Raw genomic sequence first — 135577 nt, 5'->3', positions numbered from 1 at the left:
CATATTTAAAAGAAAATTAAATCTTGTTATGTTGATTATTAAGCATCAAAACTAAATAAATTATTTATTATTTATTATGTATTATTTATTATTACATTTAAACACTGATTTATTATGCATATTTAAAAGAAAAAATCTTATTAAATTAAAATTTATTATGTTGATTATTAAGCATCAAAACTAGATAAATTATTTATTATTTATTATTTATATTTATTTATTATAACATTTAAACACTGATTTATTCTGCATATTTAAAAGAAAAATCTTATTGAATTAAATCTTGTTATGTTGATTATTAAGCATCAAAACTAAATCAATTATTTATTATTTATTATAACATTTAAACACTGATTTATTGTTGCATATTTTTTAAAAAATCTTATTGAATTAAATTGTATTATGTTGATTATTAAGCATTACAACTAGATAAATAATTTATTATTTATTATTTATTATAACATTTAAACACTGATTTATTGTGCATATTTAAAAGAAATAATCTTATTGAATTAAATCTTTGTTATGTTGATTATTGAGCATTAAAACTAAATAAATTATTTATTATTTATTATTACATTTAAACACTGATTTATTTTGCATATTTAAAAGAAAAGATCTTATTGAATTAAATTGTATTATGTTGATTATTGAGCATCAAAACTAAATAAATAATTTATTATTTATTATTTATTATTACATTTAAACACTGATTTATTGTGCATATTTAAAAGAAAATTAAATCTTGTTATGTTGATTATTAAGCATCAAAACTAAATAAATAATTTATTATTTATTATTTATTATTACATTTAAACACTGATTTATTCTGCATATTTAAAACTAAAAAATAATCTTATTTAATTAAATTTATTATGTTGATTATTAATCTTATTGCATCAAAACTAAATAAATAATTTGTTATTTATTATTTATTATAACATTTAAACACTGATTTATTATGCATATTTAAAAAAAAAATCTTGTTAAATTACATTTTATTATGTTGATTATTAAGCATCAAAACAAAATAAATAATTTATTATTTATTATTACATTTAAACACTGATTTATTATGCATATTTAAAAGAAATAATCTTATTGAATTAAATTGTATTATGTTGATTATTGAGCATCAAAACTAAATAAAGCATATTAAAACTAAATAAATTCATTATTATTTATTATTTATTATAACATTTAAACACTGATTTATTGTGCATATTTAAAAAAAAATCTTATTAAATTAAATCTTGTTATGTTAATTATTAAGCATCAAAACTAAATAAATTATTTATTATTTATTATTACATTTAAACACTGATTTATTCTGCATATTTAAAAGAAATAATCTTATTAAATTAAATCGTATTATGTTGATTATTAAGCATCAAAACTAAATAAATAATTTGTTATTTATTATCTATTATAACATTTAAACACTGATTTATTATGCATATTTAAAAGAAAAAATCTTGTTAAATTACATTTGTTATGTTGATTATTAAGCATCAAAACAAAATAAATAATTTATTATTTATTATTACATTTAAACACTGATTTATCATGCATATTTAAAAGAAATAATCTTATTGAATTAAATTGTATTATGTTGATTATTGAGCATCAAAACTAAATAAAGCATATTAAAACTAAATAAATACATTATTTATTATTTATTATTTATTATTACATTTAAACACTGATTTATTATGCATATTTAAAAAGAAAATCTTATTAAATTAAATGTTATTATGTTAATTATTAAGCATCAAAACTAAATGAAGAAAGAAATAAAGAAATTATTTATTATTTATTATTTATTATTTATTATTTATTATTTATTATTTATTATATTCATTTTTAAACCTGATTTGCATTCTAATGAAATTGATTAAAGGGACAAATTAATTGAATTAAAACTTTTCTCTTATATTGGAACTTTAACAGATATTGTGAATTATTTATCAATAAAGTTTTTACACCTATTTTTTTTTAATTGAATTAAACAATTAATTTATAAACAATATAAATTATTTATTATTTATTATTTATTATTATAGGTTTTTATAAGGCATTCATTTTTAAACCTGATTTGCATTCTAATGAAATTGATTAAAGAGACAAATTATTTGAATGAAGCTTTTCTATTATATTGAAACTAACATCATATTGTGAAGCACTTTACAAACAAATACAGAGAAAGTTTAAAATGATTTCATATATAATAATTAATTTAAACAAAATGAAGTGAAACTATCCTTTTCATTATTATTATTATTATTATTATTGTTGTTGTTATTATTATTGTTATTATAATAATTAATTATTATTGTTATTATTGTTATCATTATTGTTTTTGCGTCATTTATTTATAATGTTTTACTCCATAAGCTCATAAAATGTGTAATAATAATTGCTTTAGTTTCAAGGTATATTCAAAATCCTAGAATAACATTTAGCTTTTTTCTACTCAATACAATTGTTAATTAATATTAGTGCACATGTTGTCATCATCATTTTAATGTGTTTTCTTGTTTCTTTTTTTTTATTTAACTTTTCTCTTACATTGGAACCACCAGATATTGTGAAGCATTTTACAGACAATACAAATAGTTTATTTTATTTATAATTAATGTATGAAAAATATCAACTATTATTATTGTATTATTATACAGAAAGGGAAGAAAATATGTAATTATATCTGCAAAAATAAGACATATAATTACATTACATTACATACAGTCATTTAGCAGACGCTTTTATCCAAAGCGACTTACAGTCAGTAGTATATTACATATCATTCACCCATTCACACACTGATGACAGGCTACCATCAAGGTGCCACCATCAGACTCTAACTAACATTCATGCAACATCCAGTCCACACCGATGGCAAGCCTTCAGGAGCAACTTGGGGTTAAGTGTCTTGCCCAAGGACACATCGACTGCCCGAAGCCGATTGGAGAACTACCTTTCTCCACTACACCACAGCCGCCAAAAAATATAGCAGAGGATGGTTTCGATCCATCGACCTCTGGGTTATGGGCCCAGCACGCTTCCGCTGCGCCACTCTGCTCCGATGATTACCTTTTCCACTGGTCTTTCTTTGCATTAATTTGCTAATTTTTTATATATAAAACCAAGGGTTGCTAAAAAAATATTCGTATCATTGTTTCTTCTTCCTGAAAACTGTGCAGTTAGCAGAGGATATTGTAAAGAAAGTGTGGAAAAAAATATGAAAATAGATAAAAAGTCAAAGAGAGCAAAAAAACAGCCCAATAACTTTCACGATAAATATATATCTCATCTAATATACAGTAACACAAGGACATTTATCATTTCAATTTAAGTTAAAAGTTAGATGCCCTGAACACCTGTTGGTTTGCTCAGCTTTGAAACACACAAATAATATATTCAATCATCATTCTTAAGTCTTGAAACTCCCTGAACTTTCTTGTCATGTGTGTGTTGCTTATACTCAACATTTGAACGAACTTCAACTTAAATTAATAAATATAAAAACAGTCAAATTTTTGCATTGTTTTTGCACTGATGGGGGCCAAAGTTGTCCCAAGCATTTATATTACATATTGTAGTTTAAATGAATAAAATATTACATCAGCAACTAGTATATATTGTAAGGAACTCATCTCACATGCAATTTGAAAAACACCTTTCTCCTCATTTTGTTTGGTTTATTTTCACTATGTTGGATAGTCCATATTAAATGTATTCTAGTGGGAAACCTTTAACATATTTTGTACGATGTAATTTCGATTCAGTAATTTTTCTTCCTGCAAAATCCATTCCAAGGAGGCACCAAGGTTCACTTCCTGAGGTCACCTCCTAAAGACTAATTTGACTCCATAACATTGTAATATCCAGACTGAGAAACTAGGTGGCAGCAGTTCTCATCTGACGCATGAAAACACACATTCAATCAAAGCCGCTGTGTGTGGGCGGTTTTGGTTTCCTGTGAAACCACAAACCACAGATACCTCAGCCAGCGAAAGTGATTCTCTCATGTCATTACCTGAGTGGTTTTATGTTCATCTGTCTTCAAAAGAAAACACTTTCTAGGTATCTCATGACTGATTCTTTGCCTTTAAATGATTTAATGAAGCGAGACATTCTGGTTATATTTTTCCCACCCGTCCCAGTGGAAATAATGACTCTTGTCAGTTGGAGTTTTTGTAAGCTCTTGTTTATGAAGCCTATAATCCAATCCCTGAATCTATTGTGTTGTTTTTAAGGTTTGGACCTGGAAATGTTCCATATTCACTCAATAATAATTTAAATGATGTCAGTGCCTGATAGACCTGAAAGTCTGCCTGATGTTGGCGGTTGGGGATGGATTGCATCTTTTGTTGCTGGGTCCAAGTTTCTCCCCCGGATGGAAAGAAATTAAATCTGTGTTAAGTTTCGATTCCTCGCTTCCTGTGCATGAAGAAGATTATATGAGAATATTATAGGGTCAGGACGGGGCATATTTATAGCAATAAATAGACAAAAATCGAATAAAGAAGGCGACAAAACCCACAAAGTAACCTCTTCTGTCAAAGCGCCACAGTGGCTACAAAATATTAATATTTTAACCGTATTTCATTATTAACACATCCCAGCTTACACAGTTTTAATTAGTTGCAGGTCAAAAGACATCAACATGTAAAACTGGGCTACATTTGATTAAAAAGTGTGTGTTATTTTAGGTGACTTATACATTGCTACAGTAGAATTTCTTATGCATCACATTGAAATCTAGATATTTAAAGCCCATCGTGAGTACTTTTAAAAATGTCTGCTTATGGTGGTCGTATCAGAATTGCATGGGACGCAGAATGCACACATTTCCACCATGATTCCATCACTCTCTGCAGATCAAAAGCCAAATTGATGCTTAGTGGCATTGTTCATTTAGAACAGGGCCTTCCAAAGTTGCTGATATAGAATATCTCACCACTCATCTCTGTCTAGAATAACCCCCCTTTTCTCTTCAGAAGTAAGAGCTGCAGGTCTAAATATTTAAATTCTTTGAGTGCTGAGAAGGAGAATAAGCCCAAAAGTTGATAAAAGTTAGATAAAAAACATGCAGTACTTTTGAAAATGTGTTTTTTTTTACCGAGACCGAGGCAAGTTTATGCACCAACAAGACCAAGACACCACAGGGGGAAAAAAAGGAAACTCAAGGACTGATTGTGCTGCAACACCGCCAGCTATATCTAACCGATTATTTATCTGGTGGCTGGTGGAAAATTTCCCAACGGGGAGACAATTGAGTAAACACAAAGTAAAGGAACAACAAAGCTCCGTAAGCATCACCAGGAAGGACTGGCCTCACTTCAAACCCTCCGAAAACAAGCTCGAACACGAAGCTTACTGTTAGTGAGACACATTGATAGACGATGAGAGAAAATGAAACTTAAGGCGTCTATGGAGATGCTTCCACTGATATGTGCGAATTCCCCCAAATAAAAAACAATTTGTCATGATTATCTTTAATTGCAAAGTTGTTGTATTCAGTGGATTTGTCATCAGCAGCCAACAATGGTGTTGGTTAACCGCTATGGTTTAGTTCCTCTTGTGACTCAGAGTATGAACAAATCACATCAGAGAAGGTCCATTGAGATTCCAACGAAGAAGAGAGTAGGAGATAAAGAGTTTCATTTCAACATTCATCATTAACCAGGAGAGAACAATGACATAGTCATCTGGAGACATGCACACAAGTTTTACTAAAAAGGCCCTAAAGTTATGGAAATATTTCCTTTTTGAGAGTAAAACATAATTGTCTTCAAGTGGAGATTTGTATCGTTGCCTGCTTGGTGTTGGACGATTGTCCATCACAGCTTGAATTCTTGTACGTCCTCTTATCAACGCGCCAGAAATAGTGTGAGAGCTTCAAAGATGTGTAACAAAACATAGATGTTATCTACTTTCAGTCTGAGTTTGCCCGTATCGGGTCAGAAGGATCTCTGCACGCTTTAAATTTTTCATGTAAACATAACTTGGTGTCTGTGTCTTCCATTGTCCTTGAAGAATTCTCCCACAGGCTACCTAGACCATTCTGGTTTCCATTTAAGCATGAAACTTTAAATGAGCTGCTAACTGATAATAAAGGAAGCTCTCTTGCTGATAAGTTAGATGCTAAGATTGAAGCAGCTCTCATTTTTGCATGTTTGAATATATGCTGGAGCCAGGAGACTGTTAGCTTAGCTTAGCATAAAGACTGGAAACAATGGGAAACAGCTAGCATGGTTCTGTCCAAAAATAACAAAATGTAGCTCCCAGCACGTCTAAAACCAGTGTTGGGGAGAAGTGAACTACATGTAGGCCTTAACAAAAATAGTAGTATAACTATATTTTGCAGTAGCTTGCTGGTAGTTCAACTATATCATATTTGAATGGTGATTCAAGTAGTTCATTACATTTTTTTGCTTTTTTTTTGTCTTGATAATTTATGAAACTACAAACTATTTTATGGCATAAAAGGAAATTAATTATAAAAAAATAAGATAGATAAAAAAATATATATTTTACCATCGCTTCTCCAGTGTAACTGAACGCCCTTTGACCAGCCCCCAACCAATTTTTCTTTTGTACTGACCGCTATGATTGCCCGCATTCGTCAGACAACCACCACCACACACACACTTGTAGACAAAACCAAACATTCCATGCTCTCTCCCATGAGTAGTGGAGTACTTTATGGTTTTATGTGTGACCTGTGAAGAAGGGGTCACTTTTTGCAAGAAACTAAATTGAGTGCCATTTTTTGCTTGCATGTGCCTTTTATGTTATAATTTCATCAATTTGATCATTTTTTATAAAGCTTTAGTTAACCGAACTTCTTCCAGTATGCAGAGATTGGTAGCTTGCAAAGCTTTCAAAGCAGCTTCCCCAACACTGTTAATAAGTATGTTAAATCTGCACACAAAACCAGGGTAAAAAGGACACGTTGATGATTTACCAGGGGTAAGTCACTGCTCTTTGCCAAGACGTTGTACACATGACCTGCCAGATAAACGTTGTTATACTTGATGTGATGCACACATAACGAGATATAATATGCTAATTTTCAAGCTTTGGGTGTGCTGGTAGGCAGCTTGTTTTGTAAACTTTTGGAGAGAACTAGTCGAGCTGTTTTCTGCTGCTGTGAGTCTTTATGCTAAGCTAACCGTCTCCCATTTCAAACTTTGTATTTTACCGACAGATATGGTGTCAATCTTCCCATCTAATGCTCTGCAAGAAAGCAAATAAGCATATTTACCAAATAGTGAAACCATTCCTTTGAAACTTCCCTTACGGAAGTTCCCTCGAGCAATGCTGATTGTTCATGTGTTCATACCAGGAGTACGTCTAACCTCTGACCTTGCAGCACTGTCATCCAAAGTAAATATCAGCGGTCGCCAGATCAATAACAGGAAAAATATATTTCTGCTATGTATATAATTCAGTTTATTGCAACCTCTGACAAGGGGACATGCCAAAAATGTTAGGAACCACTGTGCAAGAACATCAGGACAGGTAACAGGACAGGTGTGCAGTGTATTTATTGCTCAAGACACATTCAGCTCTGCAGGAATGTTCGACTGCTGGCTCTGCAGCTGTTAGACAACATTAAAACACATAAAACATTTCTCTGCACACACATCTGTGTCACTCTGCCAGCCTGCAACTGGATCGTTGGAAATCCTCCGAGATAAATTATGATTTCTTGTTAAATGGTCGGGTTGGTATTTACGAGAGCCCCAGGGTTTTTGCTCCCTCGTTGACACAGCAATAATTTATTCTCGCCGGCTTCCCTTTTTTCTTTTCTTTTTTTCTTCCAGACCTATTTGCACTTTGTTCACTTGATATGAAGTCTGTGCCTGCGTTTCCTGAAAATCACGTGGTTCCCCAGACTTGTTTACACTCCCATTGAGGCCCTTTTCCCCCAGTGTGAGAGCTGTATTCATGGGCGGCTCGACTGTGCCAGTTGAGGAGGTGGTTGTCCTCGGGGTGTGTGAGCAGTACATTTCATCCATGGATCAGGCCAACAAAGACGGGCATTGTGAATAAATTTTTTTGTATTGAGAAATGGAGGAAACTTTTCTTTGTTGAATACAAAAAGCTCCACTTATTTTCAATTTCTCAAAGCAAAAGAAATGACTATAGCTGTAGTGAATGGTTTGTGGTGAATTCACACAGGAACATCAGTCAACAGTGAAGCTTTTATGCAGCTTTTTATCCTCTTTCGACTTATCGTTTTGGTTTTATTTCATTTACTATGTGGTTCAGCATTTATCAACCCTGTTTACAGCAGCAGCAGAACCTGTTTTCAGCAAAAAAGCTCTGATAAAAAACACTGTACGCTCCATGCGCGGCCCCAAACAGACAACAATAGTGTTTAGCGTCTAGCAGCTAAAGCACATATCTTTTTCAGGAGTTTATGGAACTAAATATCCTAAAATGTTGGACCTACATTTATCAGGTAAACAGAGATAAATGAAAGCCGGCGTTGCTTCGCTGCAGTGTTGTCACTAAAATGTTAGAAGTAACAACTTTATGTTAAGGACGTGTGTTTGTCTGCTCTTTTTACGGGAGATCATTGCAGCTTTAAAGTAATAAAGCACGTTATTTTTATAAATAAATTAAAAAAAAATCCATTAACTTTCATGCATTGGTATCATAAAGTAGTAATTAAACAACGCTAACGGTCTACAGCCATGCTAGGAGCCCTGTGAGGCTGTACGACAGCATGCTAACGTTCTCAAAATGACAATGCTAACGTGCTAATGTTGACCTCGTGTAGCGTTAACCATGTGTTAGCTATGCTATGTAAGTTTGCTAACATTTGGTACTTGCACTTTGCACAAAGCACAGGTGACGGTGATAAGTTTTGCAGGTGTTTTGACGTAATATTTGAATTCTGACCTGGTGATGGCAAAAATCAGGGGATTCCAATGTGTTTGCCAAACGTCATAACAAATCAACCTAATGGTGGTGCTAAAGGAAAACTGAGGATCACCTTTGTCAGCAGAATTCATCCTCTGGGGATCACGAATGACTTAAAAAGCCTGGTTATAAGGCCCACAAATGAGAGTTTTATACATTAGCTGTCCGGTGTTGGCTTTCTTGGAAGGAATGCTTCGATGACATGAAATACTTGGCAGCAGCAACAGCATTGGATGAAAATGATTAGAACAAAAAAAACTACCATGAAACCACAGTGGTTGGACAGACAAACAGCATCACCTCCAAGAAGTGAAACTTTATCGATGTTGTTATGCTGTTAACAGTTTGATTGATGAGTGATCTCTGAATGGAACTTAGAAAGTGGAAATGAAATGGTGGTTTATGCAGGTATTTGTCATTCAATCTTATCTTTCATTTCCCCCACTGATCTGATCTCGGGTTCAATATCTCAGTTTACAAGTCTGTGGTTCACTCATTTTTCCACAGAGTGCTAGTGTGTCAGGAAAAGTAAGATGATATTGAAATATGATGTACAAACGGAGAGGTGTTGGAGTAAAAACAAGGGAAATTCTGACCTGAATTAATTTGAGATTTTGGTGCAGTTTGGCTGTCTGTGCATGCACATTCTGTGGAAACGCAACAAATCCACTTTTCCCCGAGGATTTCTGTGGGAATGAGGATAAATGGCAATTTTAGTCATTCCATAATCCAACGAAAGTGAACAAAGCTGTCTTCTTGGAACTCAACACTGTGGCTCTCAGCCAGCCATCTGCCAGAATCTACTGTGAAACTTACTGTAACAGGAGCACAACCTGCTTTCCCCCCAAACGAACAGAGCCAAAACAGGCGAAGAGTAAAAAAAGACGATTGTTGCACACTGAATTAAAACGACAGCGCTTCCGTCAGTTTCGGTCTGAAACATGCTGATTCACATCGTTACCCTCCATCTACAGTAAATCCACAATCACTCCGCCTCATGTTGTGTGATGAGATAACTGACTGTTCAGGTGGCATCTAGCTGCTGGATGCACGAGAGGCCTGGAGCCCTGCAGGTATGACTAGATCAAAGTTTACTACAGTTAAGGATGACAGACATTTCAGTGGGGCAATGAGAGAAGGATGGTTTAATAGGCACTTTGTGTTGATGGTAAATGTAGTGAATTGAAGCATTAAATAAACTCAATGCTACATTGACTAAGAAAGCTGAGTTCTCCTTCTTGTGCAGCCTCTGACACGTGGAGGAGAACTCAGCTTTCTGAACCTCTTGAACAGTTTTTACAGAAGCAGCCTCGGCTTCTCTCTGCTGCATATCTTTAGCTTTGTACTCTGGCTCAAATAAATACAACATGAATCAGGGGCCTAAATATATAGAAAATGCAAATACATTCATATTAATAACTTGGTGGAATTTTTGGAGAGAGGGAAAAGGTCTTTCATTTTCATGTTGAATTAGCAGCATCCCTAAGAAGTGGATGAATACATCTATATTAAATACATTCTTTCTCTGTGCGAAAGTGGTTTTCGCTATTAAACCCTCAAAAAGAAAATCTCCATTATTGAGTTCATTTTTGGGAGCAAAATAGTCAGAAGAAATCTATAACAAAAAACAGTTATGCTTATTCTAAATAAACTATAAAAAAAAACCCAACTTAAATCAGCTATAGATGAATCAATTCAATGGACAATTTCTTATTTTTTGCACTGATGAATCCTGCGTTATATGTAATAATTAAGCCTTTATTAGTCCCACAATGGGGAAATTATTTCTCTGCATTTAACCCATCCCAGAGGAGCACCTCGGCATGTTGCCAGTAGAGGGGTTTGAACCACCGACCTTGTGGTTACGGGACAAGCCCTCTACCTCATGTGCCACAGCCGCCCCGTATGCATCTTGTATTGCGTTATTTGATCATGTGACAAGACTTTATTAGTACGATATTCGTTAGCTAGTTAATGCGCTAAATCTGTGTTTGTGCTTCGTAACTATTAGCTTGCCTGCTCTTGGATCTGTCATGATAGCACACACTTGGGCCTGTTGTAACTACCTTACGCAATTTGGCTTGCAGTCATATTTTGGGGTGAAGACAAAGAGGAAGTTATTTTCTCTGTCCCCCCCCCCCGGCTATCCAGAGGAATCCAATCTGAAACAGCAGCCTGTTGTTGTTTCACGCCTCAAAATACGTCAGTGTGACTGTCAAAGATTTTGCAGCTGAAGCTGGATTGAGGAATTTGTAGTTTATTATTTCTAAATATCTTTGTCCTGATTTTACAACATGTTTGTATTTAGTTTCAGTTTGGTTTATTATTTCTAAATATCTTTGTCCTGATTTTACAACATGTTTGTTGTTGTTGGTCACGACATTTCATGCGAAGGGCTTCTGCAATTCAGAGCATTTTTTTGAGTTATTGCTCAGAATGTTTCCAGATAAATTACTATGATAATAAACAACTATTGTTCTTAGAGTCATTTGTCTGTAATTTCATTTCTCCTTTTCTTTGAACTGCAGCTTCACCCCTGAACATAATAAAAACACTGACCACTACCAGTAACCCTTACTGGTATGTAACTGGAGAAGAGAACATATCACACACAGCACGTGTGGAAGTGCACCGGAGAGGCTCTTTAGCTTAATGGTAAAGTAACAATAATGTCAGGAAGTAAAGAGACTTGTTTTATCAGAATTACAAAAAGGCACATTATTAGTGGTAAAAATAATCTCTGCCGTCAATATCGTCTTTGACATAACGCCAATACTGTAAGCTCTTTACATTCTATTGAAATTATTCATTTTCAATGTTTTAGACTGGTCACTAATCAATTTAAAATAGTGATTAGAGCTGATGCAACTTACAGACATGAGACTGATATTGATCTTCTCATGTCACTCTCTGAAAGAAAATATTTTATGAAATGATAAATTCATCCCGGACCTTGTCTGAGGACAGCGTGTCCTCATACAACGGTTTTAATGATATCTTACAATAAATTACTCGTTGTTTTCCGTGTGTTTTTCTGCAAAAGTCCAGTAGCACGTGTCTATTTCCACATAAATAGTGTATTTTCAAAAACTTCCGTCGTCACAATAAAGAACTTACTTTTAGGAAACGAAACTACTTAGTTTGGTTTAGAAAAGGATCATGGTTTGGGATAAAATATCTACGGTAGTGGTGTAACTTAAGTACGGAAGCTACGTCACAATATGGCCTCCTGGAGGAAACACCGGTGTTTGTTTGACCCATCCGCTTCTCCTCCCACCAGTCCTGTGTGTGTTTTTGCTATCTTTAAACTTCCTGGTTAATGATTTCATACTATTTTGCAGGTAAATATACGAATTACACTGCATGCATTTTTATTGTAGGGCTTATCTACAAACGCTGTATGAGAACAGCCTGGTGTAAAGACAGTGGAAACAGACCATAACTGTCAGACTGAGGAAAATGAGTACACCAAGCTTCCTGTGAAGTATCCCCAAAGGCCCCATCCCTCACGGCGTTATTGACGGTTGCATCACTCTTGGCACAACTCTCTCCTCCGGCGGGAAAAGTTTTTCTCCTCTTGCACAACGACTCCCACACACACAGATCGTAATCCTGTACTTACATGCATGCTTACACACGCATAAACACTCACACAGACAATAACCCCCTTGAGATAAACAGAAGTGGTGCAGCCTGTATACATTCCATGAAAAATCCCCCAAATGACACTGTAACCGCGGCGAGACCAAATGTGGGATTGTTACCAAAAAGACAAGATTGAGACAAATGAAGATAAAGATCAGATATATCTTGGTTCAGAGCACAACCTGTCACTTCCTTTAAATTCAGATTTATATCTCACTCTAGATGGGCCTAAAGTCCTCAAAGTCCAAAACCAAACACTTCAATTATCTTCAGGGCTACCACTTCAACTTCCAGCGCTTTCTCATTAGTACTAGTACTTACATCTTAGTGTTCAACTGAGACTTCATTTGATTTCACTTTGACTGACACTTCAGTTCCTTTCAACGCTGACACTGAAACAAACACTTCAGCTCATCAAGCGCTTCAACTTCAAATGAAACTCTCGTGCAGGATGTCTCAGGTCAAGTTTCAGATAACAAAGGAAAGAGCTTTATTTATCCTGAAAGCAAATTCTTGTGCCGGAGACTGATAAAAGATAACAACAGAAGAATAAGATTAAGAAGTAAAACTGAAACCAGTGCAAAATAGAATAGCATAAGATAAATATAGGAAAAATTATACTAAAAAAGAAAAAGTAAATACCAACAACATGAGATTATAAAAAGTGTGAAGTGCATAAGAAGTAATACTAACACAAGAGCCTAATAGAAAATAAAACACTTTTGAGGCATCACAGTACCAGTCAAAAGTTTGGACACACCTTCTCATTCAACTGCTTTGAAGAATGTAAAATATAAAACATATTCTGGTTTGTTGAGCATTTGTTTGTTTACCACATAATTCCATATGTGTTTCTTCATAATTTGGATGTCTTCAATATTAATCTACAATGTAGGAAAAAAATAAAATAAAGAAAAATCATTGGATGAGAAGGTGTGTCCAATCTTTTGACTGGTTCTGTATAGAGTCACGTTATTGTCAACCATCAAGTGCCGTGTTTCGATTCCATGCTGTGGAAAACACAAGAAATGTACTGGATTATGAAATAGTGAGGTGAAAAGATTTTGAACATTGGTTCAACATTTTGGGAACTGATGCACAGTTGAACCTAAATCAACAAACAGTGTTTGTTGATTTAAACTTTGTGTGAATATATCTCATTGTAATGCATGCATGGATTGTATGAAACGTTTAAAGTATTTCTCATGAAAGACGAACGTCCTGATAAAGATTCGCCTCAGGGAAGCTTCTGGAAAAGACGTGCAGGAAAAAAACAGTTGGCAAGAACCCAAAGAGAGAGGAGGAGTGAAGAGGTAAATGTTCGGGCAGGTGAGAGGAGAGTCTGTCCCGACGCCAACTTCCATCCCATTTCCAGTCAATGAACTCCCATCTCACTTTCACTTTCCCTCCACAGGCCGTATAAATACACCTGCAGCTCTCCTCCTCACAGCAGCACCTTCACCCTCCTGAAGAGAGACTCTCTGAACCTGAGCTCACAGCCACCAAAGAAACCAGAGACATGTCCTCTACCACTGCAGCTCTCCTCCTGCTGGGAGTCCTCTGTGTTAGCTTTGCATCAGGTGAGACTCATACATCTTTTGTTTTCATGGCTTTTGCATCCATCTGTCTGTTGATTTCATCCTCCAGTTTTTATACATTTGTCTGACACACACCTGCTCTCCCTGATGATGACTTTGTGTCTCTTCGTCCTCCTGCAGCTGAGATCGCGGTGGACTGCTGTCTGACGGTCACTGAGAGGCGCATGCCGCTCAACATCCTCCAGAGCTACACCCTTCAGGAAGCTGGGAAAGGATGCAAAATCAGCGCTACTGGGTAAGAAGCAACAAATATTCACAGAGTGTTATATTAAATAGGCAAAAGGAATCTTTCTTCAGATCATTTAGTAATAGTCATCAGTCTAATCTAACTCATCTGTCTCTCATCTGCTTCCACAGATTCATCACAAAGGTTGGAAAGACTCTGTGCGTCTCCCACCCTAACGACAAACAATGGGTGAAGGTCTACATCAAACATCTGGATGAGAACAGACCAAGACCTCAATAAATCAGGTAAATATCAATAAACACTAAATGGTTTCATGCACCTTTTTTTTTCTTTTCTTCATTCATCATCATTCTAATAAAGAGTTTCACTTTAAATGCTTCAACTTTTTGCTGATTGCTGCACTTCCTGTCTGCAGGTGTAGAGAGCAGAGGACTCTGGGAAAAGATGGCTGAAGATCAAGAAGAACCGACTCCAGACTGAGAGAGAGAGAGAGACGTTCAGGATGAAAGGATGAACCCTGATGTTCTGTAGAAGATCAAATCAGTTTGAGAAGATCTTATTTATGATGATTTATGGTTTTGAGCCGTCATGCCGGTGAAATGTACAGTTCTGTGTGTGCTTCCTCTCATTTGTGGAGACTGTTGTGTTAAACTCAATCCTCTTTTTGTTTTATCTCTGTTAGTGAAATAGAAATATAGAGATGTGCCTTGACTTGCCATGAACTAACGTTGACACTTTTGTTTTAATCATAAGACTGTGAAGTGTTTGAGGAAACTTTACAACCAATGATGTTTGAGAAGCTGTGTTTATGTTTTATGATGTAATATTTCAGTGAGTTTGCTGTTTTAGTGACAACTTGTACAAAATGTTGAGATGATGTGTGTTAAAACTCATGTTAAGAGATATTCTAAAATAAAGTTTTATATTATTTTTTAACTTCTAGTTGCCGTCTTTCATTCAAACTGAAACACATCTGCATCCTCTGCAGAGTTTCTCTAACAAATATGAAAAGATAAACACATTAATAATTCTAAATAAACCATATTTGAAATAGATGCATGCACTTTTTCAGCAGCACTTTGTTGTTAGTGCTCTTAGTAGTAATGTAGGAAATATTTATACAGTTATGAACATTAAATCTTCTTCACATTGTGGTGATTAATGTAACAGCAGGCTGACAGGATCAGTCCAGTGATTCATGAATGAACATAGGCTCACTGGCAGGTCCAGAGAGGCCGACAGCTAAAGGCCTATGAGTGTATTTATACTTCATTTTGTTGTCTCAGTAAAATAATAAAGTTTAATCTAATCTAAAACCAAAAACTGAGCATGAGCATATCAGCAGAGTAACAGTTAATATTTTCAGAAAACAGAAATGATGCTCTGCCTCAGACGCTCCTTTCAAACCTGCAACTGACATTTTAACAGCTTTCAGTAATCATTCATCTTTTCAATAATCCAAAGTCAATAGAAAAATACCTTTTGCTTTATGTTGAGGGAACCAGTGAGATGATAACTTCCTGGTTGCTCTACAAAAATAAATCATCCTGCAACACTTTATCACTTCCTACATTTCTACACACTGGCCCTTAAACATTTCAGACATAATATAGTCACATTGTTATTAACTATTAAGAGTTGTTTCTCAATTCCATACTGTGAACTAAATGTGAACCATAGATTTTATACTTGTCCCAACAACTGTTCAGCTCATTTTCACTGGCAAGACTACAATTTCTAAGGAAAGCGCGAATTCATTGGATTGTCAAATAGTGAGGAGTAAAGAATGTTGACACCAAATATTAGGAACTGATGCACAGTTGAACATAAATGAACAAGCAGTATTTGTTGATTTAAACTTTGTGTGAATATATCTCATTGTAATGCATGCATGGATTGTATGAAGCGTTTAAGGTATTTCTCATGAAAGACGAACGTCCTGATAAAGATTCACCTCAGGGAAGCTTCTGGAAAAGACATGCAGGAAAAACAAACAAAGTATTATTGCGCATGCTATATTCTAAGTAATATTGCACAATGTTGGAAAAGTGATACCGCACAAGACATACAGGTTATTGTGTCTGATGTCTCAGTTTGCAGAAGACAGACGAGTCACACTTTTGCACTTCTGGTTCTCTCGTCTTAAGGTCAATGGGTTTTTTGAAAGTGTTATAGGGTATGATGTCTGAAATAAGGTCTGTGATTAACAAAAGCTTATGAAGTTTTGTTCTACACTATAAAATATGCCAGTAAATACCCCTTTTTTGTATATTTCGAAGCTTTTACGTGTCTTAAAAAAGGAGTTTACTAACAAAGGGCTGAATGAGACGTTTGCTCCTACAGCCTTGTTTTGTGAACTCGCGCTCATGTGACCGTGGTGTACGCCATTTATGGCTTAATTATTTTACTGCTGCCAATTGCATTGCATCCATGCTTCCAAAATCATGATAGTGGTGTTAATTTGTGAAGAACAAACATGTAAGTATCATAAACTTGTGTTCGCCACGGAGCTTATCATCTGCAATAATCCAAAATACGATAGAGGAATACCATTAGCCTTTTGTTGAGGGAACCAGTGAGATGATAACTTCCTGGTTTGTCTACAAAAATATGTCATCCTGCAACACTTTTGAGGCATCACAGTAGCAGTCAAAAGTTTGGACACACCTTCTCATTCAACTGCTTTGAAGAATGTAAAATATAAAACATATTCTGGTTTGTTGAGCATTTGTTTGTTTACCACATAATTCCATATGTGTTCCTTCATAGTTTGGATGTCTTCAATATTAATCTACAATGCAGAAAAAAAATAAAATAAAGAAAAATCATTGGATGAGAAGGTGTGTCCAATCTTTTGACTGGTTCTGTATGTAGTCACGTTATTGTCAACCATCAAGTGCCGTGTTTCGATTCCATGCTGTGGAAAACACAGAATCCAAGAAATGTACTGGATTATGAAATAGTGAGGTGAAAAGATTTTGAACATTGGTACAACATTTTGGGAACTGATGCACAGTTGAACCTAAATAAACAAACAGTATTTGTTTATTTATACTTTGTGTGAATATATCTCATTGTAATGCATGCATGGATTGTATGAAGCGTTTAAAGTATTTCTCATGAAAGATGAACGATAAAGATTCGCCTCAGGGAAGCTTCTGGAAAAGACATGCAGGAAAAAAACCGTTGGCAAGAACCCAAAGAGAGAGGAGGAGTGAAGAGGTAAATGTTCGGGCAGGTGAGAGGAGAGTCTGTCCCGACGCCAACTTTCATCCCATTTCCAGTCAATGAACTCCCATCTCACTTTCACTTTCCCTCCACAGGCCGTATAAATACACCTGCAGCTCTCCTCCTCACAGCAGCACCTTCACCCTCCTGAAGAGAGACTCTCTGAACCTGAGCTCACAGCCACCAAAGAAACCAGAGACATGTCCTCTACCACTGCAGCTCTCCTCCTGCTGGGAGTCCTCTGTGTTAGCTTTGCATCAGGTGAGACTCATACATCTTTTGTTTTCATGGCTTTTGCATCCATCTGTCTGTTGATTTCATCCTCCAGTTTTTATACATTTGTCTGACACACACCTGCTCTCCCTGATGATGACTTTGTGTCTCTTGGTCCTCCTGCAGCTGAGATCGCGGTGGACTGCTGTCTGACGGTCACTGAGAGGCGCATGCCGCTCAACATCCTCCAGAGCTACACCCTTCAGGAAGCTGGGAAAGGATGCAAAATCAGCGCTACTGGGTAAGAAGCAACAAATATTCACAGAGTGTTATATTAAATAGGCAAAAGGAATCTTTCTTCAGATCATTTAGTAATAGTCTGCAGTCTAATCTAACTCATCTGTCTCTCATCTGCTTCCACAGATTCATCACAAAGGTTGGAAAGACTCTGTGCGTCTCCCACCCTAACGACAAACAATGGGTGAAGGTCTACATCAAACATCTGGATGAGAACAGACCAAGACCTCAATAAATCAGGTAAATATCAATAAACACTAAATGGTTTCATGCACCTTTTTTTTTCTTTTCTTCATTCATCATCATTCTAATAAAGAGTTTCACTTTTAAATGCTTCAACTTTTTGCTGATTGCTGCACTTCCTGTCTGCAGGTGTAGAGAGCAGAGGACTCTGGGAAAAGATGGCTGAAGATCAAGAAGAACCGACTGCAGACTGAGAGAGAGAGAGAGACGTTCAGGATGAAAGGATGAACCCTGATGTTCTGTAGAAGATCAAATCAGTTTGAGAAGATCTTATTTATGATGATTTATGGTTTTGAGCCGTCATGCCGGTGAAATGTACAGTTCTGTGTGTGCTTCCTCTCATTTGTGGAGACTGTTGTGTTAAACTCAATCCTCTTTTTGTTTTATCTCTGTTAGTGAAATAGAAATATAGAGATGTGCCTTGACTTGCCATGAACTAACGTTGACACTTTTGTTTTAATCATAAGACTGTGAAGTGTTTGAGGAAACTTTACAACCAATGATGTTTGAGAAGCTGTGTTTATGTTTTATGATGTAATATTTCAGTGAGTTTGCTGTTTTAGTGACAACTTGTACAAAATGTTGAGATGATGTGTGTTAAAACTCATGTTAAGAGATATTCTAAAATAAAGTTTTATATTATTTTTTAACTTCTAGTTGCCGTCTTTCATTCAAACTGAAACACATCTGCATCCTCTGCAGAGTTTCTCTAACAAATATGAAAAGATAAACACATTAATAATTCTAAATAAACCATATTTGAAATAGATGCATGCACGTTTTCAGCAGCACTTTGTTGTTAGTGCTCTTAGTAGTAATGTAGGAAATATTTATACAGTTATGAACATTAAATCTTCTTCACATTGTGGTGATTAATGTAACAGCAGGCTGACAGGATCAGTCCAGTGATTTATGAATGAAAAGTATTATTGCGCATGCTATATTCTAAGTAATATTGCACAATGTTGGAAAAGTGACACCGCACAAGACATACAGGTTATTGTGTCTGATGTCTCAGTTTGCAGAAGACAGACGAGTCACACTTTTGCACTTCTGGTTCTCTCGTCTTAAGGTCAATGGGTTTTTTGAAAGTGTTATAGGGTATGATGTCTGAAATAAGGTCTGTGATTAACAAAAGCTTATGAAGTTTTGTTCTACACTATAAAATATGCCAGTAAATACCCCTTTTTTGTATATTTCGAAGCTTTACGTGTCTTAAGAAAGGAGTTTACTAACAAAGGGCTGAATGAGACGTTTGCTCCTACAGCCTTGTTTTGTGAACTCGCGCTCATGTGACCGTGGTGTACGCCATTTATGGCTTAATTATTTTACTGCTGCCAATTGCATTGCATCCATGCTTCCAAAATCATGATAGTGGTGTTAATTTGTGAAGAACAAACATGTAAGTATCATAAACTTGTGTTCGCCACGGAGCTTATCATCTGCAATAATCCAAAATACGATAGAGGAATACCATTAGCCTTTTGTTGAGGGAACCAGTGAGATGATAACTTCCTGGTTTGTCTACAAAAATATGTCATCCTGCAACACTTTTGAGGCATCACAGTAGCAGTCAAAAGTTTGGACACACCTTCTCATTCAACTGCTTTGAAGAATGTAAAATATAAAACATATTCTGGTTATTTGAGCATTTGTTTGTTTACCACATAATTCCATATGTGTTCCTTCATAGTTTGGATGTCTTCAATATTAATCTACAATGTAGAAAAAAATAAAATAAAGAAAAATCATTGGATGAGAAGGTGTGTCCAAACTTTTGACTGGTTCTGTATATAGTCACGTTATTGTCAACCATCAAGTGCCGTGTTTCGATTCCATGCTGTGGAAAACACAGAATCCAAGAAATGTACTGGATTATGAAATAGTGAGGTGAAAAGATTTTGAACATTGGTACAACATTTTGGGAACTGATGCACAGTTGAACCTAAATAAACAAACAGTGTTTGTTGATTTAAACTTTGTGTGAATATATCTCATTGTAATGCATGCATGGATTGTATGAAGCGTTTAAAGTATTTCTCATGAAAGATGAACGTCCTGATAAAGATTCGCCTCAGGGAAGCTTCTGGAAAAGACATGCAGGAAAAAAACAGTTGGCAAGAACCAAAAGAGAGAGGAGGAGTGAAGAGGTAAATGTTCGGGCAGGTGAGAGGAGAGTCTGTCCCGACGCCAACTTCCATCCCATTTCCAGTCAATGAACTCCCATCTCACTTTCACTTTCCCTCCACAGGCCGTATAAATACCGTAGTTGCCGTCTTTCATTCAAACTGAAACACATCTGCATCCTCTGCAGAGTTTCTCTAACAAATATCAAAAGATAAAACACATAAATATTTCTGAATAATCCGTATTTAAAAAAAAAAGATTCATTTACTTTTTCAGCAGCACTTTGTTGTTAGTGTTCTTATTTATAATGGTGGAAATGCTCATACAGTTATGAACATAACATCTTTATCAGGATCAGTTCAGTGCTTTATTGGTGGAAGACTTGCTGGCAGGTCCAGGTAAGTGTTAAAGATGTGATAAAGATATGATGAAGAAAGCAGCATTCTGGCAGGGAATGAATGGAACTTGTTCGGTCAATGAACTGAAAGAGGGAACAGGTGTGTAGATGTGTGAGGCATTCAGGTGATAAGGAAAAAGCAGGGAAAGTTAGACGGCACCTTGTGGATGCATGGAGAATGACAACAAAGGGAACCTGGGGAATATAGTGTCTGGAGAGGAGGGACAGAAACAAAGAGACCAAATGACTAATCTCTAAAATCACAGATGTGTGTCTCTCTCACAGACATTTTTAAACTCTTTATGAACACTTTCTGTAAATCCACGATCCAATCCCAAGTTCCCCCTGAAGCCTTTAAACACAAAACCCTCAGGGTCTTATCGAAACAGCACTTTGCTGCAACATATCATGTCACCATTGTGGGTATTTATTTCATATTTTTACTTCCTGATTTGAATGTCATCAAGGCTTGCATAAAATGAGGGTTATTTAAAAATATATATATATATCTACTCATTCTTTGTCCAAACTGCTTCAATAACAAAATGTAAATAAATATTTGATGAATAAATCAGTGAGATAAAGTCTATTGCTTTTTTCCTCTGCTTTCATTTGTTTTCTTAATGCTCCATCTTAACAACTTAATATTTTTGTGTAAATGTAATATACCAGCCTGAATTGTGGGTAATTCCCTCTGGCTAAGTCTGAAGAAATGCAGACTCACAGAAAGTGCTCATAAAGGGCCTGATAATGTCTGTGAGAGTCCTCAAACACTCACAGTCAGTGAGTCCCTGAGTGTTGGGATTGGGCCATGATGTCTGCAGACTTTGCCAGAGGGAATTACCCACAATTCATAGCGTTATGACGTTAAAAACAGGTATACTAGGGGAAGCCCAGAGGTGTGGAAAAAGGGTGAAACACATGAACCATAGAACACACCTTGTTTATCCATAGACCATTTCTTTCATTTCGTTATGAAAGATGTTTTGCAAAAATCTAGTAAATAGATTATAATGGCAATAAACTCCTGTCTCAGAGGGAAAATATCCACAATTGTGCATAACATGTTGTGATGTTGTCAAGGCCACGTGATATGTCTGTCCTGTTCGTATTTTACATATCGGGAACACTGGACCATTCTTTATAAAAAAGGAAAGTAGATAAAGCTTTCCCACAATTCCTTTCAGCAGCTGTGTTTTTCTTGAGCTCTCTCAAACCCCCTGTGATCCTTTCCATTGAGGGAATTGCCACAGCACATCAGCTGTTGACTTCTGTGAGTCGCAGGATGGCAGAAGCCACATGCAGAAAATACAGCAGGAATCTCGATTTCTTTACTTTGAAAGTTTAAATGGGCAAATATAGAATGTAAAGCTTAAAACGAATCAATTTGATCTTTTAAAGACCAGAGTAAAGCAATACATTAAGTCAATTTTCCTCACTCTCTTTAGTTAGCAGCCATATTTTGTTATTAAAGGGAAGTTTGAGGTATTTGACGTAGAGATTTAAGGAATACCGAGTTTATATTAAGGGCTGTTAATAGGCATCAACTATTTTCTCTGTCACATTGACCTTTGTTTTTGCTTTATTCACTTTTTTTATTTAGGTCAGATTTAAGGTAGCCTTTCCTGCTATATGTATTGAGCTTTGATTTATTTGTTTGTCAAACAATAATCAAATACATTTTAAACTATAAAACTACTTTCTTTGTGTGACACGATATATTAAAACAAGCCTGATTCAGGTTTAAAGACATGATTAAAGGGTTGTCTTCTTATTTCTACATATTGTGAGTGATGATTTGATATTAACTCCTGACATTTATGAGAATACGCTGTTATTGAACGATAACAGGAAGTCCTTCCAACTTCATTTGACCATTTGGCATTCTCATGAGTCTCTGGGCTCGCAGCCACAAATAGTCCTTGAGGCCAAAGAACAAGGCTCTTAATGTCCTGCGTCCTGCGGAGTTTCCCACAATAAATGCGGGATGCGTTGGGTCACCACAGACCAGCCAAAAATAAGACACAACTATTAGTAGTATTTATTTAGAACTTAATTTATCTGGAAAGATTTGCTGCAGAAGTCATTTTTAAGCAAATCACAGCAAAATGCACTGCTAAATACCAAAAGTACTCATATGATTTTTTGAGCATAATATTCTTTAATATATATTATTGGATTATTATGACGGTTCCATTGTTGCTAGGTAACATTTGAATATTGCAGCCGGATAAGGTTAATTTACTCTATATTAAAAAGACATAAAGTACAATATTTTACATTGAAATGTAGTGAAGAACAAGACATAATGTCTCATAAAGTTGAAGTGTGGAAGTACCACAAATTTGTACGGTACTTCAGTAGTTATTTACAGTAGCAGTCAAAAGTTTGGACACACCTTCTCATTCAACTACTTTGAAGAATCTAAAATATAAAACATATTCTGGTTTGTTGAGCATTTGTTTGTTTACCACATAATTCCATATGTGTTCCTTCATAGTTTGGATGTCTTCAATATTAATCTACAATGTAGAAAAAAATAAGAAAAACCACTGAATGAGAAGGTGTGTCCAAACTTTTGACTGGTACTGTATATATATATATATAGCTTTTTGTACAACATATACAAAAAGTTACTTTTAGTTGGAATCAGTGCTAAAGTTAGCAGCTGCTTGCTCGCTTTCTGAGATGACAGAAACAACCACGACAAACACGATGGATTTCCCCAAATGTTGAATGTTGTAAAGAGACAGATGTCCTTAATCCCCTACTCTACATAAACATTGCCATTTGTGGTTGCTAGAAAAAGGGCATAAATTTGTATACTATACACGGCTTCGACTACCAGAGAAGTATTTTGAAGTAACTAGCAGTGTTAATATTCAGAAGTCAAACACTGCGGTGGGGAACAAACACTCTTAGCTTTAATCCAACTAGTTGAATGTCAGGTGGGGGTTGCTTGATGTGCAAATGGGGTTGTAAAACTAAAATAGAAAGAGATTAAGACAGCTCCAATCAGCATTTATGATTATGGGTTGGTTTTATGGAGCATTTAAGCGTCTTTCAGCTTTAGAAATTGCTTGGGTTTTGCGGGGCTGCAATTTAGCTAACTTGGCTCACTCTCATCGATATTGCAACAAGAACCTGCAAAACACTAAATGGTAAAAAATACAAAGTTAACGTCTATCTTGGGAACCATTTAGCTGCTTAACAGCCACGTGGTTTTGAGACCAGACTGAAAGTAAAAGAGAGTGAATATATTGGATGGAAAAGTATGTTTTCTTTAACCATCCGCAAAGACTACACCGTCAACACAAGGCATGGAGGAGAGGACAGCAGAGGTTGTAAAAATGTGAATAGCAAAATATATAAATAGCACATGGAGCCTCCATTTTTTTGGATATATAGATTCCATTGTTTGGCAATTTTTGTTAAATAAATTCAACTTGCGTTTTTTTATTTTTTTTATGATTTATGGCATTGTAACTGTGTCATACTGCACAAAATACATTTTTTAGTTCTCTCTACTTCTAGCCATGGTTTTGCTGTTTCCATAAAGGTGCAGGTATTTTATATTGCAGTGAAAATCAATGCAAACACAGAGAAAATGTTACAGAAGCAAAAAAAACGCTTCAGGGAAGGTAAAACATGTCCTTTCCTGTCGACCCAGCATGTTGATATGTAATGACATGCTTGGTCTTCAAACACTTGACAAGGACCGACAGGTTTTCCAGGCGACACCTCAGTTCCATCATTTTTTCGTTTTCCTGTAAATGCTTTCAGCAGGGGAATTCCAAGAGAGTAAATACAGCCGACAGATAAGGCAAATATCCAGCAAGGCATTTACAAGAAAGTGAAACTCTGTCTGTAAACAATCCACTGGTACAAACAGCTTGTGTCTGAACAGTTCAGCGCCTGATGATGCAATAAGGTCAGCCAGAGAAAGTAATCTGGTGGCATACATATTTAACAAAAGGTCTCTTTAGAGACCACAGTCCTGTCAGACTGTTGCCAAGTTCTGCAAAACAGTAGGTGGGGAAGAGAAAGTTGCTCTTTACAACATGTGTTGGTGTCAGTTTCACTAGAATCTATGTTTTGCTACAGATATGTCTCAACTTTTCCATGGGATTAAACCAACAAGGAAGTACCGTCAAATTGTGTAATAATGCAAGTGTTTCTTCCTACTTTGATGCTGTGTGATTGTATTAAGAATCAAATGTGTGAAACCACAGAAGTTACAGTCAAGTTTGTTGCTAAACATTGAATTATCAAACAAAATCTGAGATCAAATTGCTGCTGTAAGCAGCACTGTTTATCATATGAGGCTAGATTTAAAGAGTCGATCCCACTGAGTTTTTCTCAAAAGAATACTTACGATAAAGGCCTGAAATATTCATAAATGCTCCCATGGGGCACATAAAATCAGATCATGGTTATCTTATCTAGTTATTTAAGGCTTGTCTACAATGAAGTATACGTTTTAGTTAAAAGTTAAAAGCCACACGCCTAGAATGATTATATTTCCATTTGGTGAATGGTCAATGTGTGTGTGTGTGTGTGTGTGTGTGTGTGTGTGTGTGTGTGTGTGTGTGTGTGTGTGTGTGTGTGTGTGTGTGTGTGTGTGTGTGTGTGTGTGTGTGTGTGTGTGTGTGTGAAGGTTAAACCACAAACTGCTTGTGTTTGTTCAGAGATTAGAAGAAGTGTGCCGGTGGCCTGACTCAATGTGTGAATAACTGTTCCTGTTACCTTGGAAGGAGGAGGTCTGAGGAGTGCTGGGAACTGAAATAAGAGCTGGTAAAATATATACAAGGGAGGGAGTTCATGATGGACTCTGAGTGTAGTGACCGAGAGGGCGAGACAAGGAGGAGGAGGAGGTGGAGGAGGAGGAGGTGGGGCAGGGGAAATTAAAAATGAAAGTGACTGGACATCACCTTCTGAGAGTATATAAGAGCAGCTAAAACCACACAAAGAGGCAGAATCCTCACCTCCTTCAACCACAGCAGGTGCCGAAAGGAAGAACAGGCTCAGCCAATCAGCCTCCAGAGAAACGAAGAGACGACCTCGCCAGCTCAGAGACCAGACATGGCATCGTGGGGTGAAGCCAAGCTCTTCTTCTGCCTCCTCTTCATCACCTGCTGCTGCACAAGTAAGTTTATTTCCAGGTTACAGTGATGCTTTTAATCTTCTGTTTATGATATGAGTCAGTGAAAAAGAGACAACAGGATGTAATTTATCAGAACTAATCCTATCTGGAACGGCTCCAAAAGGAAAATACTTCAATGTTTGCTATGTTTGAGGTTTAAATACACACATCTGTGGGTTTTCCCTTGACTTGATAATCCAGCCATCCATGTTTGGCTGTAAGGTGTCACCTCAATGTAAACAAACTCACTCTCATTTATTTCTTTAAGTTCTTCTTGTTATTCCTCAAGTTTCAAATTACAAGGTTTACAGTCTGTGCATACAATCATTTGACTTTTAATCCAGATAAGAAAAATACTCCATTAAAGACCCTTTAAGATGCTTAAAAAATAGCTGCAGTGGAACTACAAAAATGAAGAAACAGCATGACATATGAAGTAAAGTACAATGTAAAAGATATGATAGAAAGTAAATGTTAAATAACTTTTAAGTAAAGTCAAATATCTGCTTTAATACCGACATCCATGCAGCATTTGTATAACCAGAGATAAGTAAACAGAGCGAGGTTGTGTTCAGGGCGTGCTGCTGGTATTCCCCTCACCGCGGGGTTACTTCATAGTAGGTAAAAGATTAATTGCTGGAAATCCCAGTCAGGTAACAATAAAACCAGTGAGGCAACTTTCATTGTGACAAAGATGACACAGCGCCGTGTGTGCAGGAATTTGCTTGAGCAAGGCTCTTAACCTCCGATTTGTTCCATTAATTACCTCCTGCTGTGGGTTTATTTTATTTTATTGCACTTTTATCTGTTTGTTTTTTTCACTCAAGCTTTTATGATGTCAAGATTCAGGAGGCTAAAGATCATTTAAATGCTTTATTGCAGGTTGATCCAAATATTACACCAAAAACAATATCAAGAAGAAGGCACACATATGATGAATGGATGCTTCTAAATCAAGATTGATTGAGTACAACTAAACATTTTCAACGTTGCATCATGTGACCGAAAACATCCATATATTCATGAACTTAAAGGGCCATTGTGTATCGTTTCAGGGGAAAAGGGAAAAATAATATTCTAAACTATGTTTGCCACATGCACAACACTAATAAACACAAAAAGACAACAAATTAAAATAAAAATGTAGCAAAGTTCATGGGAGCGTCCGGCCTCCGTGGTCACCATTTAGCAAAAATATGGCTTAATGAAAATTAATGAATTTACTAAACTGCATTGCTGGTTTCATAAATGTCTAAACATTTTGATACTCGTTTCCTGCTATAAAAATGTGTCATTATTGTAATTGATTTTTACTGATATGGATTCAAGCTGTTGTCTGTTAAGAAGTAGACTGTTCATCTTCATAGATTCTGCAGAGGAGTGTTGCTTTATGCTAAACTGATCTTCTCTGTCTTTCAGTGACGTCAGCTGAGGTTCCCAGGGACTGCTGCTTGAGCGTCAAAAACAAAGAGGTTAAAAAAATTCTGGTTGTAGACTACAGTCGACAGATCAGCGGAGGTGGCTGCTCTATTGATGCCACAGTGTAAGTTCAGGACCCACGGTGCACAAATACACTGAAAACCTTTGCAAGTTATCGTATCTCGCTCTGACTCCAGATGATTTGATGTTCTTGCAGTTTGGTGACCCGAGGTGGAAGGAAACTCTGTGTGCCTGCTGATGAAAGCTGGATCCAGGCTGTGATGAAGCATGTGGACCACCTAAAGAAACGCTGCAAGAGTGTCCAATACAAGGTACCATGTCTCTACTACTGCAATGTTGGAAACTTGTAGGACATAATTGAAATTGAATTAAATTAAATAAAAAATACGACGCACACCTGCCAACTTTATCAACACTTCTTGAGATTAATTGGAAAAGGAGCTGAATTTGAAAAAGAAAGTAGTTTATAATCCTTAAGAGTGGTACAAAATTGCAGTAAAATCTCAGTCTGTTTCAAGCCTCATTGAGTTGAAGTGCAGTGTGTTGCAAGTCATTTAACTGTGAAACCGCATCTGCCGCAACCGGCTTTGAGTCATGAAGTTGTACAGACGCCAAGCAGACAGTATGACTTATCATCATCACTCTGGGGCAGGAGCTTCAGTTTGAAGCAGTGACGACATTATTGGCTTTCTTTTCTAAAATATTTGTGCGTCTACAGGGCCAACACTGCAAGGGAGTGATTCACGAGTAAACATTTGAGCGACCTGCGACCCCTTCAGCCAAAGAGACAACGGAGCCAGAGAGGACCACTGCCAGTCAGCGAAGAAAAAGGGGCAAATCAAATCAAATCAATAAATAAATAAATTATATTGAGTCCTATGACTACATAGAGATTAATCTATTCTACCATTATATTTTATAAAGTTATGTTTGAGTCACCATGAAAATTTGAAGGATTATTATATATTTTTTTTATCTGTTTTTCAAGGACCAAAAATGTGAAAGTTTGTAAGAGTGTGTTGCTGCTCACTAAGCTAACTGTGAACAAATTAACTACTCAGGCAGTTTGTTTGTTGTATAAATTTGTTTTGGAGGTTATTGACTTTTTTCAAAATTAAAGCCTTGTTTTTCTAAATCCTGAGCTTGTCTATCATTCTTTGTCGACGACACCATTCACTCTGTTGGGAGTAAAAATTTGTAAATTATCCATATTCTCCTTTTTGTTTCCTTTGGATCCCACCACAGCTGCAAAGCATTATGGGTTTCATTTTAAGGTTTAGTTTGTTTAGGTTTACAACGCAACCTTAACATGATGTTTATTAGCTTTTCAGTAATCTGTCATGCTGCCATGATAGAGATTTGACAACCAAGATTGGTGAACAATCTAAAATTCATTATGATTGTCTTTACTGTTATTTCTTGTTTAGAAATAATAAAGAAATGGATAATAAATATTAGCATCAGCACACACACTTCGATCCTAGCATAGGAAAGGAAATATTAACATATTTCTGTATAGTTTAAAGGTTGAATAGAGTAAGTACTGTAGATTTTGGGGATTGAATCCTGCGACATAAAAACACCTCATAAAAACACCTCAGTGTATTCAGTCGATGTCATGGTGGGGGAGTGTTAGGCAACTGGGATGAGAACCAAATGACGATGCAAATGCCAAAATGATGGTATATAGGAGCTTACATGCAGGTGCAGGTAAGCATAAAGACGGACAGGAACAGGGTAACATTCAGGTTCTGGTTGCTTGAAAGCAAAGGTTCAAAGCACATGGCAACTTTGATGAACTGGCAAAGAGTGTGTAGTTGGAAAGGGCCGGCTAAATATCTGCAGGGCTGACGAGGAAAGTGAGAACAGGTGAGCAGGTGAGAGGTCAGGTGACTGGATAGTGTTTTAGGACTGGAGGTAGAGAAGTAATTGCAGGGCAGGAGGAAGTGGCTGGATGGGAGAGTCAGAGGGCATCTGGTGGACGGGAAGATAACGTCAGTGAATTGGTTTAACACTGTAGAACTGCCCACGTCTTAAAAAACATCCCATTTCTGCACAAAAGTATCAGGGCACACCTGTTGTTGCAGCTGTTTCTTCTTGTTCTTTGTTCCAGAATTTACTTATACAACTTCATTTTGTCCAATTCTTTCCCATCAGCCCCAGCTGCACTTTGTGTTCAGTGCTACTTTGGCTCAAAGCACCGCTGTGCCTAAACAAAGCCTCACCATGGCCTTAGGCTGCAGTTATTTAGCATTTTTGCTCAAAAAATCATTATGCCTAAACAAAGACTCAAGGAATCGCTACATGGCTGTAAACTCTTGTTTGATTGGCAATGAGAATGTTAGCATGCAGACATTAGCATGAGCTCAAAGCAACACTGGGCCTAAACAAAGCCTCAAGACTCGTTGTCATGGTTTACTTTTGTTTAATTAGGGAACCCAAGGTGCATTTTGCCTCCCTGATCTAGAATCTTTGACAAACTCTCAATCTACTGAATCCAACACGTTTCCTCACATTATATGATATTGCGCATCAGAACATTTTTTGCAGTAATATTTGACTTTTGAAGTAATCAACAGCTCACTGACACTGTTTCTAACCACAATTTTTATGCATTTATTTGACTTGGCTGGATTTGCTACTTTCTGTCATGAATTAATGAATTCAGTTTGATGGCTTTGTTATTCGTCATGGCCAACTTAGTTTTCATACTTAAACTCATAGATTTTGGGCTTACTGTTATTGTTGTTGGAGACAAACAGCAGTAGGAGCTTGTGGGTAAAGCTTAGTCCTAAACCTTGGGTGAACTGGAACAAAATGATATATAACATCCATCCAGATCTATTTTCTTTGAGCTTTTATGGCTGTTGAAAGGCTGCCAAGTTGGCTTCTTTTGTGAGCTTGCACAACTCTCCTTTCAAAGTAACTTAAAACCTTTTCCAAGCTTAAGGTCGTGGGACGTTAATTGTGCATTGATGGGGATTTGTATACATAACATACAGAAAAAAGGACAACAATACATGAATGGTGAGATAGATTTCGACAAAAGCGCATTTATAGGCTGCTAAATGTACTGTAACCTTGATATTTGGAGGAGGTATCATAAGATAGGTAAAATGCCTTGCTCAAGTCAACAGTGTTTGTTAAAGGGACGAATGATATTTCAGTTGACCAGCAGGTTGACCTCCCCTGACCTCGATATTCCCACCACTTCTACAGACCTATTTATTCAGGTCATATTTAATCTGGGAAAGGAAAAAGGGCGTCACCTTTTGAACTTTTTAATCCTCCTTTACACTTCCTGGATAAATAAAGGTTAGGTTTCACATGTAAGTGGGATTGGCAGAGCGTCTACAGCGAAAGTGCCATAATTAATGTCTATCTTGTTTACTCAAATGTCGAGCGCACAAGAAGAATCCAAGAAAGTAGTCCCAGCAAGTTATTAGGACCTGTGGAATGAATAAGAATAAGATAAGATAATCCTTTATTAGTCCCACAGCGGGGAAATTTGCAGGATTTCAGCAGCAGAGAGGATAGTGCAAACAAGAGACATAAGTAAAAAACAAGTATTATAAATAAGTAAATAGGTAATAACACAGTAAAGAATAATAAATAAGTAACAAAAACTTAAAAAAATTCACAATAACTAAAATATTATATAAACTTAAAGGTGACATGGTTCATATGAATGAATGGGGGGAAATTTGGGTGGTGTAGTCTCATCATTTCCAGTGTACAGTAACTTCCCCATGTTGCAAAATCCCTCAACTTTCTTCCAGTTGTGAAAAACTGGTTTGAATGAAGCAACTCACCTTTTGGATTTTCATGGAAAGTGTCTTCGTTGTTCTGAGGAATCCAGTTTCTACTTCCCTGGGATGAATGCATGAAAGATGATGAGCCGTGACGCAAACACAAATTGGCAGAATAGTGTGTAAGACATAAGGCAGGTCTGGATGTGCGAGAGGGATTCATGGTAATATCATCAGGTAGTACGATCTCACATCCAGACACAATGCTGTATTGAATTACTCCCATTGAGCAACAAGAGCTTCAGTGAGGTCCAACACTGATGTTGGGAGATCAGGTTTTGGTTCCTAGTCAGTGTTGCACTTAATCCCTGAAGTTGTTGGATGAGGTTGAGATCCGGACTTTTTGCGCAGACCGGTCATGTTCTTCCCGTCAAACTGACAGGAAAGGGATCTACCACAAACTGTATGTGGATCAGCATAGTGTTTGTTGAAAGATTACATGCTCTGTAGTTTAGAAAGTTTAAACATTCTTACACAACCAACTGGATTATCTATAAAATATATATATATATTTTAAGATTTAATTGTTTTAGCAGTTCCTCAAAAGTTGAAAAGAGGGGAAATGGTTGGTTACCTCCAACTACAGCGGGCAAACTGCTCAACACTGGCTTTAAACTACACATATTGGTCTTTTTGTCAATGAACAGTTGATACATCAGATGAGCACTATATTCCCCAAATTGGTGTCTTCTATGTTCATTTCAGAACATTTTTTCTGCACTATATTGAACGGTAACTTTGGTATTTTTCTACCTTGACCCTATTTTCCCTGGTGTTTGTGTCTCAGTGACAAATGGGGACAACACTTTCTGAAATTGGTCCAGTATTGAGGGAGAACACTGCAAAACAGCAACCGTGAAACCAGCTACAAAGCCAAGTGAGCAGCGTTAATGTAACGTTGTGTAAATGTTCACTAAAAGTGCTGTTTTTTGCCACTGAAAGGCTCAGATTGTTATTATAAGAGTCTGACAACTTTATGGAAAGAAAAAAATAAAACCTCTTTCTTTACCTTTCACTTGGTCCCTTTAAATATCATGTTTGCAGCATTTTATGTAACCTTATGTTCCGGCTGATTGAGGCAGTATGAAGTTAACAATAAGTGAAATGTTCAAACCCCCCAAAAATGGCTAAATTTGCTTGTGGTTGAACTACAAATGTAGTCAAAACTCAGCTCTGCTTTGTATCTTTGGGAAGTTTGGAAGCATAATTATAGTTTATATTGTGTTCTATTGGTTTAAACATACAGCTCAATACATATTTTAAATAACGAACGTATAAGTAACCATGACCCGCAATGTTGAGTCAACACAATAACTTTTCAAGACACTTCTGACCTGAGTTAAGAAGTGGATACAGACTGTGAAACACTTAAAACTTTAACGACACAAATAAAGAATAAAGATAAAATACTATTTCTAACACTGTGTGTCTTCACTGTTGTAAATCTGCACAGTGCCAAAGAGACAGATTATGACAAATGAGTGAACTCTAAGCTGATGGTGCTCATCTTTTGAAGCATCAGCTCCATCTGGTGTCTAGAGCCTCCTCACCAGTAGAATTAATGAAGGTATGTAGTATGATAATATTTGAATATTAATACATGAGAGTACATGATGTTTTTGTTTAATTTTGCTATATTTCTCAACTGCAGTAACAATTCAGAAAAAAAGACTTCTGGTCGGTGAAACTGTTTAGGATTTGATAAGGAAATTATCTTCAGAGGAGAAAGTGACTAACTTTCTGTATACTAAATATTAGTTATACTTAACCCAACCCTTATGTGTGTAGGATTAAACACAAGGTAGTTTTGTGTTTCCTGTTGAACAAAGGCTGAAAGGAAACGTATCAACAACACCTTCAAACATAAACTACTTCTCTGCTTTCTTTTTTATCTTGTGTGGTTACTTGTTGTTTTATTATTTTAATGTTTTTTTTGTTCATAGTTTGTGCAGCACTTTGTAACATTGTTAAAATAAGTGCTCTAAAAATAATGTTATTCTATTATTAAATTGTCAAACTTGTGTTGCAACTGCAGGGCACGTGCACTGGTTTCATGTACATGGTGTGATGTATTTTGAGAAAGTAATAGAATAATGTAGGAGCCAATCAGAAAATCTCAATAGGAATGAAAACCCACAACTTTGACATTGTCAAGTCAACAAATGAAGAGTGGATGAGAGAAAAGAGTAAATGTGACCAATGAGTGGATTTTGTTAAGCTGGTAAAAAGTTCATAATTAGTTTTAAACCTTTTTATAGTCATTCTAGAAAATACACAGCCCTCGTTTTCTACATTTCCTACAATCATTTAACAGCCACCGTTTCATTTTTTACACATTTCACTTCAACTGCGTTAAGGACAAAAAAAAAAGACACAGGAGCCGTTTTAAGTTTGTGATCACATGAGCACTTTGTTATTTAACATCCATATTAGTTTGATAATGTCATACGTACACATCATATAGCCTTTAGACACAGAGAGAAGAGCGGCGCCAACGATGCTGAAGGTATTTACAGGCAGCAGGAGGAGGCGGAGTCAGCAGCGAGGGAGAGAGAAAGCAGATAAAAACCAATGAGAGAGAGAGAGAGAAACCACACCGCTGCTCTCTTTCTCTCTGAGGAGCATTTTAAAGCACAACAGTTCAGCAAATCAACATCTGTCTTTCCCTCTTGCCCCCCCCCCCCGAGCCTCTGTGTCTCTCTGTTTTATCATTAGGACCACGTTGTTTCCTTTATGAACCCTGAACAGGATGTCAATGAACAGCAAACTGCCTGGAGAGACCTGAACGACCACCGACTCATCACAGCCTCCATCACAGCCTCCATCACCTCGACAAACTGAAACTAAAGCTTAAACTCACTCTCTGTATTAAACATAAAAATGCGTTATTAAATCTGTATTAACATTCATACATGTAGCTCTAAAGGATTTAAATATATTTACAGTAAATTGCTGAAATGAAATGTTTATAATACATTAAAAAAAAAAAAAACTGTACAATAATGCAACAAACAGAAACTTGAAGCGGTAAAATTATATTTATGTATGGAAGTTTTTCAAAAACTACACAAGCATTCATTTATTAAATAAATGCACACTGATTTTACCATTTTATGATGTGAAGTATTTGGATTGGGCGTCTGTGTACACTCAGATATCCAGGTTTTATGCATATTGCCATCATTTTGTTTCCTCATCATTTCATTTTTGAGCCTAAGGCCTCATTTTACACCTGGGAACGACGACAGGAAGCTCGTACATACGAACGCTGAATGTGTTGGGGTTTCCCTTTAGACTATCACCTGTGAATCATCTCATGACTTTTATTTCTGTCGTCATAAATCTGGGGAAGATTTCTCATTAGACTTACTTCATATACAAAATATAATGTGTGGACAAAAATTAGTATCCAACACTACAAAAATCTCCCTTTTTTTTTTCCTAAAGCGCTTTAAGGCATAGATAAGATTATTTACTTCTCTCTAAATGCATATAACTAATTAAAAATAATAATCCCAACACATTCAAAAAGGCCTCCACACGTCTCCTCAGCTACGCTTTGCTTTCATTGGACATCCTTCCCTGTTTTGTTCTGCACTCGTCCAGTTAGATGCTTCCCTTTGCCACCTGAACGGGTCAATAAATAAATAGAACTCTCCACATGTGTTAGTCATGTTATGCATTTACAGAATGTGCCATTAGATCAGATGCACATGTACAGCTCAGACCGCAGCAAACAGGATTGTGGGTAAAAAAGAAAGATGATTTTAACTTTAAGCTACAATGAGGAACTTTCTCTTTGTGTTGATTTTGGCGCCCCCTGTGGACAAAGGTGGTAATGTTTCTTAGCACCAGAGTCCCTTTAGAAAACTTCTCATTTTACAGCACCAGGTGTCTGACGGTCTGATTTAGCTCAGTCCTGGTTCTGGATCTCCCGTTGCCTCCCTTCCCTCCAGCGGGTCCAGTAATACGGCCCGGGTCTCCAGCAGCTTGGTGTCGGTGTTGACTCCCAGAGAGGAGAAGCTCTGCTCCTGGAGGAGGAGGAGCAGGAGGAGACGCCGCTGCTCTCCGGAGCTCCGACTGCAGGTCAAAGGCTGCAGTAAAGCTGGGTCTGTCCACGGTGGACTGGTCTCTGGTGGATCTGGGTCTGTCCACGGTGGACTGGTCTCTGCTGGAGTCTGAGCTGAAGGAGTTTCTGGTGAACCTGCATGATTTCATCTGGTTTCTCCAGAATCCGACCCGGTGGCTCCGATGACGAGCTTTAAGAATAACTTTATAGAAACAGACGATCTTCTCTCTGATGGTCTGGTTTACTGATGGAGGTCTATAGAGGATCAGGATTCAACTTTGAGTGTTTCAGAACCAGTTAAAAGTTCCTCACAGTAACTTTAAGTAATGTGAGATGGATGTTGATCCATCCCTTCTGTTTTCATACAAACAGGCTTTGAAGAGCAGAGGTGAAATAAAGACAAGTAGAGGATGGAAACAGATTTAAAATTGCCATCTGAACAAACTCCTGTGTGGTTTTATCTACTCTCCCAATAATAATAATAATAATAATAATTAATACGCTGAATCTCTGCAGCTAGAGAAGACGTAGATCAATTGTTACTTTTGCTTTTACATTTGACCAAAAACAGAAAGAACTCACTGGTTTTCTAGGTGAATTTAAAAGATCAATCGGCACCAAGTTAGCAACGGGACGTGAAACAGACGGAGGCGATAACTGACCACTGTGTTGTGGCACAGCGAGGTGGAGGTATGGACAGTACAGCAAAGTGTATCATCATATGTGAAGTTTACCGCCTGCTGAGCGGCCTCCTCATCGTTGTGTCGCAGGTAGAGATGGAGGACAGCAGCAGAGAGAAGCTAGTAGCACAGTTCTGAAGAAGCGTGGAGAGTCTTTGGGTTGTTTCGTCTGGTCTTTTGGTTTTCTGGATGTATGCATGCATACTTGTCTGGTTGTACACTTTAAAGTAGATGTGTGAGTTTGTGCATGCTTCCCTTGCATGTGTCTGTACATCCTCTTCATATTTTATACAATGTTTTTTTTATTCTTTTTGTTTTCGGGAATCATCCCCAATGTGCAGTTTTCTCAAAAACAGTTGTTTGTTTCAGCGGTTTGTCTTCTTCTCCTCCCCTGGCAGCTTTTTTCTGCTTCAACACTGTCCGAGTGCGGCGGCGTCCTGGCTGTCCTCCATGCCTCTGAGGGTGACGTAGATGATGGGGACCAGGCCTCGGGTGGAGCCCAGAGAGCACAGCAGCCAGTCTGGATCGGCCCGGCTCAGGACCCGGAGGACGTCGCCTTTGTTGAAGCTCAGCTGGCCGGGCTCCGTGGCTATGTGGTGACAGAGGGCTCGCACTTCACTGAGGGACGACAGAGGACACGGAGAGAATCTGTTAGTGAGCGGACAGTCCTTATTAGTTATTATAATTAAGTCATTTTTGAAACAAGCATTCCCTTGTTGCAGCTTCTCAATCCTGAGGATTTGTGATTATAATGTGAACATCTTTGGGTTTTGGACTGTTTGTTCTCTATTCTGAAAACCAAATGATTCATCCAATAATCGAAAAAATATTCGATTTAACATCAAAAGTAAAATCAGGCAAATTTTATACTAATAAATATATTAGTATATATTTAATACTTTTCTTTTTTTTTTTTAAATACTTAAAGTCAACATTCTGACCATTCTGATCATCTATTTATTATAATTTTCCATTAAATTAGTGTCCTACACACACTTCCAAAATATAATGATTTTGATGAGTCCTGACCTTTTGATTCTTAAACATGCATATTTCTCTTAAATCAAAGTGACTCATTTTTTTAAAAAAAAAGTCACATTTGTTCTTGAAATCTCGTACAGATATACTGTACTATACCAAGTATATAACTGTATACTTTTTAGATTAGATAGAAAATATTTGATACATCCATTTTGTTGTCGTACTATATTTAGTCTTTGGACACTTGGGAATACTTTTCCAAAATAAAACGGAGTATATTCTAAACACAGTAGTCATCATGTCCCTGAAGACTAGATATAATATAATAAGAAAAACGCACTTTTAATGGTTTGACTGATTTCGTGAATTTCACTTCCACCAAAGTAAAAAAAGAAAAAGGAAAGATAGCGGTTTGTGTTTGAACGTTAAACTCTTTCAAGTCTCTTTAGGAGCTTTTTATTGACTTACAGGGGAGAGCATTATTTGGTTCTTGAAGATAAATGTAATGTATAATTCTTATAGAGCAGAGCACAATGTGTTACCATGGAGACTGTTGTCTGGCTTCAGTCTGTTGGGTTGTCGTTGGCGGAGGTGAGGTTTGGGTGTGAGTGGGCGCTGCTGGAGGCTCCGCCTTCTTCCCGCTGCCTCCTCCGATAGTCTGAGCTACGAGGTCCAGAACAGACCGGTCCAGAGAGAGCCAACCTGACGGAGGCCTGAGAGACAGAAACACAACGTGGAAGTTATTGCAACGATAGATAAACCAAGTTTGGGTAAAAAGGGATTTGTTGCCAAAAGACTCTTTTCTTTATCTTTGCTCACCGGGTCTTCTGAGCTTTTGCTTTCTGCTCAGCTGCCTCAACCCTCGAAGGAGAACCGACGCTGGATCCAAAGAGCCTGCCCCATCGCAGACCTTGTCCCTGTGAGGGGCTCTCCTCCTGGGCTGCAGCTTGAGCTCCAGTCCCTTTAACCTCCGGAGGTTTCGCCTCCCTCTCCTGGTTCAGGACCGAGTCTGGCGGGCTGCCCATCCATGACCGCCTCCCCCTGGACCCGGCTGACTCCCCGCCGGAGCTGCTGCTGCTGCTCTTCCTGCTTCTAAGCCCCTCCCCTTCTTGGCTGGACTCCGCCCCCTCCACCACTCCCTCTCTGGTGGGCGGCAGCTGTTTCTGTCGCCTCTCGGACGACTTCTTCCTTTTCTCCGTCTTGACAAACTTTGAGCCCTCTGCTGATTGGTCGATGTAGACCTGGGAGGACTGCATGAGCTGGTACCACCACCCCGCCTGTTTCTCCTGACGCTGTCGCCCCTCCTCCGCCACATCCTTCACCTTCTCCTTCCTCCCGTCCTTCTCCTGTCTGTCCTCACCGTCTCCTTGGCTCTCTTGTCCCACGCCCTTCATCCTCTGCCCGCTCATCCCCCTCTCCTTCCACTGATTGGCGAACCTGAGCTCCATGCTCTCAGTTGTCGCTCCCTCGCTCCTCAACCTCGTTTTCCCTCCCGCTCCCTCTCTCCTCGACCCGACCCCTTCCATCCTCGGCCACGTCCCCTCTCTTCTAAGCCCGGGCCTCTCTTTCCTCGCCTCCGCCCCGGAGTCTCTGACCATCTCGCCCACGGTGGTGCTCCACCCCCTCATGAGCTGGAAGGTGGAGCGAGTGGACTGGTCGACGCTCTGGCCGGCGGAGCACAGCTGCTCCTTACGGCGGAGGTGCTCCTCCCCCTTTTGGAGGAGGTGCGGTTCGAACAGCAGGTCCAGGTCGAACGGGAGGAGCGACAGCGGCTGCAGCAGGAGGAGGAGCTCCTCGAAGAGCGGCTGGCACGCCCCCTGCGCCAGGGGGAGGAAACCCCACGGGTTGTAGTGTGCTGCTATGATGTCTGAGGAAAGAGAAACAAACGGGAACGAGATTCAGAAGAAGACTTCATGCACGTATGGACATTAAATAACTAGCTAGATATCTGAAGATGGATAAATGATGCCATCTGAGTCTCACCTTCATGTGTGTAGAGGTGATTGAACCAGAACTCCAAAGATTTTAGGCTGAAATATAAGCAGAAGCAAATTGTTTTTAATCACAGCAGCATTCAGCGCTGACATGGTTTAAAATTGATCTGGTAAAATAAAGTCCTCTCAAAGCATAATAAGCTAAAATCATGACTAAATACAATATAATTCAGCCAAAGCCTGTAAGTTTCTAAGCCTACAAAGGGTAAGTGATCAAATCCTGCTATCTGTAAGAATGTGTGCATGTACTTATAAGACACATAGTGAGAGACTCACCCCAGTTTCATCTGGGGATAAAAAAAGGCGGTTACAGTATGAAACATTTACATAGCTTAACTTGAAACATCAGCAGACACTGCAGCAAAGAAAATCTGACAGTGTTACTCATAATTATTTTAAACCTGTAATAACTGAGTCCAATAGTCATTTTTCTTTTAGCTCTGTTTTTGGTCTCAACCACCAATAAATAACTGTGTCTGTCTGCTGTTTGGTGCTGAGCAGGAAGTGTACAGTGAGTCTTTACAGTTTTTTGCCTTTTGTCTGAAAACAACTGAGAGAACTATGAGAGTGAACCAAAATGAAGTTGCAGTTGAAGAGAGAAACTGAGCTGATCCTCACTTTAAAGCCACGTAAAGCTGAGATTAGCTGCATACAAATGTCACAAACGTCCTTTTCCCCCATTGTCAATTGAAAATGATTGACTAAAGCCTCTTTAAAGACCTTGACCCCCAAGAAGAGACCCATCGTTGTCAAGAATATGTTGAGAACAAAGACAGTAAAAACCAGGATAAAAAATAAATAAAAGAGACTCACTTGAGCAGTCCGAAGATGAAGGCGTTGAGTCTCATGCTGTGGCTCGTGAGCTCCGAGAACTGGCTCACCTTTGAGAACAAGCTGTGGAGAACACGAGTGGACGGACCTGAAGGAGACAGACGTAAAGAAAAACATCATCACAATGTTGAATGTTACCCACAAGCACCTTATTGTTCTGTAAACTAAATGCTGCAGACATTTCATTTAAACAATTTTTCTCCAATATGATACATCTGCCATGTTTCCTCACACTCTTCTTTAGCAAACTCTGTAAATGTTAAACAATGGTGCTAAAGTGATTATGTATAACTTACAACCAAAAAGCCAAGTTGCGGCTTATTTCTAAAGGCAGGCTGTTATGAAAAACAAGACTTGTCTACTGTGGATTTTGCAGGCCGTTATGTTATCTAAACCTGCATTATCATGAAGCCGGTACTGATATGATGATTGTTGCAGACATTTGAACTTCCCCCTCAGTGTGATGTTCTCACCCAGCTGAGTGGAGGCCTCCACCAGGCTCCAGGGCTGACAGCGCCGCTGTCCGATGATCAGGTCCAGCACGTAGGCCTTCAGGCCGTCCTGCAGCACCTCGTGCAGGGCCGGGCACAGGTACTTCAGGATGAGGTGACCCACGTTGGGACTCACCCAGCTGTTCCCCAGCTTGGCCTGGCAGCGATGCAGAGAAACATAAGTGGATAAAGGGAAATGAAAGTGAAACAAATCAGGGACTTGGGAGGTGAGATGTGGTATCAAAAGTACAGAAGGTTAAACTGCTGGTCCCTTTTTGTTTGCCAAAGCTGCTTTTGCCTTTGTAGATAGCTAAACCATTTATTTTTCTTACCTGTGGTCGAAAAACAGAAAGTAAATATATCATCTGTTTGCTCAAGTTTTCAATCAATGAATGACTGGTGTTCTGGCTGCCCTTTTGTTCTCCGGCTGATCTGCAGCCTGGTTTATTGACTGTCTTTATCAGCTCTGAGCAAGTAACACATTACGTGTTTCCTGATTTAAGCCGTCGATGAAAAGAAGAGTCTTACATTCTGAATAAAAATAAAATAATAGTCTTTTTGCCGTCTTCCTGCATGTACTCTGCCTGTGCACTCATTGCACCAGAGTCTTCTGAATGATGATTTTAGAAAACTTCATCGTAGTTGTTCCATAAACTAAAGAAAAATGGCGGTGCCATCTGAGTGTGAAACTAATGTAATTTACCGACTGACGCTCTTTTGTATTTTACTTCACTGCAAAGGTAGTAATAAGTTGTTGTGCAAAGGCTAGTACAGCTTCAAGTGAGCTTTGATCCTCTCCTTTAATCCTGAGAGGAACGTTGTATTGGTACTCATCATCAGTAGTCATCACACTGATCCACATGAACTTCTTACCTTTACGTCTGGGTCTCTACTGGTGCTGAAGTGAGCCACGATCAGATCCACTGCTGTGTTCACGGCTTTCACCAAACCTGAAAGAGTTGAAAGGAGGAAAGAATAAAGAAAGAGTTTGTTAAATATTCTTTTCGGCTACAACTAACAGTGTCTTTGCAATGAATGTCAGTCATACAAGTGTCTTCTCTTCTTTGAAAATAATCTACTGAATCCATTATTTGATTTCTCTGTTTTATCCTCCTCTGCAGGGAGATCAGAGGCTTTAAGATCCAAATTTAGAACAAATTTCTCTGCGTCCTTCTCTGACTTTGTGCTTGAAATCAGCATGAATTCATTGTTCGATTCACAGCAACCAGCTGTGCAATGATCACATCTCAGTCTGCCATCAGTCTGCTCAGAAAACAACATTTCTTTATTCATTTATGTGCAATATAAATGAATTGTTTCCACTGTGCAATAGTAACATCCATTTAATCCGATTATATCAGTTTTTTACATTTTATTACACTTGTTTTGATCTTGTTTTTATACATATTTCTCTTATTTATCCTCTCTGCTGCTGTAATCCTGCAAATTTCCCCGCTGTGGAACTAATAAAGGATTATCTTATTTTATCTTAATGAACTGGAAATCTCCATGAAAATACTGAGCAAATAGCAATTAATATAAAATCATGCTACTACACATGACACAGGAAATGTTTGTGACATTAGGGTCCTGCTCAAAAGCACTTCAGCAGCGTAGATGTTGGTCCGTTCAGAGAAGTAAACGGGATTGTCTCCCTGCTCATCACACGACCTCAAGAAGCCTCGACGGCCCTCTTCACGGTGAAGTGGTCTTTCTGCAGCGAGAGGCACTGAAGCACCTTTAAACGACTTCATTTCACTCCCTGTTCTGCCTCTCAACAACGCTGCGTGCTGTGCAGTGTCTGCAGTGTGGCATTGATCTAAAAATTCCTGGTGCAAACCAGTGTGGTATGTAGCTGTATCTGGTCTCATCTCCATGGCAACCCGAGCAGCTCCCTCCACTGAGTAAAGCTGCCTCAGAACCACGAGGTAAGATGATGTGACGAGGTTTGTTTTGTTAAATCTCTTTCTAGATTCATCTTTTTTTCCCGACTACCATAGAAGTCAGCTACCTGACGTTTAAATATCAATTATATCACATTAAAATATGTCATAAAATGTCCTGATATTGACTCTATCTACATCCATGAATGCTTCACACGTGTTTCAATATAGATGCTTGTGTTTGAATAGTGAGTAGAGTTCGGCACTGTCAAAACCATCCCGGACACGAGAACGTACTACCGCAGGAGCAAAACCTTTTTTTGAAGCAGGGACAAAGTTGGAACTACTTTTTCTCAACTAAATTTCACATAATAAAATAATTCATAAACACGCAACACACAATTCACGCCAACAAACACAGCATACTGTTGACATTTAGTCATGTGGCACTTAAACATTCAGAGACATCTCGCTGTTTCTCGCTGTCACTGTCGATGACACACACACACACACACACACACACACACACACACACACACACACACACACACAGCCTCACCTCTCTTCTGCGTCAGGTCCACAGAGATGTGGGACTGAGAGGAAGAGGAGGAGGAGGAGGACGCGTCCGGGGAGAGGCAGAACTCCTCGGGAGGCCTCTCGGTCATGGAGAAGTAGTCTGGCAGGAAGTCGCTGTAGATCTGCTGCAGCTTGGTTGATTGGCCCACTGCTGACACACACACACACACACACACACACACACACACACACACACACACACACACACACACACACACACACACACACACACACACACACACACACACACACACACACACACACACACACACACACACACACACACAGGTGATCAGACACACACATATAAACACTTACTGCCACTTTCAAAAGCACGAGAAGTTGTTAGGGATCCTTAAGAATGCATTCTTTGCACCTTGAACACCTTAAAAAAAAACTACCAAAAATACCAAATATTCAACTCTATGGTCATATCGCTGCATTCCAACAGTGTCAGTATAATCATGAGCACCGTTGAGGCGTCCCAGCGCGTGGCCGTAGGGGGCTGGAGGGAAATCGAACACGTTGCGTCTGGCGGGTCGTGGTCCCCCGCCCCTCCTGGGTTCAGGGTTACCAGAGAGGGAGCCCGACAACGAAGCAGAGTGGCCCCCAGAGGCCCTCTCCAGTCCCAGAGGGTTCCGCCGGCGGTACTCCCTCCATTTGAGAGCCTGGGGAGAGAGGTGGTGCGCTGAGGGGGAGGTGGAGTTAGGGTCGTGATCAAGCGTGGGGTCGGTGGTTAAAGGATGGATTATTGAATAAAATGGATTAAAATAAATATATATGGGAGGAGAGAGGAGGAAGAAGAAGGGATGGTGGAAAAAATGTGAAGGAGGAGATTAAAGTTCATGCATGAAGGGAGAGAAGAAAGAGAAAAGGACAACAGTAAGAATGTAAAAGAGAATAGCTTATTTTAAAAAGTACAACATGTCTTTCATTCTTATTTATTCGTCCATGTAGAAACACGTGTGCTGTTAGAGTTTACTAATCTTAGCATAGCACCTTTTATCGTAAACATGTTGGCTGATTCTTTCATCAAGAGGCCGAACTTTGCAAGAAAGAAAGTGTGAAGTACATCGAAAAAGAAGAACAAAACAGGAAAGATGGCCGCAGTCATAAAGTTGAAAGAAAAAGGCAAAAAACTCTGATGTAGAATCCAGTGGTATTCAGAAGTAATGTTCTTCATGTTTAGGTAGTTAAAGATGAAGACGCCGTTGGATGAGACTGATGAGATTCTGATGGTTTTGCATCTTTAAAGTGGCAATCTCAATGATATATATATTAAAATGAATGTCTGTTCAGTCACTATCTATTGATGGTGGTGATTCAGCCGATGGCCCACTGATGAAAGTATTGCAATATTGATATATTCATAGTATTCAAAAACGGGGTCTTTATGGTCACATTCAAGGGTAAAAAAGCTGTACCGTTGAACAGGAAAAAATGGAACGCACAAAATTCAGAAACCTCGAAGCTCATGTAATAAATTAGAAATTCTATATCAACCAGGATGGATCTGGCTGAAAACAACAAATGAATTAAGGCACTATGGGCTCTGACATTTTTTAAAAGCTTGTAATTTTGGGGGATTTCCACCCAAAATACGCCTTTTATCGGACAGACACTTTAGTGTTGTTGCTGTGATAACAAAGCAAAACTTTAGTCAAACAATAACCCTATTTGTTGTGTTTTTAATAACCTTATAATCAAGCAAGGTTACTAATATCTCGTCGTTGTTGCTGCTCGTTTATATAGAGGTTTAAGATATAGAAGATTTCAACCTTTACTTTCTTTAAAAGCATCCTGTGAATAATTATTTAAGGACACACTTTTAGAACCTACCATTATGTGTTCTGGCTCCGGGTGCTATGCTTCCCTCCAGGTGTTTTCCAGACTCCTGACAGCCCAGTGGGCTCAGCGTGTCGCTGTTGAGGGCTGGTAAACTGTGCAGAGATGCACGATGGAAACATTGTCCCTGCACCGGCGGCAGCATCGGGGGCATCGCCCCTCTCTTCACCCCCAGGGATGGAGGCGGAGTGGTCGGGGGTAACGACACCGAACCCCCTCCTTGCTTTGATGTCGGCGGGGTGTGCAGGGCGCCGAGGCCTGCTGACAGCGGGCAGGAGAGGCTGTGCTGCGGCTGAGGGCTCGGGGTGCAGGTGGAGCAGGTCCCGGAGCTGGGAGCCCCCTGGAGCCGCACCGGGGAGTAGCTCCCGAGGGGGGAGGGTCGCACCGATCCAGGCGGAGGGGCTGCTGCAGACAGAGCCCCCTGGTACCTGTGCACATGTTCAGGTGCATCTCCACCGTCCTCCCCCACCGGACCTTCAGAGCCAGGACCGGAGCGGGCCTGCATCCCAGAGACGTAGCCCGTGAGCAGGGGCAGCAGGGGCTTGGGCTGCGGGGGTTTGGAGGCGAACTGGTGTTGGAAGGTGAAGGGCTGGATGGGGAGGGTGGTGGGCCGCTGGTCCTTAGTGTAGCGGACCACCGCCGGGACGCTGTCTGAGGAGCTGGAGAGGCCACCTGGGTGAGAAGAAGAGGGATAGTAGGGATGGAGAAAGGATGGAGGAGTCACATGGAGAGAGAAGAGAGAAGAGAACTGGTTAGATTTTCTATGGTAGCATTTTAAAAAATCAGACAAAAAAACTAATAAATAAACCTTCATGAAGGTAGGATTTATTTAATGTCTGTCGTATTATAATTAATGTATTTTATGTAGATGTATCTAATAAACAGGCAGCCGAAGTAGAAGAAGATTATAAGTTATGTATTATTTCAATTCAGGCTTTAATTTAGAGCTACAACTAAAAAGCTATTTCATTTCCCATTAAGTTGCAGATCATTTTAGATTATCTGCAAATTAGAAACATTAAAAAATTTGACTTTTGATTAATATAGAACAAAAAAAGCTCCCACACACTGTCTGCTTCACTTGCATTCAGAGATATTTAGTGACATGTTTTGGTACGTAGATCTTCATCATATTACTATAAAATGACATCACTCAATATCGTCATAGTAATCACATCATGGCACCAAAGGACTATAATATAAGCGTGAAATCATATACATAACTTACTTATTATTATTTTGATTAATCAACTAATTGTTTAGTGTCAATAATGTCAGGATAATGGTGAAAAATACCCGCTTTACAATTCCCCAAAAATGCAAATTGACATGTAATTGCCTACTTCCAACAAAAAGTCCAAAACCAAAAGGTATAAACAGGTGAATTGACTATTAAACAATGAAGATCAGATGTTAGTCCGTTAAACACTGAACTGAATGAACATGGAGGTCAGAATTGAAACCAAAAATACAAAGACAAACACAGAAAAACTGCCCAGTCATGACTCACAACAGCCCTTATCAAAGACAACCATGCCTCAGTTCAACACACACTTTCACAGGCCCATGTACACACACACACACACACACACACACATTCAGAGAAACACACACACAAACACACACAAACACAAATTCATAGACTAAACCTGAAGGCCCTGCGTCAGGAGGGACACCGGCGAGGAGAAGCCCTTTTTTCCTGCACTTCTTCTCAGCCACTGAGGCAGTACGTGTGCATGTGTATGTGTGTGTGTGTGTGTGTGTGTGTGTGTGTGTGTGTGTGTGTGTGTGTGTGTGTGTGTGTGTGTGTGTGTGTGTGTGTTTTAGTGTGTGTGTGTGTGTGTTTTAGTGTATGTGTGTGTCTCAATCCAGTGCAGTGGAGGACAGACAGGAGAGAGTGCGTGACGTCAACGTTGTTGCACAAGCTGTTTTGTCGCCCTAAAGGCCGGCCCACTGGTGCCACCTGAGCCGGGTGCAGTGACGCCTCTCTGCCACAGAGGGCGACGTCGAGCTGCTGGAGGAAAGGAACATGACTGAGGAGGGAGGAGGGAGGAGGGAGGAAGGAAGGAGGAACACTCCACACCCAGCAGGCCTGAGCTCCCACTGGGGATGGAGAATAGAAACACTCTCCGTCTCTCTCACATCTGCTCCGTCATCCCCTCTAATTGCCATCTTTTCCTCCCCCACACCCTCCTCTCCTCTCTCCCTTTTCCATCTTCTTCGTCATCTTCCCTGCCTCCTCTCTCTCTCTCTCTCTCTCTCTCTGCTCAGCTCCTTGATGAATCCATTACAGAGAGCCGAGGCTTTCTTTTTTTCTCCTCTTGCAGGCCCTTCATGTTAGCATCATTAGCGATGGAGCTGCTCGCTGCGTGAAGCGACGCAGCTGAAGTCTGATGAATAATAAATGTACAGAGATGCTGCACAGCTCCTCGTTATTATCTTAAATCATCACAGTCCGTACGGAGACAACGGTAGGAACTGAAGAGGATGTTCTTCTCTTCATCATCCATATTAACAGTTTCTGCTCCAGTCAACTAAGGAGACACTATTCAGTTCACCTGAACTGGTTCACTGGTGGAAAGAGAAACATTCAGCAGCAGGAGGGAACCGTTATGCATCATGTTATACATCTTTATTCACTATATGACATTAAAGGTGACCGTGCTTTGGCTGTGGAACGACCTGCCTGATGAGAAAAGGCTCACAGATTCAGTAATGTCTTTTTAAATCACTTCATAAAACACATTTTTACAAAGTGGCTTTTATTTGGTGCCCTCTTTTTACTGCTTTATTGCTATTTTATATATAGTTTTTGTTATAATGGTATGTAATGGTTTTATTGTTTCATCTATTGTGCTGTGTTGTCAGTGTTTAAATATGACCTTCACTGTTGGGCTTCCTGTTGTTATATTGCCTTGCTTTTGCTTTTCTTTGTCTTTCAAAGCACTTGGTTAACACTGTTTTTAAAGGTGCTGTATGAATAAAATTATTATTATTGTTTAATCTAGGGAGGGAGTATGATTATTGAGGCCGCAATCAAACTACTGTAGATTCATAACTTAAAAATGACATCTTAATTGCTTAAATATCTTCAAAACATTAAATATTTTGAGGTTACTGTCATAGAATATTTAGAAAACAAACCAACATTCACAATCAAGAAGCCTGAAACATTTATCTTTGGGCACGTTTATGAAAATTGGCGTGATCTTCTCTCAATAGATTACTCGATAACTCAGCTATCATTTCAGCTCTAATGATAATAATTTGACAATATAGCTATAATGTCCTTGTATTAACTTAAATGTTAAAAACATTTCTGTTTTTGAACTAAATACTGACTTTAAAAGCCCTTTCCTACCGTTAATATTATTATTTTTAAATGAACAGTAAATAAATTATTTCTGCAGGAGTTAGAGGGTTTATTTGACATTTTTTCATAAGCAGCCTAATGATGCATAACTTCATTCCTGCATACTGACCTACATATAGTCCATACTGTATATGCCATGCTCATTAAATGCTTTTGTTACACAACTTAGAAGAGAATAAAACCAACATTCCTCAATCTACACCACTCATTCAGTGTAAATGAAGCAGGAAAGTGTTTGTTTATACCGGTGGAGGCTGTTAATGGTGACCTGAGGGCAGGATGGTTTATTTCATATGAAGCTGCATTTTAAGAGAGAAATCATAGCTAGATTGAGTTTTTTTCACTGAAATGTACTTTTCTTTAAACTTTAGCTTTGAAAATGAAAGTGTAAAACCACATATGAATGTGCTCTTTATGACTTCTGTCTGGGGTTTGTATTTGACCCTTTATTTAACCAGAAAGGTCACATTGAGATACAACATCTCGTCTGCCAGGGAGCCCTGAACACCATCATAATAATTGTATAAAAAAGTTGAATTTTCTTTCTTGAAATGATCTTTGGAGCTCCAGCTTGTATAAATGTATAAAGGGGACAGCCTGAGCTTCCTGGGACATTCCTCTCCCTGCTCTTATTCCAGAGGAATTCCAAACACTCCCTGTTTGTGTGTTTGTTTAACCAGAAGCACACGGCAGGCAGCTGAGACTGAACATCCCAGTCTCTACAGCTGAATGTGAGAGAGATTCAGCTGTCAGACAGACTGGAGGTCATCTCTCAAAGCAGAGACAAGCTGATGTTGGTGTCACTTTAAAAGACCCACAATCCAAGACTTCTATCAGGCGGCAGCTCCGGGTTTGTAAATGGAAGTCTATATGGAAGTGTCTTAAACTTGCATTCTCTCTCCTGTCCATCAGGGGGCGACTCCTCTGGTTGTATAGAAGTCTATGAGAAAATGACTCTACTTCTCTCTTGATTTATTCCCTCAGTAAACATTGTAAACATGAGTTTATGGTCTCAATCTCTAGTTTCAAGTCTTCTTCAATACAGCATGATGTTCATTTAGTAAATGATGCTCCATTTAGAGTCAAACAGACCATAAAGGGCGGGGCTATTTTGTGATTGACAGGTCGCTATCATGGCATTGTGCGAGAGTTCTCTGTGTTTTCCTCTTTGAACTCTTATCCTTTCACAGACTGTTTTCAATTCACGAAAGTTAATTGTAAGATTTTGGTTGCCTAAAAATGTCGTATTTTTAGCTCCACCCACTAGTGTCACTTCTGGTTCAAAACAAAGATGTCAATGGGTCAAATGCTTCAAAACGGCAGTCCACAAACCAATGGGTGGCGTCAACCTAATTTGAATTATTAAGCTGAAGTATTACTGCATCATATCTCAGTTAATCTAAATATAAGACGACTAAAAATGGCAACCATATTTTCAGTCTCGTCAACCAAAAGCTGTCTAGTGTTGAGTCCTGCTTTCATAAACATGATGAACACATCCGTGCTATCATATAGAATAAAATCATTTTTTTAAGAACAATTCTGCATTTAACAGAGAGAAACTCTTCCACTGTTTAATTAAATGACATGATGGAGGGTTAGAGGGCCGTCCAGACCTGATGAAGAGTGAGAGAGAGGGAGACAGAAAAACCTTGGTCGTCTAATTGAATCAGGCTTTTCAGATATATACTGTGTTAGTCACCATGACCCTGCTTTTTTGTGTGCTGTTGGTTCAATCCGACCCACGCTGCCTCTGGACCCATTCACACTCACTGTGTGTTCAGATATTCCCATGGCCTGCTGCTCTCGCCTGCACATGTTTCACGTGGTTCTACTCTAAAGAACTACAACATTCCTCCTTGGGATACATGTTCTTTATTTCCGTCTTCCTATCTTTGATACTAAATAATTTGTTTTCTTTAAGCAATGCACTGCCCAACGATCAAAAGAAGCTATGGGCAACAAAGTGACATCTTTTTCTTAATTTTTTTATCAATTTTTATCCTTATATCCTTAAATAAATGTGAGTTTCTGTTTGTGGCACAGTTCAAAGTACTTATTCTATTTATTTACTGTATATATTTATATCCTGTACCTACAGCATTTGATTTTAAGATGAACACATTCAACTACTCTGTACTTCTTCTATTGTTCTTTAAAGCTAACTTTACAGAGTACTTCTTCTATATATTCCAAACAAACAGGACAGGCAGCATTCATGAAGGGACAAAATATATAAATAAAAAATGTTTTTAGCTAATTCATCTGTATGTTATCTGTGTTTCTTGTGGTGGAAAAAAACAAGGTTAAATAGGAAATAAAATAAATAAAATACTTTTAGGAAATGGAGTTTTTGATTTATCTCCCTCTGCAGAGAGATCAGAGGATTATAATAATATCTTGCTTTGTTATGACAGACTGCTGTTTCTGCTGCCACTTACTGACTCCTCTGCATATTTCAAAAGGTGTTAACAGCAATGAATTACTTCCTCACATACAAAACAATGACAGCTGCTACTGGTGACCATGCTGCAATTAAAGACCAAGACACACCAAAATAACATCAAAGAATTGGAGTGGACAAATCAGAACTCACCGCAAAGACTACAGCTAACGGCCGACCAGAACTATAGTTCTGCGCCGAGTGAGAGGAAATAACACTCCTGTAGTCTGTATCTGTATCCGTCATTTAAAAAAAGGGTAAAGCAGAAGACCTGGGACTGCGGATATACAAGCTGTTGTTATGATACTAATTTGAAACAAAGCAGTGTTCGGCGACCATTTTTACAGAACTATCGCTCACCGATTAGCTAATCTTAGGCCATGTCATTGTGGAAATATTTGTGTGTTGGATGGATATAATGAGATGGAGATGACTTAAGTCTTTTACTTCCTTTACTAACTTTCTTTTCTTTCTCTTCCCAGTCAAATCAGCCAATCAGAGGACGATTCAACATGCTGAATCGTCTCAAAAGAAACCAACAAGGGCAGTCCAGTGCAAACAATGCGGGACACACCACAAACAATCCAGGCTCACAGACGCTCATTCCCACTGATTCCTCACTTTGGGAAACAATAAAATGATAGTTGGATGCTTGTGGATGCTTGTCATGCAGAATTGTTTTTTTTTAACCCAAGGTCAATGAGGTCAATCATGAAAGTCAAAGCCCCGAAGCAACGTCAGCATTAAAGAAGCTTCTGTAACTTTCTCCAACCGTCCTTTGTCTTCTGGGACGAGTGAGGCCTACAGGCTCAGACACACACACACACACACACACACACACACACACACACACACACACACACACACACACACACACACACACACACACACACACACACACACACACACACACACACACACAGGGGGGGTTTCTCTGCACCTTTATCTCCTCTCTCTCACCTGATTGTTATTCAGAGCACGTTTGTCCCACCTCAACCCTTCGGCCTTGCTAAAGCTGAGGATACACACTCTGCTGCACGTCTATACATGCTGGCACAAGGGGATTTTTCTCTCACACAAAGAAAGTCTTAAGACGCAGCATCAAACAAAACCATAAGCACTTCATACAACCACAGATACACTTTACCGAATATCATAAAAGTAAACAAACACTCCAACAAAAATGTTTCCTGTGGAAGTGTTCGTGTACGTCAGAATGATGCGATACTTTAATTCAACATACTGTTTTTTTGTGCAGTATTCTGATCTGCTGCATGTTTAAAGTAAGTCTATGCCGTATGTTAGAATTACAATGTCAGCTTTAGTTGACCTTTAAAAACATTTTGATATATTAAGTCTATTTTAAATAATAATATGAATGTTAATATGAAAAGTGTCGTTTGTAGTGACCAACCAAGAGCCAATCATCATCATTCAACTCTGTCTATTAGCTCCTTGTTCTGTATTGACGGGCAGCAGCTAAAGAGACACATATTTTCCTCCTCCAGGAGATGGTGGAGACCAAACCAGAGCAAAAAAGAAGAGTTAATATATGACTTAATGGTCATGTTTCTGCTGCATGGAACGCCTTAGACAACTGTCTAAAGCTTTATTTATCAATGTGCACTGTCCCTGTTCAATAAACAAATGAATAAATGAATCTAGTGAGGGGTGACGTACCTTCAGCCTTGGCCCGGCTCTCCCTCGCCCCCTCCAGGTGTCGCTCAGCGCTGCCTTGGCTGTAACACCTGGTAAAGGGAACAGGTGATAGGCTCTGACAGTCGCCCTCCGAACGCTGCTCCAGGATCGGAGAGAAATCCGCAGAGGAGTGGGAGTGGGCGGAGTAAGTGGAGGAGAAAGGGTCTGCGGCCGCCTTCATGGACGGCGAACCCCCCGAGCCTCCGTTTCTGCGCTTGCTTCTCGCGATCTCCGCGAAGGAGGTGACTCTGGGAGGCGGGGGCGGGGTCAGGGCGGCGCCCTCGCTGAGCCGGACGGGGCAGCTCAACATGCGCTCCAGAGAGCCGAGGCGAGGCGACGGACACTCGTCCAGGTTTCGGTCGTAGCTGCGAGAGCGAGGGCGGCTGCCCGAGGAGGCTCCGATCAGAGCACGGCTCACCATGGGAGGGGAGACGTTGACGTACACCTGGCCTTCGATCACCGCGTCGGCTCCAACGGCCGCCTGATGATTCTTCTTCTCCTCCTCCTCCTCCTCTTCATCGTCCTCATCAGGACCACCATCATCATCATCTCGCTGAATGAGCAGGAATAAGGAGAGAAAGACAACAGTCAGATTTTCACCAATAGCTGCTCAGATTAAACAGATTAGCATACATGGTTTAGAGGTCAGGTTACTCAGGACTGTCCGATAATTGGCTTGTTGCTATCTTCTGCCTGATCGGTACTGCAAATGTGCAAACTAGTACTTCAAACTCTTGTGTACCCCATTTTTTCCCCCTGATAATGCTTCATTTTGAACAACAATTCTGTGTTGAAATCTGCAGGAGAGCTAGTTACGTTAGCCAGCGCAGTCCTGTTGGATAAACAAAGTAGCTAACAGCTGACGTTAACAGAGGTTGCATCGAGTTAAATGTTGATGCGTTCAAGCTTTATTTAGTCAAGATTTGTATTGGCCGAAGGTAAATTTTAACATATTGTAAAGTGTTCAAATCTTGATAAATGTCGTTTTTGGCGAGAGACAAAGGAAATAGGACTAAGAAATTATGACCTGCTAAATGTTTTTGTTTGTTTTTAAAAACACGGTATCAGAATCGGTACTCAAGCATCGACTGTTACGCAAGCTCAGGTATCGGAATCTGGAAGGAAAGAGTGGTTTCTGAACATCTGTAACTTTGCGCTGTGTTGGTTATTGGTCGTCGGAGTCGAACAACAGTAGCCATGTAATGTAATGTAATGTAGCCAGCTGCTGATTCGTAGAAGAAGCCACTGGCTTGGCATGACGTAAGAGGACACATGTCGTTTGTTTGCAAAAATAAAAGTTACGGAAATATATTTTGTATGGGAGTATTACACTCGGACAAAGATCAGCGACCAAAATAAAAAAACACATTTGGATGATTTGATTTATGCTTATTTAAAGATAGTGTAATGGAAAGCTGAATTACTTTAAAACTGTTCAGTTATGTTTTTTTTATAATGAAGATTCTTTGTTTTACTGGCACAAAAGTGGGAATAAATACAAAAAACTAATAAGCAAATACAACAAAAAAACATTGGCATCAGCCAAATTGTTATTTGAATTTATTGCATGTTGTCCCCTGTCTATCCCCATTTCCTGTCTATTATCTGTCTATCCAATAAAAGGTAAAAAGAGCCCTCCCAAAAACTAAAAAAAGTCCTGAACAGCCCTCCAGCTGCATTTGCTTTGACACAGTGCTTCTGTTACTGACTGGCATTAATAACCTTCAGCTGTACATATCTATAATAATCCTCAGACATGGTATCAGATAACCCCAGACAGTGGCTGGGATCTAAACGAGCCAGACTAATACCAGTGTCATGACTATTTAAAGATAAGGGTCATTATCACAAGGTTTTTGGGGGGTTTACACACATGGTTGACACACTAGTAAGTGGCTTTGAATACAAATGTCAGCTAAATAAATGTAGTGTATTTTATTCCATAACATTTAGTGTATATTTATCCCACATGCTGTTTTGGCATTATGTTTTCCTTGTTGAGTCTGATGCAGTTTGACCAAAACACTTTTATCTCTGCTTGCTATTTTGATTTCTTCCCTTTTCCTTGTCTTACCTACTCAGACTGTATTCGGTTTAACTTAACAAAGTACTTTAACTTGTTGGTGTAGATGAACTAAATGTACTGCCTTGACACCATTAATTATGCATACCGCCCGCGGCAAGCTGTGTGTTTGAAGATACAAAAGAACTGGAGGAAAAATCCAATAATGAGAGGAAATGTTTGGATTATGCAATGAGCTCGATTTAAAAAGAATCAGTGATCTTCAGATGAATTTACCTGAAAAGCTGCATTTAATAAGCAAATCTGATTATTTCCAAAGACTTTTATGCTCCATGTTTCTACAAGTTAACCGGCACTATTTTACACACAGAATAATTGCAACAAAAAAAGCACAAAGCGTCACCTCAGTGAGTCTGTGATCATTAACATTAACATAAGCAGACTGACAGCCAGCGAGCCCACACTAAAGAGGAGGCTCAGTAACACCAACAAACAACAGATAACACTTTAAGACCTAAATGCTTTATCACTACTACTATTTTAACAGGTCACTAATCCAACAATATGGAAACGGATAATGCAAGGCTGTGCAGCTAGGAGTGTCCGATAATACAACATTTTTGTACGTCATGATGATATGAAAAGATCATGTTAATATTTTACTTATTTCCAAGCAGATCATTAAAGTCTTGTAAAAAAAAGTGTGATTATTTTGTTGAGATCAAAGGTGAGTACTTTTGAGTAATCTTGCAAAATTATGACAATGACCTGAAATTTGGTGGTGATACCAAAGCGGCACTTTTTAAATAAATTTCTCCCAAAAACTATTTATATTTAAGAAAAAAAAGCTATATTGCTAAACAAGAAAGATGCAGACAATAGACATGTTTTAAAGGCGACCCTTTGTCAGAGCTTATGCACTACGTTTGGGTATCTGGAGTGCATAACGACCCACAAATTGTGAAATAAGATGACCCAGTCAGTTCTTTTTTAGCTGCTGAAAACATGTGATTCAACAAGCCAATTTAGATTTAGCTCAACTTACTATGTCACATGCAGTGTCATTAGAATACAAAAACCCCATCAGAGTATCTCCACCCACGGCTTAAGAACTACCTTTGTTAAGGTGCTCCATATTTTTCTTGCAAGCCAATCAGAGCAGACTTGTTTTTTTTGTGGAAAAGGGTCTTAAAGAGACAGGCGCTAAACCGAAGTGGTTGAATACAGATGTATTCAGACTGTATGAGCAAAATAATATGTTTTTTAAAGCAGGTAAACATGTTTCTAGTAGAAACCCAAAACACAAGTATGAACCTTTAAATGAGCATGATATGTCCCCTTTAATTCAAACAGAAATATCTGATACCTCATCACCTGGCATGTCTAGCTTGTGTCTTTTTAATATGTACGGTAAATTAAATCAGTCTGGACCTAAGTGGGGTACATATAGTATAAGCTATTTTGTGAACATCCCACTGTGTAACCCATTAACGTCCTGTTGGATTGATGATAAATTGTTTAAACTAGTGATGCAGGATTCTCCACTCACCCTAGATGACTCTCCACCTTCGTCCTCTTCTTCCAAACCCTCCTCTTCGGCCCTCTGCCTGAACAGGAAGTACTCGTTGGGCTGGGTCGGGGTGGGGCTGCCCTTGCTGTGCTCGTCGGAGCAGCTGTTGACCGAGGAGCCCACGGGGCTCGGGGACGACTGGGACGACAGGTCGCAGGTGACCAGCTTGTAGTAGTTCTGGGTGGCGACGACCAGGCGGGCTTCACTCTGCAGACAGGAAACAAGGTCTCCGGACGACCCGGAGTGCGGAGGGTGGTACGAGTTGCAGTTGGCGTCGAGGTCAAGAGCCCCCTGGTGCTCCACGGCGCAGGAGCAGTTGGAGGAGGTGGACAGGAGCGGCTCACGCATGAGAGGGAATGCGCCGGCGAGGCAGGAGGTTTGTTGCTGTGATAGCGGGGGTTCGGTTGGGGAGGTGTGAAGGTCCAGATAGAAAGCCCCTCCTGTGGAGTCTCGCTTGTTCGCCAGTGGATCAGAAACAGACGAGGTGCGGGAGTGGTCAGTGGAGCTGTTGAGGTTGGTGCGCCCGGAGGCCGGCGGCTTCTCCGGGATACTGTTGTTCATCTTGTTGTAAATGGCGCTGAAGTTGACCAGCACGCCGTCCGAGCTGTTGCAAGAGGAGTCGCTGCCGTAGCCCTGCTGGCACTCCGAGAAGGGCTCCGAGAAGGCCTCGGGGAAGTGCTGGGGGTAGTTCTGGGAGAGCGTGCAGCAGGAGCAGTTCTGCGTGCAGGAGCTGGAGGAGCTCCGGCCGCACCTCATGGGGTGATCCTCGTCTTCTCCGTCCTCATCGGCCCAGTCCTGCTCCCCACAGTCCATGGACATGTTGGAGCCGCTGCTGCCGAGGCGCAGCTGGCCGTCCAGTCCCAGGATTTCAAGGTCCTCCAGGTGGGCGGAGAGGTCGGAGGCCACCGCCCTGAGGGACTCCCGACGGCTTCCGCCCATCGACTTGTGCAAAATGAAGGGCTCCGAGGCAAAGCCCAGGTCGTGCAAGTGGAAAGGAGCCATCCCGTCGTCTAGGGCGGAGTTGGTGTCACTGTGGAGGTGAAAAGAGGAGTCTTCAAGGTAACCACTGAGGTTGTCTCCATCCTCCTCCTCCTCTTCTTCTTCTTCATCCTCGTCCTCCGTATTCAGCAGGAACGGATTGTGGCGCAACGGATTCCTGCTCCTCGGTTTGGCTCGGGGCGACGTGTGAACCGCGATCAGCTGGTCCTCCGAATTGCTCGAGGTGAACGACGAGTCGTCGCTCGCCGTGCTGCCTCCCCTCCCGCCGACCTTCCTCTCCCTCCCGCCGTTGTTGGAGGCCCAGGAGCCGCTGGAGGTGTGGATGAGGCTGCTGTAGAGCAGAGCCTCTCTCTGGAGGACTTCTCTCTCGGGGAGGGACGTGGTGCGGCTCAGGCCCAGGTTCTCCGGCGGGATGAACGGGTTGCCCCTCTTCAGCGAGGCTCCGCAGCCACCTTTCCGCCCGCCGGACACCTGGCAGTGCACCAGGGGGATGTGATGCACGATCAGGGTCTCGCCTGACAGCTTAGGAGGGCTGTCCATGATCCAGTACGAAGAAAGCTTGAGACTGGAGCAGAGGGAGGCCCTGTGTGGGTGAAGGGGGACGCTGTGGAGTTGTGGTTTACTTGGAGATGAGTTCACTCCCTGTGTGCCGGGCCCAGCTCTGCACGGCTGCCAGGGATTTGGAAACAGAGGTCCAGGAAGTCAACACCGTGGTCAGAGTGGTACATCTGGAAAATACGGAGGGACAGGAAACGGAAAGATGTTATAAGCAAATACAGGAACCAAAGGCTCGAGGCCACACGGTCGTGAATCATGTAGAGAGAGTCCAGGAAATAGAGCATTCAATGAGACAACATTAGCTCATTAACTCAGGCATGAGATTCATTTATTGTGCATCAAATATTTAACTCAAGTTCACCAAAATAAGCTTCTTATGTAAAATAGCTACAGTAACAGTACAGAACTACATCCTTCTAGTCTCATCTGTGCAGTGAGCAGGGTGAGTCATCCACACACAAACACACACACACACACACACACACACACACACACACACACACACACACACACACACACACACACACACACACACACACACACACACACACACACACACACACACAAACACACCGAGCAGCTGACTCTTAAACAGGGCTATGATCTCATCCCCATTCGCATATTACACCCTATATGACACACACACACAGATTCAGACACACGGGGAACAGTAACTGTTTCCCTCACCGTCATCCGTCACGCCTAAATGAAAATTGGAATAAAACAAACCCTACAATTCACATCTTTTTTCCTTTAATTATTGGTTTATTTCTTAAAATCTTGCTACACTTTTAGCACCCTGTGATTTTAATTTATGCCCACTTCATAATACTATACACTGGCTGCTGATGCATCGAGCCTGTCAGATTTGAATCACAAGGCAACAACGTCTAAATACGGATGAACCTTAATACTGCAAAGTTAGTGTTGTGGTTCTAGATGTCACTAGAGGAAATAGGTGCAGTACCTTGCAGCCAATAAATAGCTTCTATCTCATGTCGCTGGTATCATTTAATACTTATTTAATACGTATTTTGGAGGGATTTCCAATCACTTTCATCAATTCTTGAGTGGTTAAAATGGGTACAACTAATAAGACATAAGTGAGCATACCAATTGTACCATCATATACTTCCATCATCACATTTTAAGTCGTTAAACATTTTCACAGTTTATTTCAATTGTATTATTTATTCTTATTTCTGTTTTAAGACCAGAACAACTTGAGGAACACTGCAGCGCTGTATCTCAAAATATCCGTTCAGCAGATGAACACCACCATTATGTGTCATCTTCATTCTCCAAGATGCTCTCTGCATTGCTGCAGGATGTCATTTCTTCTGTCAACAGTTTTTCTTATTTGGCTAGCTGAAGGAGATAAGCATGTTGACATTCATTTTTTTCCCCCCATCAGCCTTTCTCTCTAGCTCCCTTATCTAAAATTACATGGAACTCTTAAAGCTTTGTTTTGCACAGTAGACAATGTGGAATGTCACACAATGTTACATGCACCATTAAATGAACAGTTCAACAGCTGGGGGAAGCTGACAAATTATCAGTGCAACTGTCTTTAGATGGATGGATATTTCTGCAGCGCCTCAGCGTCTATTGGCCACTCTGTCAGGCCCTGGTTTATCAAAATCAGCTTGTGTAAATCAATTCATTCTTTGTCACACATTTCATTTTCTCCAGTAAAGTATTACATGGTAGACAATGAGCTGTATTAGGGATGAAGTTCTGCACACCGGATCATGACCTGGACTAGACTAACTAAGATTTAGAGTAATCCCTCTAATATACCTGCTTAGTAAAGCTTAATCCCAGATACAGTAGGTTAATTGAAAGCAAAATTGAAATTTTTTGATTCTTAAATCTTTTGGCAAGTGTTCTTGGGACCAGGGAGTAAAAAAAATGTCATAGAAGAGGGGTTACAAATTAAAGAGAGAAAGAAAAATCAATTCGTAACCAAATAGTGACATAACAGTGCGTAAGAGGTGCAGATACAGATTCACATGGATAACACCAATATGCAAATGCTAATAAAACCTTTACGAGCACAATTACAAGCAGGTGCGTATTGAGCACTGCTTCATCATTTTTATTGTTAAATGAGAAGAAAAGAAAAGGCCAGCTGAGGCTGCAGACTGCAGGTCTAAATGTTAGCCGGTGGGTCTAGTTTTCTAGAGTAATAATTGAGATGCCACTTTTGACAAATGACCTTTTTAAACGGAGGGGTGGAATGGTATTTGCTGTCAGAGAGGCTTCAGCTTCACCTACACAGGAGGGGAGCTCAACCTTTTCATCTCACAGCTCTGGACAATGACCTCCTGCCGAGCGTAAAAATGGATAAACCTTTTTTTTGTTTTTTTTAATCTTTAGCCTGATAAAATATTGAGGCAAGGCGACCATTATTAGTAACAACGTAACATAACATAACATCTTAATAAAATGTTTATTTCATGCTTGACTGGTTAGAGGCATTTCATCATAGCGGTTGAGGCCTAACTTCAAAATCTTAATGCAGAGTTTTCTAAAAGGGTCTAGCTGCAGAGCAGGAAGTAACATCTGATATTGTTTACGCAAGAGACATCATCAGGAAATGTTAGTCAGTGGGGTTATTTGCTGCTTAGCGTTACATTACCTTACTTTATAAGTTACAGTTAAATGAATGTATTGTTTACCTTGGTAAGCTGTAATTATAATGACCTAAAAGCACTTATTTTAAAAGTGTACAAAAAAAAACACTTTTTAATGTATCTGAAGTCTGATGGTTCCTGCCAGTGGAAAGTGACATTGATAAGATTACGTTAGTGGTTCAGGTCAAGAGTGCAGTGAATCCCAGACAGGGGCGACTGGAACTGGTTTAAGAGCTTAGCTCAGGCGGGCTCGGTTGTGTAATGTGAGTTCAGACCGGACATTAAACATTTGCTGCTGGCAAAACTGTCTGAGGTTTATTTTTTTGCACTGTGGATATCCTTGTAGAGAATGTAATGTCAGTAAATTATTCATATAACATGGTACAGCCGATACGCTGTGTGTTTTCCACCGAGTATCAAACAGTTTTCTCTTTTATTTTCGCCTTTGTAAGCAAGACACACTAAATCAGACCACATGAGTGAACACACACACACACACACACACACACACACACACACACACACACACACACACACACACACACACACACACACACGTATGAAAAGATGCTGCTTCCATTCTGACTCAGTTCAAAGCAACCGTCCCATCTAATCTCTCATGGTTTTCTGAAGAGGCAGCTCAGAAGATTCTGGTCAGCAGCATGAGCTACCAAGTACAACCATGAGGAGTTTTCACTTCGAACACAATACTGTATAACATGACATCCATAATTTTAGGCCTGGCAACTTAATTATACAGTCTGTTGTTGTCTGAGGTCCTGGTGTGGTAGCAGAGATTATAATGGTGTTTATGCATCTCTTTTCCACCCTTAAGAGTATTTATATGTTTTAATGAATGTTACTGGGAAGACAAAATGATCAGTGCAATAATTACATTCACTGTTTTTACTGAAGGTGGAAAACTTGATACTAAACAATTCCTTTTGGTAATGAAGGTGAGTTCTTTAAGTGCCAAGTGGGACATAGTCTTTCCTCAAAGTATTATCATAAGACATCAATTATGTTTTTAAAGATTTGGATTTGGTACCAAGAGTCTAGAGATGCAACTAACAATTTATCGTCTATTAATCTGTAGATTTTTTCAGAATTTTGGGTTGGTTTAGTCATTAAAACGTCAGACAAATGTCAATCAGTGTTTCCACAACTCAAATATATTCAATTAACTGTCATAGAGGAGTAAAGAAACCAAAAAAACATTCACAGATAAGAAGCTGGAATCAGATCATTTTTACTTTTCTTTCTCCTTAAAAAATGAATCAAACTGATAAATCAATTATCAAAACAGTTGGCCATTATTGACAACTAATCCATTGATGTCCAACTCCAAATCCAAATGTCTTAACTTGGTTTGACTACAATTGTCCGAAAACCTTAATTGGCTTCCAGAAGCAAAGTCAGCTGAAACCTCTGAGAGATCCCTGTGCTAATAAAGGTCATTAAATAACGCCCTCAACCATTTCAACTAAATATAGCAAAATGACCCTGATCAGATTTAATAGCTTTTATTTTCAGCCTTGTTCGCGCTGTATTATGGTACAGCATTCCTGAAATACAAAGTAGTTTCAGCAAAAAAAATTAGCTCAGAAATGTGTCACTTTCCTAGCAGAAACATTATACAGATACATGGTGTAATACATTTATCACAGCTGTGTACAGCATACTGTGGAGCTGGACTCAATGCTTCCTTTACACAGATGCATTTGGGCTGCCAGACTATTCAAGTATTCAAGTACACACACAGAAACTGAAACAGAGAAACTTGTAAATGGGTCCATTGAATAGATTCGGCCATTAAGCTGCCTTGTTTTGAACACCGCAGCCAGAGGAACCGTCCACCCTCCAAGGAAACAGCGGGGCTTTCTCATGCTAAAACATGCAAATAAACTAGCAGGAATTTATGTTAAATATCTGAACATAGGACAAAGACAAATAAACTGCTTGCACATGCCACCACATCTCCCTGCATGAACAGCAAATTCCAAATAAATTCAAAGTTAAAAGGTGATATTGTTCAGCTCCTTAGCAAAGAGCATTCTACAGAGTAGGTTAAAATGTCCCTCTGCCTCTAAGCCAACAACAACAGCTCTGGGATCTGTGTTGTTACCAGATTACAGAGGATCAGATCGGATAACGGGTTAATGAGAACAAAAGAAGCAGACCCTGGCCAATCAAATTTCAGAAACACTCAGATACAGCGAGCCAATCAGGAGCAGCCATGCTGTGGGAGACACATCATGAATAAAACAACCACGAAAACAATCATGGGGGGGGGGAATGATGAATGCGTCAAAAACTAAAAGAAGTAACCATGGTAACCAAGGGAAAAGACTGTGATCTGTGTTCGTCTTTGCAGGACCTTCCCCTGCTACGACGCTTGCTAGCTTGTTTTTTGATACAATTTCTAGATTTCATTCTTGTAAATGCTTCAGGTACAATACAGCATTAGCAATAAACCTGAACATCCTCTTTTGCAAATTGTGTCATAACACACTTTTCACTTTCTCAGATTTTTCATTATTTTTGGTGGCATAGCATTCATGGCATTATCATTTTTGAATCTACGTTCTATCTACTTTCTTACTTGAGTATCAGCTGATCAACCAATATTTAAAGCTGAACTAAATAGAGCGCTGAAGGAATGAGTCCGAAAACATGGGAATGACTCTTGAAGTCAATGGAGGTTTTTGTTTTTTTGGGTTTTTTTTTTGGTTTTAAGCCTGCTGGTTTGGGCCAAAAAGCAACGATTGCCCCTTAAAGAGCATCACTAACATTCACTAGAACAAAATTGGACAAACTACAAAAGATTCAACATGGAAAGTTATGAATTCGAAACAGAGCCACATAGTTACTCAGAATCGGCAACATAGTTAAAAAAACATTGGCTTGGAGGCCATTTTGCTTGAGATTAGCGGGACTAACTACCATTAAAAGGTCTTGTTCTCCTACTTGCATGAGTGGGGAAAAAGTCAAATTTACCAGTGATTTATCTAAGGATTAGTAGCCGTTTTAGTTCGGAGTTGTAACATGTCTTTTTGCCCTAATTGCCGTACTTCCCTCAGCTTCAGACTGGGTTTTTCTGCTCTCAATTCTCAAGGGTTTTCTTTCCATGTCAATACTCTGATAACTAGGGATTCATTGAGGGGTTTTCCTAAGAGCCAATTAGCTTTGATTTTTCTCCACAAACAAGTCCTCAACAGGTTCTTTGGAAATTCCACATTATTGTATGTGATGAATTTAGAGAGCAGGGTGGGAAATTGACCTATATATGAAACGAACACACACACAAACTCACACTCTGAGGGGAGAAGGAAACCAAAGCGGTAACAAAGGACATCCTCCCTCTTATATCATTAGGGCTGAACTTCCAGGAATAAGTCTGAGCCCGGGAGGGAGGAGGGGATCCGGGTGGAGGCACACCCTAGCTGGGCGGAGACAGACGACACAGCCAGGCAGACGGTGATTACTATGATGGATGTAGTCCGCACTCATAGTGGGACTCTATCATGTGACTATTTGTATAATACAAAAGGGGAATAAGACAACATCTTTGTGAAGAAGCTGGAGCAGAAAATGACTGTAATTTATTTGTAAATGATCGATAAAGTTGTTGACTAATCAAAGGTTTGTCCTGAGATTTCTACCATCATAACACATCACATTTAAATTCCCATTATTCCCACGTTAATCCGAACTTCACGCACAAAAATTCAAAGCTACAAATGTAACTAATATATCAAATTATACCAGTATTTATCAAAATGATATAGTACTACCTCTCTTATTTTGGCGCTCAGTGGAGTTAAATGTTTGGTGTCACTGTAACTCATGTGAATGGAAGGAGTGTCATAAAATACCTCATGTATTCTACCATCTGTGACACTCTAAACAGTTTACAAAGACCATATGATAAGGACAATCCTGTAGTGAATAAGTTAAATGATAAATAAACTAAAAGCATCCTTGCATCCCCACTTTCTGTCTTATAAGAGCAAAAAAAATAAAATGCTGCAAAGTTGCAAACCTTGGATGCAGAACAGAACTTTAAAAATACAGTGCAGATGTTACCTGACATGCCAAGTAAACAGGCTTTGTTAGTTTGCAAAACTATGCAAAGAAATTTGACTGAAAAAATGTCAGTTATCTTGTTTGTAAATGTATCCAGACAGGACCTGCTTCACATTGGACTTTGGTCATTTAAATCCTGTTGTGTGACTGTAACCTGAACACAACAACAACAAAACATTTCATCAAGTCTCAAATAAAGATTTTACGATACCATTTTTCCATCCTCAATACCATTGTTCCCTTCCCAATACCAGTTACAACACCTGAACATATGCCAAATACTGATCCGATACCAATGCATTAAAAACAAAACATATATTGTTTTTCAACAGCTGTATGGATGTGATATGATTGCTATAATAGTTGGATGGGCTAGCTCAGGTTGAACCTTGGTAAAACATGAACAAATTAGATAACTATTTCGGGTGTAAGTTATAGTCAAATCTGCATACATTCTTGCCAGCTCAGGCTAGCATTACACTCCCCGTTAGCTCCTGCCCGATCCGTACCGCGCACGTGCAACTCTTCTTCCTGTGTGATATAAATGAGCTAAATAATAATGTCAACCAATTGGTGCAACGACTCATATATACTGGCTCATACCTGATCCACCATTTAAGGCTGTATCTGAGGCATTTCTGAAACTGGTATATCTGTACAACTTTGGTTTAAATCTAAAAACAAAACAAGAAATTTGAGGACTTTAATAACCATTAGCAGAAGTGTTATTTCTTCTCTGGTTATCTTGTTTCTATTCTTGTTTTCTTCGGATCAATCTGATGCTGTAAGAATTGGTATGGCAGGTTTATACTTATAAAATATGTTAATTTGAATATTACCAGCCTCTATAAACATCTGGCTGCATGGTTCTTTTGGTTACCCATCATGCATTTGATGATGATAAATGAATCTGAACAAACAGCACCGTCACTGAACTCATTTTTCATGTTTCCCCTGCTCAGAGAGTCTCTGTTTTCTCTCTCGTCTCCTGCAGTGGTACCGTCTGTAGCTAGTTGTTGAGTTACAGGCTCAGTGTGTGTGTGTGTGTGTGTGTGTGTGTGTGTGTGTGTGTGTGTGTGTGTGTGTGTGTGTGTGTGAGCTGCAAACCGAATGAAAAGAGCTTTTGTCTGTTGCACACATTCAGCATCTCACAGCAGTGTCAAATGAAGCCTGACAAGAAGCTAAAGAGGAGGGACGCTGAACTGAACAACCTTAAAGGTTTCATGGGCTTGTCTCGAAAACCACTGCCTGCAGCTCAACAAATTACAATGTGTTAAGCAGTTATTCTTCATCTACAAAGGAAAACACAATGCGTCATAAAAATCTAGACAGACAAGTGGAGGAAAACAACCAGGAAATGACCCGATGTCCCCGTGCACTGAGCCGTGTATCCAGTTTGTTTGTGGCTCGGTTAAACGTTGTCAGATCTGTGAGCCTCGGCTATATTTAGACTCAGCTGTGCGTTGAGCCGGATGACAACATCGCGCATGCTAACATGCATATTAGATATCTCTGTCACACAACATGCGACAAAACATTTAGACCGGCTTGTAGCGGTTGGAGGAATGTCAACGGATCAGCGGAGACATTGTGATGGATCGTCATCACATAACTCAGGACTAAACTGACCTGAACTGTTTTATATACGGCTCTCTGCACTTCTTCTTTATTACTATGCGTTAAACTAAAAGCCTTGGAGCGCCTCAGACGGCTCTGAATATGCTGGTGTGATCGGATCCTTCACAAACTCGATGATACGGTGAAATGTGAAGCCTTATTGATCCTTTCAGGGAAACGCTCCCATCCCTTTGCCTCCATCACGGGGTCAGAACTCTGGGCCAACGACAAGTCTTCATTGCCAAAGCTGGAAGGGATTCAGCTCATTAAAACTGTTTCTTTAAAAGTGCTTATCATCATGGGCTGACGACCACACTGCTGTTGAGTCATTAGTGGAATCACACCATCGATCGCTCGTCTCCACTGACCTCTTTGGTGCTTTTTCACATCATGAGTTTCTGGGATTTGCGTTGGTGGTTAATGTTCTAATGGCATGAAACAAGATGTGGGTGCTTTTTTCTTCTCGACCAGACTGAGCTGAACTAGCTTGTGTGTTGTCAGCGAGCTACAGATGAACACATGGCCTCGATCCCGGCTTCCTCATAGGCTTAGTGACGGTTTCCCCCTCCTTCAACCGGTCCTCTGCTTGAACTGGAAGAGCTTACAGAGGCCTCTGACATTGGAGCTAACAGGTATTAGTGTTAGCTGACATCCAGTCACAGCGTGGGGGGGTGCAGGAAGTAGCTGTTGTCAGCTGAATGTCATTTTTATTTACATTCAAAGCTTCTACTGAGGTTTTTTGAATTAAACTGTGAACGTCTGTCGTCATATTTAATGATGTGATTACCCTGAATCTGTTATTATGGTAATATAAATGTAAGTTATGGCGCTGTTGGAATGCTTCTTAATTTTTGTTTTCAGGTTAAACTTACACCTTATTTTGGAAATGATTACAAAATAAAAATGATCTGATTCCAGCTTCTTAAATGTGAATATATATTTTTTTACTTCTCTACGATAGTTAAATGAATATCTCTGAGCTCTGGACAAAAAATATATATTTGAGTACGCTATCTTGGGCTTTGTGAACCACTGCTCAACATTTTTCAGCATTTTCTGACATTTTACAGACCAAAAAAAATATTGATAAATAGAGAAAATGTCCGACAGACTAACTGACAATCAGATTAGTTATTAGTTGCAGACCTAGATGTTCTAAACCAAAGGATTAGTGATTATAACTTAACACTGCTGCACATCTAGGTTCACTTTCACAGAAATACGCTGGCTGCGTTAGTACAAAACATCTTGGAGCTTTCAGTTCTCTCCTTTCAGCCTTAATGTCTCTCTCTCTCTCTCTCTCTCTCTGCTGACTCCCACCCTTCTCACTCCTCTCCTCTTTCTCTGGTCCATTTCTAAGCACCTCTCACTCTCTTTAAAGCCCTCTTTCGATCCATCATGCATCCCCCCCCCCCCAATTAGCTTCACTAAATCCCTGCTCCTCTACTCTCTCTGCTTCTCTTCCATCCACTGTGTTCACTGCAGTGTTACTCATCTTTCTCTCTTAGCCCACTTTCTGCCTCTCTAATCATCTTCCTCCCTCCTTCCATCTCTCTCTCTCCTCTCTCCCTTTTTCGATGATGCTGCATACACAAATATGCCAAACCGAGATGGACAGCAGATGGTTACAGCCCGATCGCCTCACAAGACCACAGCTCTTTTAGTGTAGGTGGCCACATGACCCAACCCAATCCCTTAGAGGGTTACTCCGGAAGAACCCTACGAGAGCTGACACTCAGTACAAACTCATGTGTACTTCCAACTGAGAACATACTCAGAGTACTTCAAACAGCAAGAGGCATCTCAATGGGAACCACAAGAGCAATTAGAAGCTGAATGCCTTGCTCAAAAACGACAGAATGTTGTTTACACAGGAAGTGGAGGGGAGTATTGACCCTATAACCTTCTGGTTACAGGCTTAGTTTGACCCACAAGTGATTTCAGGTGGTCATTCTGGATGTTTACCAACTTATCATAAAATAATGAGTCTTTTTTGTAATGTATTTGCCACATGGTGAATATATATATATTTTGTTTTATGTTGTTAAACCTGAACACAACATCATATTTGATTGTATATCAGCTTGTCTTGACTTTGTACCACATGTACAGTATCAGTTTGACTGGGATGTTAAGTTTGTCGGCCATATTTAGTTGATTCTAACGAGTTAAATGTATCATAATTTAAGCACGGAAAAAAGTGCAGGTGGTTGATAGGGTTAACAATATCGTGATATCGATAGTTAAGTAATTAAACTAATATTCAATGTTTTTTAACTGTATATCACTGTAAAACTATGATGGCGGTCAAGGTCAAATGCGCTGCAATGGCCCAGAACATTAATATTTGGAGAAACATACCGCAGCATCAGAACCAATGGAAATATCAAAAACACATACGAAAATCAAACAAATACAACAAAGGAAACGTGCCGCTTGCTTTCCAAAAAACAAACACACTCTCTCTACTTCACGTTTTCCCTCGGGGGTCTGGAGAACTTGTGTTTTGTTGACTGGATATGCAACATTCTTCTGATGCATTTGTTTTCGCCTTGTTTTGACTTTGCAACGTTTTGGTATTTGCAGCGTATTTTTGCTGTTATTGAATTAGCAGAAAAAATATGAGTCATTTAAGCTACAAAATGTCCCAATTTTTGGGGGAAATCATCATCAAACAAGAGGACATCTTTACAGTTGTTAAGCCAAATATATAAAACGAATAAAAGCCGCAATAATCACATTGATGAATCAACTCCAAGTCTGAATGTCTGAATGCATGACTGGGCGAGTCTTTACTCCTTTAAAGCAGAGTACTAATCTCTCCATCAAGCTAATGTGTCTGCCAGAAACTCTGGAACTGCAAATGCAGCGCAGAAGCAGAGTCTGTGGAGCCAAATAACGAGGAACCAGTGATGCATTCAGTGCAACTTGAGGCTTGAAAAGGTTTATATTTATATGAGCGTCAACTATAATCACAATATTGAAATTTGTTCCGTTTCTTATACTTGATGGCGAACGTTGTTGCCTCTGTCTCTCCCTCCATATTTGTACCATGATTCAGCAGCTGAACTACCAGTCATGATGTAATTACCAGACTGTTGTTCAATTCCAGCCTCCACAGTATATTGACAGCGTCCCGTGCTCTTTCACAGTCAGACAAATTAGCCTGAAATACAGAGCAGGCCCGAGCAACATTCATCTGATGCAGCAACACACACACACACACACACACACACACACACACACACACACACACACACACACACACACACACACACACACACACACACACACACACACACACACACACACACACACACACACACACACACACACACACACACACACACACACACACACGCCTTTAAATCAGTGAGGCATTGCAGGCAGAGAGCCATAAAAGAAACAGAACTACCATAACAAGCCAGAGGGCTAAAAGCTGTGTGTCAATGTGTGTGACTCAAAAGTCCCAAAAAGGACAGCTGTTACATCAACCATGGACATATTTTCCTTTATAGACATAAACTATGGTCACGTCTTTGCTCTTTGACTCATGAATCACAAAGCCAGCAGAGGAAGAAATATTCAAGTAAGTAAAAGCACAAAAACTACGAAGTCAAATACTCCATTACATGTATCAGCAGCAAAATGCACTTGAATATGAATAGTAGCAGTGCAGTGGTGATGTTTTCATCAAGCTGAATTATGTCCTTTCACTTGGACTCCTAAAAGGTAGTGGTAGAGTACTTTATTACAACTTAAAAGAAATCAACAGAAGTTGTATCTACAAAATGTGTGCTGAATCAAAAGTAAAAGTATTTGTTATGGAGAGTTGGACTACAGTACGCATTAGTAAGCATCAGTTTAATCTTTTCATTATAGGCCGAGCGATACTGGAATTTTGAGGCCGATACTGATATTGATATTTGGAAGCCTAAAAAATACAATAGTGATTTATTGAATTACATAAAAAAGAACATACACAAACAATCTTGACACAAATAGATGTGTATCAAAACTGCAGCTGGACCGATATATCGGCTGACTTATTGTGTTTAAGTGAAGAATAAGTATGAAATATAAATGAAAAGTGCAATCAAAATTTTACTTTAATACAGTACTTGACTAAATGTATTGTATTACTTCTACACTGCTGCCAACACCATAGTAATCAAAAAGGACTTCATAGCCTTTCCTCTGATAGGAAAGATAAAAGGACCCAGAGCGGCTCCCTGAGGAACTCCTAGAACCCTGACAATACTTTTACTTACAGACAGAAACGTTGCATCAACATCACAAGGTGGTTCATGTTCAGGCCAAACCATCGAAAGCCTGCAGAGGCCACACGTGGGCTCAGCTGGCTGTGAAGCCACACAGCCGTATGACTAATATCAGTGGTTTATTTAACTGGTTTACACAAGGTTCAAGAGTCTGAAAAGACGGTCTCACTTGCAGGTTTTAAAACCACTCTTTTGATTCCACTGCTGACATTTGACACAGAGAGGAATTTCCTTTAAACACATGAGCTGTTGGACATTAAATGCCTTGCTTAAGGGACACTCAAAGCTATTTATAAAGGATTGTGGTCACAGACTCACTTTGAACCGCAATGGATTTCATACAAAGCGTACGACAGCAATTTTCATGAACTTACATTAAGATAAATGTACCTTTTTCACGAAAAATAAATACTTTAACTTGCAAATAAATATTATTTAGTGCACACATTTTAGGAAGACACTTTTTTAAATGTCATGGCTGCATCAATGGGAATAAGATGGTGCAAGCTCCGAGTTTCACAAGCACAAGTTGTGTAGCATGCTGGGTTTTCTTTTTGTTTCGTTTGAAGTGCCTCAATAATAAGAGTTTAGACAAAAAAAAAAGGCTTTCGGCATGTTGGCCCAACTTAAAAAGTTCTCAAAAATAATAGTTAAATGTAATCCTTCAACATTGGACAACCTTCAAAACAAGCCAAGTAAAGCATTCAGGCGACGCTGTTTTGCACTGATAACAAAGAGTGTTGAAACAGTCTATTGGGGGGAAACTAGATAACAGACAATAGGAACTGCACGATATCTGGTATATGGTGTTTTTACTAAATCAGAGATACTCACATCACAGATTAAATCACACACAGAGAGAAACGATGCACATCCGGCCTCTGCAAGCCCTCGGTTACATAACACATTCAGAGAGACACATTCTGAAATCCGGAAGAGCAGCTGAACACTGAGAACAGGCCCGACGACCGACACGCTGAATCAGCCGTGGTTTAAGAACACGTGCACGGCCGCGACGTTGAGGCTTTTAACTTGTAATCTCATGATTTGTAGTTCGATAGCTACAGGTGGCCTTCTCACACTGGCTGGTGACGCAGACGGATCCATCTTTGATATCATAAGGGAGAACTGTGCCACAGTAAATGACTTTTATTATGATTAGAGCTACTTTTTGTCAATAAACAGCTTTATGTTCATGTTATTAGAAAAAATGCAAATGGCTCATCTCTAACTTTTAAAAGTGATAACCAGGCATCAGTCTTTAGTTGCCGAAACTAAGAATAGGATTGCCATTTTAAGTAAAGTTATATTTTTAGTAATTAAGACATGATAATGTGCAGCATTGTCTGGTTACTGTTCAAATGCAGCAAACATTTTTAAACTTGTGTATTTTGGGGTGCACCTTTTGCTGATCTGCTGTCCCTGTTTTTTAGATGTTAAAAAGTAGTTGCTACTGATGGCAAGAAGGACAAGAATTGGTCGCCTTACTGGTGAGCCCTGCATTCACTGGTTCCAATCTCAGTTGGGATGATTTGCTACACTGGGTTTTGAGCAGTTGCAAAAAACAAGTAAATTGAAGAAGACAACTTGATCCCTGAGAATTTGTGAAATGCAATTGCGTGTTTTGCACAAAACAGATAAAAAAAATCCACATAATAATCAAGAAATGAAATGATAACCTAAATAATTGTTAGTTTGATGTTGAATATCAAGTCATCAATCATCTTTTTCATTATCTGCCAATTTTTATCTTGATTCAGTCAATCCTTCGGCGCAGATTGTCAAAAAAAATTGTGAAAGACGTTCTGTTTGACCAACAATTCAAAACTCAAAAGATATTCAATTTAAATCTATGTTAAAAGAAAAGCATCAGTAGCAACTACTTTTTAAATCCTCATAAGATGTTCAGCAGTTAGTGTTTGCTCCAAAAAACTTACCTACACAATGAATCAATTATGAAATTTGTATTTATTTTATGTCAATAAAGTAAACAATTAATTGACTAGATTTCTTTGTTCTAGTGCAGAGGATGTCAGACTCTACAGTTAACTTTAGCCTTAAAGGGAGAGATGAAAGAAGAAAAAGTGACTTTGTTTCAGTCACTGACCATCTGATCAAAGTAGAGACTTCAATTTGTATTTTACAGAACTAGCTTCAGGTTTGAGGACCAACAGTCAGTATCTGGACTCTGACATTTACTTTGGTGAGACTGACCTTTGAGATTAAGTGACAGAGGTGTTGGCTAACCAAAAGGAATCCAAACAAATGACTTAAGAAGGAATCTGATGTGATAACATCATTGACATTAAGTCATAGATTTAAATCCCAGTGTGACTTTTTTCTCTTACAAACAGTGACACAGTTTGGGATGCTGGTGTTGATTTGGGGTAATATTGTGACCTGGAACGTTACTCTAAGCCTGCTGATCTTCAAATCTCTCCATTGATCTCAGATCAGGTTCTTTAATCTGTGACTTTGATGGATTTCTGCTTGAATTAATGTGTTTTGCAGGAGAATCCAATCAGTACATTACTGTCTTTCAACCAACTACTTAGCTGAACTGATACAGGTAGATAATCAGAGCAAAAACAAAAAAAAAATCTGAACTTCGAACACAGTGCTTTCTCCTCCCCCAAAACATACTAGGCCTACTACTTATATAACTACCAACAACAATGACTTGCAACTGTTTCTGCAGAAAATCTCTAAAAAAGGTTCTGGAGAACAAGATAGAAAAATAGAAATGACATAATAGAATGATAACCATGCCTTGTAGTCTTCAATCCTGAGATCATATATCAGCTAGTTTCTAAAAGATCAGAGTCAGTTCGGATGACCACCTACTAAATGAACCTATATGTTGTAGATCTGCGTGGATTTTATTGTCTACTGTATTAAACAAACTAATCAATAAAGGAATAAATAAATGCTGCAGTCGTCTATGAATTATGTGAAAGATACAATATAAATATCAGCAAACAGCTAAGTCCCTGTAAACACATCACTATATACAAAATATGTCACTGAAAAATCACTTAAAGAACATGATGACTGTGATTATTGACAATATTTCATATAAACATTAACCTGCCAAACTGACTGTTAATGTTGTTAACATGACACAATGGTATTATTGTTGTTTATCTCATATTGCATGAAATGCACCTCATAACACCAACCAGCAAATATCACCAGAATACAGCAGGAAGTACGGTCAGTCAGCTTTCAGAATAAAAGCCTGGGAGTGTGCACTAGGAAAAAAAAGGCTTGTATCAACAACAATCATTTAAGAATAGTCAAATCAACTCATAAAGAAATGAATATATGGCTATGTCAATGTATTTCCAGAGGTCTTAATAATGAGTAGGTATATATCTTAAAATATGCATTATTTTTTAAATAAAAGATAAATATGCAATTGTTTTCTTTGAGGTTGTAGACCTTACTTTTAAGACTTTATCCTTGATTTAAATTGTTTTTGAATCCCTTTTTGTTTTAGCATCTCACTCTTTGTATGTACAAATTATTGTTTTTATTTGCCACATTAAACAACCCTGTTATTATAAATTAGATAAGATAAAATAAGATAACATAATCCTTTATTCGTCCTGCAGCAGGGAAATTTACAGGATTACAGCAGCATAGAGGATAGTGCAAACAAGAGGCACAGTAAAAGAAAAACAAGATAAAAAAAAGTATTATAAATAAGCAATAAAAACAGAAAAGAATCCACAATAACTGAAATATTAAATATACAGACAGAAAACTATTATAACTATAATTGCACAGTGTGCAACATTTGCAAGTTGTCAAACGTACGTTAAATGTATCATGTTACTCTTCTTTAAATGCTTCACCTCTCACTTTTTAAAATGTCTGTGTCTCATTAGATATGCTTAAATATTTCTTAACTATCCACATATATTTATTTTATTTATATTGTCTTTTCCCAACCCTCAACTATATTTGCAAGTTGTCAAACGTACGTTAAATGTATCATGTTATTCTTCTTTAAATGCTTCACCTCTCACTTTTTAAAATGCCTTTGTGTCTTATTAAATATGCTTAAATATTTCTTAACTATCCACATTTATTATTTTGTATTTATATTGTCTTTTCCCAACCCTCAACTATATTTGCAAGTTGTCAAACGTACATTAAATGTATCATGTTACTCTTCTTTAAATGCTTCACCTCTCACTTTTTAAAATGCCTTTGTGTCTTATTAAATATGCTTAAATATTTCTTAACTATCCACATATAATATATATATATATATATATATTATTTATATTGCCTTTTCCAACCCCTCAACCATGATTCAACGGGCTTTTATTTTGCTAACTAGAAGCGGAAGTCACGCCGCGTTCACGGCCGCAGTTGTTTCCAGTGATATCGGGTCAATACGGTGATAACGTGTTTTTTGGGGGGGGGGCGCAGGCCGCTGATTGTGACGTCGAAGCAGTCCAGTTAATCACAAAATAATAAAAGAATGATTTCAAAAGACTAATTGTGTATTTTCATGCAGTAATCACCCCAATAATCCGCATATAAAACGAACCAAAAGATGAGTTGAAACCTTTCCCAGCCGCCTTCTGTGGTGCATTTGCGGAACATCCAGGCTGCGTCTCTCCCCGTTGTGACCGACCAAGGCATCTCTTTTTCGGCCTCCGCTCTGCAGCTTCTCCCCCCCCCCATTTGACCGCATAGCCCCATTGAAACACACTCACCTTGGTGCAGGTGGTCGGTGGTCGGTCTGTCTGCGGGACAAAGCATGCGTGGCCGGGCGGGAGGGCTGCTAGTCCTGTTATCCGTGCGGGGAGACTGATGTCTCCGTGCAGGACTGCGGGGCAGACAGCGGCGGTGGTGATGGGCTGGACCGGAGAGACGCGTCATCCTGAGGTCACTGGTTTTATTAGAATATAGTGAATAATAGAATAGAATAGAATAGAATATGATAGAATGTAATGTAATGTAATGTAATGTAATATAATGTAATATAATATAATAGTATGTAATATAATATAATATAACATTGTGTTATATTATACACTATTATATTATATTATATTATATTATATTATATTATATTACATTACATGATATTATATTATATTACATTATTATATTATAATATTATATTATATTACATTATATTACATTATATTATATTACATTATATATTATATTATATATACATTACATTATTATATATAGAATATATTATATTATATTATATTATATTATATTACATGATATTATATTATATTACATTACATTACATAATATTATTATTATATATATATTACATTATTATATCATATGATATTACATACATTATATTATATAGTATAATATATATAATATAATGTTATATATATTATATTATATTATATTATATATATTATATTATATTATATTACATTACATTATATTATATTATATTATATTATTATAATATTATATTATATTATATTACATTCTATATATTATATTATATTATATTATACTATATTCTAATAAAACCATGACCTCAGGTATTATATTATATTATATTACATTACATTATATTATATTACATGATATTATATTATATTATTATATTACATTATATTATATTATTACATTATATTATATTATATTATTATTATATATTACATATATTATATTATATACATATATTATATTATAATATATCATATTATATCATATATATATTATATTATATAATATTATTATTATTATTATATATATTATATTACATGTATATTATTATTATATATATATGATATTATATTATATGTAGTAATATAATATAATATAATATAATATAATATGTATATATAATATAATGTAATATAATATAATATAATAATAATGTAATATATATAATGTAATAATATATATAATGTAATATAATGTAATATAATATAATATCATATAATATAATATAATGTATATATGTAATATAATGTAATAATAATAATAATAATATAATAATAAATATAATATAATGTAATGTAATATAATATAATATAATATAATATATAATGTAATGTAATATAATATAATATAATATAATATAATATAATATAATGTAATGTAATGTAATATAATATAATATCATGTAATATAATATAATGTAATATAATATAATATAATGTAATATTATATAATATAATGTAATGTAATATAATATAATACAATACAATACAATATAATATATATATAATATATATATTATATCATATAATATAGAATATTGTATAATATAGAATATTGTACAATATTATATTTTATTATATATATATATATATATATATATATATATATATATATATATATATATATATATATATATATATCAAGACAAAAAATACTGTCCTGACATAGTCAAATAGTCAAATTACACCCAACTGTTCCTTTAACGAAGACTTTACAAAGACCTAAAGCCTTTGTCCAGAGCAGCATCTCAGATTAAGTAAACTAACCATCTATAATGTTCAGCTGATCACATTTCTATCTGGAATTGAATCCATTTATTTCACTTAGCTCTCCTCAGCTCCCTCTCAGTCCTGCTGACGGTCAGCAGTTTAACAGAGTCTCCTTTTATGAAACCTTTATGTTTCCTGTGGGGAGAACTGTATTATTGCTGCAGCAGTGAAGGTCACAGTACAACAGATTATTAAAGATTTTTTTAATAACAGGTGAATCTTACTGTGACAGTGATATGACCTGTGCTGTGTCAAGCATTCATAAATTCAGAGACATATCTTTTTAGCTCCATCTGCTGGTTATTTTATGTTTCTGCATTTGACAAAAAGCACATTTTCAACCTAAACTCTTACTCCGATAGATTTCTCCCTGTAGTTCACCAACGTCACTAGGTATCCCGCCCTAAAGCATACTCTGCTTTATGGTCTATTTGACTCTAAATGTACCATAATTTACTAAATGAACATCATGCTGTCTTAAAGAAGACTTGAAACTAGAGATTGAGACCATAAACTCATGTTTACAATGTTTACTGAGGGAATAAATCAAGAGAGAAGTAGAGTCATTTTCTCATAGACTTCTATACAACCAGAGGAGTCGCCCCCTGATGGCCATTAGAGAGAATACAAGTTTGAGGAAATTCCACATTGGCTTCACTTTTCAGACCCGGAGGTTGCCGTCTTAATTTAAACACAGGTTAAAAGTGGTGTTCGCTGCATCGTCACAGTGAGATTAAAGCTTAATGCTAAAGTTATCAAATCTCTAGAGACTTGACTGATATTTTAAATGTATCAAATGTAGACTATTGAAACTGAAGTGTTGACATTTTTCTGGCCACCAAGTCCATGATTCACTTTTCTTTAAGCTCTGTTTTATACTGCACCAAGTCTGTATTAATTACTGTAAAATGTGGTAGAACATCCGGGTATTTTTGGCATACTGCATTTGAAATACTATGTATTGGGAATTACTAAATATTTTCTGGCATACTAAATAATATGTAGTATGGGTATTGGAAAGCACAGTTTGTTTCTCTGTTGCTTTGAAATTCTTCTTCTTCTTCTTCTTCTTCTTCTTCTTCTTCTTCTTCTTCTTCTTCTTCTTCTTCTTCTTCTTCTTCTTCTTCTTCTTCTTCAAGGTTTTATGGAAGCCAGCATCTGTTATGTTGCATTGCTGTTCATTATTATTTGTAGAAAATCAAAGTTGGAAGTTCTTGTCCTTAAATTTTGCTTTGAGCAGGACAGGCAATGTACAGTTGGTATTGAGAGCTTGAGAAACGGGTTGTTAAATCGCTATGTGCTTTTACCAACAAGCAGCTGTAAACATATGAAATAATTGATTCTCTTATTATAGCAGCTTAAAGTGTTTTTGTGATTTTGTGAAAGTCTGAAAATCCACTAAGCTGAGGGGAAAACGATGGTGGTGCTCATCTGGTTTGAGATCTGGTGACTGTGTGAAGGCTTTATCATATGATTCACACGATTTTCATTCATGCCTTGTATTGAAGTATTGCATGTTTCTTCACTCATTTATTTTAATTTGTCACCTGTTATGTGCACTGATACACAAGTATGTATTATCAGGGTAGACAATACTTTTTTCTACCACTAGATGGCACCATCTGACATGAAAATCCAGAAGTTTAAGGCAGCGGCGACATTAAAAACACATTAATAGTTATATGGGTTTAATTTAGAATGAAAAAAAATGTTTGGGTTTATTGTATGTGCCGACATGTTCTTGAAGATCTGGGTCAAATACCCTTCTTCTACAGAGGGAGTATGATATGGGTAATGTCTGCTGTATCTGTCAAAGACTGCCATGTAATCTCAATCTGTTTCAATTGAGCACTTCATGTAGAGGTGGTCTAAAGTAAGTAAATACAATTCTATTTGATGCTCTAAGTGATATGGCACAATTGCAGTCATCATTGCAACCATGGATGTTTGCAAATTAATAATAATGAACTTAACAATCACAAGTTTCGCAAAATAAAACTTTACCTGAACAAAGATGATAAACTTTGTGCACACAAACGCTCTGAACATGTGTTTTAGGATCAACCCAGGCAACTACTGTCTAGAGATTGTGTCTCTTTTGCAGAAGTGACAATATTATAAATGAAGGACACCTGTATATCAAAATGAACCCAGCCTCATTGCTCCCACCTGTTTCCAATCAACCTGTTAGGAACAGAGAGCTGTGATTGGCTGTCAAAACAAGTTTAAATAATTGCTTTGCAGGTTTCCTGCCACTGCACCACTGTGGAAAGAAGGCAAACATTTGGTTGTGTTTTGTCAGCTGAAGTCAGATAGAGGCTTTTCACTTTGAATTTGATCGTATCTCTGGCTGAAGCCATGGGACTTGTTCTACGGTAACTTTGAAGCAGTTCTTTCTGAGCTAAACTATTATACATTACTTGAGATTGTTGTTTTAAAACTGGCTTTCTTTTGTAGTGTGGTGCTGCTATGTCTGCTGCTTATTGGAGAGCTTCAGGCAAGCTTTGAATGTAAGAGAAATTTAAATTACACTCATGATGCAAAGTTCTAAAGTCTTATTTTTGAGTTAATGAATTTGAGAACTGCTCATATAAGATGTTGACCTCACTGACCTGGTGGTTTTATAACTTGGTTTTTCAAAAGAGGTGATGGTTGACCTTTTTGAGTGATTTACCAACAGCTTCGTATACGGGCTCTGCACCTAAAATTTGGGACATGGGCTACCCGTCCGGGCCTCAGCCCCAGGTCCCTGATTACCTGTCCAAGCCCCAGGTCCCTGGCTACCTGCCTCAGGTCCAGGTCCCTGGATACCCGTCCAAGCCTCAGCCCCAGGTCCCTGGCTACCCATCCAAGCCTCAGCCCCAGGTCCCTGATTACCTGTCCAAGCCCCAGGTCCCTGGCTACCTGCCTCAGGTCCAGGTCCCTGGCTACCCATCCAAGCCTCAGCCCCAGGTCCCTGGATACCCGTCCAAGCCTCAGCCCCAGGTCCAGGTCCCTGGCTACCCATCCAAGCCTCAGCCCCAGGTCCCTGATTACCTGTCCAAGCCCCAGGTCCCTGGCTACCTGCCTCAGGTCCAGGTCCCTGGCTACCCATCCAAACCTCAGCCCCAGGTCCCTGGATACCCGTCCAAGCCTCAGCCCCAGGTCCCTGGATACCCGTCCAAGCCTCAGCCCCAGGTCCCTGGATACCCGTCCAAGCCTCAGGTCCAGGTCCCTGGATACCCGTCCAAGCCTCAGGTCCAGGTCCCTGGATACCCGTCCAAGCCTCAGCCCCAGGTCCAGGTCCCTGGCTACCCATCCAAGCCTCAGCCTCAGCCCCAGGTCCCTGGATACCCATCCAGGCCCCAGGTCCCTGTCTTCCAGTCCAAGCCTCAGCCCCAGGTCCCTGTCTTCCAGTCCAAGCAGCCTCTCTCCCAGTCCCAGCAGCCTCAGCCCATGCCCCAGCAGCCTCGCTACCAGCCCAAGCCCCAGCCCATGCCCCAGCAGGCACGCTTCCAGCCCCAGCAGCCTCGCTACCAGCCTCAGCCCATGCCCCAGCAGGTGCGCTTCCAGCAGCCTCAGCCCATGCCCCAGCAGCCTCGCTCCCAGCACCAGCCTCAGCCCATGCCCCAGCCTAGCTACCAGTCCAAGCAGCCTGCTACCACCCCCAGCAGCCTCGCTACCAGCCCAAGCCCCAGCCTCAGCCTATGCCCATGCCCCAGGAGCCTCGCTACCACCCCCAGCAGCCTCGCTACCAGCCCAAGCCCCAGCCTCAGCCCATGCCCCAGGAGCCTCGCTACCAGCCCAAGCCCCAGCCCCAGGTCCCTGATTACCTGTCCAAGCCCCAGGTCCCTGGCTACCTGTCCAAGCCTCAGCCTCAGGTCCAGGTCCCTGGATACCCATCCAAGCCTCAGCCCCAGGTCCCTGGATACCCGTCCAAGCCTCAGCCCCAGGTCCCTGGATACCCGTCCAAGCCTCAGCCCCAGGTCCCTGGATACCCGTCCAAGCCTCAGCCCCAGGTCCCTGGATACCCGTCCAAGCCTCAGCCCCAGGTCCCTGGATACCCGTCCAAGCCTCAGCCCCAGGTCCCTGGATACCCGTCTAAGCCTCAGCCCCAGGTCCAGGTCCCTGGATACCCATCCAAGCCTCAGCCCCAGGTCCCTGGATACCCATCCAAGCCTCAGCCCCAGGTCCCTGGATCCCTGGATACCCAAGCCTCAGCCCCAGGTCCCTGGATACCCGTCCAGGCCTCAGCCCCAGGTCCCTGTCTTCCAGTCCAAGCCCCAGGTCCCTGTCTTCCAGTCCCAGCAGCCTCTCTTCCAGTCCCAGCAGCCTCAGCCCATGCCCCAGCAGCCTCGCTACCAGCCCAAGCCCCAGCCCATGCCCCAGCAGGCACGCTTCCAGCCCCAGCAGCCTCGCTACCAGCCTCAGCCCATGCCCCAGCAGGTGCGCTTCCAGCAGCCTCAGCCCATGCCCCAGCAGCCTCGCTCCCAGCACCAGCCTCAGCCCATGCCCCAGCCTAGCTACCAGTCCAAGCAGCCTCGCTACCAGCCCAAGCCCCAGCCTCAGCCCATGCCCCAGGAGCCTAGCTACCAGTCCAAGCAGCCTCGCTACCAGCCCAAGCCCCAGCCTCAGCCCATGCCCCAGGAGCCTAGCTACCAGTCCAAGCCCAAGCCTCAGCCTATGCCCCAGCAGCCTTGCTACCAGCCTCAGCCCATGCCCATGTCCCAGGAGCCTCGCTACCAGCCTCAGCCCAAGCCCCAGCCTCAGCCCATGCCCCAGCAGCCTCGCTACCAGCCCAAGCCCCAGCCTCAGCCCATGCCCCAGCAGCCTCGCTACCAGCCCCAGGCCCAGCAGCCTCGCTACCAGCATCAGCCCCAACCCCAGCAGCCTCGCTACCAGCCTCGTGGCAATTTTTTCTCTCGTCTTCCTGCCCAGACTGAAGCCACACGCAGTAAGGGAGTTCAACAGGGTGGGTTTTAATATCTGTAAAATGTCCATTGTTAATTTTATTAGTTGATGCATGTCTCATGTTGTGATTTTCCCCTTTTTAGAAGAGGAACAACCTAGACGATGGCATTAAAGGAAGATTTGGCTACAACCTGAGGGGTAAATGTATTGTAAAATCCTGTAGTTTTAATCGGGTAAAAAAACAATATGTTCTGCCCTTTGCTCATGCTAATTGCCACTTACCTTAACTACTTCTAACTTGTGTTCATTTCAGGCAACATCTCGGGTGTTTCAACTGATGGGAATTGTTGACCTGAAGCTTGTACCATGATAGTCTTTTAAGAGAAATAAAAATTTATTTTGCAAAATTGTGAGGCAATCAACTTAATTTACAAGATGAAAGGGGTTCTTTGGTCCAGACTCTGTAAGGTCTTGGCAGCCTTTGGGCCGTTCAAAACTTGAAATCCACGAGGTTCTTTTCTAACCTTTGACACCACAGTGTGGCGCAGCTTGAACGGCCCCTTTATTTTTGTTTTCATGCATGTGGACAAGGGTGAAAAGCCTATGATTTCACAGTATTCCTCCAGCATATAAAGACTTGGTGCGTTAACATAACTGCAAACAAAAGATTTAATTGACTTTGCAAGTGTTTTATATGTAAATAAATACTTCCCAGTTTGTAAGACCACAAAGCATTTAGTGACTACATGGTAAAACCCAACAGGGGAAGTATTTATTTATTTTTTTAAATGCAGACTATAGTTCATGTGAATAAGCGTGTAGGGTTCACTTGAATTGGTTTTTTGCTACTACTAGTGTGCCCTTTAATGAGAAACTTTTACAGGGAGCTCTGTCTCATAAGGTGTGAGCTGCACAAACTGCTATATTCACCAGTTTAGTCAAAGTTTTATGGTATTGCACTACAGATTTTGTTTCTACCTCCGACCACTCTGCAAGAGCAAGTCGTTGCCTGAAGTCGGTGCACAAGTTTAGTTCATTTCAGCCTGAACCACAAGATGGTACTGATTAGCTCCAGTGCTGCCTTTACTGATGTTTGTAAACTTATTTGTGTAGTGAAATCATGAAAAATACCTATTGGGTTCAAGTGTATAAGTTAAGTGATAAAACTGTATTTATCAGTTTTTCTTGCAGCAGTTGTATTCTGAATCCTTCTGTAACAAATATTTGTCAAAACTTTTCAAATTACCAGAAGTTTGGTCAAATTTGGCAACAGACCACAAGTGTGTTTTTGATTTGATTTTAAAAAGTAAATATTACTTTTACAAGTTGCTTTTATAAACATTTCTACATTGGATTTTCATGGCCTGGTACATACACCACATTTTGACTGATCTTGGATGAGTTAACATAAGTCAAATGCACTTTATCAGGCTTGTCTTTATCGATTGTGATGGCAGATCCAGTGGAAAGCATAATATTTGGGTTACAAATATTATTTTGCCACAACTCGTGGTACTCGGACTACCGCAGGTCCTTCCTTCCGGCTGCTGTCAGGTTGCACAACCAGCTCGGCTCCCAGTATACCACACATACCAAAAAAATCTGTGCAATATAAATACACTGTGCAATAATAGTTATAAAAGTTTCTGTCTGTATATATAATATTTCAGTTACTGTGGATTCTTTACTGTTTTTTACAGTTTTTTTTTATTGCTCATTTGCTTATTTATAATACTTATTTTTGATCTTGTTTTTTTTACTATGTCTCTTGTTTGCACTATCCTCTATGCTGCTGTAATCCTGTAAGTTTCCCCGCTGCGAGACTAATAAAGGATTATCTTATCTTCTTGCTCCTCATAGTTGTGTGTGTGGCAATGCTTACATGAAATATTAAAATGTGGTTTTAAGTTGTGAAACTAACTGAACATTTGTCTGTGGTTATTTGGGGTATTGCGGTTGGAGTTTGAATTTAAGCTACAGTACCAGTCAAAAGTTTGGACACACCTCCTCATTCAATGGTTTTTCTTTATTTTTATTTTTTTCTACATTGTAGATTAATATTGAATACATCCAAACCAAGAAGGAACACAAATGGAATTATGTGGTAAACAAACAAATGCTCAACAAACCAGAATATGTTTTATATTTTAGCTTCTTCAAAGTAGTTGAATGAGAAGGTGTGTCCAAACTTTTGACTGGTACTGTATATGATGAGAATGACTGAAGATGCATACAATGAACAAACCCCTAGAGGTTTCCAGCTGTTTGTCTTATGTGTGATTTCTACCCCACCTTTTGACTAGTACTGTATCTTAAAACATGCATTATTTTTTAAATAAAATATAAATATGCAATTGTCTTCTTTTGATGTTGTAGCCCTTACTTTTAAGACTTTATCCTTGATTTAAATTGTTTTAGCATCTCACTCTTTGTATGTACAAATTCTTTTTTTTTATTTTCTGTGTGTCCAAACTTTTGACTTGTACTGTACTGTACTGTCACCACAACAAAATACAAAAAAAAGGTGTTCCACTCCACCTGTCTTTCTTGTGCGGTGTGATTCAAATCCCCACCCTTTACTGCAGTCCTTGAACGCAGCATAAGAGCCGCCCAGCTCTGCAGGATTTCAGCCTGTAGTTGTGCGGTGTTTGCCAGTGACAGCCATCCCTCAAACCCGCAGGACCCCCCCTCCCCACTCTGGATTGTGCACCTTTCTCCTCACACCTGTACTTTTTCTTTTCTTTTTTCTTTAAAGAAAACGATGCAATGAGGAGTAAAGTAGAGGATAGTTAGGATCAGTGCCTGGCTGTGCAACAGGCAACCGGTCTGCAGACGCACTGACGGCTCATCGGCTTTGGAGGAACTGTTGCACAGAAAGAAACCCTCCGCTGCGATGTCCCTGCTGTGTGTCAGAGGTGAGATCTCACTTCATTGTGCAGGTTGTCCTATATATATGTGTGTTTTTTTTTATTTTTAAATGATGAAATGGATAAAGAAAAAAAAAGAATGGTTGCAAAAAAGTAGAAGCTGGGTTAGTGATTTGCTGGAGGGGAAAAAGCAAAGTTAATCCTGTGCATTCAGGATTTTCTCCTATTAGAATATTATATTTTTCCTCACAGGATATAAGGATAAAACTTAGTGCACATCTATGCAATCAGACTGTATGTTGAGGGAGTCTTATCTGCCTCCTTCCACCACTAACATGTACAGTACCAGTCAAACGTTTGGACACACCTTCTCATTCAATGGTTTTTCTTTATTTTTATTTTTTGTTTCTACATTGTAGATTAATATTGAAGACATCCAAACTATGAAGGAACACATATGGAATTATGTGGTAAACAAACAAATGCTCAACAAACCAGAATATGTTTTATATTTTAGATTCTTCAAAGTAGTTGAATGAGAAGGTGTGTCCAAACTTTTGACTGGTACTGTGATGATGAGAATGACTGAAGATGTATTAAATAAACAAACCCCTAGAGGTTTCCAGCTGTTTGTCTTATGTGTGATTTTTACCCCTAACAGTGTAGGATTTCCATTTTTACGGTTTTGTTAAATTCAGTTTCCTGGATTGGGTCATGATGAAAATGCTGTGTTCTGTAGTCTGTATCAGAAGTGTAGATGGTGATCACTGTCCTACCACACAAACCCTGTTTATGGACTTTCATATGGAAGGAACACTTATTGGAGTGTGAATGTGTTCACAGTTGGGTTTAGAACAATGCGTTTCCTAACATTAGAGTGCATGGTGTTGGCTTTTAAGTTGTTCAATATATAGTATTGTTGGGTCATGGACTTTTTCTTGGAGAATATGTTCCTCTGAGTTTGATGAAAAGTTAGATTCGGATACTTAAATCAATCCAAGTAGGAACATAAGTAGAGCTAACCTGGAGCTAGAGCCTAGGCTGATATTCTTACTAAGTAGATATATTGTTTTTGTTTGAAAGTTATTTTATATGTTGGATGATAATTAAGAAGAAATAACAATACACAAATGCTGAAGATACTTTTGAGGTAATTGAGAAAAACAGTGTTGCTCACAAAAAGTTTCTTTTTTTCTTTAAAACATTCCACTCTGGACTTTTGTTGGTGACATTTTTATTCTAATTTAAGGGGTTTGATATAAAGAATGAATATTAGACGATATATCTCGTTATCAGATTTTTAAACTACAAAATAAAGTAACAGTCAGGCTATTCCTGGAACTCAAGCAAGAATAATTTACAACCAATAATTAAAGAGTGACACGTGTGTGAATGTTTGAAGTTAAAGCTGTGATTTTGGGCTGTTGGAGAAAAAGCAAGGCATTAAAAATGAGGAACTTTAATCTGAAGCGACAGAATCATACGTGTCTCTTTCTGACATGACTGAAGCTGAAGGCTCTCTGCTGTAAATGCTTAATGGCTTAAAATTGGGTATTTAAAGGGCCAGTGTCTATGTTTTTATTCGTGTTTAATCACTTGAAACTAAGAATTGTTGTGTCTTCGTTAGCTAAGAATGAGTCGCCATGTTGTACCGCCATGTTTCTACAGTAGCCCAGATGGGACAAACAAAACACTGACTCTACAGAGAGACTTTCTTATATTTAAGTTACCTGAAGGCCACGGACATTTTGTTGACATGCTTGCGAAACTACAGCAACATGAGCCTTAGAGTGCAAAACCCATGGTACCGCCAGCCACCGTTGGACTTCCGTTGCTCCTGAAGTAGTGTTATTATGGTATGGATGGCCTTCGAAAGGGGTTACTACGGTTAAGCATACATCTTTAACACAGTCTTGGAAAGGGAAAATTTGAGCGGAGTTGGTTGCAATCAAATCCTAAACACTGTACCTTTAAGGGTTTTTGAAACTAGATTGTAATTTGCTGAAGCAACAACGCGTTTTACTTACTTTTCCTGTTGACATTTGGTGCATTGAGCCCTTAAATGTGACCCCTGAAAACTAAACACTTCACAGGAATCTCTTTATGTTCAACTAGGACAATTTTAATGACATTTTTATGGTGGATGTCTTGAAAAAGGTTGGAAAAAACAGAATTTGCCTTTAAAAAGCTGCTAGTCCTTATGAATGTTTTTCATATCAGGGGGAAGTTTCAGTGTCTCATGATCATCTTCCAAATGATTTCCCTCTATGACAACAGTACATTACAAGGATGCTTTATTTTTTACGTGTGTATTGAATATTGGCTAAAAAAAAAAATCATTATGAAAAGATATATCTATAAATATCAACTTATAAAACAAACAACATATACACATATTCTACTCCAAATCTCATCAGGACCCATGCACTTGCTTCTGTTGTAGAAGAGAGGTACTCGATCAAAACCAAATGAGATATTGCTTCCTCCTTCCACAAGTACCGCCGAAGTGCCCTCAAGCAAGTCACTTGATCTGCAGCTGTTCAAGTGAAGCTGATCTGTGGCCCCGGAGCAGCAGGCTTTGGTTCTACTGGGCAGGTGTGGAACCGAAAGAATAATGAACAAGCTGACAACGAGCATGTGCATACAGACGGATAAAGTTGAGTTAATGGAAGATTAAAAAACACAATCCCACTCTGTCACCAGTTTATTTAACATTTTGGCTTCTTTCCAGATTACAAATTGCTCTTCTTTCTCAGACGTACTGATTGATTTTCACACCATCAAACTATTGTCTGCCTATCTCTAACTCTCAGCCTCTGGTGTATTGTTTCTCACCGATCGATTTTTTTTACCGTTTCTCATCTTCGGGTACGAGTGCTCCCTCAGGCTGGAGGGCCAACACCACCAACACCACCACCACCACCTCTAAACTCGTCTATGGCAGATTGATGAGATGGGGGTGAGGTCGCTGGGCTGGAGAGACGGTTAGGGTGAGGCACATCTGGGTCGCTGTCTGCTCAGCCAAGTGGAATTATATAAAAATAAAAGACCATTATTTTGTTTCAAAGCTTGCACAGACGTCGATGGAGAGTGTAGCTCACCTGTTTCAGGAAAACCTCCAGTGATTCCTGCACACGCACTTGAGTGTTTCACTCTTCTTGAGGCTCTTCTCGAGTGTTTCACTCTTCCTTTATAAGGTTACTGCTCTCATTTATCTTTAGAACAATATTCTGGCTGCTGATAAACTTGTGACTGTTTAGGTGGCGACTTCGGCAGAATCTTTTACCCAAAATGGATGTTTTTGTTGTCCGTTAACCTTAGATAAGTTGGTATCGAGTACTGAAATTACCCAATACCAAGTAGAATTTATTTGTTGACTAATCGGTTAAAATATCTGTTAAAACTTCACAAAAGTTTCTCCACAAAGAATCATGCAAAAGCACCTTTTTAAATCCTGTGTTGAACAAAGAAGTGCTCATTAGTGTCTTGGAAATAAGTGGATACCTGCAATCAATCATCTGTCCACCTGTTGAGGCGTCCTTGAGCAAGACACTGAAACCCAAATACCTCAATCGTGTTCAATTTTTTTAAATTAGCTTTACTCTTCTTGTCATGTTCCATCTTGTCCTTACAGTATATATGTCATTTTAATGTCTCGCTTCTTCTGTGTTTGGTTTTAATTCTGTTTAATTCTGACTAAAAACTACTTTATTTTAGTTTTAAGCAGACTTGGAGGTATTTGAAATATAAAGACGCTCCACTGTTTCTTAAAAACCTGTTTTTCTCCAAGAGGAATCTACCTGGGGAGGGAGTTCAGGTGACCTTAACACCTTACCCCGATTTAAACCAGGGTTCTGGTTGACAGTTCAGAAATCAGCTCACTGCAGGGAGCAGACTGTAACCTGGTTATTTAAGTGCATCTAAGTAAACACACAGATTCTCCTTTGGTCTTGAGTGCCACTTTCAGCTGTTTCTGTTGAGTGGATGGCTGTCCAAAGCATCTGACTTTGAAACCACGGCTCACATCTCGTCTCTTAGCAACAGTGGAAGTTGATCAATTTTCCCCATGTATGTGATTTGCGATTGCAAACTTTTTTTAGTAGTGGCGGCAGTCCTTCTTAAGTTGCCTTAAAATTGCTCTTTTGGGTCAAATTCACAGTCGAGTCAAAAGTTGTTGCTTTTACAACAAATCCATTCAGAATATGTGGTTTGTAACGACCTTCAAGAACAACTAGTAGAGGCATCTTCTGATTCGTGGCCCTTATCAGCGGGACAACAAAATGTGACTCTGCCTTTCGAAACTGTTGCAAATAAATATGTTTCTGTTTAAGATTTAGTGGAATCTAGCAGTGAGGTTGCCGGTTGCTACTAACTGAATACGCCTCAGCTCACCCTCTCCCTTTCTAATCATTTAGAGAACTTAAGGTGGCTTTTTGGTAATGTAAAAAACACGGAAGCCTCTCGTTAGAGCCAGTGTTTGGTTTGTCCCATAGATATAGAATAAGAGTAGAACGGACATTGAACTGTGTCATTTGATTGGTACGAAAATGGCGATTATTGTTCGTTGTTATGGTGACAACCACGTCAGTCAGAGTCGAAAGTGTTAGCTGGGTAACTAGCTAACGGAGGTGGAAGGGCCGATAGACCCAACGCTACCACCGGCCACCGGCCAACTGTTGGGCTTATTTTCTTTAACCAGTGTAGCATGGCGGAGTTAGCAAGCTTGCTAACTAGCCAGCTGTCCACTTATTAGCTAGTTGGTAGCTTGCTAATACACAGTTTAAATGCTTCACTGGTAAAATAAATAAGCGGAACAAAGTTGTCAGTTATATGGCGATATAAATGTGCTTTGACAAGAGTGTTTGGATGAAACATGAAGTTGTTACATTTTTAATCATTTCATTCTGTCTCCTTACGCTTTGTAACGTTACTACTCCACTCCTCGTTTTTAGTCTTTTCTGCAAAACCTCACCTCAGTGACTTGCCATAAATCGGTTTAGTTTATTGGGAAGTGAGCCCGCTACAATGGTCTCAGTGGTAAAATGGTAAAAATGGCCACCGCTCTGACCATCCAGTTTTGTTGATTTGATTGGGAATGTCCCTTCTACTCCTATTTTCCCCCTACGTAGCTATGAAGGGCTCGAATCTTAGTTTCCGGTGATTATACACAAATGCAAACATAGTTGTTAATATTATATTCTAATAAATCCCTGTAAATTCTACACGCTACAGTTTAATGTTCGGTAACCATTGTGGTCATGCTTTTAAAAAAAATAACACAACTTTGACTGTTGGCTTGAAAACGGAAAGCGAACAGCAGTCTCTCGACTTTGCAGCTTTATAACAACGTCACCTGACTTCCTCTTCTGCTCCCATCATAATTACCACCACAGCTGGGGAGGCTTTGTCCCTCTGACATAAACAAATGTCATTTTTGGGCGCTTGCCTGAACGACTAATTCTGACGTTCTGACGTTTTTCTCTTTGGAGGACAGTCTCTGCTTTTAAGACAGCTCGGCTAACCCTATATGACGTTTGAGAGATGTTTTTGTATTCCGTCATCCTCCTGGCTACCGACGACCCTATTTGACCAAAACCACAGTTTCTGTTTTTATCCCTGGAATAGCCTATTGTACTCTCCCTGATTAAAGCGACTCACACTTTCACTCTCAAAAGCAGTCAAACCAGAAGAGCAACATCATTGTTTCTTGATAGCCGTGACACTTTTCAGAGGCCATTTTCCTCCTTCCTTGTTCCTTGTTCCTTGTTGTGTGGAGGGCCCCTTTTACAGCCTGCATGGTGGCTGACAGCCCTCCAAAGAGAGTGAACGGCTGCAGAATGAAAAGCCGAAGGAGGATGGGAGGACACAGTCTCTTGACAGCTCAGTCGGTCCCGCACTCTATTTCTAGATGGCAATTAGCAGTGGAATAAATGCATACAGTAATGCTATTGAATAATTTGCAGCATGTTGAGTCATAAAAAGCATTAGACGAAATTATACTGCAATCATGGGAGATAAATACATGAAAGTGATGAAAATCAGGGGTTCAATCTCTTCTTCATTTGTGCAGGTCGGCACAAAAACAGGAGCCTTTTGTGTTTCGTAATGCAAGACAAAGTAATAATTTAAAGCATTTTGCAGGCCACCAGATACAATAGGTAAGGACTGTAGGTGAGGACAGACGAGGTCAGTGAACCACTGTGCTGGAATCACAGGGACACAAGTAAAGCTTCAGCAGCCCGTCTGGGGAGGGAGAGAGAGAGAGAGAGGTGGGGGTGGGGGTGGAGATAGATGTGGAATAATCCCTTGGCCATCTGCTGCTTTTGCTTTGCTGTGTGTGTCGATGTTTGTGTGTCGGGCTGTGGCTCACGTGGGATACGCACTTCACTTCCTTCACTTCCTTCTCCTCGTTCCCTCCTCCTTATGATAAGGCTACTTCCTGGTATGAGAAGCGCCTGCAGACCCTGACAGCCTCGATTTACACTTAATCTGTGCAGCTGGCCATGCTTTCTTCAGATGTGCTTAAAGAAAACCAATCCTGTGCAACGTTGATGATAAATAAAGATAGTGTTGGTGTGTTCATACATGAAGAATCAGGACGGGGAGGAATACTATGTTAGCTAATAGCACAGTTTACGAGAGCTCCTTTCATCACCACGGACAGCTCCTCAACAGGCGAAAAATGATGTTTTGTCTCTCAAAATCCACCAAAAGCATATGAGGTTTTTTTTAAAATTGTATAATAACACTATTAACCAAAAAACAAAAGGATTGCATTGAAGTGACATATGTTTTTATTGTCATATACCTTTTTAAAAATGAAACAAATCACATTTGTTAGTGTGCACGAGTAGATAACAGTTTCTTTTCACATCTAAAGTGGTGCATTTAGGCTTAATTTTCGACCAAACCACAGGTGGTGATTGTTGGAACAGTGGAAAGAGATTACTTAAATCAGCTTTGATCAGTTTGGTTTCTGTCGTGTTTGAATGAAGTGTTTTTTACAATCCGGAAGGTAAAATGTCTGTGTTTTTCAATGGAGTCTTGTGGCTCTGAGAAGAGCATTTTACATTTATGTTTTTGTACATTTATAAATTAAAATAATTGTAAAAATACCTGTTGATTTTGAGTTTGTTAGTTGAGTTAAAAGGCCTACATTTTTGTGAATCTGTATATTGTTTTAAGGAATGCAAAATCAATATTCCTACTTGTCCTGATGACGAAGGATCCTTGGAATTTGAGAAACTCCCTCTTTTGTCTAGTTATGTCCTCAGTACAGTGATGAGCTCCATCAGCTCCTGTTACTAAATATATAAGGCTGATATTAAAATCTGAGACCAGAAAGTGCCTCCGACTGATATTAATGAAATATATAAAAGACCTGGTTTTTGAAGGGGTTATTATTAGAGTTTAAGATTTGTATGCAGGGACAATACACAGTTAAACACAAACTTAATGACTATTTTTCACTGACATATTTAGTATTGGTTTAATAATTGTACATTCCATTATAGTGTGGGATTATTTATTGGTGGTTTGCACATATTTCTTATTTTTTGTACATTCATTTTACAAGATATGTTTTGTCATATTTGAAAGTTGCCTTTTTAAACATTGGCCCAGAAACAACAGATGGATAATTCTGTTCTATTTTTCTGTTGATAAATGAGACGACAAACATTAGTGTGTGTGTGTGTGTGTGTGTTTGAGACTGAGCATGCTTCTTGTTTTACTCCCAGCATCTTGCTTTTATTACCACAGTTACACTCATTCACCCCTGGGAGATTCTTCCTATTCTCTGTAGCTCCACTGAAGCAGGTGTGTGTTTGAGAAAGTGTGTGTGTAGCTTCTGTTTTTGGGAGCTATTAAACATTTAGACCGTGCAGTCTGTTTCTTAAAGGGGCAGTGTAAGAATTAGGTCATTGGTTTGGTTAAATGTGCTAAATTCAAAATCCAGAGCATTAATATAGCAGCATAGACCTATTGTCTATGTAGAGATATGTTGGAGTAAAGTCTACCTGAGCAGATACTTAAGTCACTCTCCATCTATTTGTTTTCCATGCTTTCATATTCATATTTGTAGGTCAGAGATAATCTTTGCTGCAGAGTTTATGTTTAGAGAACGTTGAATGTCAGATCCTGTTGACAGCTTGTCTGATTACCATTTCCTGGGCTGAAATTCAAACCTGGAGGACTGTTGGTGTGATTTGCTGTGTTGTTGACGGATCAATGAATTTACTCATTGATTAGTTGTTCTATATGAAGTGTAAGGAAATAACAAAAAAAGAGTCCAAGGCCTCAGAAGGACCAAATGTTCACAACTGACACACTGGAACCAATGATTTCTTTAGTATTTCAGCAATGTGTGTGTGTGTGTGTGTGTGTGTGTGGGTGTGTGGGTGTGTGGGTGGTTATATCATCATCAATTAAGCCCCTCCCTCCTCTTGCAAGTTCCCTCTCGAGGTGTCACTAATTGACTCATTAGTTCATTAGTATGTAGAGTGAATTCTGTATATTTAATTCAAATGCTGAGATGGAGGATAATCATCCAGACATTAAGCCTGATTTTTGTGTTTTCTACCTTTACTTTCCGTAATTTTTAGGACTCAAATGTCTCATAAATAAATGAAAGTAACAAAGAATTACAAATACTTCTCATTTTCCACTCAGTGTTTCCCATTAATGACCTACACACAACGTAGGCCTGCCACAGTTTCATAATGAACTGTTTATATATTTTTAACCTGTCTTAAAACTCTCCTTGTTTTAAATTCTTTGTGGGCGTCACTTTTTGGTGCTGTCATCACCGTTCATATGTTAACAACCAATGTGTTTGTGATTTGGATCATTAAAAAAAAACCCAAAAAAACACAAAAATGTATATCTAGGCTCAGATTGATACTTTTTATTTTAAAATGTATGAAATTTAGGGTTAAAATGAAATGAAATATAATATAAATAAATAAATAAATGCAAAATCAGTTTTTCTAACATAATGCAGCCCTATTTGACTGTCAAAGGATGGACAGTAGCATAGATTCCCTATTTAAGATGCTCACACTTTATATCGACCAACACACACACACACACACACACACACACACACACACACACACACACACACACACACACACACACACACACACACACACACACACACACAGACATCCACAGTAGTTATATTTATCAGGTTCGGCTTGGTGAAGCCTGCAGGGTCTGTTGTTAAATAGGAGTGAGCTGGTGTTAATGACATGTCCACCAGGTCGCCAACCTCCTCACACTCAAACCCACCGAGAGTCGCAGGACCAGAGCTAAAAATAGATCCACCGTCTGGCCTCCTGTAATGACGGCGCTCAGGTCCACGCCTGTCTGCTGAGCCCGTCAGATCTGCTGTTTTTGGCGTGTTAGTGGACCCGAGAGAAATGAATGAGAGGAGAAACACAAGATTGATGTGCTGCTTGATGAGTAATGTTTAACTTTATTCAGACCTGCAGGGGAAATTCTGTTTCCCCTTGAATATGTACTGTACGAGGAAATCAAGAGGTTAAGAGTCAACAGTTAGTTTGTCACGACTTCTCACGGTGAAGCTTTGATCACATCGATACGCAGCCCGAGAAACATGTCGCCAGCAGAACCATTGTTTTCCTATGGTATGGCGCCGCACATCACATTTTTGTAGTGTTTTTAGAAGCGCATAAAAAGTACAAATATTCACAACTTTTCTATCAAATCGAGCCACATTTACTGCTTAACCACTTTCTTACTGCTTTGATGCAGATGAACGGTTGATATTGGCTGTATTTAATTCTCTTTGTTGATTAGTCATCTTATCCACAAAGGGTCTTGGTCGACTAAGATTTATTAAGTCAATTTTTTATGCTCAATGTGTTATTTACAAGAAACTCGTGAGCACATTTCTGGTAAACTAAAGATTTAAACTAAAGATTTCTCACGATTCTTTGCAGAGAAACTACAGATCTGTCGATTGCATCAAGTAATCGATTAATCGACTAAATCCTGTTTTAGTGTTGGACAACTAAGAATTTAGTTAGTTGAGGAAGGTCATAATATTTAATTAAGATGAACTATATAATTCAAAGTCATCCCATTTTCAAATACTAATCGGCGAACAAACTGTTAATCATCATTTGATTGCCAGGTTTTGAACGCAGCCTCGCTTCACAGGTGAATTGTCTTGTTTTGACTGATGCGCTTTGCCAAAGCATCGTTGTGATCAGGACCTAATAAAGATTTATAAAGTCTAATCCTGCTTTTTCAGAATATTTAAGATATATAGGAAAGGATGTTTTTTTACCAAGCTAGTGGCTCCATGGATCAGACAGATGGACTGGCACAACATTTGGTGCAGACATTTATGGTCCCCAGATGATGAGTCCTAATGACTTTAATGATCTGCTGATGAGGCTGACATTTGTGGTTTTGAGTGAAATGCCTTGACAGCTATGGGATTAGTTGACATCAGATTTGTTTCAGACATTCATGAACCTTTCAGGAGGATCAGAAATAGCTCCACTGACTTTTCATCCATCATCAGGTCAAATTTCCATTTGTGCAAACCCATTGTTTGGACAAATACCTGCAACACTAATGACATTCCCGTCAGCCTCAGCTGCATTTCGAGTTTTGTTCTAATTATGATAGCATGCAAAGCAAAGACAGTGAAAATGGTAATCATTATACCAGCTCATTAATTATTAGTCACTCTTGGAAATAGTTTTACCTGTATGACTAACATGGAGGAAACAACTTGTTTGCCCTTGTCTTGACTTCGCCTCGTAAGAGCCATTACACATATATTTAATCATTAATCCAAACCCTTTAGAGAAGAAAGCCGGTTGAATCAGTGAATTGTTCAGACATAAACACATTAAAGTCTCAGACCCCCTGCCAGCAGCTCTCACTGTTTGAGGCCTGGTTTCAGTAAGCTGGTCTCCCGCTGAACAAGCTGGTGTGTCATCGGACCCGAGGCTTCATAGGCCTCGAAAAAACGTCTTTAATTCACCATTAAGAGGTTATTTCCACCCTTGAACTTCAAAGCCGCACCTTCACGCGTCACTTCAAAGAGATCGAAACCACCAGAGCCACCAGTGCAGCCAGTAAGTGGTCGCAGTGGGAGCTTCAGTCTAATGAAGAGAAGAATGTCATCGGTGCACAGTGGAAATGACATGTAGTCATTATGGCTTTGTAATACTGTTAGTCAACCTCGGAGTCAGGCTAAAACTACAGTCTGTTAAAAAATAAATATAAAAACCAACTGTATTTTCATCCGTCTGGCATTTCACTGTGGATACAGTATTGACGGCAAAGTCAAAGCGTCGAATTTCATGAGTGGCATTTGTTTTTGCACTTTACATCAAAGGTAAATATCACTAGTAGGGGAAAAAAACATGTAGTGTTTAGGGATGTTGAGTGGCCTTGTCACAGTTATTTAATTTTCTCAGTTTGGAAAAGCAAAATTGGAGAAAACATTTTTTTTAAAATGGAATATGTAAGAAGTGGCCACATACAGGTCCTGAAATGGGGGAATCATTTTTACATCTATCTATCTATCTATCTATCTATCTATCTATCTATCTATCTATCTATCTATCTATCTATCTATCTATCTATCTATCTATCTCCATCCATCTATCCATCCATCCCATCCATCCATCCATCCATCCATCCATCCATCCATCCATCCATCCATCCATCCATCCATCCATCCATCCATCCATCCATCCATCCATCCATCCATCCATCCATCCATCCATCCATCCAGTGTCAAATACTAACTTAGGGTTTTTGGGGTCTACAGGGCAACAATTGAGTCCATTCTCCGATACGGTATTACCAAAGCAGGGCAGGAATACCAAAATTCAATCAAACAAGCTCCGAGAGTTGGTCAAAATAAAACTGTTATCTTATAATCTTCATGTATGATGTCGGCCTATAGATTACGTTGGCCATCTGTGTGTTTACTGTGCCAATAACCAGGGGCTGTACGGTTTAAGTTAACTTTGATGGTTTATTTTTTGGGATACAATGGAGAGTGAGTAAGTAAGTAGACTTGAATTCGGTTAGATTCAAACCCGGCGTCAGGGGTATGTCCCTACTCCCGGATCATCCTTTACATTTAGACCCACTGTGGAGGAAGAAACAAGTCATTTTCTCATTTCTACCACTTTGGATGTAATCCAAAAATCCATCCTTCAACGTGACAAGCCCTCGATGCAGCTCTTCTTCTTCATCCTCTCATGTTTGACTGAGAACAGCGACTCCCTATCGCCTCTTGAGCTACAACTGGTATTAAAAGACAGGAGGGGCCCAAAGATATGAAATTAAAATATAAATAAAGGTCTGCACACTGTAGCTCCCTTAAGTGCAATTTGTTATCAGATCCACATGTGACGTTTTGAGTAGAATGCTCTTTTTCAGACTTAGTTATTCAAACAGAGAAGCAATCTTTTGAAAGATGGCACTCAAGGAAAAAAAAAAGTGCAGACATTTATTCATAATTTCATTTTTTTAAATAAAAACCTCAAATCATGGAGTGAAAAAGTCAAATTATTCAATGCCACAGCTCAGTTTGTTGTAGATAGAAACAACATGAATTGCAGCTGGAAGCGTTCAAGCGAATAATACATGACAAAATATGAATGGACACTACGGATCTGAGCATGACATAGTTATTCTCATACTGTGCAGCTGGTTTAATCCAATCCATGACTCATCATGTGAACATCAGTCTTTTTTTTTCATCAAACCATGGCTTTCCTCAATATCTCAACTTTAAGAAGCACTCAGAAAAGCTTTGGACGCTCCATGAGGTCAAGAGGTGGCCGCTGTTAATTCTTCCTGTTCAAACACGGTTTCCTCTTTCCCACATGGTCCTTTCTCCTTGTTATTCATCCAGAGCACAATGCAGCAGGGTCTGGTAGATTTCAGCCCTGCTTAAGGCATTAGCCCGGAGAGATTATCCCACCAGGCAAACGCTCGGCCACCAGCAGCACGCAGCCTCTCATACAATCACTCCGACAGACACGTGTCTGATATGTGGCCTGCTTTGCTACCTCTGATCAGGCCCGGCCTCCCGCTGGCCCAGAGGGACGATGAGCTCCAGCGAGCTCTGAAATGTGACGCTGACCTTTGTGGTGCTTTCTGGCTGCAACTGCGAAATATTTCATTTTTAGAAATACACAAATACTTAATTTAATATTAGATTTTTTTTAGGGTTCCTTTTGACATCTGACCAAACCAGTGATGGAGTGTAACTAAGCGTATCGATTCAAGTACTAAACAATTGTGAGGTACTTGTACTTTACTTGAGTAATTCCATTTTATTCTACCTTATACTTCTACTCCACTACTCTTTCTCAGAGTAAAATATTGTACTTATTACTGTGCAGATGATTATTAATACAAAAAGTAAATCAACTTGTACATTATGATATATTATTATAGGCTAAGCTACCCAGCAGCATATGAATATTTAAAATCAGCTCCACTTTTACCAGCTGAAACTTTAAAGTGATGAACACAGTAATGCATGATTGAGTACTTTTACTTTTGGTACTTGAACTAAATTTCGATACTGACACTTTTGTACTTAAGTATATTTTGAATGCAGGACGTTTGGAGTATTTCTACAATGTGGTATTGCTAATTTTACTTAACTTAAATAAAATACAACAATAACAAAACATAGAAAATAATAGTTGGTAAAAACTATTAGTAATCATGCGTTTAGAGGTATTTATGGTGGGTTTTGAATTTATTTATGGTGGTCCAATTTGACAACATTTGAGGAATCCGTCTCAAAACTACAATGCATTCACAATTTAAGACAATTCCAGGATTTAAAACTGCACTTGAATGCACCATTGTGACCAATTGCTTCTAAACTACATCCCTATTCCAAATTCTTTTCAAGTGGATGCATTTTTATTTCTGTGGGTCACCAAAATCAATTTTAAGGATCTTAAATCATTGATTCTGTTCTCTATCATGTGTTTTGTTTATTATTTATTGAATCTGTTCTGCACACAGAAGTGCAACGCCCATGTGGACTTATAAGATGCCAAAAAATACTGTTGCATCAAAACATTTGTCAAACATGAACATCTTACATCCAATTGGAAACAAATAACTCTGTCTTCTGATATCGTGCTTTTGACTTTGATGTGCTGCTGGATAATGTGTGACCACTTTTACCAAGTTAATGCTCTAAATGTGAGTGTATGATATAGATAGTGTGAGATATGACAGCGGACGTCTCTCAGACATGAGATGCCAATCTCAAAGACAGTCACACTGTTTTAAAAAAAGAACAGAAGGTGTGTATTTTAATGCCAGTTCAGTGCTAAAAATGCACCGAAAAGCTCTCATCTTCAGCAGCTGTGATCTTGAAAGGTGGTGATTACTCTGGCAAACGGACGAAGAAGCATCAGCCAAGTCATTTACAGTGTCTGTTGTGGTTTGGAGATTGGATGGCTGAAGCACTGAGGAGCAGAAATGAGAGTAGCACTTTACAACATTTGGCTTAAAAGTTATGATTGATGTGACTGAATGTTGTTGATTCTCCTACCCATTCTTGTCTTTTTACTTTATTTGCAATAAATAACGTAACAATACAATTTGTTTGGATTCTGCCTCAACGGGGGCAGAATGTACCCTTTATTTACCCACAATGATGGAACAGGATGTCATAAAATCACAAGTTTGTGCTCCTAAATTGAAAATCATCTCAAGAGGCTCATAAAAACATCTCAACACAAATAAAAGCTTGACAGCAAAGTCCCACAAGCTTCAGTGATGCTGCTCAAAGTCTGACCTTATTCTCTACTCCACCAAAAAACAATAAATTGCCTCCCTGGGATCAATAAAATCACACCACAAATGTAAAATAAACTGTGAAATTACTCTCAAAACAGTAAGTAGCTTCCTACACAGCTCCTCTTTAGCGAACCATCAGATATTAATAAAGCTTGTGTATCAACATAGTCTGTCTCTGGTACGTGCTTTAGTGTGAGGGGATTTAAACATTTCTCTCACACACTATTGTTTGTAAACTTTTTACTCATTGAACAGCGTGTAAACATTGGACAAAGATGGCTTTACTCTGGACAAAGTGAGAAATATTTTATTTGCTGAGAAAAAAATAAATGTGCAACATATATAAAGTATATATAAAGTGTCTTTCAGTATTGAACCATGTTGTTAACCACAATCACAAAATGTGGTTTTGCTTGCCCAGATCTCAAAACTTTATCGCTACATTTGACACAATTGAACATGGCATTTTAATCAATAGATTTGATGAGTAGGTCTCTGTGGTGTAAGGCTTGGCTGGTTTTGCTCATACTTGTAACTTTTTACTTATCTAACTTTTAGTTTAGGCGATTTTGTGTTACATATATTTGATATTTATTATGGTGTTCCTCAAGGAAGTATTCTAGGTCCTATACTTTTTCTTTAAAGGCCAAATTGCTCTCTCAAGGAAACATTATTAGTCAACGTGATGTCAAATAACTTAACTAATTTAAAACTAAATGAGAAAAGGAGGTCAGAGATTGTGCTTGAAGAATCAAACGTTTATAGACAGAGACAGCAGTTTGGTTGTCTGTTCAGACAGACAGAGTAAGACACAAAGGAGTTGAAGTAGTTTTGGACTCTGATCTAATTTTGGTTTCCACCATGTAATGTGGTCACGAGAACATCTTTAATCAACGATGCTGAAATACCAAATACATGCTTTTATTACAAGTAGATTAGATTACTCTCTTTTTCCGAGACTACCTAAAAAGTGAACTCAGAATGATGCAGCCAGCTTTATGACTAATGTGCATTACATTAATTGCATTACCCCGCTGCTTGGGATCCTGCACTAGCTACCTTAATTGTTTCAAATTCAATTCAAAGTCCTTTTTACTTTTTTGTAAAGACTTACATAACCTAGCAACCTCCTATATCTGTGACTGGCTTCTACAAGAACTTTGCCACTACAAGATCTTCCACTGCCTCTCTCTTAGAAGATCCTAATGTTTCCCACTAGAAACTTTGTCATTATTTATATTCAATTTTTTCCTGTAACTTATCTAGTAGTCCTTCTACTTCTGCTTCTAATAGCAAGTTACAGTTGATGCTAATTTATCTTAAAATATGAAAAGAAACAAATTTTGTATTTTTCAGAAAGAAATATGAGATTGCATTGAGTTATGTTTATGGTGACGATCAGTGTAACTCTGTTTATGTGTGTTCTCAATCTTAGACATTTAAAACTTTTCTATTCTTTTCTACCTGTGACTCTCTGTAGCATCATTATGCATCTTTCACAGATACACAGGTATTGTCAGAGCCGGATTGGCACTTGACCAACGAGGCCACCGGGCTTCCTCTGATCCTTCGCCGAGCTGGCACGAGTGACACTCAGAGCAAGCTGTGCTGACAGCCTAAGACAAATGACCTGTTAATGATCTCCCTCTCTCTCTCTCTCTCTCTCTCTCTCTCTCTCTCTCTCTCTCTCGCTCTTATCACATCTCACACTTTTGGGCTTGTGATTGAATTAACGTATCGATCTCCCTTTAGTGAGAATTTGAATTCAAACCTAATTTAAGTAACTAAATTACCTTAAAAAGGCAATAAAGTTTTATACTGCTACGTGGTAAAATGACTGCAACACGTCTCCTGGGGGCATCATTGCATCGTTAAATGCATCAGGCCAGCACACGTTGGCATTTCAAGACACTCTGGCATTTCAACACATCTGGTGCTGCATTGTGTGTGAATTCTAAATGTGGTTCTTTTAAGTATTTTTTTTTTTTTTAAAGGTTCTTTAAGTTTTTACACAGTCAATCAAGTTTTTATTTATATAGAACCTTTCAAACTAATCAAATGCAATTCAAAGTGCCTTACAAATGATTGACAAGAAGAAAACAGATTAAAATGAAGGGTAGAAGTAGGACTAATGCACTACAAATTAAGAAGAAATAAATGAATAAAATACAACATAATTGATTATGGTGAAACACAAAAATTAGAGGGAAAAATAAGAAAGACACTGTATAAAAATCAGACTTAACAATAAGCAATAATGATAAAAACCAGAGTCAAAACACTACATAAAACCAGACTGAATAGATGAGTTTTTAGTTTCTATTTCAAAATGATTTCTATTTTTTGTGTCATGTCTGACTTTGGCCAAACATATTTCAATAACCCTAACCCTGTTTTGAATTTGACCAACATGTTTGCTTCAAAATTCTTATTTTTCTTTTCTGTGAATTTTTGAAACACTTTTCAATCATTACACCGCTCTCATAGCAGAATGGAAGAAAAAGCACAGTTTCTTTTGTTTCTTTTCAAGCAACTATTGCAGTGCAATGCAGCAATCGGGGATGTTTGTGGTTACACCTGTGACAACCTTTTTGCCTATTTTTTTTTTTGTATAAAACATTCAACAGAAACATTCACTCAAACATTCACATGTATATGAGTGACTGTTTCACATTACACATTGTCACTGTAAAAATATGACGCTTTTGGAGCTTAAATGGAGGATTATCATGTTATTTTAATGTATTAACATTTCCTTAGTATGTGTGAAGTGGACTTATTTGACTTCAAATACTGTCATAAAGTGGCATTGTGGGTAGATAACAACAGTTTTCTTAAAACAATTCAAGGTCACTGTATATCATGAAAAGTGTGTATCATTTACCAATGCATCTGTCCACCCACAGGATCAAATATCATAGTTAATATTTATGTGTTTAACAGAATGTGTCCATTGTCTTTTCACAACTCGCTTCCTTGTTGATTCACACAGAATACATTTTGACTACATCCATTACCTGCAATACCCAGTGCCAATACAAACACAGGGTTTTGTGTTAGATAATAGTTACCAAGAAGCATAACATAATAAATCATATTAGATATTAAAGCCTCAGAGTTCTTTTTCTACAGTTTAACTAAGTGCTGTGACTAAATTCCCAATTACATTTTTTCATAAAAATATTGATTACTGGCCTTTTACAATCCTAATGATTAACAGTTGGTAAATGTAAGGGAAGTAAGAATGACGTCTTTTGCATTTCATATAAAGATAAGAAGGGATATTCTACCTAACCTCAGTTATATTAACCGATTAAACACAATAAAATAGATAAACACTCACAAGAAACACGAGAAAGGACAGAAAGAAAGAAGCAACAGGTGTGCAGGGAGGCTGTGGCGTAGTGGAGAGCAAGGTAGTTCTCCAATCAGAGGGTTGGTGGTTCGATAAGTCGATGTGTCCTGGGCAAGACCTTAACCCCAAGGTTGCTCCCGAACCATGTTGCATGAATGTTAGTTAGAGTCTGATGGTGGCACCTTGCATGGTAGCCTGTCATCAGTGTGAATGGGTGAATGATATGTAATATACTACTGATTGTAAGTCGCTTTGGATTTCTGCTAAATGACTGTAATGTAATGTAAATGTAATGTTATAAAAAAAAACAATCCTATGAGGTTCATAAACCATCCTGCCCCAAAAAAACAACACAAATTACATCAACCTTAATCCAGGAGACGAATGGGGCAACAACAACAAAATGCAAGAAAAGTAAAACGAGTTTATCTTGTGACTAATCTGTGTTTTCTCTTTTTCTCTTCCAGTGAAGAAAGCCAAACTCCACGGGCCTCCAGGTAAGAGCTAATGCACCATACTGAATATCTGTTGATGTTCGAGCATTGAAAGAGAGACAGCTTAGTCTCATTAATTGTCTCGATCTAAGTTATATGTAGCTAGAGCTCGGATTTTACAGGAGAAAGTGATGGTTGACTTTCCAATTTGTGGAAGTTTGTGGAGAATTCGATAGTTTCTTCTTCAGGATATATATTGTTACAGTTTTCAGAATCCGATGAAGATGTTTGAAGTTTTTATGAGACAATCATCAGGAACACTTGACCCAAAAGTCCAGTGCAGTCCGTACTCAGGTTCGGTTAGTGTTAGGTGTGAAAACCAATTGTACCAAAACCCAGAAGTGGACTTTAACAAGCATAACAATCGGCGAGTAGTTTAAAAACGAATCCGTTCTCACGTCCAAGATATAAACAATAGTAGCCATAATGCAAAAGTTGACTCCTATGAGCTTGGGATCTTGGGATTGAGTAGCACCTTTCTACACTGCAGCAACAACATAAACAAAAACAATTGTACTAAGGCACGGTATGAATTAATCCTACCTAATATAAAAACACCCGTAGAGATGGCTAACTTAAAAATCTGTCTTTAAGAAAAAATAGACAAACTTCTCCCATGAGAGGTTTTACTAAACTTAAACTAAAAAAATCAGTGTCATTTGTTTTAGAAAAGCTCTGACTTCCCCTTCAGTGACTTTCCTGAGGTTAAGAACAAAAACCTAAACAATACTTGCAAGTGTCAGGTATAATATTCGTAAGGTTATCCATCTTAGTTTAATGCATTGGCATAGCACTAAACAAAAAGTCGCAGGCTGACTGTAATGTCCGTGGTTTACTCATAAACCAAGGTACTGGTAAATGTAAAAATGATAAATGATTGTGCTGGAGGAAATGTCATGGGATCATCAAAGTTATTAAAAATCATCCTAAGGGAAACTTGTCTGTTTGTGCCAAGTTTATTGGCAGTTAATTTAATAGTTGTTAACCGTATGGTGGCTCTAGAGGAAAAGTCAGGGTTTCACAAATGTTGGTAGGATTCATCGTCTGTGAAACAAATATCAAACTTCTCAAGCCTTTATGACAATGTTCTCAGGGGAAAAACAGTTGTTTGGCAAACGCTTAATGTTTGTCTTTATGTCAAGCCAATTGGATTTGAATTAATAAAAGTTGTCGCTAAGAAACAATATTGGAAGTAGTGTTTGGTTGTTATAGTTTTACAAAAGCTCTGAGGGAGGAGGTCTGAGGGGACAGTTGTCAGACTTTCACACTGGAGACTGTTATTCATTGGTTTGTTGATTATTTAAACCCAAACCGCAACTTTTACCTATTTTAATACCTCTCGATATGAGGACTTGATGCATAAGATTGACGTCCAACAGTAGTTCAGTTGAGCTTCCAACTGGTCAAAGTGCAGTTTTACTCTCCAGATGTTAGTGTTTCTATGCGTGTCCTGTACTCATTGTTGATTTTGTTTCCATGGCAGTTGGCAATCTCCTGTTCTGAAAAGTAAAGTCAATGCGGAAGTGCTTTAAACTTTCTAATATCCATCAGGGGGCGACTCCTCTGGTTGTATAGAAGTCTATGAGAAAATGACTCTACTTCTCTCTTGATTTATTCCCTCAGTAAACATTGTAAACATGAGTTTATGGTCTCAATCTCTAGTTTCAAGTCTTCTTCAATACAGCATGATGTTCATTTAGTAAATGATGCTCCATTTAGAGTCAAACAGACCATAAAGCAGGGTATGCTTTAGGGCGGGGCTACCTACAAGTTGCTACCAGAGCCGTATACGATGTCCTTGGCTCAGTGGCGACTGCCAAAATGCCAAACTCGAAGCTTCAAAACATCAGTCCACAAACTAATGGGTTACATCACGACTACTACGTCCACTTCTTATATACAGTCTTTGCTCCACGGTTATGTACTTGGATTTCCTCAGTAGATAAGTCACAGAGGAGAACAACAGCTGAAAACATTTTTCATACAGTTCCTCGTTGGGGATGAAGCATGAACATTTCAGCAGCCAGTCAAAAGTGGAACACTGTCTTTTCTTGTATTTGCTGGATGCAGCTGTTGCTCCCATCTTTTCTCCAGGCTATGATCAGGGTAGAACAACAGCAACGAGTGGGAGAATAAAAAAGTCGAGCCAGAGGAGGAGAGAAAAAAATCAATACATCATCACAGACAAAAGGGCCACCTGCTAGCCCGAAATGACAACGTGTCACCCCGGCATAAAGGAGAAGATGGAGACAAATCTCTCAGTGTCTTCAGGAGACAGAGACAGACTCCAGATACAGGCGGTGATCTGTCATTGGCTGCCTCCGGCCTCCGATCGCAGAGCGGATTTTCAGAGCGGAAGGAAGAGATTTGATTGGCCTCCCCGGGGTTCATAAAACAGGACATGAGTGATGGCGTTGCTAATGTACAGTCCGAGCTACTGTAGAAATGCCATTTAATTTGTTTATTCTTCAGTCCCTCCCTTTGAATCAGTTGCAGTTTAAGTTGTTCGTAATACCAAATAAATTGCTCAGTCGACTGTAAAAGGAAACTGGTTTTCAGAAGCAGCAGAACGCCCTTGAAACTTGAAACTCTTGAGAATACAGAGAAAATTGGGGCTTGAGCAATAATTATTTGATACATTATATCCTCGATTTTTTTTATTTCAGTGCTGAATTTCATTGCAGTCCCCTTATTGTAAATTGTCTGACACACACAGGAAGAAAAGGAAATCCATAAATGTCTTTTTTGACCTAAAACAAGTCACCTATTTCCCCCTCAGGGCTTTAACTCATGTAGGTGATAGAGAGTAAACCCTGAATGCAGTTCTGTCATGTGACACGATTATTAGTCTAGAGTTTGTCCCACTCTAATGTCCCAGTTTGGGAAACATGATCTGATTTATCTTAATAGTAAAAAAAGCAATTGATTCTTTGCCTTTGGGGAGCTGGCCGATGCCCCAAAGCCCTCCTGAAACCCCCACTGGAGGACGACCCCTGGGAGAAGTTGGCTGGTATATGTGTCACTTTATTAGTTTAAAAGATATAAGGCACATTGTCCTGTTTTTAGACATTCGTGGTCTCCAAAAGGCATGGAAATTATGTCACAAATATCCTGGACAAAAAATGGGGATTCAAATTGTTATCCTCATAATCAGAATAAACCTAGAACACTTGAAAATGGCACTAAAACATACTGGAGTCACTTTAACCTTTGTTTTTGTTAAGTAACTAATATTTTTTTTGTGAATATGCTTTTAGTGAAAAAAAATAACAATTTTAAATAAGGTAATCATAACTCATAAGGTTCCCCTTCAAAAATATAGGAAACTCTAAATAAATATATCAAAAAATATATAGCAACATTGTGTGAGTCCGTGCTTTCTTAAATGATGATTCCTGTATTTGTAAAATCCGGCTTTATTCTTCACTTCTCTACAATGATAGCGAAAATTTACATAATCAACTTATTGTGAGTGTGTTTTTTATCACAATCCTTGCTAAAATTCTATAACGTCACATCCCTAGTCCCGAGAGAACTAGGGATGATGTTGTTGTTGTGATACCAGACTTTTTCATCTAGCAGCACAAGCAGGTGAAACTAGAGCTCAGATTTTCTCCCTAAACCGATTGGAATGTCATTTTTTCAAAATTCCCTCGGGCTTGAATCGGGTCGGCTCCAAACCACTTTCCTGTTTTCTTTTCTTTTTTTTATGTAAAGCTTATAGTCTGTCATATGACAGTTTTGAAAAGGGGCATGTCTGAGTTTGCGTCACTAATGTCTGCTACCGCACCGCAAATACATCACTTGACCTTATCTAGTAATGCATTTTCTTAAAGTGGAATTTCTGGTTTTAGATTGGGTTTGGGCACAAACCTACAGCCATGGTTTTGGCTAAGTTTCGGGCTTTGGGAGAAACTATGCAGGTCCATGTAGCTTCAGGCTTGATTTTTTTTTTTAGGAATCATTGCTTTAGCTCAAAAGCTTTTAAACAATAGTTCAATTCTGACTATTACAGTATTGGAATCAATGCTAACTTTGATCAAAATAAATAATCCCAGAGAAAACCATTGGTAGTGTCAGTGTCTTGATGCATTAGTGTTTGTAGTTTTCAACCATCCCTTTAATCCTTTAAGTAACACCTCCAAAGGACCATGAGGTTCAATCCAAAGGACACAATGAATTCTTCAATAATGCTAAATTGTTTGGCTTAATGACTGTTTTTGGGCCAAATGTTGCTCATATTTCAGTTGCAGCACACTGGAGAACAGTCATACTGCTGTGTGACACTGTGTGTTATTTACAGTCCACTGAAATAGAAGACGTAATGTAATTCACCTTCAGTTACAGAGTCAGAGGCCACTTAGGATGTCCATGTGGAAGGTGATCCACTCCAGAGCAACGTTACCAGTCAATTTAATTGAATACTTCCTTTCTCTCAAGTCTAAGAGATGCAACTCAGTGATATCAGCTGATATCGGCTTGTGGGTCATGACACCACTTACCGTACTTGCAAATCTCTGGATTAGAGGTTTGTGAAGTGGGATTTTAATCAGAAGGGAAACTAGTTTGAATCTCGAGCTGCTTTGGAAAAACAACCCTGACAGGAAATGTAAATTAGAAACAAAAAGGGTCCTTAAAAGATTGACTGAGTGGAGTTGTTAATAGTAAAAGGTGTAGCGCATTCCTAATATGAAAAATACATTTCTACTCATTTAATTAACACGTTTACTCAAAACTCTCCTCCTGTCACCAATATCAAATCCTCTATTTCTCTTTTATATTTGTTATTACCTATGACATGCAGAATGATTAGACTAATAACAATTTATTTTGTTTATTTTTGTTTGTTAGTCCTGTAAAAATATGTCTGCTGCATCAGAATTGGTTAAAGGTGATCTTAAATAGGATGCTCTATGTGTTTGCTGTGTCTATAGCTAGAGATGACATGATTTTCATCAATAAATGATGAGGCTTTTGACTCGCGGTCAGACCTGTTTTTGTTTCCTTTTCTGTACAAGCGCAGACACTTTTAGACTGAACATGTCCTAATAAATAATTAACCTTAGACATCAGACTTCAGGTGTGTTTGAGCAGGAAGTAGTCTGAAATCATGTAGTTTTTCATATCCGACGAGGTTGCTCACCGGTGGTAGTGGTTATTTTGCCGTGATGACCTAATGAATGCAGATGAATCCCTATAATAACGAGGAAATGAGGCGCTGTCTGCACTGAACAGTATGTTGCTTATTGCAAACGGGAACAATTCCTCCTGAGTCACCTTAGTTCATTTGAAAGCAGTTGCCATATTTTTCTCAAAACAAGCTGACAGACCCACAGAACATATAAGCAAAAAATGCCTACTTATTGGACACAGAACATCATTAACATTCATTAGAGTCATGTTTTCATCCATCACATGAGTTCAATATTTGTTCCTTTGAGCTAAGTTTTGGTCTCCTCCATCAAATCTGGTTATTTGGTTGCCTGATATTCTTCTTGTCCTCACCAGCTTTGCAGATACACTTTTTCCTGTCTGCTGTTTAGTGCTTACCATAGTTTATCAGAACTTGTTTGCTGCAAAAAGATACCTGCTGACCACAATAAAGACCACAAAAAAAAGAAAATAAGGACCTTATGAACTGCAAAGTTGGTGAATATTTGTGGTGGATTTGTCAAAACAAGCGACCCCTTACAGATTACACTCAGTCACTTGATTCTGCATCAATATGGTAATATCAATTAACGCAGATTTTAAGTTATGTAAATGTAAAGCAGGTCATGCTGTCAAAAACAATGCAACTCATATAAAAAGAGAACATCCTGTCTGTTTGCACTTGTGAGTCCAAAAGAATTTAGTCTCAGTTAAATACCTCCTTCAGCTTCCGTCATCCACCAAAAGCTCTCCTCCGCCCGCTCTCCAGCCTCCTCCCATAATAGAGTATTCATTACTGCAGACAGCCTAGTAAATGTCATCTTGCCTGGCTGCGCCGCGCACGTCCGGGTGTAACCGAATATAACTTATTTATTTTCATAAGTCATCGCCACTTAATTATAAATGACGCCGGCTGCGCCCCATGAGGGTCCCGCTGCATGCTGGGATATGTCCTCCCCACCACAGTTAGTTGCTGCTTACTGGAGGAAGGTGTTTTTGTTTGTGCGTGTTTGTGTGTGTTTGCATGCAGCCTATCATTTATGGAGGTCATCTTTTATGACAGCCCTGGGAAATAGATTCTAAACATAGATGAAGGCTCAATTTTTTTATTCAGTTTATTTTTGTGTTGTTTGTTATTGGTTTTTCTCATGGCATGTCCAGAGTTGTTGGGTTTTCCAAATTTTTCAATGCCACTTTTAGCTCAAGCTGTAAATGGGGTTGTCTGCGCCCTGTCAGTCCCTTCGTACCCCTAATCACAGAACTGGCAACCCCCTTAAGTGAATGATGGATTATTCCTGATTAACCATTTCAACCCCCCGGTCTTTTGCCTCCGTCATTATGCCTCAGCTCTGCTCGGCGGGGTGACGGATAGGCCACACGCCTGACATTTCATGTGTCTCACCTCTGGATGAAATACTAGGTACAATAATAAGAAATCCAACAGCATCCATCTTGGCTTTCCCTCATGAGATACAACCTGGTTTTAACACATGGATGAAGATGGTGGCATTGCACCTTAACCCGTTTTTCCACCCCAAGAAATTCAGCCCAGTGTCATGGCAGTTTGTGAAATAGTCATGAAATGCAATGTATTGGTTTTGTATACAGGGACACCAATTGTAAGTTTATTTTAGTGTCGCTCAGCAAGAAAATGATGCCAATTGAAAGTCAATTAGAAGCCTTATTCATGGTGGACACACATTAAACGCATCCACGTTAGTAAAGCATAAGTCAGAGCAAATTATGTACTTTATAATATCCAAAAATACAAGTACCGGTGGGCGGGAGGTGAGGGGAGGTGTATGGGTCAAACACAAAGGACATTCAACCAGAAGACTGGTGTTCAACAAGGCGTTGTGGTTCTATGGTAGTGGGTTTGTTGACTAATTCTTACAGTTCATGACACTTTTACTAAACCTAGCTGTTGGTTTTGTTGCTTAAACTTATCTCTATGTAGTTATTTTCAGGCCAACCATGATGTTTTCCCTTAACTTTCCCTTAAAAGTTTTGTTTCCTTAATTTTCATTTTAATGTCATTCTGAAAAAAAAGTCCCTGAACACAAAGACAATACATTGCATTTTGTGAATATTTCATGAACTGCCTTGAAACTGTGAAGAAAAAAGCACTGGCATGTCTGGATAAATCAAACCCCATTAACCAGAATGTGTTTTTTACACTGTTTCTTGCACAGATAAATGTAACATACTGTCTTTATGCGAAGCTAAGCTAACAAGCATCTGGTGGTAGCTTTATATTTATCATACCGATATGAGAATGGTCTGGATCTTCATCCAACTCCCTGCAAGAGAGCAAATTTGCATATTTCCTAAAATGTGGAACTCCTTTAATTTACGTTAACGGTTCTTAACATGCCTAGCCTGGTTCTACTGACCACTGTTTGTTGGACCCATCCATCCCCACGTCCTAACAGCCCTGTGTTGGCTTTTGTGGACTTAATACTTCCTCTTCCATGATTACGTGGATAGCATTACAAATTATTTTGTGGGATAACTACGAATTACATCGTTTTTATTGTAGGTCCAGCTCAAACGCTGGATGAGAACAGCCTGACAGAATATGGATGAAGGGATCTTGGTGCAACCTGGAGCTTAAACTGGTGCCTCAACAGACAACAGATGCAGACTAATGAGATCCAGTGAACATGGTTATAATAACAGCAACTAGTGTTTCATCATAAAGCATGTCATCTTTTAGATCTTTTCTCATCCTTTTACTCTGATGAAGACAAGCTTTACTTTGAAATCTTAGTCGCTGCACCTTATTAAAAAGCTCTTACTAAAACCATCAGCTCTAAAAAATGTTTATGACTTTGAACCCAGTGCTCCGGACTAAGGCAATTAACTGATAACCTGTACCTATAACAATATCTGGCTTAATTTTTAAGGACAAAAGTCTTGTGAATGGCCACATTTTGGGTTTAAGAGCTCAAAACATTTATCAAATCAATTAGGGTTTAGCTTTCAACTGTATGTATTAGCAATTGTTTTATTTAAATGCTTATACTTATTTAAATAACAAAAATAAAATTTCAGCAAATACATCATGTGCTTCCTGAATTTATGCAGAAAAAAGAAGATGAGAAAATAAGATAAATTTGTTGAAGGTGCTAAATTCATTCAAGCAATAATATAGCAGCAATCAACTATTTGCTTCCTAAAGATATAAGGACTGCAACTAACGACTATTTTGATCATTTATAATCTGTCCATAATTATTCCGATTATTGGATTATGAATGGGATAAAAGTATTTTTTCAGCATTTCATTAAAAAAAAAAACATATTCGTTGTATTCTTATAAATGCTCTTTTACTTCCCATAGATTGTGCACCCATGTGAATAAAAGGGAAATGTAACTAATAAATATATATATATATATATATATATCCTCATATATATATATATATTATATATATATATATATATGAGGGGCATATAAAAAATATATATATTTTATTTTATATATATATATATAAATAATAAATAAATATATATATATATATTTTATTTTTATTTTTTGTATTGTCTATTCACCCAACTGGGTAGCTAAGTAAACACTCTGAGCTCTGTCGGCACTGTTGCCATTGTTTGCACTGTTAGCAATGCTAGCACCATTAGCTTCTAGCTGCCAGTTTAGCCGTCTTCATGTTGAGGGCTGTGTGTAGCTAATAGATACGCTCTGGATTTCTAATTTATCAACTTAAATAGATTAATTAAGACTTCATCAAGTGCATAAGAGCTTAATGATAGCAGGTGTTTTACCAACATGGAGCCACAACCAAATTGGAAACTGGCCATTGGAACCAAACGCTGGCCGTAATGTTATGATGTTTGCAGCTGAACAGTCACGCCCTTCACCTCGTCTTCACCCCAGATCCAGTGACGCTGCCCTCGGTTCCTCGGGCCCCTCTTCAAAACAAAGTGGTTGCTAAATTGAGAACACAGAGATGTACAAGGACACACAAAAACACACACCAACTCTGCATACGCTCAGTGTACGTGTGAGGAGTGGGCCACTTGAGGCAGGTAATCAAGCAGGGATTAGGTGGTTTGGTGGCTCAACCCTGCTTGGTCTCTGCTGATCACTGTGAGCTAGAAGGAAGGACACACGCACACACACGCACGCACACACACACACACACACACACACACACACACACACACACACACACACACACACACACACACACACACACACACACACACACACACACATATTTTGTCCCTGAGGAGGACATTTGGTTGAGTTTTTTATTTTTCATTAAAGGCAAACATACAACACAGTTTGCCAAAAGACACAGCCTTTTAACTGCCTTTTTGACGTCCTTATTGGAAGGATGGGACCTTTTGTCAGTGTCCTCCAAAAATAATGCTGAAAATCACTGTTACTAAATGAAATATTTCCAAAACCACTATGGTTAAGTTTTTTGGTTGATTTAGGCACACAAAAGACAGATTGGAGCCTCGGTTTTACTTTCCGCTAGGACGGCTGCATGAACATTAGCTGACATGGAATCATGACAAAGACACTTTTGGATCTTTTATACTAGTTTGGCGAGCATAAATCCCGCCTAAAGTCTAGGGAAAGATTGGGGTTTTGTTTAAAAGTAACTCCTTTGTCAATGTATCCTCATACATCTGGTTTGTATGACATCCTATGAAGAGTTACTCATCATTTTTTGTTCGTTTTCCTACGAATACCAGCAACTCATGTCACTTTTTCGCTCATTACATACATACAGGTTTTCAAAATAAACTTCCGTCTTCACAGGAAACATCTTAGTTAACTTTTAAGCAACATAATTACTCGGTTATGTTTTGGAATTGATAATGAAATACTTAGTTAGGTTAAGGCAGCAAAACCAAGTATGCTTAAGGGGTATTTATACTCCCTTGTTTATGATTACTTGGATAACATAAGAAATCATTTTGTGGGATATCTGCAAATTACGGCAGATTATTTTTCTTGGGTATAGCTACAATGCTGGATGAGACCAGCCTGACTTTGTTGAGGTTAAGGGGCTCTTGCTTTTATGGTTAAAATAATATATGGTTAAGGCTGGTGAACAACACTGGTTAACGTTGACTGTCAACAAGTGAAGAACTGTTTTGTTGAGCAATAAAACAAGGTCTCACTTCTTCCTGCGGCCATTAATGGTCTTTGTCACGAGAACGTAACTGTATGACGTTCTTTGCCTGTGTTTTTGATGGTTACTATTATTCTATTATGAAGATTATAAAGCAAATATCAAGTCAAATACAGAGCCAGCAACAAACTCACACCAGGCTCTATTTTCACACTTTTGCACCCATCTTTGCTACTCAATAATGAAACTATTATACAATCATTATTGAGATTGTGAGACATTGTGCTAATGTTAGCCATTATCTGTGTGAAAACCAGTTTTTTTATGTTTTTTTCATGTTGAAGTGTAGTCTCTGTAAATCAACACACAACAAACAAATCTTTCCAATATTTATGTTGCTTTTTTTCATGGATTTTAAATCAACTCAACAACAGAGCTGTTTGAATCCCCCAAAACATGAAATGTGGGCATCTATTTTGCAACCAGGCTACATCTTTGCATGTGTAGATGTTGAATACAAGAATGGTTGCAAGGAAACAGCAGTTACAGTGAAAGAGGACAAAGTTAATGTGATGCATTCATCAACATCAAAGTCCCCAGATTATGGAATAGTAATCTCAGACCCTGAATGAGAACAAGGAGGACCAACCAGGAAAAAGAGAGTTATTATCTTTGCACCAGCTGATCTTCGTAGAATAACCAAGTGCAGCTTTAACATGACTGAATATGAATACATTAAGCCTGGATCAAAGCTGAAAATGGACCAGCGTCTATAGAAAAAGAAGGGAAGGAGTCATATAGTTCTCTATATACAGCCATCAGGGTGAGATTAGAAAATGTAATGAGACCGTGGTTCACCCCCTGAAGTGGCATTTCCTCGGTACAAAATGTTCTTTGTTCAGCGCGGCACAGTTTAAAGTGACACCACACTGCAAATGAGCATTATTAAAAGGCACACGGAAGTTATTTAAGGTGCAATTGTTCATTTTTGTTCATCTTTGTTCTTCATCTCTTGTTCTGGGTCTCTGATTACGGAAGATTCAAAGGTTAAAAACAGAATTTTAAGCTTTCCTTCATATTTGTGCTGCAATTTAGCACTAAACATGTACCTTGTGTGAATATTAATAATGGCTGTGATCTCTTTTTTAATTCAATATTTTCTGAATAGAAACTGGTTTGTGAAGAAGAAGGGAACAGAAATAAACAAATAAAAGACAAAAATGCAGCAATATCAGATATCATTTATAGTGCTGGACATGACCTCCATCATTTTTATGTTATCAACTTATTGTATGATATATGGACGTGATCTTGATATTCTTCACGTTATTGACTTATCGTAAGACATATAGACCCGACTTACATAATTCTTAAATTATTAGTGTATGGTATACGATATATGGACACGACCTCGGTTGGTTTTGTTGACCTCATTGCTTGCAGTTTATGTTTACATGCGTGTTATTTTACATGACCTCAATCATTTTTATGTTATCGCCTTATCCTACGATATAGAGACACGATCTTCATAACATTTTATAATTTATCGACTCATTTTAAATTATGGACATGGCCTTGATTATTTTTATCGTACAATATTGGACATAAGTTCAATAATTTTTCCAGAATCGATTCATTTTGAAGTTATTGGCTTATCGTACGATATATGGGCATGACCTCGATTCTTTTTGGTGACCTCGATTTGTGCCGTTTATGTTTACATGCGTGTAATTTCACATAAAAATGTCACCAACTTTTTAGCCAACAAGATGCCAGAACAAACAAAAGGGTTTTCCCAACCATTATAAGATTTGGTCATTAATGTTATTTTCCATGGTATTGTATCAAAGTTAGACATTACAGTATCGTGACACTGATACGTGAAACAAATCATGTTTATTCTGCAGTATGTTTTACCATTTGATTTAGTAATTTTGTTTTCTCACAAAACTAATTAATATACTATTAATTTAGTAAAACAAATTAGTGGTTTTGGTTATTTTCATGTAAGAAGTACTTTTTAAGAGTACGCTGTAATCTGTTCTGACAAATGAACTTTTCCTGATCAGATGTAGTATGTTGCCTGTGAGGACAGATCTACAATGTTTGTTGATCTGATTTTCTAACTGCAAAGACATCATTATCATTTTTTGAGGACTGTATTTGATGAGGTATGAGTGGGATTTTCATTGTCTTTAACGGGACTCGCACTTGACCACAGCTGTCTGACAGTTCTGCACAAACATGCTGTCCACAGTAGTTTGTAGTTTTTGCAGTTTTCATTGATTTAAAGGAAAAGCTTAATATATTGCACAGGCTAAAATTAGCATATTTTGTGGTCATATCCTGCAGCAGTGTCAGGGATAACGTCTTTATCTCCTTTATATTAGTATATAATATTAAATTCTGCATGAAATCTCCTATCTAACTGACTGTGTGTGTTCGTTATAGTTCTGGTCCTATGTGGGTCATTTTAATTAATTCTCCCCTGTCTGAAAAGTCGCTCATGATTGTGTTTTTTAGCCTTTGTTTATCTCCCCTTCATCTTTTCATGAGCTCCAAAGATGCTTCACTGCTCCAGAAATACTGGCTGTTTACTTTATTGTTAGGCTGAGATTGAAATTTATATTTCCTGTAGTTCAATCAATAAATAAGATCGCTCACTGGAGCCTCAGGATGGTACAAACAGGACAGAACAAAAGAAAAATAGTTTGTTTTAGAAGAATCAGTGATGAGATGACATTTTTAACATGTAAATGTATGCATGACAAAAATTACACAGTTTTGTTCCCTTGAAATGAACTAATCTCTAATAAAAAAAAGACATTCTCACATTATTCTTCATTTAACATTAGCAGATATTTAATCAAAATGCTAAATCCGAGTCACAGTTTTGCTTTCTCCTCTTTTCCAGACAAGTTCAACGCCTACGTGACGTTAAAGGTGCAGAATGTGAAGAGCACCACCATCACCGTCCGAGGAGACCAGCCATGTTGGGAACAAGACTTCATGTTGTGAGTTTCAACCTGCTGCTGCTCTTTCTTTATTTCTTAATAACATTTATTTATCACTGGGAATTTTCAATGAAGACCCATATGATCCTTTATTGTCACCGTTATATCTGAAATTAGTTTTAAAGCAACTTCTGACAATAGCTGCATACAGTATAAACTCACAGTAATCATGTCTGGTCTGTAGAAACATCTTTCATATAGTAATGTTTGTGTGTTTTGCCCTCCACTGAAGTATCATATCTTTTTCTGTAGATAAACATTTCAGAAAATAATTTTGCAATAATTTTGCAAAAACATAAGCCAGCTTTCTTTTTCTTGGTATGTAATTCTTCAAATTTGCACGAGGATAAAAATGGCCGACATGCTACTGATGAATTTACCTTAAATATATACTCAAAATTCAAGCATTACACATCATTTTTATGTAGCAAAAACAATGTATGGCTGTGTTGACATAGCTCAATCAGCACATGTTCCTTTGCATTTAACAGCTCTTTTCTTTGCAAATGTAAAGGTTTGCCAGGTGGTAATATTATATTCAATTATGGATCCATAGCACCAAGTTTGGGGAGCAAAAATTAGATGAGTTTCTGGTCTTTGCTTCCAGTTTCTTTTTACTTTTTTTGTCTCAGTGGCTCTGTGTCACTCATATTAGCAGCAACAGCTTTTTCAGCACCAACCTCTTGGGATGTATTAAGACAAATGCAGAGAGAAATTGAACATTCGGAATGTGTGTCAGGCCCCTCAGATGAATACCGCCCAGATATCCACCGCTAGCTGACTTGCTAGCTGTTTTTAAATAGGCGTTACTGAAATTGAAAGGGAGCGTCGGCCGCCTGTGGGACTCCAGTCTGGCCGGCTGACACAGGCTACTAAATGGGAATTTGCGGCTGGAGCAGGTAGGATGGATGGAAAGTGAAATTACATGCCGAGCTCAGATATGTGGATGAGTCAGTGATAAATCTAATGAATTGTCCGGTCCAGTCTGGTTCCACGGGGAGAAAAAGTGCAGATGTGGCTGATGTCGAGATCTCACTTTACTTTTTATTATCGTGGAAGTCGTGCTGCTGCTTGTATTCCCATCCATAAGGTATTATTTAGTGATTTTAGTGAAGGTTTGATCACATGTAACCAGCAGAATAAGAGAAAGCACTCATGACTCTTTGGCCTGGCTTTGATTGGGCAATTATAGAAACCCCGACATGTTTTATGAACTGCATTTTTGTTTTGTACTCCAACACAATTTGTTTTGTAAAAATGAGGCTTTGCTCTCGTCTCGCAATATTTGTCTTTTGTTTGTAACATAACAGTTGCTCGGATGTCCAGACATCCAGGTTAAAAGTGGGCTAAATTTGACAATCAAGGTTTTTATTTAACTGTTGTTTCAATAGCATTTACTGAATATATTTTTAATGTGATGCAGGCTTTAAATACATGTTGAAATATAGTAACTGTACTGGTTTTATGTAGCAAATAATTAAACAAGACTAAGAGTTTGCAGCCATGCTATAGCAGTTCTGTACACGGGAACTGCGGCGCTTTGAGCTAAATGCTAACATCTGCATGCTAAAATGGAAACAAAGACAATTACAAGGTTGTTATTCTGATGGTGTTTAGCAGGAAAAATCTTTACTATGTTCACCATCTTGGTTTAGCATGTTAGCATGCTAACATGTACAAATTAGCACTGAACACAAAGTATAGCTGAGTCTAATAGGATGGTGATTAGTTTAGCAATTAGTTAGTTTAGCAAAGTGTTGGATAAATAACAAACATTGACCTGATAATGGTTGTAGAAGTATTTTTGTATGTAAAGTTATTTTTGGCTTCACACGGGACATTAACAGCGTTCTCCTGGGTGAAAGTCCCGTGTTTGTTTAACCCTTTCCTCCTCCCTACGCTGATTTACGCCAACTTTGATTATAAATGTATTTCTGATACGTCAAAGACAGACGTAATCCTGGAGAAAGTACGTTTCCCTCGAAACATAATGGACAATGCTGTTTTGTAGCAGGCTGACTGTACAGAAGAAAATCAGAGGTTGTCACTCTGTTCTGAAGTCCCTTCGTCAGTTGTCAAAGACTTCTACTTTTCTTCTTCTGGCAGGTCATGTGGTTAAATCTGTGTGGAGTAGAAAAAAAATCTTTTTTATTGGATTTTTGAAGGTGGTTTTACTTTTTTTTTTGCTTTGTTGAGAAACCTGACCTCTGATCCAGCTGGCTGAAGTTATTCTGTGCTTGTATTGTTCAGTACTGACAGGGCTTGACACTCTGCTTCAGGTACAGAGATAACAAGGAAACCCTGTTTTTTCCTCTTGCATACTTCCGCCTTCATGCATTAATCATTGTAGCAAAACTGCGTTAGTTAGCGGTGACATTCTGTTTCTTATACTTTATAAGGAAGAATTTGAATCAGGGATTTTACTTGGTTTAAAAAAAAAAAAAAATCGAACCAGTATATCAGCAGGTCAAAAACCAAACAAGTCTGAAAGGCCTTAAAATGTTAAGACTTATTTGTTTGACATATTTCTTTATTCTGTATTTCAACACAATGGTTTTTCTTGGTCAAATGGGTCAGTAAGTACGGCATGTCAGGGACATGAATAAGAAGAGTGTTATTCAAGTATTTTTTATGTAGTATTCTTGTAACGTCATGACTAAGGAAAGAAAAAAGAGGCAAAATAACTTAAGCAAAAAATGTCTATATATTTATATATATAAAGCCGTATTGCTGGACCCGCTGGAGGGGAGGGAGGCACGAGAGAACCAGAACCAGGACTGAGCGGGGCAGACTGTCAGACCCTGCTGAAGTAAAATTAGACGTTTTCTTAAGGGACTCTGGTGCTTGTAAACACTACCGCCTTCGTCCACAGGGACCGCCAAAACCAACAAATAATGAAAGTTCCTTGTAGTCACCTTTTTTCACCATCGTCCCAAATCTTCCCGAACACAAACACACACACACACACACACACACACACACACACACACACACACACACACACACACACACACACACACACACACACACACACACACACACACACACACACACACACAAGATTTAACCTGGCAATCGAAAGGCTATCAAATAAAGGAGATGGGATAATTCCACTTCCTGTTTTAGACTGATATGATAGCTAGAAATACTATCTCTCTGCATGCTTGTTTACAAAATAGTTATATTTAATAATATTAATATGCATTTAAACAGCCTTTAAAACACACGTCAGCATCAGGGCATACTGTACACATTAATCTGTCTCTCACACACACATCAGTTATGTATTGACCTGTAGAATAGACACAGATCTCTGCAGACTGATCTCTCCAGTCTTGATTAGAGGGATTGGATAGATTGACTGTGGATCCACATGATTACATAACGACCCCCCCTCCCCTCTCCTTTCAATACATAATCTCTGCTATCACCCTACCCTCGATCATCAGATCTACTCAGACCGTTATCTCCACTTTCATCATGTCTGTCCCTCTGAAAAAAATAACCGCTTTCAGACAAAGAACAGATAACACATCACAACGTGCACTCTGGTTGAAAAAGAGACGTCTGATTTTTTTAGCAAGAAGGTGATTCTAGCAATTATATCGCGTTACAATGCCATTTAATACGATAATGATTGAAAAGATGTTGAGGATTATACACAAAGGAAAACCCCAGGGCCTCCTATGCTAAATGCTTAATTAGATCCAAAGTCTCATTAGCAGCAGTGGCGTGCTGCGTCGAAGCGCTGTCGGAGGCTTCGAATAGGAATTTGCAACTGAGTTTAATTCCCAGACTGAAAGGTCTAAACTAGAGGAGTAAAACTGACACGTTTGTCACGGGGCCAGATCATAGTGTGAGCTCTGATTATTAAATTACATTTTTTATGTAATATTGGACAAATGAAAGAATCACAGCATATATAACGGAGAAACTGAAAGATTCAAGCTATATGACACAGTGGGGATAAGATATAGTACAGAGTTCTTTATATTCCTATTCAGAGTTCATTCAATAATGTAAAATAGTGTAACTGTAAGTCAAATGTAGGCAAAAATTATTATAATGCTTTGGCACGAGTGGGTTGAGAAACTGTGAAAAGGGTCTTTTGAGAACCGTTGGTGCTAAGTGCTTATTTCGGTGGTAATTTTGCCTTGCCCAGAGTCCCTCTGGGTGGTCACTATTTTCTCTTTATGTGGAGCCACAGTGGTCACCGCTCATGCTACTAACTCCACTTCCTCCGCACCAGCCTCTCAGTCAGCAGGTGGCAACAGAAGATATTTTCTATACCGGATATAGAATGAATGTACTTTATTGTAATCAAATCACTAAAGTAGAAAAGTTTACTCTTTCAGAATGAAAATGTGGCAAATGTGTGGAGTGTTAAGATCCTGCTGGTTTCTCCAAAGACATGCGATTAGGTCATTAGGATCGGCTCCATCTCCATGGCCACCCTGAAGAAAAGGTGTCGGCAATTTTTATCTGCCCAGAGATTTTTTTGTTGTTTCTCCATTTAAAAACGGGTTTTTCTTATGTTTAAACATTCCCTAAAATATCTGACCTTGACTTTACCGACTTGTATCCGTGCAATTTCTGTCTCTCTAATGTTTTTTCAAATACCTCTACTGATGGGGTTATCAGATTCGGTATGTCAAATTTGAAGGCCAAACGCTGTCAAATAAAGAAAATGGCTACACATATCGATAGGGAAAGAGTCTTTAACACAACACCGGCAAACCTGAAACCTCCAGCACAGAGCCGACTTCTCAGAGAGGGAGAGTTTTTGTCAGCATAGTTGAAGTTTTTGGATGATGTTTCCTGGAGCTTGTGCCAAAAGAAATTCCGCCCAGAAACCACTAAGTCTGTGTCAACCTCCAAAAGTTACCTAACCTGAGTTCAACATGTTTGGCTGAATCTTTCAGACATTTCCCTCTAACGGACAAAATAGACCAGATGCCGAGCGGCAACCTCCGGTTCTGAAAAGTGAGGCCAATGCTGAAGTGCCTTAAACTTGCATTCTCTCTAATGTCCATCAGGGGGCGACTGCTCTGGTTGTATAGAAAATGACTCTACTTCTCTCTTGATTTATTCCCTCAGTAAACATTGTAAACATGAGTTTATGGTCTCAATCTCTAGTTTCAAGTCTTCTTCAACACAGCATGATGTTCATTTAGTAAATTATGCTCCATTTAGAGTCCATAAAGCAGAGTATGCTTTAAGGGCGGGGCTACTTTGTGATTGGTTGCTACCAGAGCCGTATACAGCGCCTCTATCATTTGCTTTTTTTTTTGTGGGAAAACAATGTTGAAAATAACCTTAATCAATGCAGAATATTTCTGGAGGGGAACTTTAAGTGTGTCCTCTTTTCAGTGAGCAGTGGTGCGTTCATGAACTAGGTGAGTATGTCAGTGGTCTAAGCTTATTTGAGTGTCATTAGATTAACTGCTGTGTGTGTGTGAAGACTCTATATATGTGTCGGTCAGGTGGACGATTCCTGGTTGTAGGATTAGCAGCCGTACTGTAAATACAATATATACTGCAGATTAAAGAGGTAGCGAGACACGGACAGAGCTGGACGGAGAGTGATATGTGTTTTTTTTTCCAGTCCGAGTCAGAGATGAGCTTTGGGCTGAGCCTGGCTTTTGCTCAGCCAACCTGCCAACCTTCATTCCTTCAACCAAAATAATAGAAAAGTATGAACAATAAGAGTATTTTCCCAGCGTCACTCGGAGCTCCTCTCAGTCTCAATCTCTCCCCTGCTGATAGCACTCCCGTCTTTTCTTTCTTACTGTTTGCAGCCGGCTGTTAACCTTTTCTGAAACCCTGATTGTTCCAGCTCACATTGCTCTGAAGTGTCTCTTCTCAACGTGGGGCACTTTTTTTTTAGTCAAATGAAAGAGCAGGTGATGCTTGATGAGGCCTTTTATGATTGTATGTACGCGGGGTTTACAGCCAGGAAAAAGTTCTTCAGGCCTCAAACTGATTACGTTTACAAATACCTCCACTTCTACCTCCAAAGTCTCATGGCAACCGGACAAAGTCTTGTAACTTTCCAAAGCAAACACAGTATTTGTCGAGCTATGTCTCACTCACTCACTCACTCACTCACTCACTCACTCACTCACTGACATTTATCTAGGTAATTTAGGAAATAAGGCACTAAACTTTAAGTCACACTTTTGTTCGTTGTTATTCAATTTAATACAACTTTATTAATCCCAAAAAAGGGCAATTTAATCACCAAAGTCATTAGGGTTTCATCTATTTTGGTTTAGCATTACGGCTCAAGAAATGGTGATATTGGTTGGTCAGTCCAACAATTAAATATCTCATTGCCATGAGATGAGTTGTACGGACATTCATGCTCTCCAGCTAGATGAAACCCTAATGACTTTGGTGATTTTGTAACTTCTATTGAGACCAACAGATCAACATTTGCAACACAAAAAACCCCACATAAATTCTTTAGAGACTCATCTGTACTTTAATATCAATAATAAAACAACATGCTAATGCTATGTTCTAACAGACATGTTATCAAGCGTTTTTGTGATGAAATTATGACGAGAAAAATGGGGTTGTTAGGATCATGAAACTAACACTGAGCCTAATGCCGAATGTTATATTTTCTCTATTTACCAGTTTCCAACTTGTAAAGACAGTTCAGATCAACAGGTGGTCATGACAATTTGGAATCTCATATTTTGTGAAAGCTACAATATATCTGGTTTTAGATAACCCAAAAGTATCTGAAGAAATGTGTGTGCCTTGCTTCAATTACTGTTAAGTTTATCAAATAAATCCCTAATTTAATGGTAATTTGTCAAGTGAACACTTTTGTTTCCCCCTAAATAACCATTTTTGGGGTGAAATTATGAAGAGAAAAATTTGGAACAACAGCAGGGCGTTCACATTAGGATCATAAAACCATTATTTATGCCCAATGTAATATATCCTCCATTTACCAGTTTTCCAACTTGTAAAGACAGTTCAGATCAAAAGGTCAGATCAAAAAGTGGTAATCACTATTGGGGATCTGATAATTTGTGAAAGCTATAACATATCTTACTTGGTTTTCGATAACACAGAATTATGTGTGTGTGCCTTGCATCAATTACTGTTAAATTTATATAATAAACCCCTAATTTAATGCTAATTTGCCAAGTGAACACTATTGTTTCCCCCTAAATTACCAAGCCAGGGGAGTATTTAAGCATAGCTAAACACTAGGTAACGGCTCATTAAGTGTGTAAATTACACCGTTCATTGTTGGTAATTGCCACCTTGTGTCTGATGGCGTTCAACACTTGTAACTAATGATCGTTGGAGTCTTTCCCATCAATATGTTACATCCCACATGGCATTAAAACCACTGAGGCTCAGCCATATCTTGTTTTTGCTTTCTTTTTTTCTTTTTCCAAATTTGGAATAGTCCGCAGTGCTTTTACTATACACAACTTTCCACAACCTTTCTTTATTTGTCTGTAATTGTGGCTAACCAGCCAAGCACAAAAAAAGAACATCCCCAAAATAACACTCCTAGAATCCAATTCATTATCCTCATTTTGTCAAGATTCATGCACACACACACACACACACACACACACACACACACACACACACACACTTAGTGTTGGATTACTGCTGTTTCTCACCAGCTGCAAGTTTCACAATATTTGATTAAAAACCCACCAAGGTGAATTTATAAATGTTCTCTTCATAATGAAAATGCTTTTTGTTTGAGAAACTCTTATTTAAGTTATTTAGAGAATGGCAGACACATTTTCATATTTTCTGTGACAATGAAAAGACTGGAAGGTCTCAAAATAATCATCTACAAGCTGGAACACCTGTAGTTATCCGGTTACTACAGGTGTTCCAGCTTGTAGATGATTATTTCCCGTCCTTAGCAACCCATTTTCCATTTCTCTCGTCTTTTACTCTGCTGTAAAGAACCTCAATTACTCAGAGCTTCTTTTATAGTCTTGTGGTAAGTCCTTCAGTCCATCCAACATTTTGATCAAGCGTGAGATACAGTATGTTAACAACTGGAACTGGAACATTGCCTTGAAATTTGGTTTATAAACAGTCACAAAAAGATGATTCTCTGTGATTTTGAGGTCCCTTTGACCTTTTCGTTTAGTGTCACCGCCAGGAAAATATCTCCCTTCTAACTAAATACTTTTGTTGCCTCAACCTAACCAAGTATTTCAACGGGGGAATGCATTTTGTTTATTTTTCTATAACAAGGGGAATGTTGTCCCTCCTTTTCCCCTCCTCAAATCACCTGCTTCCTGCACCCATTGTTTTCTATTTAATCCCACATACTTTTGATATCATTGTGTTGCTTTTTATACTTGCAAACCTCACTCAAAAATGTCCACTTTGACAGGACAGTTATAGCACTTCTGCCCGTAATCTGGCTGGAATTTATAAATGTTACTGCCTCAATACAGAACACTGACCTCTGGCATATTTACAATTAATATGACAAATTGAAACATTGAAACATTTCTCATCCTAACGTTTTACTGCACGGCCTAATCCTTAGATTATTAATCATTTAATCTTCTCCCATATTTGTGTAAACAGCTTCCCCTCTTGTAAATGAAATCATGTCACATTTTTCTCATTCAGCAGCATCTATCCGCTCTTCCTCTGTTGATTGATGATTTGATACTTTGGGGGTCACTGGACAGCTGTCTCTCTCTCTCTCTCTCTCTCTCTGTGTGTGTGTGTGTGTGTGTGTGTGTGTGTGTGTGTGTGTGTGTGTGTGTGTGTGTGTGTGTGTGTGTGTGTGTGTGTGTGTGTGTGTGTGTGTGTGTGTGTGAGATGGCTGGATGCTGGGTTGGTTGGTGGGATAAGGGGATAAGCAGGTGAACGTTGATCCCTCTGCTCTCAGGGTCACTAGGCCTCACATAAATCCTTGGATTCAATCTCTCTCTGTTTAATTCGTTGTCCATTTTCTACCTCTTTTTGCTCTCTGTGTCTCTTTCTTTTTTTTGCAACTTGTTTTCTGTCTCTTCTCTTTTTATCACTCTGTCTCTGTCTGTCCCTCTTGGTTTTGTCCTCACCTGCTACTGAGGGTCTAAATCCTTTAAACCTGATTTATCGTGTAAGAGATCAGAGGCTTTCTTTCACCTCACCACACTCATAATCTTTAGATGTGTCGACTGACACAGTCCAGATATCTCCTATTATATATATGATAACATAGTGTAACTGTCTATCTTAAGATAAGATAAGATAATCTTTTATTAGTCCCACAGCGGGGACATTTAAAGGATTTCAGCAGCAGAGAGGATACTGCAAACAAGAGACATAGTAAAAAAAACAATATCAAAACAAGTCTTATAAATAAGTAAATAAGTAATAACACAGTAAAGAATATTGAATAAGTTAAAAAAAGTTAAAAATCCACAATAACTAAAATATTATATATACAGACAGAATAATTGTTGTATTGCACAGAATCTTATGTAGGTAACTATTATTTGAATGCTGAATACTAATATTTAATTTATACATTTTTCCTGTATTTCTTTCTTTTTTATTTATTTAAAAATGTTCAAATAAAAAGGAAATATTAAATATGTTATATATTTCTTTAAACTCTGGTAAATTTTAAAATAAATCCAGTTAGAAAATGTTCTAATCTGGGTGGGATTACTCGAAAGGATAATTACATTTTTTTCTTTTTATCGTTTTAAGCCATATATGTTATTAATGTGGAGCCTTTCTCTTGAGACTCCTCTCCGCACTGTTGTCTTTCTGTCTGACCGTCTCTCTGGTGATTCACGTCATAGTCTGCTCTTTCTTTCTTCCAGATCTGTCAATTAAGTTGTGTATGAGTTTCATGGTGACCTTTTTCCCTTTCCACTCACTCCATCATGTTATAATAGCAGGAATGATTTACTGCCGTCTGATCACAGCCTTTTACTTTTGTTCTTTTATTTATTTATGCCGTCAACACCGCTTTCAGTGTTGCTGTTTATAAGGGAGAGTGTTGTTTCTCCACATTTGGCTTTAAAGAAAGTGCAGCTTTTATATTTATGTAACTTTCCAAGAGCACGTAGCAGAGATGCTTACACCGACACCCTGGACACTAGTGCTGCATTCATGTCACATGGGATGCATGGTAAAGATAACAACTTTAGGATTACAGACATGTTCATGTGGAGATTACAGAACTGTATATATTGACAATATTACAAGGTATCCATTAAACTTGGGTTTAATTACATTGAACAGAATGTCTGAATTATGTAATAGTCAATATACAATACAACACAGTCTTATTTATAACTTCATGTGAATGCTATTTAGAAGACGTAAATGTGTTTTTTTGTAATAATGGGAAAATGAACTAATAATAATAATAAGAAAAAACTTTATTTATTTACCACCTTTCTTAAACATTGTTTAAAAATGTGCTTTACAGGTTAATAAGCACAAACTGAATCATAAATTGTTTTTGTTCCAATCTTTGACGTAACCTTTCACTGTGCAGACAATCTCAAAAGTTTGATTTTGCAAGGGAACAAAAAAGTCAAAAGGTGAAAAACAGTTTGAACTGATTGCTCCCTTTGAAAACATCTGGGTCAATTTCAAATAGAAAAAAACATAAACCATCACTTGCATCAGCCTATAGCATGATTCAAGGCAGGTTTGAAAAGCATGTTTTCTCTAAAAATCGCACCATTTACCATAGCCAGAAACTGTGATAAACAGATGGATTTTCAACTTTACTGCGGTCCTCGAACACATCATATGTGTGATGAACGCTCCAGTCTGGAAAAACAACCAAATAGAACCCTAAAATTGTGATATTTCATCAAAATCACTTTATTCTACATGTCTTATTTAAAATTACGCCCCTAAAAAACATTTGCATTAACCAGATCCAGAAACAAACAACATTAACTAGGAAGCCATGATTGACTCGGCTCAGTCTAAAAGTCATGTGACAAAAAAACTGAAACTTTGATATAACTGCAGGCTGCTGAACACAGAGCAGAGAGGAGAGGAAAGAGAGGCTGTAAGTAAATAGTTCAATATGTATATCAAGTGGAGCAAAATCTTTTCCCAGTATTGGTAAAACTTATGGGCACTTAAATAAAGGTCGTATTCATAGATTCCATTATTTTCCCATTTGGCAAAATAGATTTTAAAAGAAATTAAACTTGCGTTTCTTTTTCTTTTTTATGGCACTATAACTCTGTTACACTGCACAAAAGACATGTTTTAGTTCCTGATACGTCTAGCCATGATTGCACTGTTTCCATAGAGATGCAGGACTTATATACTGCAGTGAAAAACGAGGCCATAGTGAGTAAAAAGCTGACTTCTCAATTATTAAATGCCTCAGGACAAAAATGCATTATGTGTTGGGCATGATAAAAAGTGTGTTTTTCCACATGAAAGAATCAGAAAATAGTAATGAAACATGTTGTTAAAGACAATATTTGAGCATTAATGTGTTTATTTTTTCACGCATTGATTCATGAGCTGGATGAGCTCCTGCCTGTGTGAAGCATTCCTCACAGTAATGTGTAAAAAGCTGTATTTCTCCCACAATACTCCCTCCGGATCCGTTATTTCCATCAAGCCTCACTTTTACTCCCCCCCCCCTCGTCTTTTCCTGACTTTCTTTTTTTTCCCTGAACACATGAAAGTGTGTTCATGTGTCAGCGTGTGGTTTGTGAGCGATAAAGGAACACCATTTTATTCTCTGTAACAACACAAAACCATTCCCTCAATAATGGATGGGCTTTGATGGAGGGCATATGTAAAGCTTCAAGATCTCTCTCACACACACACACACACACACACACACACACACACACACACACACACACACACACACACACACACACACACACACACACACACACACACACAGACAGGTTGGCGACAGACTGCAGGGATGGGCAACGTCAGACCTATTTCTAATCCTATTTGAGGTTTTATGTTCCATGGTTTTCAATTAAATAATCTCATGGATTAAAATGAGCCTGTCGATCTTCTGTTTAGTTTTTTATGTTGTAAACCAGCTAGACCAGGTACCTGACATGTAACACAATACATTACTTTATATGAGTCGAGTTCATTGTGGCCTTTTGGGACTTATGGTCTCAAAACACCTTCAAGAAGGAAAACTAGCGAAACAGAAATAGCCGAAATGTTGCTTTTGCAGCAGGAGATCCGTCCACGCGTTGCATGATGGGTACGGTTCAACGAGGTTGTCTGACCATTTAAAAAAAAAAATCTGACTTTCCATAATAATGACTCAAACTTATGCTAATTAGGTCTGTCCGTCTGTCACAGCGGGGTCTCCTAACTCAGATCAAACAGTCGAAGTAGACGATGATTCAAATATGAGTCATGATTCTGTCACAGCATTGTCTATTTTTGGCCTCAAAAGTTTTAGAAACATATTCTGTGCAATGTTTTGCTGTAAAATTAGAACGTTTGTGACCCGGTCGCCATTTTTAAAACAGTTGAGCCAAAACAAGGAGCAAACCAGACAATTTTGGGTTCTGTCAAGTTTTCACAATAGTTGGCTGAATTTGGTGAATCTCCACCATTAGGCAAGTTCAGTTCATACACTACGGTAATATCAAAGTACATAGAATAGATAATTAAAAGAAATTAAAAAATCTATCAATATTAATGAAAAACTTTTGATTATGGTGTGTTTAAACAATACATTTAATGGACATTTATGTGTTGGGTTGAAGAACAAGACATTTATTTTGGTATGGATTGAGATGTTTTTTCCAAAGATTTCTTTACATTGTTAGACAACACATTTTTTTAAATATTTCAGCTAGAATATTTTTCACACTTTACAACATAAACGTTCTAAAGTGGCCCCTTTTGCAATTGAAGTTGTAATGCGGTAGCTGACAGGAAGAAGAATCTTGGACCAAAGCTGTTGTCCTAGCAACAGAATGGCCTTGAAAATTCATACTACTTCAACTACCCAGTTAATCTACAGTAACAGAATATTTAACTTAAAATGATATTTTAACACAAATTTGTCCTAATGCGTCTCCTGCGATTTGATTATGAAGAAAGCCATATATTTTTATATATTGTGCATCGCTAAATCTTTTGCCAATTTGCTGGTCAAAGCCAGAATGTTTCAGGTATCTAGACCGGTCTCTGGTTTCTGCTCTCAATTCAACAATCTTTATTGACACAATATGACCTCTTCTCCATTGGTTCACCACTGTTGCAAAGACTTCACAGTCACACAGGCATGTAAAACAATTAAAACAGAGGAGACGGTTAACGGTAATCAGGCGAACATGTATAGACGTCATTTTGTCTCGACTTTCAGTGTGTGACGCCTAGCTACGAACACACACACACACACACACACACACACACACACACACACACACACACACACACACACACACACACACACACACACACACACACACACACAAACACACACACCATCCACCCTCTTCTCTCCATCATCCCAGCTGTGAAGTGTCAACACAGAGATGACTGACAGCCAAACTGAGGCCATGTGATTATGAATGGGACTGTGAATATGAATATGCAGATGAGCAGAGGAGACAGTTTGGTTGCTGTCTTCTCTTTTTGAGATGAATCTGTCAGTAAAATGAGGGCTGTCATCCTTCAGCCTCACTGCTTTAGGAGAAGAGTTCTTACTGTATGAGTGAATCACTGCAGTGTGTTTATTAAAACACAGGTAGAATATTCAACAAATGTAGATTTATATTTGTAGTACCGTTAACATCAGCTGATAATTTATTATATATTTATAATGAAATCATGTTTCTGTGGTTTATTTCATTCACAAGTCAAAGTATGAAAGACGGATGTTAGGATAAATAACTCACAAATTTTTAGAAAAGATCAATTCTAGCCACTAGTATGCAACCAATATAGAAAAAAAAGTAGAAGAAGCCATGTTTTCATGTCAGCTAAATTTCAAAAAATGTAATATTATACAATATTCTGTGAGAATTTCCTGGAAATATGTCTCATGGCAACTCAACTAACGGTCTTGTCCCTCACATTTACACTAAAATAAAATCTCACCCGAGACTATGTCATTTAAAGTTTCTACACTCAGGTAATAAAAAGTATTCATACATCATCATCATCATCATCATCATAGTCGTCCAGCTCATTGTCGTTATAAACCATCACTATACATTAAAGAAACAGATGCCTTTGATCATCCTTAAGAACAATCTGATGAGTTTTTCATTACTACCTGTGTTCTTGCCGCCCAGGTGTCATTAAATGAACCAATTATCATTTTAATTTTAGTGATCCTTGCTAGTATTTTAATGTCTTTGTTGGTTTAGTTATGTTTAGGCACAAGGTGTGAGATTAAAATATTGCACACTGTATACATAAACACACTTGGTCTTTGGGCATTGATAATCCGCAATATTCATATTTGGATAAATGTGTTTTTTTCAGTCTTTCTTGGAGAAGTTGACATGAATGGGCTTTGTTTTACAGATCCGGTTTGTTAAGAATATACCAAAGAAGAGTCTTGGATCTTTTTGCAATGTCTATGCCGGGCTTGAACTTTTGTGTTGTTCTGTTTCTACAGCGAGATCAATCATCTGGAGTCGGGTCTGGTGGTGGAGCTGTGGAATAAAGGTTTGATCTGGGACACCATGATCGGCACAGCACTGATACCCCTGGACTCCATACGACAGTCTGACGAGGTAACCCCACACACACACACACACACACACACACACACACACACACACACACACACACACACACACTCGTCATCCTTAGTCACATAAAACACAAGTGGCGTTGGACACAAGATCTTTTCTTTCCTGACACAGAAGTTCATTTAGAGCCTTCAATAGCAAACAAATGTTTCATATTTCTCACCCATTCACACACCGAATGGCACAGCATCGGGAGCAATCTGGGGTTCATTTTCTTTCCCAAATGACTGGAGGAGCCGGGGATCGAACCGCCGATCATCCCGTCCACTCTGAGCCACAGCTGTCCCACATGTCCATGTGAACATGGCTGTAATCATTCCTCCTGTTCATACCAGATTTTGAGAGATCACTTCTGATTGGGTTTCCATTTGAAGACATGGGGAACGTTTTTTGAAGTGTATTCGGCTTCAGCAGTAAATTCGAGTTCAAATCAAGTGGTTCAGTTTACAAAGTTATGATATTTTTAGAAGAAAATTCCCTCTTCATGTTTCTCCAGACTGAGCTTCCAGGAATAGTAGCACAAATAGTGAAATTCTTACTAAAAATGCTGCTTCATAAGCTTCAAAGAGAAACTTTTAAATATATTTTTTCCACAGAACAAACCATGGACGCATTGGAAAAGAAACTCTAAATGGCCATTATGAACAAGTAAAATGATTACAGCCACCAGCAACTGTTACATGTAAAAAAAACAGTGAACCTCTCCAATCATCAACATATTTCTTTTGGTATACAAAGTGTATTTATTAATCCAAAATTCCAGTATTCAGATGTGAATGAGTAGGTACTTTCATTGCATGCATAAAAGGTAAAAAAAAACTACTTTATTTGTCACGTGCAATACAAACATGATGTATGATTTGGATTTTAAGCATAGCATATTCAATCAATTAAGTATACTAACAATTATCTACCCTGCTAAAAGTAACTTTTCCCGCTTCAACAGGATTTGTTTAGCGTTTCCTTTGGCCTGAGTGTGTATGTTCCCTGCCTAGGAAGTAGTTGTTACAGTAGCATTCTCCAAACTCTCGCAGTTGTCATAGCTTTCCCAACAATCACTATACCTTAACAACAGGAAGTAGAAAGGCAGAGAAATATAGTGTCGTCCTCGTTATGTTCATGAATAAGTGTTAAAATAATTTAATAAGTACAGCATGTGCTGCTTAGGCTGCTTTAAACTCACAACACCCCTTAAAATAAACACACTTACTTATGAAAACACCGTCTCAACCTGTCAGCTGACTCTTAAAAAGCACTCTCACAGGTTGGCGACTCATTTAAGTGTTGGCTTGTCTCACCTCTAGACCTCGCTACTTTTTCTGGAGAGTTTTAAAGTGAGGCAGCGGCGCTTCTGTAGGCATTAATAATGCATCCCCCCCCCCACACACACACACACAAATATCTCCCCTCAGTTTGAAGCACGGTAAACACTCACCCTCTCGTTCTGCCAGTGTTGTGCCCTCGCTTCTTCATCTCTTCATCTTTGCTCAGGTTTATTTGAATGACGTTCCTCCTCAGCTCGCCCTCGATTACCATGTTGATGCTTTGATTCTCAACAAATAATTGTTTTATGTTCTCCCCTTTCTTTTGTTTCTTTGTGTCTCTCTTTCTAAGGAGGGACCAGGAAAGTGGACGTCGCTCGACTCCGAGGTGTTAATGATGGAGGATGAGATCTGTGGTACCTCCAACCCGACTCCACACCAAGTGCTGCTGGACACTCGCTTTGAGCTGCCCTTTGGTATATATTTATATATAGATATATATATATATATATATATATACATATCATTACAAACACACAGTTGCTTCAAATTTTTTTGCATCAGCTTCAGAGCCGGGAGTTGATGCAGCTTAAAAACCTGCTAGCATAGCATCCTTGGTTAAATGATCAACAGTTAAGTAAAACAAAATACAAATTGATGATGATTAGAGCTGAAGAAAAAGTAAAAACATTCCCAAAAGCACATTCTCAACTATGAATATTTTGCATCAAAACTATTCAAACCTGCATCGATGCAAATTTGCGACAGTTGCAGCACTTTATGGATACAAGTTTTGAATAGATTTACACATGCAGAGGCCCTCTCCTCTATCCTATAGTCCCAGAGAAATGTCTGGCAGTCTGTCTGAGGTAACCTGGAAGCTACTGTATTGAGTTTTGTGAGTGAATATGAGTTTATGTGTAGGGCTTTTATTGTGGAGAACAGAGAGAGAGGATCTTGTCTGCCCTGTCTTTATCTTTGAGATTGAAAGGAGTAATGTAGTTTGCCATCTTGCGTCTTATTACATTACATTACATTACATTACATTACAGTCATTTAGCAGACGCTTTTATCCAAAGCGACTTACAGGAAGTGTATTCAACATAGGTATTCAAGAGAACTACTAGTCACCAGAAGTCATAAGTGCATCTCCTTTCTTAAACAAGCATCTTAAAGCATAAACCAGAGCAAAAGTACAGAAACAAACTAATACGAATACAATAAGTGCAACAAACTAATACGAATACAATAAGTGCAACAAACTAATACGAATACAATAAGTGCAACAAACTAATACGAATGCAATAAGTGGGGTTATTACGGTGCGAAAGCTCAGAAAAAATACCTCACTGAAAAGATGCCAGTTTTTTGCCGCGTAATATTTGCTTTCTTTTTGTGAAAGTATTCATGACAAAAAACAACAGTTTGAAAAAGTATATTAACATGTAAATGAATCGCACAAAGAAAAAGAACCCATGGCATGTAAAGGATTCTTGCTACCTTACACGCTTTTGTAAAGCAAAGTATGAAAAGATCTTTTAAAAAGATAGATAGGTACAAAGAATAAAGCTATAAGAAAATATCTATTAGATTAAATAACAACAAATTCATTGAATATTAACCTTAAATTAATGAACAGATAGACAGACTCCAACCAAGAAACAAGAAACCTCCATGTGTTTTGCTTAATATTCAGTTTATTTGACATTGTTAAGTTTCCTCCGGCTTCGTTAAGTTTTTATGAAGAGTTTCTTCATGGTAACATCAATAATATATTATCCTTAATGTTCCTCAGCAACCTTTTTCTTTATTTCTTGTTGTGTAACCAACTAAATAGTGTTTTCCTCAGCGAGCTCTTAATCTCAGCGAGCTGTCGTCTTAAGTGTCTGCTCTTAAGCTATTTATCAACTTTCCCCTCACGTCACGATGGCGCAAAATCCAGAGCCTGAAGATGGAGATAAGATCCCCGTTTAGGAAAACTCCCACAAATCCTTTTAAAATCTACAAATTATTGACATCCAACAGAGTTACTGATCATTAGTGAGGTGTTTTCAGTCATCACTTGTCACAGTGAGTTTCACTGAAACACAGACGTAAGGGAAAAGATAAAGAGGGAGGTGAACGAGACAGGTGAACACTGTTTTGTTTTTTAGAATAACCAAAAGTTAGTTATTGTAGTTTGTCCCAAATAGAAGAAAGTTGCTCTCTATAACTCCAGAACTTGCCTGAAAATAATTTAAGTTTTCAGTTTTCTTCATTATTAAAGTAATCCTGTAATAGTTGTCGGTACATCCATCGGTACATTGCAAACAGGAACTGCTAATAGCTAATTCAGCATACTTTTAATGGTGCCAAAATGTAAACAAATACCGTATAATCTGAAAAGAAAAGAGTAGACGACAACTAACTGATTCCATGGCAACATAATACTTCCTGTTTACGTCCAGCAAAGCATTATTGGAATTGCAGTTCTAAAGCGTAGAGCATTATTATCTACCAAGTATAAGACAAAGAATAGAAATAGGACAAAAGTCCTTATTATTACTTTTTTTATGTTGGACAACCAATATTTACATTACTGAGACTCAGAAGTTTGGGGTTGTGTGAGGCCCACTGTTGTGCAGGACATCTAAATGCAACTTTTCTCATTTCAGTCTCGTGCAACTGGGTTTCATTTAACTTTGTTTTGTCTTTCGGCTCAGCTGTTCCGTTCTAATCTCACTAGGACGGCAGACATCGATCGTTTTTTCTTTCTAATGTCAGATCTGCCACTCTCAACAGTCTCAACCTCTCAACTGGTCGATCGTTATGCCACATACTATTCCATCATGCATCAGGGAGTTTTGCAGCTCTTCAAATTTACACTTTGGCTTTATATTTTTGTAGTCAGTGACATTTTGTCAATACACCGGAATAAAAACATACTGTAAATATGTAAAAAATTACAAATGTTCCACTTAGAATAAGCCTGAATCTGGTAATATTCACATTCAATGCATTCTTTTGGTTTGTTAAACAAAAACTATGCACTAACTGATGTTTTACTTGGAAAAAACATGCCAGAGGCCGTAACCAGGCTTTAATAATTTCCCTATTCTCGCCTTTTTCCTCTTCTTCTGCCCCAGCCTCTTGTGTTTCTCTGGCTTTGGGGTTGACCCACGAGGCCCCCTGAGGTGCTTGTTAATTCTATTTCTGGGCCCCCAAAAGGAAACTTCCTCATCAGCTATTAAACACACATGAATATCAGATGGGAGCACAGCAAGCCATGTGGATGGGATCAGACAGGGTGGGACAGGGAGGATGGAGGAGACTGAGGGTGGAGCTACAGTACACAGTGGTCCTGCACTTTGCCTCGCATTCTGTGTTCTGCACTCTCCGCCTTCCTCCATTATTTACCGTCTCTCTTCATCACTCCTTCCTAAATCCAACCATCCATCCCTCCACCTATCCCTCCATCCAGTGTGTCT

The 135577-nt window shown here is 38.6% G+C and overlaps 5 protein-coding genes across 17 annotated transcripts; 4 read left to right on the top strand and 1 right to left on the bottom strand.

Annotated features, from left to right (window-relative positions):
* Positions 1-14021: 14021 nt before the first annotated feature.
* On the top strand, positions 14022-15309 carry LOC129101694 (eotaxin-like). The gene is made up of 4 exons (XM_054611598.1): positions 14022-14162; positions 14301-14415; positions 14538-14651; positions 14783-15309. Exons 1-3 carry the CDS (start codon positions 14102-14104, stop codon positions 14644-14646), a joined length of 285 nt encoding a protein of 94 aa, XP_054467573.1. The 5' UTR covers positions 14022-14101; the 3' UTR covers positions 14647-14651; positions 14783-15309.
* A 2401-nt stretch (positions 15310-17710) lies between these two features.
* LOC129101635 (eotaxin-like) lies at positions 17711-19004 on the top strand. Of its 2 annotated transcripts, XM_054611523.1 has the most exons (5): positions 17711-17856; positions 17995-18109; positions 18232-18295; position 18422; positions 18478-19004. In XM_054611523.1, exons 1-5 carry the CDS (start codon positions 17796-17798, stop codon positions 18540-18542), a joined length of 306 nt encoding a protein of 101 aa, XP_054467498.1. In that variant the 5' UTR covers positions 17711-17795; the 3' UTR covers positions 18543-19004. The 2 variants fall into 2 exon arrangements, with proteins under 2 accessions (XP_054467498.1, XP_054467497.1); XM_054611522.1 differs by lacking the exon at position 18422 and having other exon boundaries at positions 17716-17856; positions 18232-18345.
* Positions 19005-25837: 6833 nt separating this feature from the next.
* Positions 25838-28590, top strand: LOC129101278 (C-C motif chemokine 19-like). Its single transcript, XM_054611021.1, has 4 exons — positions 25838-26018; positions 27435-27558; positions 27652-27766; positions 28174-28590. The coding sequence occupies exons 1-4, from the start codon at positions 25955-25957 to the stop codon at positions 28204-28206; spliced, it is 336 nt and encodes a 111-aa protein (XP_054466996.1). The 5' UTR covers positions 25838-25954; the 3' UTR covers positions 28207-28590.
* Positions 28591-33665: 5075 nt separating this feature from the next.
* On the bottom strand, positions 33666-74739 carry rusc2 (RUN and SH3 domain containing 2). Of its 2 annotated transcripts, none has more exons than XM_054611000.1 (12): positions 74628-74739; positions 55701-57448; positions 52111-52681; positions 44609-45286; positions 42753-42920; positions 41184-41260; positions 40293-40467; positions 39802-39907; positions 38978-39024; positions 37814-38861; positions 37537-37707; positions 33666-36631 (listed from the first exon to the last, which is right to left on the bottom strand). In XM_054611000.1, exons 2-12 carry the CDS (start codon positions 57258-57260, stop codon positions 36424-36426), a joined length of 4809 nt encoding a protein of 1602 aa, XP_054466975.1. In that variant the 5' UTR covers positions 57261-57448; positions 74628-74739; the 3' UTR covers positions 33666-36423. The 2 variants fall into 2 exon arrangements, with proteins under 2 accessions (XP_054466975.1, XP_054466976.1); XM_054611001.1 differs by having other exon boundaries at positions 42753-42917.
* Positions 74740-78660: 3921 nt separating this feature from the next.
* On the top strand, positions 78661-81698 carry LOC129101417 (uncharacterized). Of its 11 annotated transcripts, none has more exons than XM_054611237.1 (8): positions 78661-78766; positions 78849-78901; positions 79072-79256; positions 79344-79667; positions 80258-80560; positions 80598-81342; positions 81425-81479; positions 81595-81697. In XM_054611237.1, exons 1-7 carry the CDS (start codon positions 78750-78752, stop codon positions 81451-81453), a joined length of 1656 nt encoding a protein of 551 aa, XP_054467212.1. In that variant the 5' UTR covers positions 78661-78749; the 3' UTR covers positions 81454-81479; positions 81595-81697. The 11 variants fall into 11 exon arrangements, with proteins under 11 accessions (XP_054467212.1, XP_054467210.1, XP_054467208.1 ...); XM_054611235.1 differs by having other exon boundaries at positions 79311-79667; XM_054611233.1 differs by having other exon boundaries at positions 79072-79343; positions 79383-79667.
* Positions 81699-135577: the final 53879 nt, after the last annotated feature.

This window comes from Anoplopoma fimbria, chromosome 13 (assembly GCF_027596085.1).
Source record: "Anoplopoma fimbria isolate UVic2021 breed Golden Eagle Sablefish chromosome 13, Afim_UVic_2022, whole genome shotgun sequence".
In the NCBI taxonomy this organism is placed as follows: Eukaryota; Metazoa; Chordata; class Actinopteri; order Perciformes; family Anoplopomatidae; genus Anoplopoma; species Anoplopoma fimbria.
This window is presented reverse-complemented; position numbering and strand designations above follow the sequence as displayed.

What these genes read in the sequence shown, in the direction of transcription:
- rusc2 (XM_054611000.1), bottom strand. Translation starts at nt 57,260, where the DNA reads ATGGACAGCCCTCCTAAGCTGTCAGGCGAGACCCTGATCGTGCATCAC. An exon ending in GGACCTGACGCAGAAGAGAG is followed by an intron (nt 41,261 to 42,752) that starts GTGAGGCTGTGT and finishes CAACTCTTTCAG; the next exon opens with GTTTGGTGAAAGCCGTGAAC. An exon ending in TTCATCTTCGGACTGCTCAA is followed by an intron (nt 39,025 to 39,801) that starts GTGAGTCTCTTT and finishes CTTATATTTCAG; the next exon opens with CCTAAAATCTTTGGAGTTCT.
- LOC129101635 (XM_054611523.1), top strand. Translation starts at nt 17,796, where the DNA reads ATGTCCTCTACCACTGCAGCTCTCCTCCTGCTGGGAGTCCTCTGTGTT. An exon ending in CTGTGTTAGCTTTGCATCAG is followed by an intron (nt 17,857 to 17,994) that starts GTGAGACTCATA and finishes GTCCTCCTGCAG; the next exon opens with CTGAGATCGCGGTGGACTGC. An exon ending in TGCAAAATCAGCGCTACTGG is followed by an intron (nt 18,110 to 18,231) that starts GTAAGAAGCAAC and finishes CTGCTTCCACAG; the next exon opens with ATTCATCACAAAGGTTGGAA.
- LOC129101278 (XM_054611021.1), top strand. Translation starts at nt 25,955, where the DNA reads ATGGCATCGTGGGGTGAAGCCAAGCTCTTCTTCTGCCTCCTCTTCATC. An exon ending in CATCACCTGCTGCTGCACAA is followed by an intron (nt 26,019 to 27,434) that starts GTAAGTTTATTT and finishes TCTGTCTTTCAG; the next exon opens with TGACGTCAGCTGAGGTTCCC. An exon ending in GCAAGAGTGTCCAATACAAG is followed by an intron (nt 27,767 to 28,173) that starts GTACCATGTCTC and finishes GTGCGTCTACAG; the next exon opens with GGCCAACACTGCAAGGGAGT.
- LOC129101417 (XM_054611230.1), top strand. An exon ending in GCTTCAGGCAAGCTTTGAAT is followed by an intron (nt 78,902 to 79,071) that starts GTAAGAGAAATT and finishes ATTTACCAACAG; the next exon opens with CTTCGTATACGGGCTCTGCA. An exon ending in CAGTAAGGGAGTTCAACAGG is followed by an intron (nt 81,343 to 81,424) that starts GTGGGTTTTAAT and finishes TCCCCTTTTTAG; the next exon opens with AAGAGGAACAACCTAGACGA.
- LOC129101694 (XM_054611598.1), top strand. Translation starts at nt 14,102, where the DNA reads ATGTCCTCTACCACTGCAGCTCTCCTCCTGCTGGGAGTCCTCTGTGTT. An exon ending in CTGTGTTAGCTTTGCATCAG is followed by an intron (nt 14,163 to 14,300) that starts GTGAGACTCATA and finishes GTCCTCCTGCAG; the next exon opens with CTGAGATCGCGGTGGACTGC. An exon ending in TGCAAAATCAGCGCTACTGG is followed by an intron (nt 14,416 to 14,537) that starts GTAAGAAGCAAC and finishes CTGCTTCCACAG; the next exon opens with ATTCATCACAAAGGTTGGAA.